This window comes from Phyllobates terribilis, unplaced genomic scaffold (assembly GCF_046119375.1).
Source record: "Phyllobates terribilis strain yellow unplaced genomic scaffold, ASM4611937v1 Scaffold_3__8_contigs__length_932513732, whole genome shotgun sequence".
NCBI classification, from domain to species: Eukaryota; Metazoa; Chordata; class Amphibia; order Anura; family Dendrobatidae; genus Phyllobates; species Phyllobates terribilis.
Genome location: NW_027362763.1, coordinates 225,534,871 through 225,679,049, shown reverse-complemented (window position 1 = coordinate 225,679,049; position 144,179 = coordinate 225,534,871).

Below are 144,179 nucleotides of genomic sequence, written 5' to 3'. Positions count from 1 at the left end.
GTCCAGACGGTATCTGGACATTCTGTCATGGGTGTGTCAGAGGTGACAGACAGTTGCCCAGCAGTAGATAGGAGGCTGTGTTTAGGACCCAGGGACTAACTCCCTTTAGTCTGGGTTTATATATACCTGGTGTGTCTAGGTGGGCGTCGCCAGTTATACTCATTTCTACTTGGAACTTGGCTGAAGCAGCATCACATCCTCTCTGGAGTCTTGAGGCCATATGCCCTGTTGGAGTTCTTCTAAAGATAAGTTATTATTTCCGTGTGTTGTCTTCCCATTTTGTCTTTAGAGTGCTAGCGGAGGTTAACTAGTGCTCATCTCCTTCCACCCCCAGCTTTTGCCTTACGCCAGCGATAGTAGGGTGAGGCACGTGATCGGTGACAGCTGCGGAGGCTGTATAGGAACTTTAGGGGAAAACAAGGTGACAGATTAGGAGGTCACCTCTTCCCCCTTTCCCTAGTGTCTGGGCCCCCTTTCCCTTTCCCCTCTGTGTTGCTCTCATACCTGGTGTGACTCTCTGTGTTGCCCTCACACCTGGCATGACACATACTGAAAGCATCCGTCCAGCATAGAATATGCAGTCTTCTCTTTGGCTCCCTGTGCCATGGGGATCTGCCAATATCCCATCATCAAATCCAAGGTGGTTATGTACCTTGCTGGCCCAAGCCTCTCGATCAACTCAACGACGCGTGGCATGGGATATGCGTCAAACTTGGAGACCTCATTCAACTTCCGATAGAATCTCCACTCACCATCGGGCTTTGAGACCAAGACGATAGGGCTCTTGGATTCTTGAATGACACAGAGTTTCAGCATACGAGCCACCTCTTTGCAGATCAACTCTCGTCGGGCCTCAGGTATCCTATAGGGCTTCAAATTCACCCGCATATGTGGCTTAGTCAGAACCTCGTTTTCTATGACCCTTGTGCAGCCTGGCAATTCTGAGAACAGATCCCGGTTCTTCTGCAGCAACTCCCGAGACTGCTGTTTCTAGGCCTTCGTTAGCGTTTCCGCTATTGCGACTCCCCCAACGTCACCTTCTGGCTTGCCCAGCAAGCATGGAGCTTCCACTGGCTCTCTGTCTTGCCACGGCTTCATAAGGTTGATGTGGTATATCTGTTATGGCTTACGTCATCCCCGTTGATAAACCTTGAGGTTCACTTCACCAATTTTTTCCACCACCTCATATGGCCCTTGCCATTTGGCCAAGAACTTACTCTTCACTGTAGGAATTAGCATGAGGACTCGGTCTCCCGGATTGAATTGCCTCACTCTGGCAGACCGGTTGTAGACCCTGGCCTGAGCTTTTTGTGCCTGGAGGAAATGTTATTTTACGATGGGCATCACCTTGGCAATCCTCTCCTGCATAAGAGCGACATGCTTCCCAGGTTTCCTTTGCGACATCCAGGAGTTGTAATGGTGAGAGCCCCATAGAGGCCTGTGGAACCTCTCAGATGGAGAACAATAGATATGGTAGGAGACAATCCCAGTCTCTATTGTCCTTTTCTAAGGCCTTCCTCAGCATACTCTTCAGAGTCTTATTAACACTAGAAGTCCCAGAAATTTCGAGCTCCCCCCTGAAGTACCAAAAGAGGGTCAAATGACCCTTAGTCCAAACTAACAACTCTGATGGCTCCAATTAGCATCCTTTCATTTGTAAATGTGGCCATTGCCTGAGGAATCTGCAGGGGGCAATTGTGTTGTGTTGATCCACCTCAACAAAGGTCTTGTAAGAGAGTGTAAACAAAAGAATGTAAGCTGCTCCTAAGTGTGTCTGCCCACCCCCCAGCTGCATTGTTGTGCAGGGGATATGCATAAGGTTGCTAACACCTTATCTTTGTACTGTGGGGGATAAATAGGTGACTGCTTCACCTATTTTGTTCACAAGAAACAAAATGCAGAGAAGGCACACCATTCAACAGGCATTGGTACTGATCCTGAGCAACACCAACCCTTCTGACTCAGATGGAGAAGACATAGTCCTTCAACCGGATTCGGACTCTGAGCTGTCTTCAGGTTAGATTTTTCAAATTACCTATTTTTATTTCCCGACTATCTTTTTTATTTAGAACCAAAGCAAAATGTTAATTTGAAATTATTTATCTTGCAGATGAGGAGACTCCTCCTCTACCAAAAAAGAGAGCTCGGTTGGCGAGTGAGCCGACAGAGACCGCAAAAGATGGCACAGTGTGGCTTGAAGTACAAGTGGAGAAACGTTTCCATTTCACCCCAATAGAACCGTACCCTATAGATGGAGAGCCAAGTGCTAAGGCCAGACGAAGTGTCCGGAGTCGCCTTCAGAGCTTCCTCTGTTTTATCACTCTTGACATGCTTCGTAGCATTCAAGTATGGTCTACTCAACATGCACGTCACACGGAGCAGGTGGATCGGTTCATGGGTCTCCCGGAACTAATGGCATTTATTTCAGTCATTATCTTGCGGGGGGTGACCAAGGTTCCATCACTACGTGACAGCTGGTCAGCAAACCTGGCAAACCCAAGGATCATTGCAACTATGACCCGAAACCGCTTCCAAGACATCATGCAACACCTACGCCTTGATGACATGCTCACACGCAGTGAGCGAGTGGAGACCGATAAGTTTGCTATGATCTCCGATGTGTGGAGATTGTTTGTCACCAACTGCATCGCAGCCTACAACCCTGGCCGACACATCACTATTGATGAACAGCTTTTTCCATCAAAGACTCGCTGCTGTTTTCTGCAATACATTGCAACAAAACCAGACAAGTTTGGCATCAAGTTTTGGGTGGCTTGCGACTTGAAATCAAAGTACATCTGTAATGTCCTCCCATATCTTGGCAAAGACCCCTGTCATCCCAGCGGGGAGAGACAGTCCGAAGCTGTTCTGATGAGGCTGATGGAACCATTCATGTACAAGGGCAGAACTGTAACCACGGACAATTTCTTTAAGTGATTGTCACTTGCACAACGACTCCTTAGCCGGAAAACCACTATCCTTGGCACAGTCAACAAGAGTCGCTGGGAAATTCCTCAATCCGCTAGACAGATGGACCGCACTGAATTCACCACTCAGGTGTTTTCAACCACTGGGCCACACTGACAGTGTATGCACCCAAACGAAAGAAGGCCGTCTACATTCTCAACAGCATGCACAGCGTGGTTGAGACTGAGGATACTAACAAAAGGAAGCCAAACACGATCACACAATACAACCACACAAGGTGCGGTGTGGATGTAATGGACCAAATGGTGTGGGAGTACAGCGTGCGTGCAGGAACATGGAGATGGCCAGTCGCCGTGTTCTACAACATGATTGACATGGCAGCACTGAATGCTCATGTTCTTTATCAGGCATGCACTGGGGTGCAGGAGAAACGGGTGGACTTCCTGGTTGAGCTTGCAAAAGAGTTAGGTGGCTCTCATGTGACTGAAAAGAAGGCATGCAAGGAGAAACTCCTTCGGCAATAACCTTACACACCCAGCCCTGGCAAAAGGGCAAAGTGTCAGGTCAACCATCGATGCACGAACAATTGTGCAACTGAGAGATGTGTTGACTGCTACAAATACACGTGTGGCAAATGTACCAGGGACATACCCAGGCAGTGCCAGGTATGGTCTGACAGTGCAGACAGACTGCAGAGTGAGTGCTGAAATGCTAGTCACACAAGAAGGACATGCCACTCAAACACACACACGCCGCCCCCCACTGCAGCCTATTGTAAATATGTGTGGAATTGTTTTATTCCTTGTATTTTTTTTATTATTTTTATAACAAAAATAAAAAGCATCCTTTGATGCGTGCTCCTTTACTCCCCTACCCCCATGTATCTTTCTTTACCCCCCCCCTCCCCTCTTCCCACTTCTCCTCCCCCAACATCCCTCCCTGTTGTATAATTTGATGATATTGTTTTCTTGTTCACTGTCTTGTCACATTTGTTTTGCCACGCCGCTTATACACTGCTCATCTTGAAAATGTGACTATTGTTTGATGTTGGTGTGAAATAACCCTTTATTGAAAATAAAAAAAAAAAAAAAATAAAAAACATGGAAACAAATAACAGTTGTTCTTTTGTATATTTTTTCACACTGAAATTTCAGTCCTCTTGTGTGAATTTCACGAGAAAAAAATCGCACGAAAAAATCGCAGCACATTCAAGTCAATGGGTGCAAAAAAAATCGCAAAAAAATCGCAGCTACTTGCAATTTTTTTGCGATCTGTCCCATTGGTCATATAGATCACTCCTCTGGGAATTTTTTGCACGAAAAAAATCTCACAAAAAAATCTCAGGAAAATCGCACCTATGAAAAAAATTGCACGAAAAAAATCGCAGGTGTGCTTGGTGCCATTGAAATACATTGGCAAATCGCAGAAAAAAAATCACATCGCATTGCGATGCGATTTTCGTGCAATTTTTTTTTGCTAGTGTGCTTGAGGCCTTAGACACAAATGCTTCTGGTCATTACTCACAGCTGTACCTTGCTCTAAAATTTCTAATTCTCTATTTAAAATATATAAAAAATGATTCATTGTTTCAGTGCTTTTTTGCTCAAATAAAACTGAACTAAATACAATATGTATAGTCTTTATGTTATCAAATACAATAAACTGAATAGAACTAACTAGAAACTAAATGGCTAAACTCAATGGAAAACAACAACCTCCTGTGGTGCAACAGTAATGGCCTTAATTACAGAACAAAAGACGGTGATTATAGGATGTTAGCTAAAATCCTTCAGGTCATTCGACCCGTCTTTGGGTTCCAAAGGTAGAAATGTTAAATGACCCCTCTCTGCGACTTCTAGTGTTAAACCTTTCCACAAGGCCATCTGTCTGAGGATAGTATACTGAAGTCCTCAGTTTGGAGATTTGCAGGACTTTGCATAACTCTCTCATCACCTTACTCATAAAGGGAGTTCCCTGGTAAGTCAGGATCTCCTTTGGTAAGCCTGTTCGGGAAAAAACGTGAACCAACTCACGGGCTATACTCTTTTTGGAGGAGTTTCTCAGTGGAATCGCTTCATAGTCCAGGATAACCATTATATATTGATGCCCGCGAGCAGATTTAACCAGGGGATGGACAAAGTCCATAGCAATTTTCTCAAACGGCACTTCAATAATGGGCAATTGCATGAGGGGACTTCGAAAGTGAGAGGTGGGGGTGGTTAACTGGCACATAGGGCAAGACCTGCAATACTTCAATATTTCCAGGTGACATCCAGGCCAATAGAACCATTGCACAATCCGTTCCTGTGCTTTTTCCACTCCCAGATGTCCCCTCAGACATGTGAATGGGCCATGTCCAACAACTTCCGTCTATAGGGGCCCCGCACTATTAACTGCTCCACATGCTCCTCCATTACTTTCGTGACCCAGTACAACAACTCCCCACTCATCATAAAATGGGGAAACCTTGTGTCAGCCCCCGGCTCCTGTGCAACCCCATTTATGACGGTGACATTATTAAAGGCTTCCTTCAGCATTAGGTCGCATTAGGAATTTTGGGCAGACCCAAAATTCTCGCTGGTCACCCCTAACTCAGGAATGTCAGACTCAGGGGATGAGGAGCTTTTCCAGTGGGGTCGCTTTGGCCCTACTATACTTATTTTTGATAGTTCTATGACTGTATCCTCTATCCATAAATCTATCCCTAAAGTCCTTGGCCTATTCAAATCTTGCCTCTGTTGAACTGGTACGCTTGGCCCTCAAAAATTGACCTAAGGGGATAGTTTTATGGTGGAATGCATATGAGCTGATGAGGAGTGTAGCACTGAATTAACAGAGGTTTTTTTTGCAGTGAAAGTCAGTCTGGATCAGTCCTTCTTGTCCAACTGATATGGCAATATCTAAAAAGTCAATCTCTCATTTGCTCCACTTGTGGGTATGTTTAATATTATGAGAGTTATCATTAAGCCCACACATGAAATTATTCAATTCACTTTCAGAGTCTTGCCAAATGATCAATAAATCATAAATATAGCTCAACCAGCAGCACTGCACAGGTAGCTAGAATGGCTCGGAAGGAGAATACAGCTGGTACTGGCAAGTGTAGGCTGGTATGACTGGTGTACAGATAAGCACAGACCAGTGCAAGCTGGTAAGGCAGGTAAACTGATTGGCACAGCTGATACACAGGCAGGTACTGACAGACTTGGCAGGTATTCAGGCAGACAGGTACTGACAAGTACTGCTGATATGCAAGCAGGTTGATGCAGGCGGGCACGGCTAATGTACAGGTGGGCTGATATTGGTGGGCATGGCTGATAAACAGGCTGGCTGATGCTGGCAGGCACGGCTGATATACAGGCAAACTGATGCTGGTGGGCACAGCTGATATAAAGGCAGACTGGAAAACAGACAAAATGTAAGTACGGACAGATAGGTATGGGAAAAGTAACTGACTGGCTAGTACTGGCGACCTGACAATTTGCAAGCATGCTAAGGACTAACGAACCACCCTTCAGGTGGAGGAGCATTAAATAAAAAGTGTCTCCCAGTCATTGGCTGGGAACACTTTAGGATGGCCCACACTGTCCCCTTAAGAGGGCGGGACCATGCGCACACACCCTAAGCACAGTGCCCAGGGATCTGCTAGCAGTGTGCAGACCCCGGGCAGCAGAAGGAGGGGGAAGTGTGGGACCGCAGCGGTGAGTGAGTCAGCATCCCTGCCGGAGGAGAGGGTCAGTCTGCAAAGACATTGGTGCTACAGTACCCCTCCTTTACGCCCCGTCTTCTTCAAGCCTGCAAGAAATCTCTCCAGGAGGAGAGGGGCATAGATGTTCTCCCTGGGCTCCCATGACCTCTCCTTGGGACCAAATCCCTTCCAATCCACAAGAAAAATAGTTTTTATTCTTATTCTCTTACACTCTTGGTGGCCAGAATACTTTTTACCTAGAAAACATCCTTTGAGCTCACAGGAGCAGGTCTGGTACCTGGATATTTTAAGAAGGAACTGAGGACGACAGGCTTCACGACAGACTTGTAAAATTAATTTGGGATCTGTAAAGAGGCCCGGAGTTTGAGCTTGTAGGCTACAGGATTAATCTGCTTGAGAACCTCGAATGGGCCAATGAAGTGAGGGCCCAATTAATACAAAGGTTGCTTTAGATGGATATACTTTGATGACAGCCAAACCTTGTCCCCTGGAGGAAACAGAGGTGGATCCAGACGTCTCTTTTCTGCGTGTCTCTTCATCCATTCAGAGTATTTCAATAAGTTGGTCTTAGTGTCTTCCCTGATTTTAGAAAAGCCCTGGACGAGGGACTCAGCAACAGGAATGTTAGTAGTGTAGAGATAGGGTACGGAATATTGGGATATTGACCATAGACCACAAAAAATTAGATTTAGCAGAAGATTCACTTACATGGTTACTGTATGAAAATTCGGCCCAAGGTAGGATTTCGGCCCAATGATTGCTGTGGGCATTGACGAAGTGGTGCAGGAAGTTGGTCAGGATTTGGTTGACCCATTCCACCTGGCTATAGGACTGTGGATGGTAGGCCGAAGAGAAATCCAAAGTGACATCCAGCAGTTTGTAGGTAGCACTCCGGAAGCGAGATGTAAACTGGATGCCTCTATGACAGACTAGATAAAAAGATAAACCATGGAGGCGGAAAATAGGTAGTATGGAGTTGTGAAATGGGCCATTTAGGAATGGCCATCAGAAGTGATCCTTGCCGCATCAGAAGATGCAAACTTGCAATTATCCCAGTGCAAGTCCTTGTCCCAGGGCAGTGTTCAATTGTACCTCCCCCATTCCTTGCAATGCAAGCGCAAGTATGCAGCCTGCCACCCACCCACCCTCAGGCTGCAATACCATACTGATTGCTTGCATTTCAAATTGGGCCTTTTAGGCATGTGGAGGCGGAATCTGGCCACCACGTCATGACTGCGTCAGCGGCCTGGTATCCATACTCTGTTCCCAGCTGCCCGGCGGCCGGGTGTCCACGCTTGGTCCTCAGCCACCAGGGGGCGGCCGGGTGTCCTACTCGGTCCCCAGCCGCCCGGTGGCCGGGTGCCCACACACGGTCCCAAGCTGCCTGGGGGCGGCCGGGTGTCCATAAACGGTCCCCAGTCGCCCCTATTTCTCCTGGGAACTTCCCCCACACTTTTCTTAGCCCAGCCTGCCTTAGGACAGCATTGGACGAGCCCACCAGACAACCAGACTCCTCTGGTGGGCACTGGCTTCTCCAGCAGGGGAGTTGGGAGTGCCAAGGTAAGGAGAATGATGATGATGATAGAAGCTAGCATCTGCTTTGTTTTCTTGGAATGCAAGCGTAAGTCTGCAACCTGCCACCCACCTCCAGGCTGCAATACCATACTGCTAGCTTGCTTGCACTTGAAATTGGGCCTTTTAGGCATGTGGAGGTAGACGCTGGCCACCATGTCATGGCTGCGTTGGCGGCCTGGTATCCATACTCAGTCCCCAGCCACCCGGCGGCCGGGTGTCCACGCTTGGTCCTGGGATTGTGGGTCCTGGGTCAATCAGGCTTCAACACAAAGTTCAGAAGGTAGACAGCAGCAGTGGTCGGCCTCCTACACAATGAGTAAATTATTCATGATCATGAGGCCATCCATCTCCTTAGCTTTCTATTCCTTGGAATGTAAGCGCATGTATGTAGTAGCGGCCCAGGCTTGAGGTGGTCAGTGTGTTGGTGCATATCCTACCTCCTCCGAGGATTGCTGGATGTTTTCCTGCTACTATCCCAGTTCTATGACTCCCGTTAAAACAAAGCTTTAGGTGTTGAATGATGGATGAGGTGGTGGCAAAGGAGAAAAAGCAGGAGGAACAGGGACCATTCACATCAATATCAGGCCAGTCAACCACACATGTCTTGTAGGATATGTTTCTGTACCAAAAGGAGCGGTTCGACTACACAGTTATAGGGCATACAGTGAGTGCAATGCCTACCAAAAATTTCAAGCCACTCCAATGCCTCTTGGAAGTGACATGGAAGTCAGAGGGCCTTAACTAAACCGTTTTTTCCATTTATAGCAACTGGGTCTCCTGTACACTGTTGGCCTAAGCAGTGAATGGAAGGCTTTCTAAAAATTATGAGGAGTGGGTCTCCCTTAGTGTTCGCCTATGCATTGAAAAGCAAAAGCTGACTAAAATTAGGAGGAAATGCAATGCCCGTTGGAAGAGTCGTGGAGGTTAGAGGTAATTGAAAACAACATTTCAATGCCCCTTGGAGGAGCTGTGGAGTTCAGAGTGGTTTAACAAGACGGTTATAATGTCCCTTGGAAGAGATATGGAGGTTGCAGTAGCTTAACAAGACGGTTTTAATGCCCCTTGGAAGAGACGTGCAGGTCGCAGCAGCTTAACAAGACGGTTTTAATGCCCCTTGGAAAAGTGGTGGAGGTCGCAGTAGCTTAACAAGACGGTTTTAATGCCCCTTGGAAGAGCTGTGGAGGTCGCAGTAGCTTAACAAGACGGTTTTAATGCCCCTTGGAAAAGTGGTGGAGGTCGCAGTAGCTTAACAAGACGGTTTTAATGCCACTTGGAAAACAAGTATCTTCGGCTTGTTGCCTGTCCTTAGCAGTGGTTTCCTAGCAGCTATTTTACAATGAAGGCCTGCTGCACAAATTCTTCTCTTAACAGTTGTGGTAGAGATGTGTCTGCTGCTAGAACTCTGTGTGGCATTGAACTGGTCTCTAAATAGAGCTGCTGTTAACCTGCGATTTCTGAGGCTGGTGACTTGGATAAAATTATCCTCAGAAGCAGAGGTGACTCTTGGTTTTCTTTCCTGGGGCGGTCCTCATGTGAGCCAGTTTCTTTGTAGCGCTTGATGGTTTGTGCAACTGCTCTTGGGGACACTTTCAAAGTTTGCCCAATTTTTCGGATTGACTGACCTTCATTTCTTAAAGCAATGATGGCCACTCGTTTTTCTTTACTTAGCTGCTTTTTTCTTGCCATAATACAAATTCTAACAGTCTATTCAGTAGGACTATCAGCTGTGTATCCACCAGACTTCTGTACAACACAACTGATGGTCCCAACCCCATTTATAAGGCAAGAAATTCCACTTATTAATCCTAACAGGGCACACCTGTGAAGTGAAAACCATTTCCAGTGACTACCTGTTGAAGCTCATCAAGAGAATGCCAAGAGTGTGCAAAGCAGTCATCAAAGCAAAAGGTGTCTACTTTGAAGAACCTAGAATATAAGACATATTTTTAGTTGTTTCAAACTATTTGTTAAGTATATAATTCCACATGTGTTAATTCATAGTTTTGATGCCTTCAGTGTGAATGTGCAATTTTCATAGTCATGAAAATACAGAAAAATCTTTAAATGAGAAGGCGTGTCCAAACTTTTGGTCTGTACTGTATCTGCTTAGATCTACGCAGATTTAACTCGTTAGCAATCAATCAACTAGCTTAAGACAACAGGAGGCGATAAAACTGCAGAAAAAAAAACAGACTGGCAACTCAACATGGATCATAAACTGTTAAAGTAAGTGTGATAACCTTAAAGTATCATGGATTAAACAAAGTAGATGAATGAGATATATATACCAGTGATTATCTGCAGAACATTGCACGTAACAAGGAGATACAATGCAGGTTTCAGAATAAATAACACATAGCAGAGGAGTGAGATATATATACCATTGATTAGCTGCAGAGCATTGCAAGTAACATGGAGATACAATGCAGGTTTCAGAATAGATAACACATAGCAGAGGAGTGAGAGATATATATACCTGTAAGAAGAGAAGAAAGATGAATATTAGAATTGCCATATCTAACTGCCGTGGCACTTTGATAAACTATGGCACTTCGATAAAGTATGCATAAATGCTATATGCATAAATGCTGCCCCTTGAGTATGTCTCCATATATATGAACGTACCTGCTTAGATCTACGCAGATTTAACTCATTAGCAATCAATCAACTAGCTTAATGTAGCGTCGGCGTCCCTGCCTCCTGCTAGGCAGGGACGCTGTTCCCCTCACCTCTCCGCTCCGAGCCCGGTGCCCTCCTCCCGCTCTGCTGGCAGCGCGCGCTCCTTCCCGGCCACGGTGCTTAGGGCGCGCGCGCTCCCCCCCTCTTAAAGGGGCCGCGCGCGCCGTCCTAAGGAGTCCCCAGCCAATGGCCGGAGGACTTCACCATATATAAGGCATCTCCTCCAAAATGGAGGTGCCCGAGCAATGTTGTTGCACTGTTCACTACTCTGCTTCAGCCCTCAGGTCCCGTTTCCAGTTACCTGCCAGTTACCTGCCAGTTTCCTGCCAGTTTGCTGTCTGATTCCTGCCTGTTATCCGCTTACCTGCTTGCTAGCCTGAGGTCCGACGGTCTGCCTTCCGACATCTGTCAGTCTGTCTATGGACCAGCTTGCCCTCTCACCTGGGAGCGCTCATCTGCTACCTGTCTGCTAGCCTACCTGGAGGCTCCGCCATCACGTGCTGTGACCACCTGCCAGTCCAGAGACTCTTGCGCGCTCACCTGGGAGCACTCATCTGCTACCTGCCTGTTAGCCTACCTGGAGGCTCCGCCGTCACGTGCTGTGACCACCTGCCAGTCCAGAGACTCTTGCCCGCTCACCTGGGAGCGCTCATCTGCTACCTGCCTGTTAGCCTACCTGGAGGCTCCGCCGTCACATGCTGTGACCACCTGCTTATCCAGAGACTCTCGCCTGCTCACCTGGGAGCACACATCTGCCATCTGCCTGCTAGCCTACCTGGAGGCTCAGCCGTCACAGGTCGTACCTACCCTTTACCCAGAGACTGTCCCGGTCACTTGCCGTGACCTCCTGCCCGTTTACCCAGAGACTGTCCCGGTCACTTGCCGTGATCTCCTGCCCGTTCACCCAGAGACTGCCCCGGGCACTTGCTGTGACCTCCTGCCCGTTTACCCAGAGACTGTCCCGGTCACTTGCCGTGACCTCCTGCCCGTTTACCCAGAGACTGTCCCGGTCACCTGCTGTGACTACCTGCCTGTCTTCCCTGGTCGCCACCCGCTTCCTTACAAGGACCGCCCCCCTTGTATAAGTTGCTCAGAGGTTCCGCCTCCCAGACCCGTTACAGTTTGCTCGGGCCATGGAACCCGGTGGCACCCAAGCTCCCTCGCTCTCGGACCTATGTCATGAACTGTCCCGTCAGAGGTCCCAACAGGAGTCCATTCTGAGTCACCTGCGGAATGTCAACTCCCGCCTGGACACACTGACTGCTCCACCAGCAACCAATGCTAGTGTCATGACTCGCAACCCGGCAGCGCCGCTGCCCACCAACACCATGGTATCCTGCTCCAGACCCCGGCTTTCTGCACCACCTCGCTCCGGAGGCGACTCCGCTCAGGCTCGGGGCTTCATAAACCAGTGCACCCTGCACTTTGAACTCCTGTCTCACTAGTTTAACTCTGACCGGGCCAAAGTAGCCTTCATCATGTCCCATCTCACGGGGGAGGCACTGGCTTGGCTAAATCCTCTATGTGAGAGAGGAGACCCCCTGGTGTCCGACTTGCCTGCCTTTCTCACGGCTTTCCGGAAAGTCTTCGACGAACCCGGACGGAAAACCTCATCCGCATCGTCTCTGCTACGCCTCCGTCAGGGAAGTCTCACCGTGGGCCAATATGCCATACGGTTGCGTACCCTTGCCTCGGAGCTGGCCTGGGATAACGACGCTCTGGTACCTGTCTTCTGGGAGGGTCTGTCCGGCCGTATTAAAGATGAACTCGCCGGTCGGGACATTCCTACCACTCTCGATGACTTAATAACTCTTGCCACCCGGATTGACCTACGGTTCCAGGAGCGTGCCAAAGAGGTCACCCGTGAGAGGAGGTTTCCACGTCTAGCTCCTACCTTCCAGAAACCCGTCGCTCCCTCTGTTTCTCCCCAGGTACACTCTCCTGAGCCTATGCAGGTCGACCAGTCCAAGATGGTCAAAACCCGTCAGGACTTACGCCGTGCCGAGGGGAGCTGCTTCTACTGTGGCAGCAAGGAGCACCAGATCCGTACCTGCCCGGAGAGGTCAGGAAACGCCTGTGTCTAGGTTCGCTCAGAGAGGTCGACCTAGACAAGAATAAATCCTCTCCATCTCTGCTGCTGTCAGTCTCAATTATCTGCGGGGAGAACCGTTATTTCGAACTAGCCCAACTTGACTCTGGAGCAGCCGGGAATATTATTTCACAGTCCCTGGTAGAAAAACACCGCATTCCCACCAAACCTCTGGCTGTACCCTTATCTGTCGCTGCCGTGGATGGGGGCCTCTTACCACGTCCCATCCAACTCATCACCGAATCCATTACTCTGCAGGTGGGAATGCTGCATTCTGAGAGCATCTCTTTTCATGTTCTGCCTGGACTCTCTCACGCCCTCTTACTAGGCCTACCTTGGCTCCAGAAACATGCACCCGTGCTTGACTGGAAGACCGGAGAAGTCCTTCGCTGGGGACAGGACTGCCATAAGACTTGTTTGGTTCCCGTTCATCCCGTCCGTCCTTCTCCTACCCCAACTAATCTACCTGGACTTCCGATTCCTTATTGGTCATTTGCTGATGTCTTTAATAAAAAGGAGGCAGAGACATTACCCCCTCATAGACCATACGACTGTCCTATCGACCTGCTACCCGGTACTACGCCTCCCCGTGGGCGTATTTACCCATTGTCCGCTGCTGAGACCCGGTCGATGTCCGAATATATTGAGGAGAATCTGGCCCGGGGATTCATCCTGAAATCTACCTCCCCGGCGGGAGCAGGCTTCTTTTTCGTTAAAAAGAAGGACGGCTCTCTCCGTCCCTGTATAGACTATAGAGGCCTTAACCAGATCACGGTGAAGAATAAGTACCCCCTTCCGCTCATTCCGGAATTATTTGATCGTCTGAGGGGGGCTAGAATCTTCACCAAACTGGACCTCCGTGGGGCGTACAACCTGGTCCGTATCCGTCAGGGGGATGAATGGAAGACTGCATTCAACACCCGGGACGGCCACTATGAATATCTGGTAATGCCCTTTGGTCTCTGTAACGCTCCTGCCGTCTTTCAAGAGTTGGTCAATGACATCTTCCGGGACCTTCTCTACTCCTCCGTAGTGGTGTACCTGGACGACATCTTGGTCTTCTCTCCGGATCTCCAGACTCACCGGAGGGATGTTCGTCAGGTCCTGCTCAGGCTCAGGCAGAAACACCTCTTCGCTAAATATGAGAAGTGCCTCTTTGAGCAGACCTCGCTTCCGTTTTTGGGCTACATTATTTCTCAGACCGGCCTCCGAATGGATCCAGAGAAACTGTCTGCCATCGAGAAATGGCCTCGACCGGAGGGGTTGAAGGCTATTCAGCGGTAGAGATGAGCGTTGTTCTACTCGAACTGTTCGCCAATCTCAAATTCGAGCTGTTTTGGGCGGTGTTCGAGCCGTTCGGCGAACACGAACAATTTGAGAAAAATTCGGCTGTTCGAGGTTATGTTCGATAACTGTTCGTGCACCAAAATCATAACTGGATTTGTTCTCAGTAATGATGAAAATTAATGTTAATACGCAGTTTGAGTGTACAGCGGGGTGGGGGGAGGGGCAGGGGATGGATCTCTGCAGGAACAATGAAGATCTCCATTTTTTTTTCTCTTTCACGCATTTGCAGTGGGGAGGTGCAATCTGTCAGCCTATCAGCAGCGCACACACGGAGCGAAGTGCTTTTTTTCACACAAGCAAGGGCATGTGTCATTGGCAGTGTATGTCACATGTCCTTGCCCTATAAGACCAAGCCATTTTCCCCGTCGCCACCATTTTCTCACTGCTGCAGCTGCGTGTTAGACGGCACCGCTGTTGCTGTGTGCGCTATACCTTGTTAATTTCAAGCCAATTTTCGCACAAATATACAGATAGCTTGGGAGTAGGGAATAGTTGTGATTGCAGTCCTTTTAAGGACTAGGTTACAGCATTTCCTACGACTTTTATCAGGGAGGTCTGTGCTCTTAAATAGATAGGTTGTGGGAGTAAAGACTAATTGTAATTGGAGTCCTTTTCAGGACTAGGTTACATGAGTTCCTATCAGTTTTTGCCAGGCAGGTCTGTGCCAGTGCTGTGCAAGTTTTTTTCACAGCATTTGGCTGAATCTAGCAAAGCTAATCCTTTTTGGCCTATTGCAGAGTGTGTTAGTCAGTGGAGTAGCCTATCTGTGTTGCAAGATATAACACCTGTGTATAGAATACCAATTTTTTTACTGCACCTAGTGAAGTAAAATCTTTTGGGCATAGCATCATTCTAATAGTCCATCTATACTGACCTCCATCAGGTTGCAAACTGAATATAATTTTTTTCTGCATCTAGCTCTGAAAAAGTATTTGGGCTTCTAGCAGTGTGTGGGACTCGGTCTATTAGTCCATCTATACTGACCTCCATCAGGTTGCAAATTAAAAATAATTTTTTTCTTCATTTAGCTCTGAAAAAATATATGGGCTTCTAGCAGTGTGTGGGACTTGTTCTATTAGTCCTTCTATACTGACCTCCAGCAGGTTGCAAATTGAATATAATTTTTTTCTGCATCTAGCTCTGAAAAAATAGTTGGGCTTCTAGCGGTGTGTGGGACTTGGTCTACTGGTCCATCTATACTGACCTCCATCAGGTTGCAAATTAAAAATAATTTTTTTCTGCATCTAGCTCTGAAAAAATATTTGGGCTTCTAGCAGTGTGTGGGACTTGGTCTATTAGTCCATCTATACTGACCTCCATCAGGTTGCAAATTAAAAATAATTTTTTTCTGCATCTAGCGCTGAAAAAATATTTGGGCTTCTAGCAGTGTGTGGGACTTGGTCTATTAGTCCATCTATACTGACCTCCATCAGGTTGCAAATTAAAAATAATTTTTTTCTGCATCTAGCTCTGAAAAAATATTTGGGCTTCTAGCAGTGTGTGGGACTTGGTCTATTAGTCCATCTATACTGACCTCCATCAGGTTGCAAATTAAAAATAATTTTCTTCTTCATTTAGCTCTGAAAAAATATTTGGGCTTCTAGCAGTGTGTGGGACTTGTTCTATTAGTCCTTCTATACTGACCTCCAGCAGGTTGCAAATTGAATATAATTTTTTTCTGCATCTAGCTCTGAAAAAATAGTTGGGCTTCTAGCGGTGTGTGGGACTTGGTCTATTAGTCCATCTATACTGACCTCCATCAGGTTGCAAATTAAAAATAATTTTTTTCTGCATCTAGCTCTGAAAAAATATTTGGGCTTCTAGCAGTGTGTGGGACTTGGTCTATTAGTCCATCTATACTGACCTCCATCAGGTTGCAAATTAAAAATAATTTTTTTCTGCATCTAGCTCTGAAAAAATATTTGGGCTTCTAGCGGTGTGTGGGACTTGGTCTATTAGTCCATCTATACTGACCTCCATCAGGTTGCAAATTAAAAATAATTTTTTTCTGCATCTAGCTCTGAAAAAATATTTGGGCTTCTAGCAGTGTGTGGGACTTGGTCTATTAGTCCATCTATACTGACCTCCATCAGGTTGCAAATTAAAAATAATTTTTTTCTGCATCTAGCTCTGAAAAAATATTTGGGCTTCTAGCGGTGTGTGGGACTTGGTCTATTAGTCCATCTATACTGACCTCCATCAGGTTGCAAATTAAAAATAATTTTTTTCTGCATCTAGCTCTGAAAAAATATTTGGGCTTCTAGCAGTGTGTGGGACTTGGTCTATTAGTCCATCTATACTGACCTCCATCAGGTTGCAAATTAAAAATAATTTTTTTCTGCATCTAGCTCTGAAAAAATATTTGGGCTTCTAGCGGTGTGTGGGACTTGGTCTATTAGTCCATCTATACTGACCTCCATCAGGTTGCAAATTAAAAATATTTTTTTTCTGCATCTAGCTCTGAAAAAATATTTGGGCTTCTAGCAGTGTGTGGGACTTGGTCTATTAGTCCATCTATACTGACCTCCATCAGGTTGCAAATTAAAAATAATTTTTTTCTTCATTTAGCTCTGAAAAATAATTTGGGCTTCTAGCAGTGTGTGGGACTTGTTCTATTAGTCCTTCTATACTGACCTCCAGCAGGTTGCAAATTGAATATAATTTTTTTCTGCATCTAGCTCTGAAAAATTAGTTGGGCTTCTAGCGGTGTGTGGGTCTTGGTCTATTAGTCCATCTATACTGACCTCCATCAGGTTGCAAATTAAAAATAATTTTTATCTGCATCTACAGTACCTCTGAAAAAATATTTGGGCTTCTAGCAGTGTGTGGGACTATTTGTATTAGTCCATCTATACTGACCTCCATCAGGTTGCAAATTCAAAATAATTTTTTTCTGCATCTAACCCAGCCAATAGTTTTGGCCTAATACCACAGTTTGGCCACTCAGCTCTGCTCGGTTACCATCCATTGTTTTTTTGTGCAAACAACTCCAGAGTTGTGAATTAGTTAACCACCAAAATGAGTGGAAAAAGGCCTGCTGCTGGTGGAAAGGGGAATAGGCGTGTTGGGAAGGGGAAAAAAGGTTGTGTCCATGGGGTAGGTGTTAAAGCAACAGTAACATCTGCAGAAGAAAGACCATCTTCCAGCCAAACTAAAATGTCTACTTCTTTTAGCGGACAATGTGATAAGATCCCTTTCTTACGGCCACGCCAATCGCTACAAATTCCAGATGAGGCACAAAAACAGCAGGTGCTTCAACGGATATCAAGTGCTCCTTTAAGTGGGCTCTCCTCCACATCAACTTCAACATCACAAATACTCCAGTCCTCAAAGGTGTCACCCAAATCGCACTTGCTTCCTCACAGCTCCCAAATCTCCAGCTGCCCGTCTGAGTATGAGGTAGAACAGATGGTTGAGTCTGCAGAGCTGTTTACTCATACTATAGCCTGGGAATCAGAGGTCGACTCCAGCGCTTCTGTGAATCCAGACGAGGAAATGATCTGCACTGATGCCCAGAATCTTTATGAGTCGGATCCAGGACCAGACGCAGAAGGTTCTGACCATAATGTAGACCCTCATTCCCAAACTGTAACTCCTGTTGGTGGAGACAATGAGGAAGACGATGATAAGACTCAAATACCTGATTGGAGCGACAACTTTAGTTTTTTGTCAGGGCAGGAACAGGTTGGCTCTGAGGACGACGGGTGTGATAACGCACAGGGTGATGATGATGAGGTCGGAGATCCCACTTACTGTCAACCCACAGTCAGCCAAGAGATGAGGTCAGCAGAGGAGGTGGAGGAAGATGCTAGTGACGACGAGGTCAGGTTGCGCCTTCCTGGACAGAGACGTAGTACTGGAAGCACGTCAACAACTGCATCCTCAAACACAACTCTGCCTCTCACCACAAGTCGTGGTGGCTCTTCAGGTCGCATGGGTGCTAAGCCTTGCATAGCCTGGGCATTTTTTCAGATCGATAAAGATGACCCAACTCGTGTTATCTGTAACATTTGTCAGCAAAAGCTAAGTAGAGGCCAAAAAATACATAGTTTGAGTACTTCATGCATGAACCGGCACATGGACATGAAGCATAAGTTGCAGTGGGAAGCTCAGTGTGCTACAATGCGGCCTAGCCGGCCGGGCCAATCACCGTCTGCCATATCTTGTGCATCCGCGGCCTCTTCATCCTCTGTGACTGGGAGGACAGCAGTCACACCTGTTTTGGGGCGCAGACCTGCCACCTCTTTACCCGCAACAGCCAGCGTGATTGGCAGGTCATCATTTTCTTTGGAGGTGGTAACACCAGCTGGTGTTGAGCGCTGTCCGACATCGATAGCACCACCTTTGGATCAAGGCAACCTAACATGTCCGCCTGCATCTTCCTCACAGACCGGCAGTTTGCCGGGGACACCCTTATCAACCCCGTCTAAGCACAATAGCCAGCCCTCGGTCCCTCAGATGTGGACAAGTAAAAGACCATTTCCTCCTAGCCATGAGAAAGCTAAGAGGTTGAATTTCACCATCTGCAAGCTCTTGGCTACAGAAATGCTGCCTTTCCGCCTGGTGGACACAGAGGATTTTCGAGACCTTATGTCCGTCGCAGTGCCCCAGTACCAGATTCCCAGTCGGCACTACTTCTCAAAGAAAGGTGTGCCTGCGCTCCACCAGCATGTCGCACACAACATCACCGCTTCTTTGAGAAACTCTGTGTGTGACAGGGTGCATTTCACCACAGACACTTGGACGAGTAGGCATGGACAGGGGCGTTACATGTCGCTGACTGGGCACTGGGTAACTATGGTGACAGCAGGACAAGGGGCTGCTGTCCAAGTCTTGCCGTCCCCACGAGTTGTGCGTCAATCCTCTTTATGTCAAAGTTCCTCCACTGCTTCTGCCTCCTCAACCTCCTCTCAGTCTTCCACCTGCACCCAAAGCCTGTCTGGTCATGCCACAAGCTTTCTAACTGCGCAGAAGGGATCCTGCACACCTCCTTACTATGCTGGCAGTAGGGCTCAACGTCATCAGGCGGTTTTTACATTGAAATGTCTGGGAAATGTGAGTCACACAGCTGAGGAGTTGTGGTCAGCTCTGGAGAACCAATTTCATGAATGGTTGTCTCCACTGGACCTGAAACCAGGGAAGGCCGTGTGCGACAATGCTGCAAACCTGGGTGCGGCCCTTCGCCGGGGCAATGTCACACACGTGCCTTGTATGGCTCACGTGTTGAACCTGGTTGTCCAGCAATTTTTAGCCCACTATCCCAGACTAGATGGCCTTCTGCAGAGGGCACGGTCGCTGTGTGCTCACTTCCGCCGTTCGCATCCCGCAGCTCAGCGACTTACATCTCTACAGAAGTCGTTGGGCCTGCCACTTCACCGGCTAAAATGCGATGTGCCTACCCGGTGGAATTCAACTCTGCACATGTTGCAGCGACTGTGGCAGCACCGACATGCCCTGGTGCAATACGTTCTGACGTATAGCCTGGGCCAACGAGATTCAGAGGTGGGGCAAATCACGCTGGAGGAGTGGTCTCAGATCAGGGACCTATGCACCCTTCTGCACAGTTTTGAAATGGCGACGAAGATGTTTAGTGCTGACGATGCCATTATCAGCATGACTATTCCGGTGATTTACATGCTGGAGCACATGTTAAACAGAATTCGGAGTCAGGTGGTGGCACAAGAGGAGGTGGAGGAAGTAGAGGAGGAGGCGTTGTATGCGGAAGGGCTAACATCTGCAAGGTCCAGACGGTCGGCAGCACCAAGGCGGCAGGCATGTGAGGGTGGGGGAGATGGTTTTACCAGGGCGCATGGTAGCAGCCAAACTAGTGAGGAAGGTGCAGGAGCCCAGGAAGAAGTGAAGGACGAACTGATGGAAGACTCATCAGATGAGGGAGACCTTGATCACATTTCTGTTGTGCGAGGTTGGGGGGAGAGGACAGAGGAAGGAAGCATGATTGTTACCTCGCCACCAACACAACAGGGACTTGGTGCTCCTGGATGCGCAACACACATGAGTGCCTTCTTACTGCACTACCTGCAACATGACCCTCGAATTGTGAGAATTAGAAATAATCCTGACTACTGGGTTGCCACACTGTTAGATCCCCGGTACAAAAGTAAATTTGCAGAAATTATTCCTGCCATAGAAAGGGATGCACGCATGCAGGAGTATCAGCAGAGACTGTTGCAGAATCTTACATGTGCTTTTCCACAAAATACCAGTGGTGCACGTAGTGAATCTCACAGTTCCAACTTGCCAACCGTGGGACCGTCAAGTGTTCAGCACTCAAACCGTAACAGAACCACAGTATCTGCTGGTAACATCAATTTTGCGGAATCATTTCACCACTTTTTTAGCCCATCCTTTGCAAGGCCACAGGAGACAAGAAGTCTGACACATAGTCAACGCCTAGAGACGATGGTACAGGAGTATCTCCAAGTAAACATTGAAGCCACGACTGTGTCACTGGACCCTTGCTCTTTTTGGGCTTCCAATCTGGATAAATGGCCGGAGCTAGCCACTTACGCCTTGGAGATCTTGTCATGCCCCGCAGCCAGCGTTCTGTCTGAACGTGTGTTCAGCGCTGCTGGTGGTGTGCTGACAGATAAGCGCACGCGGCTCTCCACTGATAATGTAGACAGACTCACGTTCATAAAGATGAACAAATCATGGATCCGAAACGACTTTTCTACCCCTGTGTCATCCTGGGGAGAGTAAAAGCTTGATGATTGGTTAAAATCACCCTACCAACCGTTTTAAGCTTTCAAATTACTAATCATGTTTATCTGTATCTTGACTGGAAAATAATTTGGGCTTTGTAGCAGTGTGCAGCACTGATCCTATTAGGCCATCTATACTAAAGCTTCACCAGATTTAAAATTAAAAATAATTTTTAGCTGCATCTAGCCCGGAAAATAATTTTGGGGCTCCGAGATGCGCAAGGCACATAAGTGCCTTCTTGCTGCACTACCTGCAGCATGACCCTCATATTGTCAGAATTCGAAGTAATCATGACTACTGGGTTGCCACACTCTTAGATCCCCCAAACTTTTCGATCAACCTTTTCATTTTAATAAAGACCAAAAAAATGGTCATTTTTGAAATTATAAGCATTAGCAGGTTGTTAGAAACTGAAATCAAACAGTTTTCAACTCAAAACTTTATTCTAGGTGATGTTACATTTTCACATAGGACCCCTTGTTCGAAAGGAGCTTCTGAACTCTCTCGTCCATTGAATTTGTCAGGTTTTGGATGGTTTCTGCTTCAATTGTTTTGCATGAGGACAGAATACCCTCCCAGAGCTGTTGCTTAGATGTGAACTGCCTCCCGCCATCATAGACACTCCTTTTAATGATGCTCCAAAGGTTCTGAATGGGGTAGAGGTCAGGGGAGCATGGGGGTCACACCATAAGTTTGTCCCCTTTTATGCCCATATCAGCCAGAGATGCAGATGTTTTATGTGCAGCATGAGATGGTGCATTATCATGCAGAAAAATGATCTTGCTGTGAAATACACGGTTCTTCTTCTTGAACCATGGCAGGAAGTGCTGTTTGAGAAAATCCACATACATTATGGAGTTCATCTTTAGCGCCTTCAGGGATCCTAAAGGGGCCGACAATCTCTCTCCCCATGATTCCAGCCCAAAACATTACTCCACCTCCTCCTTGTTGGCGCTGTAGCCGTGTTTGAGTGGGGTGTCCATCAACCAGCCATCCTCCACTCCATCCATCTGGACCATCGAGCGCTGCACGGCACTCATCCGTGAACAAAACAGTTTTGAAATCAGTCTTCACGTAATGTTTGGCCCACTGGAGCCGTTTCTGCTTGTGTGAAGTGGATAGAGGAGGTCGACAGGATGGCGCATGCACAGCTGCAAACCTCTGAAGGACCCTGCATCTTGTTGTTCGGGGGACGTTGGAGGCACAAGCAGCTTCAAAAACTTGTCTGCTGCTATGACAAGGCTTTTTTGCCGCTGCTCTTTCAACCTGATGTAATTGCCTGTAGGAAAGAGTCCTCAATTTGCCCTTATCAGCACGCACACGTGTGTACTGTGAATCAGCTACATACTTCTTGATTGCCAAGACACTTCATCCTGATCATCGCACAATGTTGATTGTAGTCATGCCTTGACCTAAACACTCCACAATTTGTTGCTTCTCAGCAACCGACACATCCTTTTTCTTTCCCATTTTGGCAGAAAATGTAGGCTGCTTAATAATGTGAGAGAGCCTTCTTAAGTAGTCTTGCCTTTCATTGGACACACCTGCCAAACTAATTAGCACAGGTGTCTGCAATTACTTACAGTGATATAAAGAGCCCTGACACACATCACCATCAATGAGTTTAACTGACAAACAAACAAATTCTTCCCTTATCACTCCTAAACACTTTTTGTATAATAATTTGGAACGCAGTGTACATGTGCTTTTCCACAAAACACCAGTGGTTCACGTAGTGAATCTTACAGTTCTAACTTGCCAACCGTGGTCTGTATGGAGTTGTTCAATAAAGGGCCCAAAATTAAGATAACATAGATGGGAGAGGTCTCTATGAATAGGAATTCCTAAGTATTTGATACCCTGTGAGGGCCAGGCAAAGGGAAAGTTGGACTGGATGGAATCTTATATGGATTTGGGGAGGGAGACATCGAGGGCCTCAGACTTCGCTGCATTGATTTTAAAATTTTACCATGTAACAAAGTGATCTATTTCAGCCATAACAGCATGGATGGATATATGTGATTGAGTGATATATACTAGGACATCATCAGCAAATAGAGAGCACTTGTACTCGGTGCCTCCCACCTCAATCCACCTAATATTGGGGTTATGGCGAATTGATGAGAGCAGGTGCTCCGTCACTAGGATGTATAAGAGAGGGGACAGAGGACATCACTGCCTTGTCCCATTGGTGATTGTGAAAGGTGATGAAAATGTTCTGACGCACCCCCTGGGCCTTGGGACACCCGGAGCCGGACCCTTTTTGGTGGATGCTGGTGGTTGTAGTCTTCGTGGCGGCGACCCAGTTCCGTGGCTCAGGGCGGTCAAACCAGTGGCGGAACTATTTATGTGGTTTTCATGTTTAAATGTCCGACTACGCCACCCGTGGATTGCGGTCAGAGTGAACCGCCGCTACAGGGCAAACCACTGAGGCTGGTGTTGTGGGTGCAGCAGAGCTTAGCATAACTCCCCACGGGAGGAGTATAGCCTCAGGGCAGTGTATGCGGAGGATGGGGGTGATGGTGCAGGGCAGCAGCAGTAACGACACGGAGTCAGTGATGCAGTTCAGGGCCTTTACTCACAGTTCTTATTATCCAGACCACGTCTGCAGGTAACGGCTGCCCACGTCGTACTGTGCTCACCAGGTGAGGGGCTCAGACAACTCCCAGATAACTTTGGAGCACTTCACAGGACCCCCTTTGTGTGTCCTTTGTCTGGCCTTTCTTACCAACACTTCTGTCCGGCTGCCTTGGGCCTCCTCTTGGTAAACTTGGCGCCAGTTTCCCTGACCCTATGTGGTGCCTTCCTAGCGGGTGTAGCGAGGGGCTGCGCCACATAAAATGTCAGAGCCTCCGGTTTCTAGCTGAGGGTCGTTTCCTGCCTCCACTAGTTCGGGGACCGGTCTCCCCCTTTGGCCTGACCCCTCCACGCAGGTGGATTCGGGCGTGCGGTGGCGACTCGCCCGTCCGCACCCCTGGGATCCCTTCATTCCTCGTTCCTGGAGCCTTCTCCGCTCCTCTTCCTTCCTTCTCCCTCTTCCAGGCCTGGGCCTCTGTTACTAGGCCCGCCTCCGGAGCAGAGCTCATGCAGAGCCCCTGCTCCCTGCCACTTCTGCTCAGACTTCTCTGCACTGAACTAAGATGGTGCCCACCTTTTATACTCCCTTCTCAATGCACCCAGGAACTGCTTCCTCCCTGCTCCTGCACTACAGGGTTCCCCTTCCTCAGTGATCCCTCCCCCCACTCCAGCCAGGGACAGGGACTGTCGTGCCCATCTCAGGGGCATATTGGTCGCCCTGCCCCACGGCAATGTGGTGTAATGCATGCAGGTGTCGGGTCCTGATCCACACTCCATCCTTACCTGAGAGTGAGATATCACACCTCTGGGTGAGGTGCAATACGTCTGTAGCAACCGAGCCCTCAGGGTGCTACAGTTCCATTTATCTTCCGCCTAGGTGACGTATTGCGATACAGGGCCGTGATTTTGGCTATAAAAGGGTCCCCTAGACCCCTACCCCAAGCTTTTTAAGAGAATCATATATGGCGTGCCAGGAGACTCTATGGAATGCTTTCTCAGCATCCAACGAGAGTATCTAATTACAAATTTTTAACTGCATCTAGCCCAGGAAATACTTTGTGCCTAGTAGCAGTGTCTGCTAGTGAGCGGATTATCCCGGCTGTTAAGCAAGCTGCACCACCTGTAGTTTAGACACTTAATTTTTTCAAAGGAAATGCTTCGGGACCATGGGATACTTAGTGAAGAGCATCAGGAGGCACCCCAAGGCATAGGGGCTGGGACTGGCAGTAGGATGCCTTGCGGTGGACAGCCGAGCTCGATCCTTATAAAAGCTTTTTAACTGCAGCAGCTTTAGTGGACGCTACTGGAGCTGGAATTACCGTGGCTGCTGGCATGAGACTTGCCCTCCAATAGATCCTTGTAAATGGATTTAAAGTGTATTCATTCAAATTAGAGAGACAATTTAAATTAAAAAGCTTAGAGCTGCCTCCACCACAGGGGGGCTCGCTCGACCCACCAGCGGACAGGCACCAGTATTGGGAGAGGGGGGCTGGCCGTCAGGGTTCACCGCGGCTCTGGCACAAACCCGGCGACACGGAGGTGGCACGGGCAGGAGTGGACTGGCCGTGTCGGCTTCTCACTTTTTGGATTTTAGAAGGGCATGACATGCCTATATCTGTGTCTCCCCCTCCTTTTACTCCTCCACCTCTTTTATTTTCGCATGACTATATGTACTTGTCACTTTTCCATGTGTTAGTTATGTCTTCTGAGCAGTTTGTCAGCTTTTGGACACCTTTGAAGGTGTTTTCTATGTGTTTCTATGTGTTTTTGTTTGCCTGCCATTGGTTTTAATGGTGTTCGAAGGTGTTCGACGAACAGTTCGACGAACAGTTCGGCGAACACACGGGTGTTCGACGAACCGAACCGAACTCGAACACTACGGGGGTGGCTCAACACTATTTAGCGGTTCCTGGGCTTCGCCAACTACTACCGCCTCTTCATACCGCACTTCTCTTCCCGAACTGCCCCAATTTCCGCGCTCACCCGTAAGGGCACTAATCCCAGAGAGTGGCCGCCCGAAGCAGAGGAGGCCTTTCTTTCTTTAAAACAGGCCTTCTCTTCCGCCCCGGTGCTGCATCGCCCGGACGGCAACAAGCAGTTCTTCCTGGAAGTTGACGCCTCCTCCTCTGGAGTCGGTGCGGTACTTACCCAAAAATCGTCTTCCGGGAGAATGGTAACTTGTGGCTTCTTCTTCAAACTCTTCTCCTCTTCTGAACGCAACTATTCCATAGGAGACCGAGAGTTATTGGCCATCAAGCTGGCATTGGAGAAGTGGCGTTACCTACTCGAGGGGGCTCTTCACCCGGTAATAATTTACACTGACCACAAGAACTTGGCTTACCTCCAGCATGCCCAGAGACTTAACCCGCGCCAAGCCCGGTGGTCCTTGTTTTTTGCTCGCTTTGATATTGTTCTTCATTTTCGCCCGGCTGACAAAAACATCAAAGCGGACGCCTTGTCCCGATCCTTTCTGGTGTCTGACCTCGAGGAAGAACCTAAACATATCATCGATCCCGCCAGAGTAATGCAGGTGGCTCCCGTGAGTCTAAATCGTCTCCCTCCCGGTAAGACGTTCGTATCGGTACCTGATCGGGAGAAGATTCTACACTGGGGTCATTCGTCTAAACTAGCTGGCCACGCCGGTCAGAAAAAGACCCTCCAGCTTATTACCCGGCACTACTGGTGGCCTACCCTGCACAAGGACGTAATAGACTTTGTTTCTGCCTGTGTGTCCTGCGCCCGCAACAAAGTTCCGAGACACCTGCCAGCCGGTCGCCTCCTTCCGCTTCCTGCACCTGCTGCCCCCTGGCAGCATATAGCTATGGATTTCATAACTGATCTCCCCATCTCTGCCGGTTGTACGGTCATTTGGGTGGTCGCTGACCGCTTTTCCAAGATGGCTCACTTTATTACCCTGCCAGGCCTCCCGTCTGCACCCGAGCTGGCTAAAGACTTTATCCGCCACATCTTCCGTCTTCATGGCCTGCCCCTCCACATCGTGTCGGATCGTGGGGTACAGTTCACCTCACGTTTCTGGAGAGCCACTTGTAAATTGCTAGACGTCACCCTGGACTTCTCCTCCGCTTACCACCCACAGTCTAATGGTCAAGTGGAGCGGATCAATCAGATCCTGACCAGTTACCTCCGGCACTTCGTTAATGCCCACCATTCTGACTGGTTGGATCTCCTGCCATGGGCCGAATTCTCTTACAATAATCACGAGAGCGAATCTTCCTCCAAATCCCCGTTTTTTGTAGTCTTCGGTCAGCATCCTCGGATCCTATTTCCCGTCTCCACCTCGGTGGATAATCCGGCTGCGGAATCTCTTGTTAACAAATTTTCCTCCTTGTGGGAGAGTACCCGGTCCGCACTTCTTCAGTCGTCCGAGCGTATGAAAAGACATGCTGACAAAAAACGTCTGGATCCTCCTCAATTCCATCCAGGGGATAAGGTCTGGCTCTCATCCAAGTATGTCCGGCTCAAGATTCCTTCCTATAAGTTAGGGCCTCGGTTCATCGGTCCTCTGGAGATCATCAGTCAGATCAACCCGGTGGCCTATAAATTGAAACTCCCGGCCAACTTGCGGATCCCTAACTCCTTCCATGTAGCTCTCCTCAAACCCGTGGTACTTAATTCTTTTTCCAAGTCTACAGGTACGCCTCCTGCTCCGGTTTCCGCTGAAAACGAGTTTGAGGTAGAGAACATTCTGGCCACAAAAAGGGTAAGAGGAAAGACCTTTTTTCTAGTAGATTGGAAGGGGTTTGGTCCTGAGGAGAGAACGTGGGAGCCCCGGGAGAACATCCATGCCCCTCTCATCCTTGCTAAATTTCTGTCTGGCCTAAAAAAGGGGGGGCCTAAAGGGGGGGTACTGTAGCATCGGCGTCCCTGCCTCCTGCTAGGCAGGGACGCTGTTCCCCTCACCTCTTCGCTCCGAGCCCGGCGCCCTCCTCCCGCTCTGCTGGCAGGGTGCGCTCCTTCCCGGCCACGGCGCTTAGGGTGCGCGCGCGCTCCCCCCCTCTTAAAGGGGCCGCGCGCGCCGTCCAAAGGAGTCCCCGGCCAATGGCCGGAGGACTTCACCATATATAAGGCACCTCCTCCAAAATGGAGGTGCCCGAGCAATGTTTTTGCACTGTTCACTACTCTGCTTCAGCCCTCAGGTCCCGTTTCCAGTTACCTGCCAGTTACCTGCCAGTTTCCTGCCAGTTTGCTGTCTGATTCCTGCCTGTTATCCGCTTACCTGCTTGCTAGCCTGAGGTCCGACGGTCTGCCTTCCGACATCTGTCAGTCTGTCTATGGACCAGCTTGCCCGCTCACCTGGGAGCGCTCATCTGCTACCTGTCTGCTAGCCTACCTGGAGGCTCAGCCGTCACGTGCTGTGACCACCTGCCAGTCCAGAGACTCTTGCCCGCTCACCTGGGAGCGCTCATCTACTACCTGCCTGTTAGCCTACCTGGAGGCTCCGCCGTCACGTGCTGTGACCACCTGCCAGTCCAGAGACTCTTGCCCGCTCACCTGGGAGCGCTCATCTGCTACCTGCCTGTTAGCCTACCTGGAGGCTCCGCCGTCACATGCTGTGACCACCTGCTTATCCAGAGACTCTCGCCTGCTCACCTGGGAGCACACATCTGCCATCTGCCTGCTAGCCTACCTGGAGGCTCAGCCGTCACAGGTCGTACCTACCCTTTACCCAGAGACTGTCCCGGTCACTTGCCATGACCTCCTGCCCGTTTACCCAGAGACTGTCCCGGTCACTTGCCGTGACCTCCTGCCCGTTCACCCAGAGACTGCCCCGGTCACTTGCTGTGACCTCCTGCCCATTTACCCAGAGACTGTCCCGGTCACTTGCCGTGACCTCCTGCCCGTTTACCCAGAGACTGTCCCGGTCACCTGCTGTGACTACTTGCCTGTCTTCCCTGGTCGACACCCGCTTCCTTACAAGGACCGCCCCCCTTGTATAAGTTGCTCAGAGGTTCCGCCTCCCAGACCCATTACACTTAAGACAACAGGAGACAATAAAACTGCAGGAAAAAAACAGACTGGCAACTCAACATGGATCACAAACTGTTAAAGTAAGTGTGATGATCTTAAAGTATCATGGATTAACCAACGTAGATAAATGAGATATATATACAGTACCAGTTTTTAGCTGCAGCGCATTGTAAGTAAGATGGAGATACAATGCAGGTTTCAGAATAGATAACACATAGCAGAGGAGTAAGATATATATACCAGTGATTAGCTGCAGAGCATTGCAAGTTACATGGAGATACAGTACAGGTTTCAGAATAGATAACACATAGCAGAGGAATGAGATATATATACCAGTAAGAAGAGAAGAAAGATGAATATTAGAACTGCCATATCTAACTGCCGTGGCACTTTGATAAACTATGGCACTTCGATAAAGTATGCTTAAATGCTATATGCATAAATGCTGCCCCTTGACTATGTCTCCATATATAGGGACGTATCTGCTCAGATCTACGCAGATTTAACTCATTAGCAATTAATCAACTAGCTTAAGACAACAGGAGACAATAAAACTGCAGGGAAAAAAACAGACTGGCAGCTCAACATCGATCATAAACTGTTAAAGTAAGTGTGATGATCCTAAAGTTTCATGGATTAAACAACGTAGATGAAAGAGATATATATACCAGTGATTAGCTGCAGAGCATTGCAAGTAACACGGAGATACAATGCAGGTTTCAGAATAGATAGCACATAGTAGAGGAGTGAGATATATATACCAGTGATTAGCTGCACAGCATTGCAAGTAACACGGAGATACAATGCATGTTTCAGAATAGATAACACGTAGCAGAGGACTGACATATATATACCAGTGATTAGTTGCAGAGCATTGCAAGTAATATGGAGATACAATGCCGTTTTCAGAATAGATAACACGTATCAGAAGAGTTAGATATATATACCAGTGATTAGCTGCAGAGCATTGCAAGTAACATGGAGATACAATGCAGGTTTCAGAATAGATAACACGTAGCAGAGGAGTGAGATATATATACAAGTTATAAGCTGCAGAGCATTGCAAGTAACACGGAGATAAAATGCAGGTTTCAGAATAGATAACACGTAGCAGAGGAGTGAGATATATAAACCAGTGATTAGCTGCAGAGCATTGCAAGTAACACAGAGATGCAATGCAGGTTTCAGAATAGATAACACATAGCAGAGGAGTGAGATATATATAACAGTGATTAGTTGCAGAGCATTTCAAGTAACATGGAGATACAATGCAGGTTTCAGAATAGATAACACGTAGCAGATGAGTGAGATATATATACCAGTGATTATCTGCAGAGCATTGCAAGTAACATGGAGATACAATGCAGGTTTCAGAATAGATAACACGTAGCAGAGGAGTGAGATATATATACCAGTGATTAGCTGCAGAGCATTGCAAGTAACATGGAGATACAATGCAGGTTTCAGAATGGATAACACGTAGCAGAGGCGTGATATATATATACCAGTGATTAGCTGCAGAGCATGGCAAGTAACATGGAGATACAATGCAGGTTTCAGAATAGATAACACGTAGCAGAGGAGTGAGATATATATACCAGTGATTAGCTGCAGAGCATTGCAAGTAACATGGAGATACAATGCTGAATTCAGAATAGATTACACGTAGCAGAGGAATGAGATATATATACTTGTAAGAAGAGAAGAAAGATGAATATTAGAACTGCCATATCTAACTGCCGTGGCATTTTGATAAACTATGGCACTTCGATAAAGTATGCATAAATGCTATATGCATAAATGCTGTCCCTTGACTATGTCTCCATAAATAGGGACGTATCTGCTTAGATCTACGCAGATTTAACTCGTTAGCTATCAATCAACTAGCTTAAGACAACAGGAGACAAAACTGCAGAAAAAAAACAGACTGGCAACTCAACATGGATCATAAACTGTTAAAGTAAGTTTGATGACCCTAAAGTTTCATGGATTAAACAACGTAGATGAATGAGATATATATACCAGTGATTAGCTGCAGAGCATTGCAAGTAACACGGAGATACAATGCATGTTTCAGAATAGATAACACGTAGCAGAGGAATGAGATATATATACCAGTGATTAGCTGTAGAGCATTGCAAGTAACATGGAGATACAATGCAGGTTTCAGAATGGATAACACGTAGCAGAGGCATGAGATATATATACCAGTGATTAGCTGCAGAGCATTGCAAGTAACATGGAGATACAATGCAGGTTTCAGAATAGATAACACGTAGCAGAGGAGTGAGATATATTTACCAGTGATTAGCTGCAGAGCATTGCAAGTAACATGGAGATACAATGCAGGTTTCAGAATAGATAACACGTAGCAAAGGAATGAGATATATATACCAGTGATTATCTGCAGAGCATTGCAAGTAACATGGAGATACAATGCAGGTTTCAGAATAGATAACACATAGCAGAGGAGTGAGATATATTTACCAGTGATTAGCTGCAGAGCATTGCAAGTAACATGGAGATACAATGCAGGTTTCAGAATAGATAACACGTAGCAAAGGAGTGAGATATATATACCAGTGATTATCTGCAGAGCATTGCAAGTAACATGGAGATACAATGCAGGTTTCAGAATAGATAACACATAGCAGAGGAGTGAGATATATATACCAGTGATTAGCTGCAGAGCATTGCAAGTAACATGGAGATACAATGCAGGTTTCAGAATAGATAACACTTAGCAGATGAGTGAGATATATATACCAGTGATTAGCTGCAGAGCATTGCAAGTAACATGGAGATACAATGCAGATTTCATAATAGATAACACGCAACAGAGGAGTGAGATATATATACCTGTAAGAAGAGAAGAAAGATGAATATTACAACTGCCATATCTAACTGCCGTGGCACTTTGATAAACTATGGCACTTCGATAAAGTATGCATAAATGCTATATGTATAAATTCCCCTGCATAAATATAGCCAATTTACAGTGAATCTGGATAGCTCTAAGCCTATCACTGTGGTTCACAGCTTATCTATAGACATAGGAGGAGAAAGCCAAAAAAGATGAATAAACTGTACAGATTGTGTGATAACACAGTAATGAAGAATGATTACTATATGTTTATCAATGCCATTTATGTTGAGGTATACCATGTGGAAACTGGAGAAAGGTGGAGGTAAATCTGTGCTCCCAAAGGTATAAGATGCAGTAGGACACCGTAGAGATGTAAATGCGTTTTTTTATTTATCAACGAAGCACACCTGCTACTTCCTCAGGACTGGAGATGAGCAAACCTTTCAAGGTTCGATTCGATTCCCGATCAACAAATTTTCCGATGTTCTCCGAACAGTTCATCGAACATACCAGAATCCCATTGGATTCAATGGGAGGCAAGACCAAATGCATAGACACCTTCAAAGGGGCCCAAAAGCTGAAAAAACAGCTCAAATTAGGGGCAGACACCAGGAAAAGTTGCATCAATTGACACACAGTAGAAATGTTGTAATGGCACAGCAGCAGTCAGCCATGGGCCATGCATGAGGTATCCGTGTCTGGGCCAGCTTTGAATTTAAGTTCAAATTAAGACAAAGTGGGTGAGGGACGGGTGAAGGCCTGCTGTGCTGGGAGCCCTGATACCTCATGCAACAGCTCAAACTGCTTTTCTGCTCAGCCACACTCAGGTGGCACAAACATCAGTTTCATAGACTACTACTGGTAGAAAAATTTAAGGATAGTAACACAGGTAGTTGACTGAAAGGAAGTGCAGACCTGCCGCTCTGGGATCCCTGCTACAAGCAACACACCAGATGGAGACCCAACCAGGAATCTCCAAATTTCAAAAAATTATTGCCACACACCACTAAAGTGGCATCAATATCACCAGAGTACAAATAGTATAATGGGGCACTGACACCCCTTCCACAACAGGCAACACACCAGATGGAGACCCAACTAGGAATCTCCAGATTTCAAAATGTTATTGCCATACACCACTAAAGTGGCATCAATTTTACCAGAGTAGAAATAGTATAATGGGGCACTGACACCCCTTCCACTACAGGAAACACACCAGATGGAGACACAACCAGGAGTCTCCACATTTAAAAAAATATTGATAACATCAGCAGCAGAAGGAACAGCAGGCACAGAAGCCACGACAAAGGTGTCACAGACTGCAATAACATGAGATCAATGCAGCGTGCTAAAAACTACAACATTGCTTAGTCTGCACATTCTGCGATTGGGGTGCAAAAGTCCTTGTAGATCCATGACTTGTTCATCTTGATGAAAGTTAGGCGGTCTACACTTTCAGGGGACAGCCGGATGTGCTTATCCATGAGGACACCACCAGCAGCGCTGAAGACACATTCAGAGAGAAAGCTAGCTGCCGGGCATGACAAAACCTCTAAGGCATGACAGCTGAGCTCTGGCCACTCTAACATTTTGAAGACCAAAATGCATAAGGGTCCAAATCTCCCTGTTGGCTTGGGATACTCCTGCACCATCCTCTCTAGTCGTTCACTACGTGTCAGAATTCTGTTCAGCTAGTGCACAGGCTGGTCTAAAAAATGTGTGAAACGACCGACAATAATTGCTTCTGCCACTTACACTGCTGCTGCTATTGTGTTTGCGTTGATGAATTGATGTTCCCGCGGTTGGAAGTCTACAATTGCGATGCATGCTATGTGCCTCACTGCTGTCTTTGGGAAAACTACTCTTAAAGTTGTCTACAAACGTGTTTCAATACTCCAGCATGCACATGTCCCTTTAGAGGGCCGGAAACATCTGGCAAAATATACTCTTGTAAGGTGGATCTAACAGAGTGGCAACACAGTAGCACTATTTCAAATACTAACAATACGGGGATCATGTTGCAGATAGTGCAGCAAGAAGGTGCTAATGCGTTGGGCTGTTCCACGAGGTCCAAATCCATGATGTGTTGGTGGCGTGGTAACACTTAAGCTTGCTTCCTCCATCCCCTCCCACCAACCATGAACAACAGAGAGGGGATCATTATCCTCCTCCATTTGTTTATCGGCTCCTGCATCTTCACTAACAGTTTTCCTTGTACCATGAGCCCACATCGATCTCTGTAAACCACCCTCTTTTGGCACCCACCTATGCGATGACAGTCTGGAACTTAGAGATATTGTTATCTCTTCTGCATCCTCTGCTTCTTCTTTTTCCTCTGGGACCACCACCTCCTCCTGCAGACGATTCAAAGTGTGCTCCAGCATGTAGATGACTGGAGTAGTGATGCTGATGATGGCATCGTCAGTTCTAACCATCTTAGTAGCCATTTAAAAACTATGCAGAATGGTGCAGAGGTCCTTAATCTGTGTCCACTCTGCAAACGTGATTTGCACCACGTCCGTACTGCGTTGGCCAAGGTTGCAAAATGAAATATTGCATCAGGGCTCATTGCTGCTGCCACAGTCGCTGCAACATGTGCAGAGTAAAATTCCACCATGTCAGCACATCGCATATCAACCGGTTAACACGTAGGCCTCTACAGTGATGCAAGTCGATGACCCGCGGGTGCAAATGGCGGAAGTGAGCACACAGCGACAGTGTTTTCTGCAGCAGCGCATCCAGGCCGAGATAGTGTCGGAAAAATTGCTGTACCACCAGGTTGAGAATGTGAACCACATAAGGCACATGTGTGAGGTTGGTCTGCCATATGGCTGCCACCATGTTCGTACAGTTATTGCACATGGCCTACCCTGGCTCCAGGTTCAATGGAGACAGCCAATGCTCAAACTTGGCCTGGATAGCTGTCCACAACTCTTGAGCTGTATGACTGCGATCTGAAAGGCATATTAATTTTAACACTGCCTGATTACGGTGAGCCCTTGCGCAGTACGGAGGTGGAGGGAATTCTATCTGCACTGTTGAAATACGTGACTCATTAAGGCACGAGTTGAGGGTGCAGGTGTGTTGCAGAGTGCATCTTCTTACAGTCACCACTGCACTTACAAGAGCTTCAATCAGCAAGATATCTTGAGTAAACAGTATTTACTTCATTCTGGATAAAAATGAGATACAATTCAGTGTCACACAGTCCGTGTGCTGCTGACATAACACATTCAGGAGAGAAAAAAAAACCCACAGGAAGTAAAAAAAACAACCAACAATTGAGAGCTTCCCTCCCCACATTACAGCAAGCATATAACTTTACACACTATCGCTATCTGCTGTCTGGTTAGTATAAAGTCTTCCTTTCACTTATAATAAGTTCTAATCTGTTGCATATGCCAACACCCTTTCTCAACAGTAAGGACTTATTCAATCAAACCCAACTTTTTTAATAGTCTCTGGTGTTTATCAGCATTCAACACCTTCGTGAAGATGTCTGCTGTCATTTCTTCAGTAGGACAATACTCTAGCTTCAAGACTCCTTGTTCCTGATGATCTCTCAAGAAATGATAATTCACATCAATATGCTTGGTTCTTGGATTGACGCTTTCCATCTGAGCAAGAACAAAACATCCTTGATTGTCCTCATTCAGTTTTGTTGGCTCCAACTGTGGTTGTCCTAATTCTGTCAACAATTGTCTTAACCACAGTACTTCTTGACTCGCATGTGCTGCGGCAACATATTCTGCTTCTGTTGAAGACAGTGTCACAATTGACTGTTTCTTACTTGTCCAACTTATTGGTCCACCTGAGAGAAAAAAAATATATCCACTGGTACATCTTCTGTCAGTTGGATCTCCAGCCCAATCTGCATCAACATATCATGTTAAAATGCAATTATCACTTGTGAGTAATTTCAGCTTAACATTGCTAGTTCCTTTGAAATAACGCATTACTCTCTTCTCGGCATTCCAATCAGCTTTATTTGGTTTTGATACCTTTCTACTCAGGATTCCTACTGCTGCTGCGATGTCTGGTCTTGTAACGGTCGCTAGATACAGTAGTTTTCCTATTGCTGTTCTGTATTCTTCATTATTTGGTAGCATATTTTTTTCACTGTTCATCTCTTTGAGATAATTAGTTTCCATTGGAGACTTTACTGTTTTTGCATCCTTTAATCCAAATTTTTCTGTTATGTCTTGAATCATGTGATTTTGATTCAGTAGGAAACTTCCGTCTTCTTCTCTTTCTACCTGTATTCCTAGGCACTGTTTTACATTTCCCAAGTCTTTGATTTTGAAATGTTGCTTCAGGATTTTTAGAATGTTTTCTTTATCCCTTTCTTGTTTAAAACAAATCAAAATGTCGTCTACATATATGAGTACATAAATCCATCTATTAATCAGCCTTTTTGTGTATAAGCATGGATCAGCTTTGCGTCTTTGAAATTTTTCATTTGTAAGTACTTCCGTGATTTTGTCATTCCACGCTTTAGCTGCTTGCTTTAAACTATATATGCTTTTCTGCAAAGTTTGCAAACTTTGTTTGGATTTCTTTCATCTTTGAATCCTGAAGGTTGTTCCATGTAAATATCTTCTGTTAAATCTCCATTCAGAAAAGCTGTCTTTACATCCAGATGTCTCAGTTCCATGTGTTTCATTGCTGCAACTGTAAGTAAAGTTCTTATTGTAGTGTGTTTGACAACTGGAGCAAATGTCTCATCATAGTCTTCTCCATATTTTTGAGAATACCCTTTAGGTACGAGTCTTGCTCGGTATCTTTCAGCTGTGCCATCTGTTTGGCACTTTACTTTAAAAATCCATTTACATCCTATGGCTTTTCTTCCTTCTGGTAAATCTGTTAGTGTCCATGTATTTGAATCATGCATGGATTTAATTTCTGTTTCTGTTGTTCTACCCATTTATTAGCTTCTTCTTCAGGAAGTTTAGATATGTCTTCCCAAGAGGTAGGCTCATAGATTTTTCTTATGTTTGTCTTGTATGAGAGACGTTTTTGTGGTTTTCCTTTGTTCTCTCACATTGAACGTCTTGGTTCTGTGTCTGTTTGTAGTTGTGATTCTTCACTTTCAGTATTTTGTTCTTCATTAATTTCTACTTCTTTCTCATCAGATATTTCTTCAGTTATGTCACTATTGTTTTTCTCATTTTTTGTTTCAACTGAAATCATAATGTCTTCATTTAAATTTTCAACGAATGTCAGACTGTTACTCACCGTAACTCTGTCGGTTTTGGGATCTAGGATTCTATATCCTTTGCAATTTTCACTATATCCAACAAATATTCCTTACATGGATCTGCTATGAAGTTTGGAACGTTTTTCTGTTGGAATGAATATAAAACTTTACATCCAAAAACTTTTAAGTGATTGACACTTGGTTTCATACCTTGCCATAGTTCATATGGAGTTTTCGTCAGTTTTCTGGAAAAAAGTCAGTTCTGTAGATATGTAGCTGTCATTGCTGCCTCACCCCAATATTTCTCTGGTAGTTTGGAATCCGTCAGCATACATCTTCTCATTTCTGTTAGAATTCTGTTTTTCCTTTCTGCTACTCCATTTTGTTCAGGTGTGTATGGAACAGTTTTCTGGTGATCTATTCCATTTTGTCTTAAGCAGTCTTCTATTCTGTGACCTGTAAATTCACCTCCATTATCACTTCTGATGACAATTGGCTTCCTTTGAAATTTGTTACTTGATCTTGTTACATAGTCTACAAGTTTATCAAAAACTTCACTTTTGTTTTTAATTAAGCATGTGACTGTGTATCTTGAGTAGTCATCTATAAAAGTCAACATGTATCTATTGCCTCCTGATGTAGTCACTTTCATGGGTCCACATACGTCAGTATGCACCAAATCAAGTGGTCTTTCTCTTTTCATTTCACTTTCTTTTGGAATAGATATCCTTGTGGCTTTGGATTTTATACAACATTCACATCTTATGGTAATTGAGCAATCTGATATCTTTAAATCTTTTGTCAATTATTTTCTCTGTAGTTCCCTTATACTGTCAGGGTGTCTATGTCCTATACGTCTATGCCACATGTGAATACAGTTTTTGTGATCATGTGTACATACCTTCATCTGTTCCTTTGGTGTGTCAAAATGATACAATTGTTCATCTGCCTTGACTTTGGTTATCACCTTGTTTCCTGCAATAATTGCACACTCATTGTCTTTGAATTTTACTGTAAGTCCTTTTGCTGTTAAACGTTTCACAGATAATAATCCGCCTTCCAATTTTGGAACATACAACACATCCTGTACAAGTATCTTTGAATCTTGTCCGAACTTGTTTGAACAATTTAGCATACCTTGTCCGATACCTTCTGCGGTTATTTTGCTTCCATCTGCAAAATAAATGGCTTCTTTCTTATCTAAATCAAGATCAGTAAAGAAATTCTTGTCACTTGTCATATGACTCGTTGCTCCTGAATCAATAAACCAACCAAGTGATGATTTCTTGTCTGTTACTTTAAATGTGCCATTCCAATTAATCTCACATGAATCGGAAATTGTGTTTTTTACTTTCTGTGTATGCTTTTTATGTTGTAATTTTTGTTGTTCTGCTTTCCATATGGTACAGTCTTTGTTTAAATGACCATTTTTCTTATATCTGAAGCATTCTCTTGTCTCTTTATTATAGGGTTTTTTAAATTCTGTAGCTTTAAGAGCATTTTCATTGTGCTTTTGAGTAGAAGAATCATTTCTTTGTTCTTTTCTTCTCTGATATTCATCTATTAGTCTTGTTTTCACAAAATCTAATGTAATGTCAGTTTCTGGTCTCGTCTCAAGGGCATTTATCAAGGCTGTATACGAATATACACCTCCCACCCCCACAGTGGTTACCATCTGGTGACAAGGGTCAGGATTCTGCTAGTTCCCTACTCTATCCAGCCCCCGATCCAATAGAAAAAAAAATTGGCCATCTGTGCAGATGCTTTCCTCCACTTTAGTCTGTGACTCTTTGGAGGAGATCTTTGATGCCCATGGCATAAAATGTGTGAATAGCTCTGCAGACACACCCATCTGTGGTACCCTACAGTCAGTTGGGCAGCTGGAGAGTTGTGACGTGGTTTCAAACAAGGGTAATTGGGTGCCACCTCTGATTACTGTACTGTGTGTGATGTTGAGGTGGAGGAAGAGGAAGAGAAGCCACTTGATGCAGCACTTGCCATCCACTGCAGCATATGCTCTTTCTTGCCCTCATCTACAAGATGTATCGCTGCCAAAGAAAGGGAGTGGAGTAGCCCGTCCAATAACATAAGTTGTCAGTTGTCTTCGGATAGGACATGACGGTGTTGGTTCACTAGTGCTTTCACTAACATTACCACCTAACCCATGTATACCTTGAACACCAATGCCTATTCCCCCTTCCACCACAACCTGCTCTTTTTCCCAGTCATGTTGCTCAGATGCTGTGGTAGGAGCACGCTATTAGCAAAACAAAATTAGATTTTTTCCTCTGCAACAGCTCTGCACACACCTGAATTTCAGCATCACTAAATGACAAGGTAAGATACGGCTTTGTGTATAATGTTACTAACAGAAGAAAGTATTTTTTTAGTGTGGAACTGAGGATGAGGCCTATATAACATAAGAGATATTCTCCAAACTATTTGAAACTGAGATGTCCCTGCTGTATAATGTTAGGAACTGAACAAAGTATTTTTTAGTGTGGATGAGGCCTGTATAACATAGGAGCTATTCTCCAAACGATTTCAAACTAAGATGTCCCTGCTGTATAACGTTAGGAACTTAGTTTGTCTTTGAATAGGACATGATGGTGTTTGTTCACTAGTGCTTTCACTAACATTACCACCTACCATTACACTTACACCTTGAACACCAAGTCTATTCCCCATTCCACCACAACCTTGCTTTTTCTCACTCATGTTGGATGTACCCTTCCGCTCTTTTATCCAGCTGTTTCACAAACTTAGGCCCAGACCTGTCAGATATCTTTCACTAAATTACCAATTAGTATGTATTTGCTCAGATAGTGTGGCTGGAGCATGCTATTAGCAACTAAAATTTAGATTTTCTAAAGTGGACCCCTGGATGGAGCACAATATTGGTACAAAATAATTAAAAGCTGAAATGTGGCCAGGTTTCTGTAGCACGGTAGTAGCGTAAAAAAATAGATTTTCTAATATGGACCCCTGGATGGAGCAGAATATCAGCACAAAAAAATCAAAGCTGAAATGTGGCCTGGTTTGTGTAGCATGGTAGTAGCAGAAAAAATAGATTTTCTAATGTAAACTTTTGTCTGGCCAAAAAAAATTAACAGCACCAAATATTTCTATGCACAATTGTGGCCTTGTTTCAGTGCCACACTAGTAGTAGAAAGAATTTAGATTTTTTTCGTTTTATTCATATTACTGTATTGTGGAAGCAGAGGAACTTTTTTCAATGATCAGACGCACGTGATCCATATGACTGCTGTAATAATGCAAAAATTTTGTGAAGCGTGCCAAATATTCCACTCCTTTTAAAGTAAGCCACCAGTGTTTTGCTGAACCAATTGACACTTGGCTGCTGACAAATACCATACTATTAGAAAATTGCAAAACTGCCTGAAACTGTGGCCATCAGACATTATCCCATATGAATGCCCTAATAATGTAGCAATTATTGTGAGAGTGTCAAATATTACACTCCATTTAAAGTATTGCAGTTGAGGGTTCAAACCTATTCTCAGTTGGCCGCTGACAAATAGCATATTTGTGAACAATGTTGTCAGAGTATTATGCCACTTTTGTGGACTGACAAAAAAAAAACATGCAAAAACAAGCTAAAAGGGAAAAAATGTTAAGAAACATTCTTTCCAGGGTAATGACTTGTATATAAGGCCAAAGAAATAAAAAAAAAGTTATGGACTTTGGAAGACATTTATGTGACCAGAATGAACACTCATGTGTAACTGGTGATGATACCACCTATCAGCACCTGTTCCTATTGTAAATGCATCTGAAAGCATTATCAATAGGGAATAGAATAGATTTTAAATTTTTTTGGGCAGCACCAGCAGCACACAGTATAAGGCAATAATACCTGGCTGTATCGGTGTAATACGCTATCCACACTGCGATACCTCACCCATAAAAGAATTTCAGATAAGACAGTTAATATTCTAGAACATGGAATCTATTTGAATTGTCCTTCCCATTATTAAGGAGTGTGTATCCTATACTGTTATTGCATATGCAAGAATTTCAAGGCCTGTCAAAAATTAGGACGCACTCCAATACACATTTGAAGAGTCGTAAAAAAATAAATACAATAACATAAAAACACAGTAGCATCTTTCTTTAGTATAAAAAACAAACTCGCCAATGTAACCTCAATGTAATCATATTGTTCAGCTCCTGCACCTCCTCCTCCGGTTTGGCCTCCATCTCCAAAATTACCACATCAGTCACAAGCTGGAAGCACTGCAGCACTGCCTTGGCCCAGCGGCAACAGGCTGTGCTGAAGATAATATGCTTAATAGAGATGAGCGTTGTTCTACTCGAACTGTTCGCCAATCTCAAATTCGAGCTGTTTTGGGCGGTGTTCGAGCCGTTCGGCGAACACGAACAATTTGAGAAAAATTCGGCTGTTCGAGCTTATGTTCGATAACTGTTCGTGCACCAAAATCATAACTGGATTTTTTCTCAGTAATGATGAAAATTAATGTTAATACGCAGTTTGAGTGTACAGCGGGGTGGGGGGAGGGGCAGGGGATGGATCTCTGCAGGAACAATGAAGATCTCCATTTTTTTTTCTCTTTCCCGCATTTGCAGTGGGGAGGTGCAATCTGTCAGCCTATCAGCAGCGCACACACGGAGCGAAGTGCTTTTTTTCACACAAGCAAGGGCATGTGTCATTGGCAGTGTATGTCACATGTCCTTGCCCTATAAGACCAAGCCATTTTCCCCGTCGCCACCATTTTCTCACTGCTGCAGCTGCGTGTTAGACGGCACCGCTGTTGCTGTGTGCACTATACCTTGTTAATTTCAAGCCAATTTTCGCACAAATCTACAGATAGCTTGGGAGTAGGGAATAGTTGTGATTGCAGTCGTTTTAAGGACTAGGTTACAGCATTTCCTACGACTTTTATCAGGCAGGTCTGTGCTCTTAAATAGATAGATTGTGGGAGTAAAGACTAATTGTAATTGGAGTCCTTTTAAGGACTAGGTTACAACAGTTCCTATCAGTTTTTGCCAGGCAGGTCTGTGCCAGTGCTGTGCAAGTATTTTTCACAGCATTTGGCTGAATCTAGCAAAGCTAATCCTTTTTGGCCTATTGCAGAGTGTGTTAGTCAGTGGAGTAGCCTATCTGTGTTGCAAGATATACCACCTGTGTATAGAATACCAATTTTTTTACTGCACCTAGTGAAGTAAAATCTTTTGGGCATAGCATCATTATATTAGTCCATCTATACTGACCTCCATCAGGTTGCAAATTGAATATAATTTTTTTCTGCATCTAGCTCTGAAAAAATATTGGGCTTCTAGCTGTGTGTGGGACTTGTTCTATTAATCCATCTATACAGACCTCCATCAGGTTGCAAACTGAATATATTTTTTTCTGCATCTACCTCTGAAAAAATATTGGGCTTCTAGCTGTGTGTGGGACTTGTTGTATTAGTCCATCTATACTGACCTCCATCAGGTTGCAAACTGAATATATTTTTTTCTGCATCTACCTCTGAAAAAATATTGGGCTTCTAGCTGTGTGTGGGACTTGTACTATTAATCGATCTATACAGACCTCCATCAGGTTGCAAACTGAATATATTTTTTTCTGCATCTACCTCTGAAAAAATATTGGGCTTCTAGCTGTGTGTGGGACTTGTTGTATTAGTCCATCTATACTGACCTCCATCAGGTTGCAAACTGAATATATTTTTTTCTGCATCTACCTCTGAAAAAATATTGGGCTTCTAGCTGTGTGTGGGACTTGTTCTATTAATCCATCTATACAGACCTCCATCAGGTTGCAAACTGAATATATTTTTTTCTGAGTCTACCTCTGAAAAAATATTGGGCTTCTAGCTGTGTGTGGGACTTGTTCTATTAATCCATCTATACAGACCTCCATCAGGTTGCAAACTGAATATATTTTTTTCTGCATCTACCTCTGAAAAAATATTGGGCTTCTAGCTGTGTGTGGGACTTGTTGTATTAGTCCATCTATACTGACCTCCATCAGGTTGCAAACTGAATATATTTTTTTCTGCATCTACCTCTGAAAAAATATTGGGCTTCTAGCTGTGTGTGGGACTTGTACTATTAATCGATCTATACAGACCTCCATCAGGTTGCAAACTGAATATATTTTTTTCTGCATCTACCTCTGAAAAAATATTGGGCTTCTAGCTGTGTGTGGGACTTGTTCTATTAATCCATCTATACAGACCTCCATCAGGTTGCAAACTGAATAGATTTTTTTCTGCATCTACCTCTGAAAAAATATTGGGCTTCTAGCTGTGTGTGGGACTTGTTGTATTAGTCCATCTATACTGACCTCCATCAGGTTGCAAACTGAATATATTTTTTTCTGCATCTACCTCTGAAAAAATATTGGGCTTCTAGCTGTGTGTGGGACTTGTTCTATTAATCCATCCATACAGACCTCCATCAGGTTGCAAACTGAATATATTTTTTTCTGCATCTACCTCTGAAAAAATATTGGGCTTCTAGCTGTGTGTGGGACTTGTTCTATTAATCCATCTATACAGACCTCCATCAGGTTGCAAACTGAATATATTTTTTTCTGCATCTACCTCTGAAAATATATTGGGCTTCTAGCTGTGTGTGGGACTTGTTGTATTAGTCCATCTATACTGACCTCCATCAGGTTGCAAACTGAATATATATTTTTCTGCATCTACCTCTGAAAAAATATTGGGCTTCTAGCTGTGTGTGGGACTTGTTCTATTAATCCATCTATACAGACCTCCATCAGGTTGCAAACTGAATATATTTTTGTCTGCATCTAGCTCAAAAAAAATATTTGGCCTTCTATCTGTGTGTGGGACTTGTTCTATTAGTCCATCTCTACTGACCTCCATCAGGTTGCAAACTGAATATAATTTTTTTCTGCATCTACCTCTGAAAAAATATTTGGGCTTCTAGCTGTGTGTGGGACTTGTTCTATTAGTCCATCTATACTGACCTCCATAAGGTTGCAAACTGAATATAATTTTTTTCTGCATCTACCTCTGAAAAAATATTTGGCCTTCTAGCTGTGTGTGGGACTTGTTCTATTAGTCCATCTATACTGACCTCCATCAGGTTGCAAATTGAATATATTTTTTTCTGCATCTAGCTCTGAAAAAATGTTTGGCCTTCTAGCAGTGTGTGGGACTTGTTCTATTAGTCCATCTATACTGACCTCCATCAGGTTGCAAATTCAAAATAATTTTTTGTCTGCATCTACCTCTGAAAAAATATTTGGCCTTCTAGCAGTGTGTGGGACTTGTTCTATTAGTCCATCTATACTGACCTCCATCAGGTTGCAAACTGAATATAATTTTTTTCTGCATCTACCTCTGAAAAAATATTTGGCCTTCTAGCTGTGTGTGGGACTTGTTCTATTAGTCCATCTATACTGACCTCCATCAGGTTGCAAACTGAATATAATTTTTTTCTGCATCTAACTCTGAAAAAATATTTGGCCTTCTAGCAGTGTGTGGGTCTTATTGTATTAGGCCATCTATACCAAGCTCCACCAGCTTTTCAATTAATAATAATTTTTCGCTGCATCTAGCCCTGAAAATAATTTTTCTTCCCAATAGTGGTAGCAATAGAAATATGGGGCGCGCTCCTGGCTTACAAAAATATACGCTTCATAACAAAAAACACCAGCTTAGCGCATTGCATTAATAAGATGGCATCATCGTCTCTCCCAGTGCTAGGCCTACTACCCAGGCTAGCATTCCTGTGCCTAAAACACAATGTATGGGTCCGCGCTAGCCACTATGCTGAGGGGTCTAAAGCTGCTGCTAACGCTTTATAACAATTCAATTGGCAGATTTTCACAGAGCTCTTCCACAATGCCCACCCATCGGGACAACAGTTGCCCACCTTCCCTATGGGATCTAGTGGCGAATAGTTGATGCCATTAATCAGAGCGTCAGTTGCCCCGTCGACGTGGCAAGCATACGGTAAGGCATGGGAAGAGTGGACACGACTAGTAGCAGGCAGACGGGTTGACCAATGTGAACAAGCCAGATCACAAGTCACCATAGAATTTCTCCACCAGCTAATGATGAGGGGCATATCAGGGGCGTCAGCGCAGCGGTGTCTGACCAGAGTAGCATTTCACTTCCAACTACTGAATTGGGGAGATGTGACAAAGATTCATCATCAGACAATCCATAAAAGGGTGGAAAAGGGGTCAGCCAAGTCAGGAGTGTAGACGTCCCGTCCCGTGTCACTAAAACTGATTTCTCACATCATATCCCTAACACCATTAACATGACACTCACAATTTGAAGCAACACTACTGTCTACTGCATTTGTGATCGCTATGCATAAGCGAATTAGTCCCTCAATCCAAAATTAGCACCAGTGGAGGCTTATTACACCAGGACGTAGTCATAGGCAATAATGCAATACGTCTACGCATACACAAATCGAAAATGATTCCAGCGGGCAGGGGCACTTGGGTACTTCTACAACCCACAAACGGTACACTGAGTCGGGTAACAATAGTAAAACCATATCTAACCATCAGATCACAAAGTAATTTGTTCCTATCACACATTGATGGGACGCCATTATCAAGATACCAGTTCCAAGCTATATTTAATAAATGCATAACATCGGCAGGGAACCACCCCAAAGATTACGGGACACACTCATTCCGCATAGGCGCGGCCACAGAAGCAGCAAGAGCAGGACTGTCAGAAATGGAAGTTCAGAGGATAGAGAGATGGTGATCCACGTGTTTGGCAAGATACATAAGACCGGACTTGTTATCCTAACGGGGTTTGTTTCTTTTACAGGTGACGCTAAGCCAACAGTGTGGGTGATAGGCCACTCGTATATATATTGGGCAGATTAAAGGGCGAAAGTCCGCCCAGGCGGGAGGAAATTAGAGTTTCATAACACATATTTCAACTGGAGAGGTATTAGAGGCCTGCTATGGCCACAGGAACTAATGGAGGTAATCAAGGTAGGGAGAGAGGCAAGATGTCTGGTCATCTTAGTTATACAGGCCGGGGGAAACAACCTAGGTCATCACAAGAGCGCATAACTAATGGCAATAATGAAATTAGACACTGAGCGCTTCAGAGAATTTTTCACAAAACTAGCTATAGTATGGTCAGAGATTGTGCCGATAGCGGTATGGCAAGGTGCGCGAGACATCACTGCCATCGAACGGACAAGGCGGGTAATAAATATTCGGATGGCAAAATTTAGAAGAGACAGAGGCGGTGTAGTGGTACGACACTGACAACTGGAAGGAGATAAAGCAGGCCTCATACGGCCCGACGGTGTTCACTTAATGGATATTGGACTGGACATATTCCTGTCAGGACTCCAGGACGGAGTGGAACAAGCGTTAAGAGTGATGGGTGGGGGTCAGAGTCCTGCATACGAGTACGCAGGATCCTCCGTGGCCTGGAAATAGAAAGGACATGTTGGAGAGTTACACTTGTTGGCCAAGTTGCCGGAGTGGAGATCCAGGGCATGCTGCAACAAGCTGAATTATTTTAGAAATAAAATGTCTTTCTAATGGAATGAGTATAAAGAGTTAATAAAGCTGTGACCGATCCTCACCCATCCAGTTGTAAGAGTTACATTATTGTATTGTCAAGGAAAGGGGGGCGGTAGGGGGGCTGAGCGTCTGGGTTTGGTTGGGGGTCCCCACAGTCTGCCTAGGCTAGATGCATTTAAAAATTCTTATTAGATACACAGGCGGTGCAGCTTGCTTCGCAGCTGGGCTACTACGCCCAAAGTATTGCCTAGGCTAGATGCAGTTAAAAATTCTACGCTGACTAGCAGACACTGAAGATTTGGAGCAGACCTCTGAGTAAACAGCTCTTCAGACTCAATCATCTGTGTTACCCCAAGCCATAGTGTATGTAGTTTCTTACAGTTAAAAGGGGGGGGGGGGCGACCCAACCCACCTGGAATTGAAGATGCCAACGTCACGTAAGACACAGCAAGGGGACTCCAAAAAGAGTTTCCATTTTTTCCCAAAATTGTGGCACAGACACCACTTAACCCTAGAACGCATACCTGGGGCCTTGCAGTCCCGCCCTGTTAATTGTTTTCTATTTTCTGCAAGATTACTTTAGTTAGAATTTTGAAACTCTAGGTATTCTTCATGTATATAGTTGTTTGTCATTTGAGTTTGAGTTATTCAATGTTATTTGCACACGGGCCTAAAAGGCCCCAGGCATATGAAAGTGTAGATTTTTATGGTCATGCGTTCTAGGGTTAAGTGGCATCAATTGCCCCACAGTTGCTTAAAACGGTTGGTGAGGTGATATTACCAAATCCTCAAGCTTTTAGCCTCCCAAGGATAACACAGGATTAGAAAAGTCCTTGCGAATCCATGATTTGTTCATCTTTATGAACGTGAGTCTGTCTACATTCTCAGTGGACAGCCGCGTGCGCTTATCTGTCAGCACACCATCAGCAGCGCTGAACACACATTCAGAGAGAACACTGGCTGCAGGGCATGACAAGATCTCCAAGGCGTGAGTGGCGAGCTCCGGCCATTTTTCCAGATTGGAATACCAAAATGAGCAAGGGTCCAGTGACACAGTCATGGCTTCGATGTTCACTTGGAGATACTCCTACACCATCCTCTCTAGGCATTGACTATGTGTCAGACTTCTTGTATCCTGTGGCCTTGCAAAGGATGGTCTAAAAAAGTGGTGAAACGATTTCACAAAATTGCTGTTACCAGCAGATACTGTGTTACTGTTACGGTTTGAGTGATGAAGACTCGACAGTCCCGCGGTTGGCAAGTTAGAACTGTGAGATTCACTTCGTGCACCACTGGTGTTTTGTGAAAAAGCACATGTAAGATTCTGCAACAGCGTCTGCAGATACTCCTGCATGCGTCAATCCCTTTTTATGGCAGGAATTATTTCGGCAAATTTACTTTTGTACCGGGGATCTAAGAGTGTGGCAACCCAGTAGTCGAGATTACTTCAAATTCTGCAATCTGAGGGTCATGTTGCAGGTAGTGCAGCAAGAAGGCACTCATGTGTCTTGCGCATACAGGAGGACCAAGTCCTTGTTGTGTTGGTAGCGAGGTAAGAATCATGCTTCTTTCCTCTGCCCTCTCCCCCCAACCTCGCACAACAGAAATGTGATCAAGGTCTCCCTCATCTGATGAGTCTACCATGCCCATCGCCAGTTCATCCTCCACTTCTTCCTCGGCTCCTGCACCTTCCTCAACAGTTTGGCTGCTACCATGCGCCCTGTTTAATCCCTCTCCCCCACCCTCCCATGCCTGCCTCCTTGGTGCTACCAACCGTCTGGACCTTGGAGATGTTATCCCTTCCGCATACGACTCATCCTCTACTTCCTCCACCTCCTCTTGTCCGACCACCTGACTCTGAATTCTGTTTAATGTGTGCTCCAGCATGTAAATCACCGGAATAGTTATGCTGATAATGGCATCGTCGTCAGCACTAAACATCTTCGTCGCCATTTCAAAACTGTGCAGAAAGGTGTGTGGCGCCCCTGAGGGTGCAGTCACCACAGAGTTACTGCATCTCACCCAGAGGTGTGGTATCTCACCCTCAGGTAAGGAAGGCGTATGGCTCGGGACCCTAACACCTGCATCCAACACATACCCGCAATGGGGTTAGGGCGAGATTGCTCCTAAGGGAGAGCACAGTCCCAGGTCCCTAGCTGGTGGGATTATCCTATGTAGTGGGTGCTTAGGGGAGCAGCTTAGGGGAGCACATGACAGGGAGAGTATAAATAGGAAGCCATCTTAGAAAGAGCAAGCCAGTCAGAGGAGGAAAAGTGACAGGAGCAGAGGCTCGGCATGAGCTCTGCTCCGGAGGCGGGCCTAGCCTGGGAGGCCCAGGACTGAAGGAGAGAAGAGAGGAGTGGGAGCAGGAAGGCTCCAGGAACCGAAGGGACCCTAGGGCTACGGGCCGTGCAGAAGGCCACCTGTACTCCCGCTGCTACCAGGAGGTAGAGGGGTCAGGCCAGATAAGGGGAACCGGTCCCTCAACTAGAGGAGAAACAGCAAGGCTCAACTAGAAACCGGAGGCTGCAGTATTTCATGTACTGAAGGCAAAAGTCCACACCAGTCTCACTAAGAAGGTAGCCACATAGGACCCAGGGGACGGAACACAAGTCGCCCGCCAAGGCCCGAGGATACCGGATAGAAGTGTCACTGGGTGTGAGGTGCAGGGAGAAGGCCAGAGAAAGGACACACAGAAGGGGGTCCTGCTAAGTACTCCGGAGCTATCTGGGGGTGGACTGAGCCCCTCACTGAGTACGCACAGCACGACGGGTGAGATAGCTCTGGTACCTGTAATCTGGACTGCAACAACTGTGAGTAAAGATCTTGGGACTGCATCACACGGACTCTGTGTTCATTACTGACTCCCTGCACTACAACCACCATTATCCACCCACACTGCCCTGAAGCTACACTCTTCCTGTGGTGAGTAATAATACCATTGCAGCAAAACCACCAGCTTCAGAGGACTGTTCCGCAGCGGCGGCCCCTTTGGCCGCACTCCACAGGTGGCGTAGTCGGACATTATAAAATCCATATATACAAATTACCGTTGGATTGACCGCCCTAGGTCACGGACCGGGTCACCGCCACAGTGACTACAACCCCCAGCGTCTACCGGCACGGCTCCGGGTACCCCACGGCCCAGGGGGCGCGTCAACTTCATAGGTCCCTGATCTGAGACCACTCCTGCTGTGTGATTTGCCCCACCTCTGGATCTCGTTGGCCTAGGCTATACGTCAGAAACTATTGCACCAGGGCTTGTCGGTGCTGCCACAGTCGCTGCAACATGTGCAGAGTTGAATTCCACCATGTCGGCACATCGCATTTCAGCCGGTGAACTGGCAGGCCCAACGACTTCTGTAGAGATGTAAGTCGTTGAGCTGCGGGATGCGAACGGCGGAAGTGAGCACACAGCGACCGTGCCCTCTGCAGAAGGCCATCTAGTCCGGGATAGTGGGCTAAAAATTTATGGACAACCAGGTTCAACACGTGAGCCATACAAGGCACGTGTGTAACATTGCCCCGGTGAAGGGCCGCACCCAGGTTTGCAGCATTGTCGCACACGGCCTTCCCTGGTTGCAGGTCCAGTGGAAACAACCATTCATGAAACTGGGTCTCCAGAGCTGACCACAAGTCCTCAGCTGTGTGACTCACATTTCCCAGACATTTCAAAGTAAACACTGATGCCGTTGAGCCCTGCTGCCAGCATAGTAAGGAGGTGCGCAGTTAGAAAGCAGGTGGCATTACCAGACAGGCTTTGGGTGCAGGTGGAGGACCGAGAGGAGGTTGAGGAGGCAGAAGCAGTGGAGGAACTTCTAGATAAAGAGGATTGACGTACAACTCGCGGGGACGGCAAGACTTGGACAGCAGCCCCTTGTCCTGCTGTCACCATAGTTACCCAGTGCCCTGTCAGCGACATGTAACGCCCCTGTCCATGCCTACTCGTCCAAGTGTCTGTGGTGAAATGCACCCTGTCACACACAGAGTTTCTCAAAGAAGTGGTGATGTTGTGTGCGACATGCTGGTGGAGCGCAGGCACACCTTTCTTTGAGAAGTAGTGCCGACTGGGCATCTGGTACTGGGGCACTGCGACGGACATAAGGTCTCAAAAATCCACTGTGTCCTCCAGGCGGAAAGGCAGCATTTCTGTAGCCAACAGCTTGCAGATGGTGAAATTCAACCTCTTAGCTTTCTCATGGCTAGGAGGAAATGGTCTTTTACTTGTCCACATCTGAGGGACCGAGGGCTGGCTGTTGTGCTTTGACGGGGTTGAGTAGGGTGTCCCTGGCAAACTGCCGGTCTGTGAGGAAGATGCAGGCGGACATGTTAGGTTGCCTTGATCCAAAGATGGTGCTCTCGATGTCAGAGAGCTCTCAACACCAGCAGGTGTTTCCACTTCCCAATGAACTGACGACCTGCCAATCACACTGGCTGTTGCAGGTAAAGAGGTGGCAGGTCTGCATCCAAAAACATGTGTGACTGCTGTCCCCCCAGTCACAGAGGATGAAGAGGCCGCGGATGCACAAGATGGGTCAGACGGTGGTTGGCCCAGCCTGCTAGGCCGCATTGTAGCACAGTGAGCTTCCCACTGCAACTTATGCTTCATATCCATGTGACGGTACATGCATGAAGTACTCAAACTATGGATTTTTTGGCCTCTACTTAGTTTTTGGTGACAAATATTACAGATAACACGAGTTGGGTCATCCTTATCGATCTGAATAAATGCCCAGGCTATGCAAGGCTTAGAGCCCATGCGACCTGAAGAGCCACTACGACTTGTGGTCAGAGGCGGAGTTGTGGTTGAGGATGCAGTTGTTGACGTGCTTCCAGTACTCCGTCTCTGTCCAGGAAGGCGCAACCTAACCTCGTCGTCAATAGCATCTGTGACGCCCCGCTGCGCTTGGTATCACAGATCCTAGAAGAGTGTATTGATGGAATCCTCCACAAGAGGCCCCCATAAACATTCACACATCTCCACCTTCCACCTCAGACCAGCAGAGGGAGCCCGTTAGGGATATAAATAGGGAAGGTGGAGCTAGGCAGTTCAGTTCCTCTGAAGAGTTCCTGCAGTAGAGAAGCCTAAGAGAGGTCAGTCTGCAGTGGAGCTCAGTCTAGTCTAGAGAACTCAGTTAATAGTTCAGCAGTGGAGCACGAGGCTCCTGCTAGCTAGATTCAGGGAGCCCAGATAGAGCTTAAGGTGTGCCGGCGTCATAAGATCGGTGAAGCGCGGCAAGCTGCCGTTAGTGTGTATAGCCTATTGAGGGCCCGAGTAGGCCGAAGGCGAGTGGCGAGTTAGTACATAAGGGGCAGAGGAGCTTAACCAGCTCACCCCGAAGCATTTACCAGACACCGGATCCGAGCTTACCGGGATCTCTATGACCCAGTAAGGCATAACCGGAATCCCTGGAGAACTACAAGTCCCAGGATTGCTAAGGTGCTGATACGTAACAGAGCCAGGAGACGCTTAGGCCCCGCATACTGTGAGCGTGAACTTCAAGAGAAGGCCCTACCACAAGGTCAGCCAGCGCAGGACAGAGACAAAGTTAGGCCTAGCTCCAGGCAGGTCAGAAACTTACTGCGCAGAGGCAAGAAACAGGAGGCCCTACACCGGCTCATTGGGGAGGATCCTGATATGCACCCTTCACCCTACAGTGCTCCAGGATGTGCCTGAATTTCCTCCAGTAAAAGGTACTGAAGTGACTACCGTGTCCGTTTCCGTTCTTGCTCTGACCCAGCTGGGTCTCGCCTGTCCTGCATTCCCCCTGCATACGCTGCCCTGAGACCTAGCTCCACCTGTGGGGAGCTATACCATCGAGCTGCCTTATCACGGGCCTCAGTAGACTGCTGCAGCGCTGGTGCTTCTCACCAGATACCACAGGTGGTGTCACAAGCTCTTATAAAATTAACAATCATCCACCCTTTTAAAGAGTGACCCCAGGGTACGGGCCAGGGAGCCGACCACCGCGACATCCCAAAGGCCAGGCAAAGGCCCGGGTGACCTCATCGACTGGCTGACTGTGGGTTGACAGTAAGTGGGATCTCCAACCTTGTCATCATCACCCTGTGTGTTATCACACCCGTCGTCCTCAAAGCCAACCTCTTCCTGCCCTGACCGAAAAGTCAAGTTGTCGCTCCAATCAGGTATTTGAGTCTCATCATCGTCTTCATCATTGTCTCCACCAACAGGAGTTACAGTTTGGGAACGAGGGTCTACATTATGCTCAGAACCTTCTTCATCTGGTCCTGGATCCGACTTATAAAGATTCTGGGCATCAGTGCAGATCATTTCCTCGTCTGGATTAACAGAAGCTCTGGAGCAGACCTCCGTTTCCCAGGTTATAGTATGAGTAAACAGCTGTGCAGACTCAACCATCTGTGTTACCCCATACTCAGACGGGCAGCTGGAGACTTGGGAGCTGTGAGGAAGCAAGTGCGATTGGGGTGACACCTCTGAGGACTGGAGTATTTGTGATGTTGAAGTTGAGGTGGAGGAGAGCCCACTTGAAGGAGCACTTGATATCCGCTGAAGCACCTGCTGTTTTTGTGCCTCATCTGGAATTTGTAGCGATGGGCGTGTCCGTAACAAAGGGATCGTATCACATTGTCCACGAAAAGAAGTCGACATGTTAGTTTGGCTGGAAGATGGTCTTTCTTCTGCAGATGTTACTCCCCCCCCACCGCGGGGGGCTCGACCCTCCAGCGGACAGGCACCAGTATTAGGAGAGGGGGGCTGGCCGTCAGGGTCCACCGCGGCTCTGGCACAAACCCGGCGACACGGAGGTGGCACGGGCAGGAACGGACTGGCCGTGTCGGCTTCTCACTTTTTGGATTTTAGAAGGGCATGACATGCCTATATCTGTGTCTCCCCCTCCTTTTACTCCTCCACCTCTTTTATTTTCGCATGACTATATGTACTTGTCACTTTTCCATGTGTTAGTTATGTCTTCTGAGCAGTTTGTCAGCTTTTGGACACCTTTGAAGGTGTTTTCTATGTGTTTCTATGTGTTTTTGTTTGCCTGCCATTGGTTTTAACGGTGTTCGAAGGTGTTCGACGAACAGTTCGACGAACAGTTCGGCGAACACACGGGTGTTCGATGAACCGAACCGAACTCGAACACTACGGGGGTGGCTCAACACTAATGCTTAATGCCTAGGTGACAAACCACCCACCGCTGCAGAGTTGTTGAAAGCTGTAACACAGCAGCCTAATCTGTGTCTCTCACCACTGAACATACAGCCAGGCATGGTCGTGTGTGACAATGGGTGGAACCTGGTGACGGAGAAATGACAGCCAGAGTAGATACGGTTTCCCTCAATGCCAGTCCTTTTACTAAGCTAAAGAATATGGCTATGGTGAAATACAACTCTCATCGAGAAGCAGTGTCAATGAAAAACATTGGGCCCACCAGAGGATTTGATTTTGATGGCCCACCTTTCTCCCCAACTCAAGAGCCCCATAGCAGCTGCAAAGTTTGCGCTATCATGAACTCTCCTGATGGAGAAGCCAGGTCCCACCCGAGGATTCTCTGGCGGGCCCGTAAAACCCTACCGAGAAGCAGCCCTGGCTAAAAAAAAGTGTGTGGGGAGGTTCCTGGACACTCTATGGCTGCTTTATTACTTTGGACTGGCTCCAGCAATCTATAAGATTGCAATCTATGATCACTTCACTGGCTCCCCATTGGCCAGAGACTACAGTTCAAAACCATAACCATGACATGCAAAGCCATCCACAACCTGTCTGCTCCATATACCTGTGACCAAGTCTCCCGGTACATACCAGCATGCAACCTCAGATACTCACAAGATCTCCTTCTCTGCTCCCGTCTTCTCTCCTCTTCCCACAATCACATACAAGATTTTTCCTTTGCATCCCTTCTGCTCTTGAACTGTGTACCCCAACATATCAGACTCTCGCCTTCTCTTGAAACCTTTAAAAGGAAGCTGAAGACCCTTCTCTTCCGACAAGCCTACAACCTGCAGTAACCCTCGCTCCACCATACAGCTGCACGACCAGCTGTACCCTCACCTACTGTATCCTCACCCATCCCTTATAGACTGTTTGTGCGCCCTAACGGGCAGGGTCCTCTCTGCTCTTGTGCCAGTCAGTGACTTCTTTTCACATGTAAAGAGCAATGGAATAAATGGCTCTATAATAATAAATAATAATAATTATACTACTTGTATTCTGGTTCAATTGATGGCACTTTCCTGGTGACGCCCCCTAAATTGATGTGTTTTGGCAGCTTTTGGTCCCATTTTAAGGTGCTGTGTATACGTTTGGTTTTGGCACCCATTGAATCTAATGGCGTTTGGCAATGTTAGGCGAATATTTGACAATTACATTGGCGAATATTGCAAAAACGGCGATTGTAATCTAAAACGAATATTGAAATATTAGCTTGTCTCTAATCAGAAACACCCTTAAAAAATTAGGTGGGTGTTGCATCACGGTCTCCCTGGTGATATGGTGGTGGAGAAGGAGGAGGGCAGCATAAAATAGATCAATTCCTGAAGGGTATACCCATGTCTGGGTGTGAAGGGGTGCATGGGAATAGACCCCCAAAAAAATAACCACTGGATTTGAGTTTATGTTTGATGCGATCATCTGGTGGTGTTGAGAAGTCTGGCCCAATTCAGCCCTTGTTCATTTTTATAAGAGTCCGCCTGTCAGCATTTTCAGTTGACAGGCTGATGCACTATCAGTTCTATCAGTTATAATGTCCCCTGCGGTACTAAAAACTATCTCTGACAAAACGCTAGCGGCCAGGACCTCCAAGGCATAGAAAGACAGTTCATGCCAAGTGTCCAGCTTGCATCTTCCAAAACATTTCCCTCCTTGTCAGAGTACCCCATGTACTTGGGCGCTGGGCGAATGTGAGAAAACTGTCCCAGATCTTTGACAGCGTTCTCCTGCCTCTGCCACATGTGGTTTGTGTCTTCCTCGCTTGTATTCCTTGTTTGTCCATTGAACTGTCTGAATGTGACATCTGCCGCCAGCATTGTCAGATGGGAATTTTTGTTTTGTTATAATTCTTCAACAAGAGCCTGAACTTAATATCTCCCAAGATGAACTTCTTCGGTTTCCTCCCTCTACTAACCAACCTACAGTGCCTACAAGTAGTATTCAACCCCCTGCAGATTTAGCTGGTTTGATAAGATGCAAATAAGTTAGAGCCTTCAAACTGCAAACGAGAGTAGGATTTATGAACAGAAGCATAAATTTTACAAACCAAAAAGTTATGTTGCACAGTTGAATTTTATTAAATTTTAAACATAAAACTGTGGGTCAATTATTATACAACCCCTATGTTTAATATTTTGTGGAATAACCCTTGTTTGCAATTACAGCTAATAATCATCTTTTATAAGACCTGATCAGGCCGGCACAGGTCTGTGGAGTTATCTTGGCCCACTCCTCCATGCAGATCTTCTCCAAGTTATCTAGGTTCTTTGGGTGTCTCATGTGGACTTTATTCTTGAGCTCCATCCACAAGTTTTCAATTGGGTTAAGGTCAGGAGACTGACTAGGCCACTCCAACACCTTGACTTTTTCCCTCTTGAACCAGGCCTTGGTTTTCTTGACTGTGTGCTTTGGGTCGTTGTCTTGTTGGAAGATGAAATTATGACCCATCTTAAGATCCTTGATGGAGGAGCGGAGGTTCTTGGCCAAAATCTCCAGGTAGGCCGTGCTATCCATCTTCCCATGGATGCGGACCAGATGGCCAGGCCCCTTGGCTGAGAAACAGCCCCACAGCATGATGCTGCCACCACCATGCTTGACTGTAGGGATGGTATTCTTGGGGTCGTATGCTGGGCCATCCAGTCTCCAAACGTCACGTGTGTGGTTGGCACCAAAGATCTCGATCTTGGTCTCATCAGACCATAGAACCTTGAACCAGTCTGTCTCAGAGTCCTCCAAGTGATCATGAGAAAACTGTAGACGAGCCTTGACATGACGCTTTGAAAGTAAAGGTACCTTACGGGCTCGTCTGGAACGGAGACCATTGCGGTGGAGTACGTTACTTATGGTATTGACTGAAACCAATGTCCCCACTGCCATGAGATCTTCCCGGAGCTCCTTTCTTGTTGTCCTTGGGTTAGCCTTGACTCTTCGGACAAGCCTGGCCTCGGCACGGGAGGACACTTTCAAAGGCTGTCCAGGCCGTGGAAGGCTAACAGTAGTTCCATAAGCCTTCCACTTACGGATGATGCTCCCAACAGTGGAGACAGGTAGGCCCAACTCCTTGGAAAGGGTTTTGTACCCCTTGCCAGCCTTGTGACCCTCCATGATCTTGTCTCTGATGGCCTTGGAATGCTCCTTTGTCTTTCCCATGTTGACCATGTCTGAGTGCTGTTCACAAGTTTGGGGAGGGTCTTAAATAGTCAGAAAAGGCTGGCAAAAGAGATCTTTAATCCACACATGTGAAGCTCATTATTCTTGGTGCCTGAACTACTTCTTAATACTTTAGGGGGACCAAACAGAATTCTTGTGGTTTGAGGGGTTGAATAATAAATGACACTCTGAATTAACTTTAAACGTTTAAAAAAAACAAAACAAAAAAAAAAAAAAACAATATTTGCTGCAGTGCATTTCCCACTTCCAGGCTGATCTACAGTACAAATGTCACAATGCCAAGTTAATTCCGCATGTGTCAACCAGCTAAATCTGCAGGGGGTTGCATACTACTTGTAGGCACTGTATACCTGACTTTGAAATTTCCTTTAGGTGCTGCCACCATAACTCCCACTCGGCACGCCTGCTATCTTGGAGTTATAATTGGCACACAACTGTCCTTTATTCAACTTGGAAAATCACTCACTCGCTCATATTATCTGTACCTTAAAAACTTCTCCAGAAGTCGACCTTTCCTCACATTTGATACTGCAAAAACTCTTACTGTCACTCTTATTCACCAGTGCAACTCTCTTCTAATCAGTCTTGCTCTAAACAATCTGTCTCCTCTCCAATCCCTTCTGACTGCAGCAGCCAGGGTCGTATTTCTTTCAAGCCGCTTCACCGACGCCTCTACCCTGTGGCAGTCTTTGCAAGGGTTATGTTAAACAATCACTACACAATACAATACAAACTCATCTCTCTCACCCACCAAGCTGTCCACAGTTCTGCACCAGCCTTTATCTCTTCCCTCATTTCTGTGTATCACCCCTCCTGTGCCCTCCGTTCTGCAACTTATCTAAGACAGACATCCTCCTTAATCAGAACCTCACACTTGCGTCTCAAAGAATTCTCTCGAGCCGTGACAGTTTTCTGTAATGCCCAAAATGCGTACAATGCAATGGTCACTGTAAAGGCAGGGAAACATAAAGTCGGCCTTGTGTGCCAGACTGCCAACAGCCAAGACTTCCCTGTTCTCACCAAGAGTATTACTGTCTATGTTCTCTTCCTCCTCCTCATTATCACCCAATCCCCGCTGAGATGAGGCTGCGTTGTGTAGCATCACTCAGTACAGTTCCTTGCTCCGCCTGCAATGCCTCCTCTTTAATTGTGAGCAACGAGCATTTCAGTAGACAGAGAAGCGGGATGGTGATGCTAATTATGGCATCATCGCTGCTCACCATCTTGGTGGAGTCCTCAAAGTTTTGGAGGAGGGCACAGATGTCATGCCCACTCATCAGCTCTTATGTGCGGAGGCTGACCTGAATGCCGACGGACATGTTGAAGCTGGTACTCAACAACTACTCTCTGTTGCTCAAAATCATTCCAAACATCTGCAATGTTGATTTCCAATGTGTAGTCACATTGCACACCAGTCGGTGAGCTGGAAGCTGCAAACGCTGCTGAAGCCCTGCCAGGGTGGCGGAAGCTGTAGCTGACTCTCTGAAATGGGCACGCATGTGGCGTACTTTCACAATCAGCTCTGGCAGATTCATGTAGATTTTGAGAAACTGCAGAATCGCTAAATTGAGCACATGGGCCAGGCATGGTACATGTGCGAGCTTGCCTAGCTTCAGAGCTGACTCCAGGTTCTCTGATACAGCTTTCAACAACTCTGCAATGGTGTGCGGTTTGTCGCCTAAGCATACAGTCCTGCTTATTGTTCTAAGTAAATAATATGGAATATGTCCTGAAAAAATGAATCAAGTGATGGAGATGGAGGCTGACGAGGAGGAGGAAGAGGTGGTGCAGGAGCTGTAGAATGTAGGGCTAACCCTGATTGACCCAGGGCCCGCAATCCTCTGCGTCGGCAGGACGTGTTCCATTCCAAGGTCCCACTGGGTCCCGGCTTCCACAATATTAACCTAGTGGAATGCGACAGTGAGATGAACCATCCCTAGCCACATTCACTTGTCCACGTGTTTGTGGTTAGGTGGTCCTTTCCACTTAAGTGCACTGGGGAGGGCAAGGGTAATGTTCTGGGACTCGCACTTGTGGAAGGCAGAGACAATACCGGGAGAATTAGTGGGAGCTAGGGACCGAGTATGGACACCCGGCTGCTGCCATGAGGTTGTGGAAAGCTTCCGCCTCCATGAGCCTAAAAGGCAACATTTCAAGTGCAAGCAGTCCAGAAATGTGGCAGATTAGTATTGCGGCCTGTGGGTGTGTGGGTGGTTGGCTGCATACTTGCACTTGCATTACAAGTAACACAAAGCTTAGGAGATGGATGATCCAACCATCATGAATAATTTGGTCATTATCTAGGAGACCGAGCACAATATTAACCCAGTGACACGCGTCCGTGAGATGCACCGTCCCTGGCCACATTCACCTGTTCACGTGTTTGTGGTTAGGCGGTCCTTCCCAGTAAGTGCACTGGGGAGGTCACGGGTAATTTTCTGGGATCCACGCTTGTGGAAGGCGGAGAAAATACCAGGACAAATAGTGGTGGCTGGGGACCGAGTATGGACACCCGGCCGCCGCCATGAGGTTGTGGAAAGCGTCCACCTCCACAAGCCTAAAAGGCAACATTTCAAGTGCAAGCAGCTATCCAGAAATGTGTCAGTTTAGTATTGCGGCCTGTGGGTGTGTGGGTGGTGGGCTGCATACTTGCGATTGCATTCCAAGAACTGTGGTAGGTACAATTGAACACTGCAAAGGGACAAGGACATGGATGGTGATGATTCCAAGTCTGTGACTGGTGAGGGTGGGAGGCATCTTCAGATGCGCCATGGACAGGGACTTGGCGTGCACGCAAAACAGCGGAAGAGGCAGTGGTGTCACCCGCAGAGACTTTTTCTGGACATTGATGTTTGGCCCAGCATGTCAGGTGCTTTTCTGTCATGTGCCTGAGCATGCTGGTGGTGGTCAGGCTGCTAGTTTTGGTGCTCTTGCTGATGCTGGCCTGGCAGATGTTGCAAATTTCATTTTTGGGGTTATCCAAACAGTCTTTAAAAAAGAACCAGACTCGGGAAGACCTAACAGTTGTACTGGCAACTTCCGTCGTGTTAGTGTTCCGGGGAGCAGTTGCTCGCCTTATGTCTGTGGCCACCACACTGCTTGTTCCTGCCTGTTGTGGTGCTACACCTCCCTCTCCCTGTGTGCTGCTGTCCTTGCTCTATATGCCCCCTTGCCAGATTGGGTTAATGACTTCATCGTCCACCGCTTTATTTTCCACTTCCACACCCTAATCATCCTCCTGATTTTCTGTCCATTGTGTCTCAACATTATCCATCTCTTGCAACAGTATTTGCACTTTCCCACTGTCACCTTTGGGTGACCATGGCTCCTCAAATCGCTACATTTGATTTTCTGCTGCCCTGCTCGAAGCTGGCCGGTCGAGAGGCCCAAATTTATCGATGGAAAAGTGAACAACTCTTGGGGTAAACCTGGACTCTAATCTCTCCTTCAAACCAAATATCCAAGCTCTTTCCACTTCCGAGTGGACTGAGCGAGAGTCCAGAATCTATAAATGGAAAGATGAACTAAACATCTCTTCGAAGTGTCCAAGTGTGGGATCAGTTGTCTCAGGGCACTTGGAATGGTGGGAGGGAGGAGGATCAGGGTGAGGAAGATGCCAACTCCAAGTAAAAAAAATCTCCCGGATCCCCACATTCCTCAACCACAAATCTACAAAAACACTAGTGCACGCGCTCATCATCTCCCTTCTCGACGACTGCAACCTCCTGCTCTGTGGCCTCCCTTCTAACACTCTCGCATTCCTCCAATCTATCTCAAACTCTGTTGCTCGCCTAATCAAACTTTCCCCTTGCTTTTTCCTGGCCTCTCCTCTCTGTCAATCCCTTCACTGGCTCCCCATTACCCCGAGACTCCAGTTCAAAACTCTAACCTTGGAATGCAAAGCTATCCACAGCCTGTCTCCTCCATACATCTGTGACCTAGTCTCCCGGTACTTAGCTGCACGCAACCTCCGATCCTCACAAGATCTCTTTCTCTACTCCCCTCTTATCTCCTCTTCCCACAATCGCATACAAGATTTCTCCCGTGCATCCATTCATCTCTGGAACTCTCTACCATATCATTTCTGACTCTCGCCTACTGTTGAAACCTTTAAAAGGAAGCTAAAGACTCTTCTCTTGCGACATGCGTACAACCTGCAGTAACCCCCGCTCCACCATACCGCTGCAAGACCAGCTCTATCCTCACCTACTGTATCCTCACCCATGTCTTGTAGACTGTACCCTTGTGGACAGGGTCCTCTGCTCTCCTGTATCAGTCACTGTCACATTTTTGTTTAAGATTATTGTAATTGTTTTTGCGATGCATACCCCTTTTTCACATGTAAAGTGCCATGGAATAAATGATGATAAAGTAATAATAATAATGTGATCCAGACTCACATCTACTGAGACTGGACCATGTGGAACACAGGGTGGTGGTGGTGGTAAACTGACTGGAAGCATTATCTGCTATCCAACCAACAACTTTTCACACTGCTCTGGCTTCAATAGTGGTGTTCCGCGGCCCCCTAGAAATTGGGACAGGAAGGTAGTTCGACATGACGTCGGTGTTTGTTGTAGTCCCTCAGCAGGCACAGTTTCATCTTGCCCACGGCCTCTGCATGCACTATCACCCTCACCATAACATCCACTTCCCAGTCTCTTGACACACAGCTTGCCCATTTTAAATTGAGTTTAAGATTTGTCACGTTGCCAAAAATGTCTGTATTATTAACGCATTAATATAGGATCACGTCTGATGAGATGACCACATTTTTAGGCAGTGCCCTGGGAGTCAGAGATGCTTCCAGCCCCAGGGGTCTTCCCCATGCTGTTCCCATGTCACACACCACATTGCCAGATAAGGTTGTAAAATGTTAACATGACATTTCCTGGTGAATGCATTTGTCTTGGTTGAAAGCAATGCAAAAGTGCAAAAATGCATCAAAAACGGTACGCGTGAACATAGCCCAAGGTGTGGAGGAGCATTTTTGTTTTTGATTAATGTTTTGCCTTATATACAAGTGTTTAGCCTGGAAAGGATGTTCCTTAACATATTTCCCAGGAAAATCCATTTTGATTTCATTTTTGTATGTTTTATTGTGAGTCCGTAAAAGTGGCCTAATACCTCTGACAACATTGTTGACAGCAGTGACCTCGGAGTCAGAAATGCTTCCAGGGGTCTTCCCCATGCTGTTCCCATGTCATTTGAGCACTGTTCCCATCTATTTGGGCAATTTTCTGGCCCTCTGCAGACCGGGGGGGGGGGGGGGGCACCAGAAAAATGCTTGAGTTTCCAATAGACTTTCATTGGGCTCGTTACTCAGACCGAGCTCTCGAGCATTCCAATTTGCTTGACTCGAACAACGAGTACCCGAGCATTTTCATGCTTGCTCATCATTAGTCTTCACGCTTGTCAGAGCATTATTCTGTGCATGCTGGACTACAAGATTCGGTGAGCTGGCAACCTTTCTGATTTAGAGGTTTTACAGTACTTCCAATTTCAATTTTTTTAAATAATTATGAGGGGCTAAATTTCAAAAGGTTTGCTCATCTCTGCTGACAGTGATTTATTTTACTATTTACACTTCGCCATCATATTCCACAACAATATACAGCATCATCACATCAGACAGTAGCTTCGCTGTCCCCATTGGGGATCACAATCTAAACATTCTGTTAGAGAACCAGAGGAAACCCACACAAACATGAAAAGAACACACAAACCCCTTGCAGATGGTGTCCGTGGTGGGATTTGAACCAAGGGATCCTAGGTCTGTAAAGCAACAGTGTTAACCAATGAGCCATTGTGCTGTCGGTAAAGGACCCATAACTGAGCTTGAGCAGGTTGATTAGACTTAGAAGCCAGAGGCATAATGAGATGTGCAGACTGCTATTGGGGAAACATAGCAGAAGGGAAAAGTAACCAAGACATTAGACAATTCAGAAATAACCCATTAACTTAAAGGAGCTGTCTCATGTTCCTATCTTCAGTAAAGCACAACTTGCTCGCCTCCTGGCTTTTTGCTTGCTGGAAGGTGGTGCACTTCTTAAGATTAACAGATCATGCAGCAGCATAGTTGAGCCACTGTTCAAAACTGAGTCCTCTCTGGTGTTGCTAATGGAGCAGCTTAGGAAAACTGAGGCTGAGAAGCTTTTGAGCATGTACACCTTGCTTAAGAGATCAGCCACCTCTCAGGTGAACAGTAACTTTTTGAGTGAGTGGTACAGTATAGAATTAAAAATCCGAAATTGCAAAGTTACTTGATTTTCCAAGCAATTTGCAATCTTACTCAGTTAATAAAATGAGACAAACCCTTTAAGTAGGTATACACAATCATACAGAAGAACAAGTACATTATTCTTACATAATAGCCTTTGCGGCATTATAAACACAGAATTGCTGGTGTGCTGCTTAAAGGGGTAATCCACACTAGTAAAAAAAGTCTGCAGACACTCTATGTGAATGCTGTCTACCAAATTGTGACAGCGTGTGGTATACATCCTGTCACAGTTTCCCAGGATTCCCAATGCAAGTGTGTGGTCATGGAACCCCATGTATGTGATTTGCTAGACTCATCTAGTTTCTCACAATTCCCTTCTACTGAGAGAAGCTGAACACATAAATTACATACATTTTCTCACATGACTGTCTGCTGATACTCGGAAAACTGGGGGAATTGTAAAAGTGTGTGCAGCACACTACCACTTTTCAGCAGTCTGCAGTCGGATATTAATCATCATTAAATGTCATAACCAGGCTTAGAACAAGTCTGTAGTCACTCTAATTGTAGCCAAAAATAATGCATAAAAATAATAATGGAAGAACACTTTTGTAATAGAATAGACTTGCATACTAAATTATAAACACTAGATGGCAATATACTCATAGGTGATGATACATATGGCATAATTATTTTTACTGTACTTTCCAATTTTTATAATACTGTCAAATTAAAATTATTTAAATGTTTTCTATATTTAGCATCCAAAAGAAATGACAATAATTAGAGAGTTACTGCTTAATTTTACAGATTGAATCCTTGTTTTAAAGTTATTTAAAAATACATACAGTATGCATGTCCATTTATACTATGTAAACTATTAGGATGCTTCTACTTTTGTCTTAGTTTACCAGAAAAGCAGTGTAGACAGTTAGGATATGAATACTAAAGATGAGCGATTGTTTCAATGTTCGGTTAGAATTACGATCGCCGAATTTGCAATATTCGCCGATTTATTCGAACGCCATAGGATTAAATGGGGGGGGGGGGAACGAATACACAACACCTTAAAACTGGCCCAAAAGCTGCCAAAACACATCAAGTTAGGGGTAGAAACCTGGAAAATGCCATCAATTGACCCAGAATACAAGTACGATTATTATTACTATTACAGCCACATTTATTCCGTGGCGCTTTACATGTCAAAAGGGGTCACCGACTGGTACAAGAGGAGAGAGGACGCTGCCCGCGATGGCACACAAACAATCTGAAAGAGATGGGTGAGGGTACAGTAGGTCAGGATACAGCTAGTCGTGCAGTGGTATGCAGGAGAGAGGCTTACCGCAGATTGTATGTGTTAGAACCCTCCGGTTAGTTTTTTCTATCTTGTGTTTTGTGGTCATCTGACCATCTGCCTATATATTCCAGCTCCGCCCTTCTGGCTTTGCTGGACTTCAGTGTTGTTTGACTGTCTTGCTAGCCTGGTGCTTCGGTGCCTATCTCTGTCAGTTCGCTTGGTCCTCTGGGACCTCTAGTACTTTTTGTCAGTTTGTCTTTTGTGTTCTACAACAACTTCTGTTTAGGAGGTGTCCCATTTTTGTCCCAGTCCTTAGTTCTTTTAGGGACCCCTCCCTTAATTCTATAGGTCTTCGTTCAGACTAGCTGAGGACGAGCGGGTCTGTTCACTAGGAACAGGCAGCCCGCTACATCGTAGGGATTCAGCTTAGTCTTACTGTAGGGACAGCTTTCCCCTATCTTTACTTAGTTCTTGTTGCAGATCATAACAGTATGCTTGACACAAGAAGTGGTCTTCAGATTCCTTTTCAAGGTTTCCACGGTAGACGACAGTCTGATGTGTTGGGGTACAGCATTATCACAGTAGGGGAGATGGACAGGACAAATGTGTTGAGAGCCTAAATCATGTTAAGCTTCCAGGAGCTCACAACTGAGCAGATTAACCCCTGCACCGATTAATTTGAAGGCGAAAAGTTTCTAATGACTGCAAGAGTGAGAGGAATCAGACGTTGTGGTCTTCTGGCTCCTCTCTGTCATGGTAAACCCGTGACACCTTGCAAGCTTCAACACAATGTTCAAAAGGTAGACAGCAGTGGTGGTCGGTCTCCTACACAATGAGCTAACTCCTTTATGATGATAGAGGACAACATCTGCAAGTAGTTTGTATGTTCTCCCCATGTTTGCAGGGGTTTCCTCCAGGTTCTCCAGTTACCTCCTCAGTAAAAAAGCAGCCATACAGGAGTCATCACAGTTCAAAAAATTAGGGCCTGACACCACTATTTCCGTGGCCAACAGATTGGAGATGGTGGATTTCCACCTCTTAGCTTTGTCATCTGTAGGAGGAAACAATCTTTTACGTGATCACAACTGTGGGACCGAGAGCTGGCTGCAGTGCTGAGAGAGGGTGGAGTATGCTGAACCAGCCAAACTGCTGGACCGTGAGTGAGGTGCAGGCAGAGATGTTATGGTGGATTAAGAAAAATGTGGTGTGCTCGGTGAAACAAACACAGCATGCATGTCCGCTTCCATTACAGCTGACGGGCTCTCACTCAGCCTGACTGGAGCAGGTAGAGAAGCAGAGGTTCTGTGGTGGGAGACCTGTGTGCCAATACTTGGCATGGTAACAGAGGAGGAGGAAGAAGTAGTGAATGCGATTGATGGGGCAGCTGATGGTTGTTGAGGTCCGCATTTTATCGCAGTGAGATTGCCAGAGTAACACATGTTGATTGCGCATGTGAGGGTTCATGCATGTAGTACTCAAATTATTGCACTTTTCCCTTCTACTGAGTTTTTTATCACAAAGTTTGCAGATAACGTGAGATGGCTCATCCTTTGCTGTCTCAATAAAGGCCCAGGCTAGGCAACTCTTGCCGCCCCCTCCGAGCTGCTGACCCAAGAACGCTGCTGGTCACTGCCACGGTTGTGGCTAAGGATGTAGTTCTCCTTGTGATTGCATCACTCCGTGTCTGCGCCATAGGACACAATGTAAACTCCTCGTCTTCCTCCTCCACCTCCTCAGATGAGCTACTCAGCTGCGTGCCTCTGGGTTCACACCAAGTTGGATGTGCAACCTCATCATCATCCAATGTGATATCTAATTCCTCACCCTCAGAGTCACCCTCCTCCTCTTCTTCCCCTGACAGCACAGTACATTCGAGGGTCAGGAAACTGCTCGGATCCAACCTTTTTTTTCCCCTCTGTGTGGAGAAGAATATCTGCCCCAAACAATTTTAAATTGAGGTGTAGTCTGCTTTATATGGTAATTTTGAGTTTATCAGGTCTGTGTACTCCTGTGTGGAGAACAATATCTGCAACAAAAAATTATTTTCACTAGAGTATAACTATTGTAAAGGAGACAAATACCTCTTCCACTACAGCCAACCCAGCACAAGGAGACGCAATCAGGAGTGTTCACATTTCCCTAAATTATGGCCTAATACCACCGAAGTGTCATCAATTTCAGTACAGTAGAAATAGTATAATTAGGACCGACACTTCTTTCCCTACAGCCAACCCAGTAAATGGAAACCCAATCAGGAGTGTTCCCATTTGAAAACATTTCGGCCTAAAACCACCAAAGTGGCATCAATTTCACTACAGTATAAGTAGTATAATGTCAACTGACACCTCTTCCACTACAGCCAACCCAATAGATGGAGACCCAATCAGGATTCCCCACATTTCCAGAAATTACTGGCAGACACCAACAAAATGGCATGAATTTCAGTACAGTAGAAATTGTAGAATTAGGAACGACACCTCTTCCACTACACCCAACATAATAGATTGAGAGACCAAATCTGTATTCTCCCCATTTCAAAAAATTAGGGCCTAAAATCTACAGCAACAGCAAGAGCAGGCACACAAGCCATATCACAGACTGCAATTCTGCAAGATCAATGCAGCACACTAAAAACTACAACATCGCTTACTCTGTACAGTCTGCAATTGGGGTGCAAAAGTCGTTTGAAATCCATGACTTGGTAGGCACTGTGTTAAGAAGCCTCACTGGGCAGCTTCCAGAAGTAGACACAGGAACCGTCTTTTCTCTGCAGGCTTTATTTTGTGGCATAAAGCCCTGCAGCTCCAGAAAAAATAAACACAGCCTTAGTGGGAAAACAACAAAACAAAAGATAAACAATAGCGCAGTCCATAGCAGTGGGGGATTAGCCACACAGGTTGTAGTCCCAGCTTTCAGCTCCACTCTGAGCTGTGGCCTTCCAGTCTGGAGTCTTTGCCACTCCAAACTCAACAACAGAGATAAAAAAACAGGACTGAAAATGTAAATGTTGCTCAGCCACACCCTGAGGTGGGGGTATGGCGAATGACATCCCTCCCATCTCTATGTCATTCCCATAAAACCACGTTTAAAAGAGTTAACCCCCCAGCAAATAACATGCTGGCAGAAAGTTTATTGGTTCTAGTTCACACAGGCTAGCAACCTGCGTGACACATACCTCCCCTCATATACTATACCAGTGACTCTGTCACATATCCCCTCCTTCTGGGGTTTGGGCACCTTCTGATATGGGACAGGGAATTCTAGACAGGGCATCAGTGTTCCCGTGTAACTTCCCGGGCCTATGCTCCACGTGAATGTTGAAGTTGTGAAGAGCTAAGAACCATCTAGTTACCCTGGCATTTTTACCCCCTCTTTTCCCTCAACCATCTCAATGGAGCATGGTCTGACACCAACTTAAACTTCCGGCTTAGTAGGTAGTATCTTAGTGTATCTACGGCCCACTTTATGGCTAAACACTCCTTTTCTACTATTGCATTGTTTTTCTCACAGGAGGACAGCTTCCGGCTCAGATAGAGAATGGGATGTCCGTCCTCATTTATCTCTTGAGAGAGTATGGCTCCTAGACCAACCTCTGAAGCATCTGTCTTGACCACAAACTCTTTCTTAAAGTCTGGTGCGATCAGGACGGGCTGTTTTTACAGTGCTGACTTCAACAGTTGAAACGCGGTCTCTGTTTCCTCTGTCCACTTCACCATAGTTGACCTGGTGCCTTTTAGGAGATCAGTCAGTTGCGGGCTATCATGGCAAAATTTAGAAAAAAACGCCGCTAATATCCTGCCATTCCCAGGAATACTCTCACTTGCTTCTTGGAGAGTGGTTGCGACCAGGTCTGGATTGGCTCCACTTTATTAATTTGCGGCATTATTTTGCCTCTCCCGATGACATAGCCCAAGTATTTGGCCTCCTCTTTTCCAATGGCGCATTTTTTGGATTTATTGTAAATCCCACCTTCCTTAGAGCATCCAGAACGGCCTGTAGTTTAGGTAGAGGACTAGCCCAGTCTGGGCTAAAAACTAAATTGTCGTCAAGGTAGGCTGTGGCATACTTCTTATGTGGGGCTACGATCCGATCCATAGCCCTCTTGAAGGTGGCTGGGGCCCCCTGTAGTCTGAACGGCATCCAAGTGCATTGAAAGCACCCATCCGGTATCGAGAAAGCCATCTTCTCCTTGGCCGTCTGGGACATGGGGATCTGCCAATAGCCCTTTGTCAGGTCGAGAGTGGTGATGTATCTTAACGGTCGAAGCCTCTCGATGAGTTCGTCAACGCGGGGTATCTGGTACGCGTCACACTTGGACATCTCACTCAGCCAGCAGTAGTCATTACAAAACCTCCACTCTCCATGGGGTTTTGGCACGAGGACAATTGGGCTTGGCCACCCACTCTTTGACTCCTCAATCACACCGAGGTCTAACATCCTCTTCACCTCGGCTAAGATCACCTCCTGGCGTGCTTCCGGAATCTGATATGACTTCAGATTCATTCTTACATGTGGTTCTGTTAGCACGTCATGCTCTACAACCTGAGTATGCCCCGGCAACTCTGAGAACAGCTCTTGATTCCTCTGTAGTAGTTCTCGACACTGTTGCTTCTGAGCTGGTAATAGAGTTTCTGCTATAGTGACCTCTTCCACCTTGCCTTCGGGAGCGGCTCCGAGGCAAGGAGTTTCCACAGGCTCCAGTCCCGCACGGCTTGAGCAAGTTCACATGGTATACTTGGTGTGGCTTTCTTCGGCCAGGCTGGTGGACTCGGTAGTTCATTTCACTGAATTTCTCCACCACCTCATACGAGCCTTGTCTCTTGGCCAGGAACTTATTTTTGCCAGTGGAAATGAGAACCAGAACGCGATCCCCAGGCTGGAACTGTCTCAGCCTTGCCGACAAGTTATACACCCTCGCCTGGGATTTCTGTGCTCAGAGGAGATGTTCATTCACAATGGGCATCACTTTTGCCATTCTCTCCTGTAACTGGGCGACATGTTTGAAGATGCTCCGGTGGGGCGTGACCTCGGCCTCCCAGGTTTCCTTGGTGGTGTCTAGGAGGCCCCTTGGATTCAGGCCGTATAGAAGCTTGAATGGAGAGAGGCCAATGGAGGCTTGGGTAACTTCTTTGATGGAGAAAAGTAGAAACGGAAGCAGGTAGTCCAAGTCTCGACCATTCTTCCAGATGACCTTTTTGAGCATTGCTTTCAGGGTCTTATTGAAGCTCTCTATCAGGCCATCGGTCTGCGGATGGTAAACAGAGGTTCGCAGCTGGGTAATCAGAAGCACTTTACACAGCTCCTTCATCACCTTGCTCATGAATGGAGTTCCTTGGTCAGTCAGGATTTCCTTTGGCAGGCCCTTCCTGGCAAAGATGTGGACAAGTTCCTGAGCTATGCTCCTACTGGACGAGTTCCTTAAGGGTACCGCTTTAGGGTACCGGGTCGCATAGTCCATGACGACCAAGATGTATTGATGGCCCCGGGCCGATTTAACTAAGAGTCCATGGCAATCCTCTCAAAGGGAACTTCTATCACAGGTAGTGGAACTAAGATACTACGAAAGTGGGAGGTGGGCGCGGTTATCTTGCAGGTGGAGCAGGACCTGCAATAGTTTAAGATCTCGCTGTAACATCCTGGCCAATAAAACCTCCTCACCACCATGTCTAATACCCTCCGACAGTATGGCCCTGGAACTAACAGCTCTTCCACTACCTTTTCACTTTTCAGTTTGGTTACCCGGTATAACAGCTCCCCCTGAGCTGCAAAGTGTGAATACCTGGTGTCCACCCCTGGCTCTTGGGCAACACCACTACAAACCGTAACATTGTCCCACGCCCCTTCCAAGGTCAAGTCCCGAACTTGAGCTGCCCCAAAGTTCTCTCCGGGCACCTCTAACTCAGGGAGGTCAGCCTCCTCAGCCACAGTTTCATCCTCATCACCAACAGGGACACATATTGGAAACCAATCTACTTCCGATGTCGACCAGGGTATTTCTCTAGGGTCCTGGCTTTTGTCCCCATGACTGAGTCTGCATTCCTTCCCCTACAAATCCCAGAACAAGGGAAAATCACTCCCCAATATGATGGGATGTATCAGGTCCTTGACCACCCTGACCTCGTGGGATTGGGTGCCAGAGTCTGTCCCGACTGTCACTCTGGCCACCGGGTAGTTCTTGGCATCCCCATTTACACAGCGGATGCCCACAAATCTGGCGGGGATCAGCTGGTGGGGAAGGGTGGCACTGAGTCCAACAGCCCCAGGACCATCACTCCATTAATGGACACGGCACACACTTGTGGCCCCTCGCCAGGTTGACAGTCCACACTGCAGGCTGGGTAAGCATAGTATGAACATAGTCTGCCTAGGCTGCAGTCCATTGGCTCAGCAGACGTATGACACTGGGCGGCTATGTGTCCTAGATTGCGACAGCGCCAACAAATCACATCCTTCACAACAGACATTGCAGCCTTCAGTGGAAGTGGAATGCCCCCCAGTTGTGGTTCTGAACCCCTTCTGCGGTGAACTCACCCCCTTTTAGGCACTCCAATAAGGAGAGGTGGCTATGTCGAGTTTCCCCAGGGTTTTTTCAACCACTTGGTATCTCTCTACCAGACATACAAGGTCGTCTGCATTCCGAGGGTTGCCCTGGGCAACCCAGGTCTGCATCAGCCTGGGTAGGGAATGGATGAAACTGTCCATCACCACACTCTCAACCATCTGAGCAGGAGAGGAAGACTCTGGCTGCAGCCATTTCTGTACAAGATGTAACAAGTCAAACATCTGTGAGCGTGGAGGTCTGTCGCCAGCATACGCCCAGTGGTGGACCCTTTGTGCTCTGACAGACATAGTCACTCCTGAGCGTGCAAATATTTCACTTTTTAATTTGGCGTATTCCTTTGCATCCTGTAAAGTCAGATCGTAATAAGCCTTCTGCGGCTCCCCAGTCAAATATGGCGCCAGAACCTCCGCCCACTGCTCCAGCGGCAATTTCTCCCATTCCGCCACCCTCTCAAAAAACAGTCCAGCATGTAGATGACCCGAATAGTGATGCTGATGACGGCATTATCAGCGCTAATTTAGGTGAAACGGTCAAACTGTTGGACTGTAAGTGAGATGCAGGGGGACATGTTACGGTGGATTGAGAAACATGTGGTGTGCTTGGTGAAACAAACACAGCAGGTATGTCCGCTTCTGTTGCAGCTGACAGGCTCTCACTCAGCCTGACTGGAGCGGGTAGAGAGGCAGAGGTTCTGCGGTGGGAGACCTGCATGCCAATGCTTGGCACAGTAACAGAGGAGGAGGAAGAAGCAGTGGATGCGTTTGATGGGGCATCTGATGGTTGTTGAGGTCCGCTGGTCCACATTTTATTGCAGTGAGATTGCCAGAGTAACACATGTTGATTGCGCATGTGAAGGTTCATGCATGTAGTAGTCAAATTATTGCACATTTTCCCTCTACTGAGTTTTTTATTGTAAAGTGTGCAGATAACGTGAGTTGGCTCATCCTTTGCGGTCTTAAAAAAGGTTCAGGCTAGGCAACCCTTGTCGCCTCTGCGAGCTTCAGACCTGTGACTGCTGCTGGCTACAGCCAAAGTTGTGGCTAAGGATGCAGTGCTCCTCGCACTTGTATCACTCTGTGTCTGCGCTGTAGTGCGGAAGGTAACCTATTCGTCTTCCTCCTCCACCTCCTCAGATGAGCTACTCGGCTGCATGACTCTGGGTTCACTCCAAGTAGGATCTTCAACCTCGTCATCATCCAATATGTTATCCCATTCCTCACCCTCAGAGTGTTCCTTCTCCTCTTGTTGCCCTAACAGCACAGTACAGTCCACATGAGCCTCAGGTCTCTGAGTCTTATCAGGATCACCTCCATCCCTGGTGGATAACATCTGGGGATGAGAGTCAGGAACCTGCTCGGATTCTACTTCATCCTGGGCAACGGTGCAGATGCTTTACTTCTCTTCATGACTCTGTGAATGTTTGGAGTACACTTCTGATGCCCATGGTAGAGAATGGGTGAACAGTAGTGTTGAGCGAGCACTAAAATGCTCGGGTGCTCGAAGCTCGGGCCGAGCTCACCGTGATACTCGGGTGCTGAACCCGAGCAACGAGCCCAATGTTAGTCTATGGGAGACCCGAGCATTTTTGCGGCGGCACACCAGGCAGTCTTTTAAAAGCCTAACAAGTGCCCAAAACTATAGTGACAGTGCTCAAATGACATGGGGACAGCATGGGGATCGCCCCAGGAAGCATTTCTGACCCCCAGGTCACTGCTGTCAACAACATGGTCAGAGGTATTAAGCCACTTTTAAGGGCTCACAATAAAACGTTCAAAAACGAAACTGACACTGCTTTCCTGTGAAATATGTTAAGGAAGTTCCTTTCCAGGGTAAAGACTTGTGAATAAGGTAAAATAAATAACAAAAAGAAAATACTCCTCCACACCTTGGGCTATGTTCACAAGTAGCATTTTTTATGCGTTTTTACACTTTTGTATTGCTTTCAACCGTGACAGATGCATTCACCGGGAAATGTCATTTTAACATTTTACAACCTTATCTGGCCATGTGCTGTGTGACACATGCATACAGTGCTGAAAAGACATGGGAACAGTATTGGAAGACCCCTGGAAGCATCTCTGACACCCTGGTCACTGCCTAAAAGTGTGCCCATCAGAAGTCATCCTTGCCGCATCAGAAGATGCAGACTTGCAACTAACCCATGCAAGTTCTTGTCCCAGGGCAGTGTTCAATTGTACCTCCCCCATTCCTTGCAATGCAAGCGCAAACATGCAGCCAACCACCCACCCACCCCCAGGCTGCAATACCATACTGCTTGCTTGCACTTGAAATTGGGCCTTTTTGGCATGTGGAGGCGGAATCTGGCCACCACGTCATGGTTGCGCTGGCGGCCTGGTATCCACACTCAGTCCCCAGCCGCCAGGGGGCGGCTGGGTGTCCATACTCGGTCTCCAGCCGCCCCGCGGCCGGGTGTCCACACACGGTCCCCAGCCGCCTGGGGGCAGCCGGGTGTCCATAAACGGTCCTCAGCCGTCCCTATTTCTCCTTGGAACATCCCCCACACACTTTTCTTAGCCCGGCCTGCTTTAGGGCAGCATTGGACGAGCCCACCAGAGAACCAGACTCCTCCGGTGGGCCCTGGCTTCTCCATCAGGGGAGTTGAGAGCGCCAAGGTGAGGAGCATGATGAGGATGATAGAAGTTAGCATCTGCTTTGTTTTCTTGGAATGCAAGTGCATGTATGTAGTAGCGGCTAGGCCTGAGGTGGTCAGCGTTTTGGCGCATATCCTACCTCCTCCGAGGATTGCTGGATGTTTTCCTGCTACTATCCCAGTTCTATGACTCCCGTTAAAACAAAGCTTCAGGAGATAAATGATGGATGAGGTAGTGGCAAAGGAGGAAGAGCAGGAGGAACAGGGACCATTCACATCAATATCAGGCCAGTCAACCACATATGTCTTGTAGGATATGTTTCTGTAACAAAAGGAGCGGTTTGGCTACACAGTTATAGGGCATACAGTGAGTGCAATGCCTACCAAAAATTTTGAGGCACTCAAATGCCCCTTGGAAATGACATGGAGGTCAGAGGGCCTTAACTAATCCATTTTTTCCATTTATAGCAACAGGGTCTCATGTACACAGTTGGCCTAAGCAGTGAATGGAAGGCTTTCCAAAAATTATGAGGAACTGCAATGCCCCTTGAAACAGACCTGCATTACAGCGTACTAAAAATCTTCCACCCATTATTGGGGAGTGGGTCTCCCTTAGTCTTCGCCTTTGCATTGAAAAGCAAAAGCTGACTAAAATTAGGAGGAAATGCAATGCCCGTTGGAAGAGTCGTGGAGGTTAGAGGTAATTAAAAACAACATTTCAATGCCCCTTGGAAGAGCTTTGGAGTTCAGAGTGGCTTAAGAAGACGCTTTTAATGCCCCTTTGAAGAGACATGGAGGTCACAGTAGCTTAACAAGACGGTTTTAATGCCCCTCGGAAAAGACGTGGAGGTCCCAGTAGCTTAACAAGACGGTTTGAATGCCCCTTGGAAGAGACGTGGAGGTCACAGTAGCTTAAAAAGACGGTTTAAATGCCCCTCGGAAAAGTGGTGGAGGTCGCAGTAGCTTAACAAGAGTCTTTTAATGCCCCTTCCAAGAGCCATACAGTACAGCATATTACAAACATTATTCCCATTATTGGGGAGTGGGTCTCCCATAGTATTTGCTTATGCCTTCCAAGCAAAAGCTGACAAAAATAAGGACGGAGGAACTTTCAATAATGGCAACACGGACCACGGTCACCCTGGTGGTATAGTGGTGGTGGAGGCTGAGGATAAGGAGAAGAACATAAAACAGCCGAAATGAGGAAGCGTATACCCATGTGTGGGTGTGAAGCGGTGCATGTGACTACTCCTCCTGAAATAACACAGTGGATTTGACTTTATGTTACTCTGCTGTCATTTGGTGGTGATGAGAAGTCTGGCCCAATCCAGCCCTTGTTCATTTTGATAAGGGTCAGCTTGTCAGCATTGTCAGTTGACAGGAGAGTTCGCTTATCAGTTATAATTCCCCCAGCGGCACTGAAAACAAGCTCCGATAACACGCTAGCGGCAGGGCAGGCCAGGACCTCCAAGGCGTACAGAGCGAGTTCATTCCAAGTGTCCAGTTTGGATACCCAATAATTAAAAGGCACAGAGGAATCACGGAGGTCGCTGGTACGGTCGGCAAAGTACTCCTTCTCCATCTTTTGAAACTTTCCACTCCTTGTGAGAGTACCCCGCGCCTCAGGGCCTGTAAGCTCGGCGAGTGTCTGAAAACTGTCCCAGAACATTGACAGTGTTCCCCTGCCTCTGCTGGATTGGAGTTGCCTCTCTGTCGCTTGTACGCCTTGGTTGGTCAACGAACTGTGACCTCTGCCGCTAGCGTGTTCAGATGGGAATTTTTTTAACAGTTCTGCAGCAAGGGCCTTCTGGTACTGCCCCATTTTTGTAGACCTCTCCACCTCAAGAATAAGAGAGTGAAAGTTCTCCTTGTAACGGGGGTCTAAAAGTGTCACCAACCAGTAATGACTGTCATCCAACATTTTGACAACGCGAGGGTCACGGTTCAGGCAGCGTAACATAAAATCAGCCATGCGTGCCAGACTGGTAATGGGCAAGACTTCCGTGTCCTCACCAATATGACTGACCATGCTCTCCTCCTCCTCCTCCCCCCTGTCCTCAGGCCACCCACGCTGAACCGACGGTATGACAGTTGTACAGGTACTACCATCTACAGTGCATGATACAAGCTCCTGTTCTTCCTCCTCCTCCTCCTACTCCTCTCCCTCATTGTCCCCCAATGCACGTTGGGATGAGATGAGGCTGGGCTGTGTGTAATCGACCGCTACGGCTTCTTGATCCATCTCATCATACTCTGGCTGCAATGCCTCCTCTTTAATTCTCTGCAGAGAGCGTTGCAAAAGACAGAATGTGGAATGCTGACGCTAATGATGGCATCATCGCCACTCACCATCTTGGTGGACTCCTCAAAGTTTGTCAAGATGGTACATATGTCAGACATCCAGGTTGACTCCTGAGGTCTTATGTGTGGAGTCTGACCTGAATATTAACGGCCTTGTTGCAGCTGGTACTCCACAACTGCTCTCTTCAGCTCACAAATCCTTTGCAACATGTGGAGGGTAGAGTTCCAACGTGTGGGGACATCACACACCAGTCGGTGTGACGGAAGCTGCAAACGCTGCTGCAACACAGCAAGGGCGGCGGAAGCTGTAGCCGACTTGCAAAAATGAGCTGACAGGCGGCGTACTTTGACGAGCAGATCTGGCAACTCGGGGTACGATTTAAGAAACTGCTGAACCATGAGGTTAAGCACATGAGCTAGGCATGGTACGTGTGTGATCTTGCCTCGCCACAGAGCCGCCACCAGGTTACGGCAATTGTCACACACGACCATGCCTGGATGTAGGTTCAGCGGTCTCAGCCACAGACCTGCCTGCTATTTCACAACTGTCCACAACTCACAAGCAGTGTGAGGTTTCTCACCTAAGCTTATGAGTTTCAGCACAGCCTGTTGCCACTTGGCGGAGGCAGTACTGCAGTGCTTCCAGCTTGTAAATGATGTGGTGATATCTGAGATGGAGGCTAAACATGAGGAGGAGGAGGAGGATGCGCAGGAGCTGTACACTGTGGGGGCAACTCTGACTGACATAGGGCCCGCAATCCTCGGTGTGGGGAGGATGTGTTCCGTCCCAAGGTCCGACTGGGTCCTGGCTTCCACTATGTTTACCCCGTGTGCCGTCAGGGAGATGTACCGTCCCTGGCCTCAAGCACTTGTCCACGTGTCTGTTGTCAGGTGGACTCTCCCAGTAACTGCATTGTTGAGGGCACGGTAGATGTTTTGGGACACGTGCTTGTGTAGTGCGGGGATGGCACACCAGGCAAAATAGTGTCGGCTGGGGACCGAGTACCGAGGGACGGCCACCGCCATAAGGTTGCGGAAGGATTCCGTCTCCACCAGCCTAAAAGGCTGCATTTCCAATGCAAGCACTCGTGAAATGTGGGAATTTGGGACTGTGGCCTGTGAGGCGTTAGCTGCGAATTTCCACTTTCGGTCAAAGGTCTGGGATATAGACAATTGAACGCTGCATTGGGACGTGGAAGTGGACGTTGATGCTGTTTCTTGAGAAACAGCTATAACAAGTAAAGACTGAGAGGAGGGGGCATCTTTGCATGCAGTATGGACAGGGGATTGCCTTGCACACACAACAGGGGGTTCTATTGCATGCACAACAGTGGAAGAAGCAGTGGTGACACCCGCTGACACTGGTCGTGGACCCTGGGGTTTGTCCCACAAAGTCGGGTGTTTTGCTGACATGTGCCTGATCATGTTGTTGGTGGTCAGGCTGGTAGTTTTGTCACCCCTGCTGATGATGGCATGGCAAGTGGCACAAATGGCCTTTTTGGGGTTATCAGCAGAGTCTTTAAAAAAATTCCAGACTCTGGAAGACCTACAGGTTGTACTGGCAACCTCCCTCGTGTTGGTGTTACGGGGAACTGTTGCCCGCCTTCTGCGTGCGGCCACCACACTGCTTCTTCCTGCCTGTTGGGGTACTCTGCCTCCCTCACCCTGTGTGCTGCTGGCCTCACTCTGCATGTCCTACTGCCATGTTGGGTCAGTTACTAGATCATCCACCACCTCCTCCTCTTCCACTTGCGCACCACGATCCTCCTCCTCACTTCCTGGCAATTGTGTCTCGTCATCGTCCACCTCTTGTGACAAATTGCCAGTGTCGACTTCCTGTGGCCGTGGCTGTTCAAATATTTGGGCATCGCTACATGGGATCTCCTCTTCCACCACTTCAAGCGGAGCAGGCGAGGGGCACAAATCTGGAAATGGACCAGTGAACAGCTCTTCAGAGTGTCCAAGTGTGGGATCAGTTGCTGTATGACGACAATCGGCATGGTGGGAGGAAGGAGCATCAGGGTGAGGAGGAGTATGCGGTCGAGACTCACGGCTACTAAGAATTGACCATGTGGAAGACAGACCGGAGGTGGTGGTGCCCAGGTAACTGGAAGTATTATCTGCTATGCAATTAATAACCTGTTCACACTGATTAGTTCGCAATACTGGTGTTGTTCTGTGCTTCCCTAGTAATTCGGTCAAGAAGTGGGTGCGAGAAGATGTGGCAGTTGGTTGTGGCACATTTTCACCTTGGCCACGGCCCCGTCCTCTGCACGCACCATCACCAGAACGTCCTGTTCCATGTCCCTTGCCACGTGCCTTGCCCATTGTAAAGGAAGTAAAATAGCTTACACTGGCACTATCAATGGAAAAAGGGTAATAAAAAGTAGATTAGAACCTTGGAAGAAGAAAACCACAGTTCTCTTTCTCTGGCCTACACCCGACTCTTTTAAATAATCTGAACAATCAAGGAGAAACTATTACTGTTTTTCTTTACGGAAAAAATACCAAAAGCTGAATAATCGAGATTTTTTACCCTGGAATGGCAAAACCACAGTTATTGTTTACTGGGTATACCAGAAAATTTTAAATAGATATATTTGCGGCTGAACAGTGAGCGACACACTCAAACTGTTTTTTTTTAGGTAAAAATGGCCCAAAAGTGGATAATACAGAGATTTGACCCGTGGAACTGCAAAACCAAACTTTTATTTCTCGGGCCTACACCAGACTATTTTCAACAGATATATTTGTGTCTGAACAATCAGGAGACACTACTGTTTTTCTTTACAGCAAAAAATGAAAAAAAGCAGGATACTACAGAGATTTGACCAGTGGAACTGCAAAACCACACTTGTATTTCTCGGGCCTACACCAGACTATTTTCAACAGATATATTTGAGTCTGAACAATCAGGAGACACTACTACTGTTTTTCTTTACGGCAAAAAATGGCAAAAGCAGGATAATACAGAGATTTGACCCGTGTAACTGCAAAACCACACTTGTATTTCTCGGGCCTACACCAGACTATTTTCAACAGATATATTTGTGTCTGAACAATCAGGAGACACTACTACTGTTTTTTTTTACGGCAAAAAAATTGAAAAAGCAGGATAATACAGAGATTTAACCCATGGAACTGCAAAACCACACTTGTATTTCTCGGGCCTACACCAGACTATTTTCAACAGATATATTTGAGTCTGAACAATCAGGAGACACTACTACTGTTTTTCTTTACGGCAAAAAATGGCAAAAGCAGGATAATGCAGAGATTTGACCCGTGTAACTGAAAAACCACACTTGTATTTCTCGGGCCTACACCAGACTATTTTCAACAGATATATTTGTGTCTGAACAATCAGGAGACACTATTCTTTTTCTTTACAGCAAAAAATGCAAAAAAGCAGGATAATACAGAGATTTGACCCGTGGAACTGCAAAACCACACTTGTATTTCTCGGGCCTACACCAGACTATTTTCAACAGATATATTTGTGTCTGAACAATCAGGAGACACTACTACTGTTTTTTTTTACGGCAAAAAAATTGAAAAAGCAGGATAATACAGAGATTTAACCCATGGAACTGCAAAACCACACTTGTATTTCTCGGGCCTACACCAGACTATTTTCAACAGATATATTTGTGTCTGAACAATCAGGAGACACTACTACTGTTTTTTTTTACGGCAAAAAAATTGAAAAAGCAGGATAATACAGAGATTTAACCCATGGAACTGCAAAACCACACTTGTATTTCTCGGGCCTACACCAGACTATTTTCAGCAGATATATTTGTGTCTGAACAATCAGGAGACACTATTATTTTTTTTTTCGGCAAAAAATGCCAAAAGCAGGATAATAGAGATTTTTTACCGTGGAACAGCAAAACCACAGTTATAATTTACTTGTGTATACCAGACTATTTTCAACATATATATTTGTGTCTGAACAATAAGGAGACACTACTACTGTTTTTCTTTACGGCAAAAAAAGGCAAAAGCAGGATAATACAGAGATTTGACCCGTGGAACTGCAAAACCACACTTGTATTTCTCCGGCCTACACCAGACTATTTTCAACAGATATATTTGTGTCTGAACAATCAGGAGACACTTTTAGTTTTTTCAACGGCAAAAAATGCCAAAAGCAAGATAATAGAGATTTTTTACCGTGGAACAGCAAAACCACAGTTATAATTTACTGGTGTATACCAGACTATTTTCAACAGATATATTTGTGTCTGAACAATCTGGAGACACTATTAATTTTTCTTACGGCAAAAATGCCAAAAGCAGAATAATAGAGATTTTTTTACCGTGAAACAGCAAAACCACAGTTATAATATACTGGTGTATACCAGACTTTTTTAAATATATATTGCGGCTGAACAGTGAGCGACACACTCAAACTGTTTTTTTTAGATACAAATGGCCCAAAACTGGATAATACAGAGGTTTGAACAGTGGAACTGCAAAACCACACTTCTATTTCTCTAGCCTACACCAGACTATTTTCAACAGATGTATTTGTGTGTGAAAAATCAGAGACACACTTTTTTTTTTGGGGGGGAGACACCAAAAGGTTAATAAGACGGGTATTTGTACAGTGTGATGGAGGAAAAAAAAAAAGAGGATTTAGATGAAAAAAAAAGGATTTTTCCTGGCCCCCGAGACCTGGAGCTAAGTCCAGCAATTTCAGCAATAGGAGCACACAGCACGGTAATGCAGCGTTTGCTGGTATAACCACTGCGTCTCCTATACAGCCTGCCTGCCTGCCTGATATCTGGGATGTATATTAGTCCTGAGAAAGACTGTTTGATCCGGCAGCCTTTACAGACCCTACACTAACTATGTAGGGCCCTAAATCAGCAGCACTGTCCCTACACTGTCTGATCCGCAGCGACTGTGTCCAAGATGGCGGCGCCCGGTTTTAAATACTCGAGTTGACGCTGTGCGGCCAGCCAATCACAGTAATGCCCACAAACAACATGGCTGCGGCATTACAGTGACTGGCTGGCAATCCCTGCATGTTCGTTGGCTCTGTAAAGAGTGCCAAACATGCAGGGCGGAGACCCGAGCACCCGCCTGAGTAACCCGGAAATGCTCGGTGCTCGCCGAACATCCCGAGTAGCGTGATGCTCGGACGAGTACCGAGCAGTGTCGAGCATGCTCGCTCAACTCTACTGAACAGTTCTACAGACTCGCCCGTCTGTGACTCTTTACAGTCAGTTGGGCACTTGGACAGTTGTGACACGGGGGGAAGCAAGGGTAACTGCAGTGCCACCTCTGTGGACTGTACTGTGTGTGATGTTGAGGTGGAGGAAGAAGAGGGGAGGCCACTTGAAGCTGCTCTTGCCATCCACTTGAGTACCTGCCCTTTCTGGCCCTTATCAACAAGGCATATCGCTGTGCAGCTGCCAAAGAAAGGGAGTGCAGTAGCCCATCCAGTAACAGAAGTTGTCATTTGTCTTTAGATAGGACATGACGATGTTGGTTCACTAGTGCTTTCATTAACATTACCACCTGCCCCACATATACCTTGAACACCAAGCGTATTCCCCCTTCCACCACGACCTCTCTTTTTCCCTCTCATGTTGCTCAGATACTGTGGTAGGAGCACGCTATTAGCAAAACAAAATCAGATTATTTTTCCTCTCTAACAGCTCTGCACACACCTGAATTTCCACGGCACTAAATGACAAAGTAAGATATGGCTTGCTGTACATTACTAACCGAACAAAGTATTTTTTTTTTTTACTGTGGATGAGGCCTGTATAACATAGGAGATATTCTCCAAGCTATTTCAAACTAAGATGTCCCTGCTGTATAACGTTAGGGACCGAACAAAGTTTTTTTTTTTTACTGTGGATGAGGCCTGTATAACATAGGAGATATTCTCCAAACTATTTCTAAGGCCACTATCAGTGTTTGGTCAGTATCCGGTCAGTATTTTTCCTCAGAAGTGGGAGCCAAAACCAGGAGTGGGTGATAAATGCAGAATTGGAGACTTCTTTCTATTATACCTTTTCTCTGATTGTTCCTTACTTGGTTTTGGCTCCAACTCCTGAGAAAAAATACTGACCGAATACTGATCAAATACTGAAAGAGGGGCTGTGGCCAAACTGAGATTTCCCTGCTGTATAGTGTTAGGAACCGAACAAAGTAATTTTTTTTCTGTAGATGAGGCCTATATAACATAGTTTGAAATAGTTTGGAGAATATCTCCTGAGATGTCCTTGCTGTATAACGTTAGGAACCGAACAAAGTTTTTTTTTCTGTGTATGTCACCTGTATAACATAAGAGATATTCTCCAAACTATTTCAAACTCAGATCTAGCCCGCTCTATCACGTAAGGAACAGCAAAAAAAATTTTTTGACTCTGCACAAGGTCTGAATACAGCTGAATTTCACCACCACTAAAAGGACTAGGTGGCTTATAGCAGAGTGTAACACATTTGCGACAGAAAAAAATATTTTTTGGACTCTTCCTAGCAACAGAAAAAAATCTTTTTTTTTACTCAGTAAACAGTTGACGTTAACTGCCACTAACGTAGTAGCTGATGTATAGCAGAGTGTATGACGTTTGCCACACAAAAAAATCTTTTGTGGACTCTGCCTAGAAAGACAAAAAATAGATTTTTTTACTTTCAAAACAGCTGAGGTTCACCGCCACTAACATAGTAGTTGGCTTTTAGCAGACTGTATCACGTTTGCCACACAAAAAAAAATCTTTGGTGGACTCTGCCTAGCAAGACAAAAAATATTTTTTTTTACTCTGAAAACAGCTGAAGTTCACCGCCAGTCACGTGGTAGCTGACGTATAGCAGAGTGTATGACATTTTCCAAACAAAAAAATCTTTGATGGACTCTGCCTAGCAAGACAAAAATTTAATGTTTTAGGTTATATGCCCACGATGCAGAAATGCTCAGGATTCTTTCCTGAGCGTTTCTGCATCTCCCTGGCAGAAAAAACGCATGTGGATTGTACATGCGTTTTTCCTGCCAGGGTCATGCGGATGTGAAGAGTTCTACACATGCATTTCCGCATGCGGGTTGACAAGCGCTTTCCAAGCTATTTTAGCATCACTTGGAAAGTGCTTGTCAACTTGGTCACAGTATATAAATCCATGCAAACGGCATGGATTTATATAGTGTGACCTTAAAGAATGTTTAAAAATAAAAAAATAAATCTATACTTACCTTCTGATGGCACCCGGAGTCTTGCTTCGCTCCGTCCTGGCTTGCTGGCAGCTCGCGGTACACTGAAAGACCTGCCGTCACATGACTATGACGTCAGTGCAGGTCCTTCAGTCCACCGTGAGCTGCCGTCCAGGGAGGACAAGCGCAGCGGGGGCCGTCAGAAGGTAAATATATTTATTTTTTATTTTATTCTTTTTTTTACAGGTTCTATGGTACCTGGGTCCAGAGGAGAGTCTCCTCTCCTCCAGATTCGGGTACCATCCACACAATGAAACGCTTGGATTCCGCATGTACAGATGCAGTGATGCGGAATCCAAGCTACTCAATGCAAGTCAATGGCGGCGAAAACGCAGCGCTTCCGCAAAATAATTGGTAGTGCTGCGGCGGAAATTATCATTGAGAAACATGGCAGGCCGTTTTTTAAGAGTTTCTGCAGCGTTTTTTGCCGCTGCGGAAATGCTTAAAAAACACATCATGGGCACACAGCCTTACTCTGAAAACAGCTGTGGTTCACTGCCACTAAGATAGTAGGTGGCTTTTAGCAGAGTGTATCTCGTTTGCTTCACAAAAAAATCTTTGGTGGACTTTGGCTAGCAACAGAAAAAAAAATAATGTTTTACTGTGCATACAGCTGAAGTTCAGCCACCAAAAAAATGACAAACTGGGCTAACACAGCTTGCACATTAGCAAATGAAAAAAACAAAGGTTTTTGTGCTCTGCACTCAGAAGCTCTGCACTGACAAGCTCTGCAGATAGTTGAATTTTAACCTCACAAAATCAAAAAGTGGCCTACAAGGGCTTCCTTGCTTGCTTTATCACATTAGCAAGAGCAAAAATAGATTGAAGGTCTGCATGGAGCACAGACAGTACAACTGGTGCACAACACTGTTCTACGCCATAGGCCCTGCTCTTTCTGTCAGAATCTCAGTAATTGCACAAAAACAAAAAAAAGTGCTGCAAGGCCGATTGAACAGGTACACAGCTTAGGACTTTTCTACACTATCTGACTTCCACAGAAGCGCCCATTTATCTAGCTAATATCTCTCATTACACAGGAGCTGGGTGCAGGAGCAGTGTCTAACATGAGTGACATGCATAAAATGGCGCTGAGGGAACATGGCCGCTTTTTATATGGAGAGGACATGTGATTTCAGCAGATAATTACAGAAGCCCTGTGGATGCTACCTGTGCTCTTATTGGCTAGCTGCACTTTTCTGACTTAAAGTTACCGCCTACAGGAAAAAAAAAAAAAAACACAGCGCGCCGGTGATATGACCTGTTCTGAGCTATCACCAGCCCCCCCCCCCTCATCTACCACGTCTCCCCGATCATCATAAACAAGCACTATGCTAGCAAAACTGTTAAAAACACTGTAGTTGCCCCGCAATCATGTATCTATGCAAATTCGCCGAACATTACCGATTTTCCCGAATTTAACTAATTTTGCTCGACTTTCCCATCACGAATCCGAATGTGCCACATTCGTGTCGAACTTAAGTTTGGAGATCAGATTTCGAACATATTCGCTTATCACTAATAAATACACCGGAAAAATCTCAGGATTGATAGAAATGTCAATGATATGCAAATTCTGAAAAAAATGGAAATATGCTCTCCTCCTGGTTAAATAGATAGATGTATGTAAATATACTGTATATATGTCACATAAGAAGCATATCTTCCGTTGTGAAGAAATTTTCATCCTTTTGAAGCCCCTAAATTCCCCTTGCATTGCCCCTTTAAAATCTGATACCAACAAACGTTCCCCACCAAACACAGTATGATACCCCCACAGTGAATTCCTCCACAGTACCCTCCACACTCACAGAATGATGACCCTACTTTACTCCCCTCATCACCCCTCGTCAGAGTATGCTGATCCCAACACAGTATGACCCTAATACAGCCCTTTATACAATATGATGGCTCCCACAGCCTTCCATACAATATAATAGCCCTAACACAACCCTCCATACAGTCTGACGGCCCCAACACAACCTTCCACATTTAATAACAGCCCCAAATAGCCTTCCAAACAGTATAATGGCCCCACACAGCATTCCAAACAGTATAATGGCCCCCACACAACCCTGCACGAAGTATGATGGACCCCACATAAACATCTACACTGTATAATTGCTCACAGAGTACAGTGGCCAACATTAGCCCTCCATACAGGATAATAGCCCCCCATTGCCCTCCAAGCAGTATAATGGCACCCACAAAGCTCTGCAAACAGAATACAATCACATCACATAGCCCTCCAAACTGTATAATGGCCCACCACATAAACATCAAAACAGTTTAAAGGCACCCACATAGCCCTGCAAACATTATAATGGCTCCCACATAGCTCAGCAAACAGTATAATGGTCCCCATATAGACCTCCAAACAATATAATGGCCCCATACATAGCCCTGCAAACAGTGTAATAGCCCCCACATATCTCTGAAAATAGTTAAATGGCCCCAGCATAGCCTTCCAAACAGTATACTGGCCCCCCACATAGTTCTGCAAACAGTATAATGAGCCCAAACATAGTCCTCCAAACAGTATAATGGTACCTGCATAGACCTACAAACAGTATAACAGGCCCCACATAGCCTTCCATATAGTATAATGCAACCCCAAAATAGCCCTCCAAACAGTATAATGGCCCTCGCAATGTACTCATTGATTAAAAAAATATATTCACCTCTCCCCGTTCCCCTGCTGCTCCTCTATTGGCTGCGAGTGTTCTGCAGCTCTGTACTGCTCGGCACAACGGGTGCAATGTAGTCACGCACCCCCCCACCCAATGCACTGAGACGTCAGAATTCAGACGCAGAGGGAGAATGATGGAAGAGGGAGCTGACTGCTCTCTTACCACCACTGCTTTCATCTGTCTGCCATGAGTCTGGTTTTTGCATCTGTATAGCATACATTTTATATTTTAACAATTGAAATAATAATGAAAGACCAAATACAATATTCAAATGTTACCTATAAGAAAACGTATGCTTTACAGATGATGTCCGTCTAGCATCTGTTTTTTTAATGCACCCATTTGTCCATGTGTAAAAATGCTCCTGTGGACTCCTGGCTGGAGCACAATATTAGCACAAAAATATTAAAAGCTGAACTGTAGCCTTGTTTCTAGACCACGCTTATTAGCACATAGAATTTAAATTCTGAAATGTGGACTCATGGCTGGAGCACAATACTAGCGCAAAAGAATAATTAAAAGCTGAAATGTGGCCTGATTTCTGAAGCACGCAAATAGCATAAAGGATTGATCTGCTGGAACGTTGATTTAACAGTCACACAGGATCCTATCTATCTGAACTACTTGATTGACAATCAACAACCTAGATAACTATCTGACAATCCTGTAGCCACTGCAGCAGGAGCAGCCTCTCTGAGCTGTTACACTGAGAATATGGTGCCAAAATAACATGTTCACTCATTATATGTAGTGGGGCATGTGACTTCAGCAGCCAATGACACAAGTCCTTGTGTCTGGACGTTGTGGATGGGTTCTGCACCCTGATTGGCTGCCGGAATTTCATCACATTAAGTTAAGAAAAAAAAAAAGTCTGCCGCTCCTCTGACTTTTCCCCATCCCCTCCCCTCATCATACACCCCCCCCAAGCCCGCTCATCATACAGCACCACTATCCTAGCCAAAATCCTAACAAAAGCATTAGTGGAAGCTTGATCATTTACCAAAATTTGGCTGAATTTTGCAGATTTTAAGGAAAATGTTCGGTGATCTGAACACGAATCTGAATGTGTAATTTTCGTGTTGACTTTGAGATTGGCGAACGTTAACCCTAAGTGCACTCACCTCTACTACTAGGTACTAACCATGCAGGGTGCCTAAACTTTTGCATCGGCCCATTTTCCTTTTTGTAATTTTTAAAATGTAAAAGTGAAAATAATTTTTTTTTCTAAAATACAAAGAAAATGTATCATCTTTAACTTTAGGCCTTTTAGACATCATTTCATCTTCATCTTGCTTAACTGTTCACATTAACAGTAATTTTGACCAGGTGTGCCCAAACTTTTACATGCCACTGTATTACAGCATCCAAATTCTAGAGCCTTAAAGGGGTTGTCCACTACCCAAACAACCTCTTTTAAATTATGTATTCCCCTTATAAAATTTAAAAAACTTTTACACACCTACCTCACTGGCACCGCTCCAGCAATGTCTGCAATCAAATAACAGCTACTAACTGTCTGCTGGGTTTACATTTCAGACCAATGCCATGCTAAAACAGCGTAAGTGCTGGAGGTGAGTTTAATTTTTTTATTTTACAAGGGGGGCTACTTCATTTAAAAAGAGGTTGTCTGGGTAGTGGAAGACCCCTTGGAGGGTATAATAAATTAGAATAAAGGGTGAAAATTATTATCTGTGACAATTGTAGTTTGGGCAGTATATAAGTTCCAACAACTTCCACTCCACCACACAATTTGTAATATTCTTGTCTGATTTATTGATTTAAGTAGAAACATTAGTAGCAATCACCCATTGTATTTTTATCATGTAACCATGTCACCATAACATTCACCTATCAAATAGTAATTTGTTTATCCATATAATAGTAACAAATGTCTACACTATTTATGTAGTTTCTTTAAACCCTTAAAGGGGTATTCCCATCTCCAAGATCCTATCCCAGTATGTAGTAGGTGTAATATTAATAATATTAGCAAATGCCTCCAAATAGAAATGTAGTACAGTATTTTTGATTGGCTATGTCTCTTTCCTCATGTGCAGGCATTGCAGGACCTTAGAAATCCATGGTTACGTCCACTGATAAAGTGACAGTTAGTTAGCTAGCTGCGAGTGGTCATAACCGTGGATACCTAAGGTCCTGCAATGCCTGCACATGAGGAAAAAGACATAGCGAATCAAAAATACTATACTACATTTCTAATTGGAGGTATTTGCTAATATTATTATTATTACACCTACTACATATTGGGATAGGATCTTGGCGATGGGAATACCCTTTTAATGACCATCATAACGCATTTTTACAGCCGTCATTAAGGATACTTATGCCACAGCGCAGTGAAAAATCGGCGCTGTGGAATAAGTGTATAGTGCCACCAGTCGGAGGTGAGTCCTGCAGGTGTAAGCTGTCTGTGACAGATGACACCCTGCAGTATCGGCCCTGGCCGGTTCCTATGCCAGTTGGGGCCGATTAGCCCCTTAAATACTGCTGTCAATCGTGACAGCGGTATTTAAGTTGTTACAAGGGGGTTACAAGACCCCCTTAGTAACCATCGGACCCCCACGATGAGAATCGCGGGTCCCGATTGTTACCATGGTAGCTTGAGATCAGGTGATGATCCCAGGGTATGGTGGCCTGTGAGTTCAGTGACAAACTGACAGGTCTCATACACTGTAGTACAGTGGTACTGCAGTGTATGAGATCAGTGACCAGAATAAAAAATATACATGTCCCACAGTGGGACTCAATGAAAAAGTAAAAAAAGTTAAATAAAATATGTAAAAAAGTAAAAAAAAGAGCACACAAATCACTAAAATCCGTTTCGCCGCTCAAAACGCAGCGTTTGTGATAAAACAAAAAGAAACAAAAAAGCTTAAACATAATTGGTATTGCTGCATCCAGAATAACCCACCCTATAAAACTGTCATTTAGTCTGTTTGGTTAGTGCCATAGAAAAAATAAATAAAAGCACGCCAAAAATGACGCTTTTTCATCATACTGACTCACAGAAAAGTAAATAAAAAGTGATCAAAAAGTCGTATGTAAAAAAATTAACTTGATAAAAACGCAGAACTGTCCTGCAAAAAACAAACAATAATATAGCTCATTCTGCAAAAAAATAAAAAACTTACAGCTCTCAGAATGTTACGATGCAAAATCAAATTCTTTTTGGTGAAATACTGTTTTTAGTGTGTAAAAATAGCAAAGTAAAAAAAATATATCTAAATCTGGTATCGCTGTAATTGTACCAACCCAACGAACAAATCGGTCTTATCACTGTTAACGCACAGCAAAAGGCACAAAAAATAAAAACAATAACTGAATTGCTGGTTTTTGTTCATTCTGTGTTTGAAAAATCTGAATAAAAAGCGATCAAAAATTACTATGTGCCACAAAATGGTACCAAAAAAATCTGCAACTCGTCCCGCAAAAAATAAGCCATCATACAGCGCTGTTCACCAAAAAATAAAAAACTTACAGCTCTCAGAATATGGCGATGAAAATAACTACTTTTTTTAAAAAAAGCATTTTTACTGTGCGACCGAAGCAAAACCTAAAAAAAAACATATAAATCTGGTATCGCTGTAATCGCACCGACCCAAAGAAAAAATCCGCATTATAACTTATATCGCACAGTGAACTGCGCAAAAATAAAAATAAGAACTATTCTGGTACTGCTGTCTATTTCTTCATTATGCCTCCAAAAAAAATCGGAATAAGGCTCTGCTCACGGGTATCCTGCGTTCTCCGCTGAGCGCTTATGTTGGGGTTTTCATGTAAACTCACCAAAACCGCAATTCAGACAAAAAACCCAGATGGAGCCACTCACTTATGAGGCCGATGGAGTCACTTTGGACTGGTCTCTGTTCCGGCGGCGTACCATAATTTTAGGCTTTATTTTAGCTCACAAGTGTGGACGACCACAGATCTATGTGCACTAGTGTTGAGCAAACATGCTCGACACTGCTCGGTACTCGCCCGAACATCACGCTACTCGGGATGTTCGGCGAGCACCGAGCATTTCCGGGTTACTCGGGCGGGAGCTCGGGTCTACTCCCTGCATGTTTGGCGCTCTTTACAGAGCCAATGAACATGCAGGGATTGCCAGCCAGTCACTGTAATGCTGCAGCCATGTTGGTTGTGGGCATTACAGTGATTGGCTGGCCGCACAGCGTCACCTCGAGTATTAAAACGGGGCGCCGCCATCTTGGACACAGTCGCTCCGGATTAGACAGTGTAGGGACAGCGCTGCTGATTTAGGGAGAGATATAAACTGCGAAATAGTTAGTGTAGGGTCTGTAAAGGCTGCCAGAACAAACAAACAGTCCTTTTCAGGACTAATATCCATCCCTGATACCAGGCAGGCAGGCTGTATAGGAGACACAGTGGTTATACCAGCAAACGCTGCATTACAGTCCTGTGTGCTCCTGTTGCTGAAATTGCTGGACTTAGCACCAGGAGTCGGGGGCCAGGAAAAATCCTTTTTTTTTCATCTAAATCCTCCTTTTTTTTTCTTCCTTCACACTGTACAAATACCCGTCTTATTAACCTTTTGGTGTGTCCCCCCCCCCCCAAAAGAAAAGCGTATCTCTGATTTTTCAGACACAAATATAACTGTTGAAAATAGTCTGGTGTAGGCTAGAGAAACAGAAGTGTTGTTTTGCACTTCCACGGTTCAAACCTCTGTATTATCCAGTTTTGGGCCATTTGTATCTAAAAAAAAAACAGTTTGAGTGTGTCGCTCACTGTTCAGCCGCATATATATCTATTTAAAAAAGTGTGGTACACCCCAGTAAACAATAACTGTGGTTTTGCCATCCCACGGTAAAAAATCTCTATTATTCAGGTTTTGGTAGTTTTTTTCTTTAAAGAAAAATAGTAGTGTCTCCTGACTGTTGTGACACAAAAATATATCTGTTGAAAATAGTCTTGTGTAGGCCCAACATCTCAGTGTGGTTTCGCAGTTCCACGGGTCAAATCGCTGTACTATCTAGTTTTGGGCATTTGGTTTTTTAAAAAAAAAGCAGTTTGAGTGTGTCGCTCACTGTTCAGCCGCAAATATCTCTATTTAAAAAAGTGTGGTATACCCCAGTAAACAATAACTGTGGTTTTGCCATCCCACGGTAAAAAATCTCTATTATTCAGGTTTTGGTAGTTTTTTCCGTAAAGAAAAACAGTAGTGTCTCCTAACTGTTGTGACACAAAAATATATCTGTTGAAAATAGTCTTGTGTAGGCCCGACATCCCAGTGTGGTTTCGCAGTTCCACGGGTCAAATCGCTGTACTATCCAGTTTTGGGCCTTTGGTATCTAAAAAAAAGCAGTTTGAGTGTGTCGCTCACTGTTCAGCCGCAAATATCTCTATTTAAAAAAGTGTGGTATACTCCAGGAAACAATAACTGTGGTTTTGCCATCCCACGGTAAAAAATCTCTATTATTCAGGTTTTGGTAGTTTTTTCCGTAAAGAAAAACAGTAGTGTCTCCTGACTGTTGCGACACAAAAATATATCTGTTGAAAATAATCTTGTGTAGGCCCGACATCCCAGTGTGGTTTCGCAGTTCCACTGGTCAAATCGCTGTACTATCCAGTTTTGGGCCTTTGGTATCTAAAAAAGAAGCAGTTTGAGTGTGTCACTCACTGTTCAGCCACAAATATCTCTATTTAAAAAAGTGTGGTATACCCCAGTAAACAATAACTGTGGTTTTGCCATCCCACAGTAAAAAATCTCTATTATTCAGGTTTTGGTATTTTTTTCCGTAAAGAAAAACAGTAGTGTCTCCTGACTGTTGTGACACAAAAATATATCTGTTGAAAATAGTCTTGTGTAGGCCCGACATCCCAGTGTGGTTTCACAGTTCCACGGGTCAAATCGCTGTACTATCCAGTTGTGGGCCTTTGGTTTCTAAAAAAAAAGCAGTTTGAGTGTGTCGCTCACTGTTCAGCCGTAAATATCTCTATTTAAAAAAGTGTGGTATACCCCAGTAAACAATAACTGTGGTTTTCCTCTTCCACCGTTCTAATCTACTCTTTGTTACCCTTTTTCCATTGATAGTGCAAGTGTAAGCTATTTTACTTCATTTACAATGGGCAAGGCGCGTGGCAAGGGATGTGGAAGTGGACGTTCTGGTGATGGTTCGTGCTGAGGACGGGGCCGTGGCCAAGGTGAAAATGTGCCACAACCAACAGCCACATCTTTTCGCTCCCACTTCTTCACCGAATTACTAGGGAAGCACAGAACAACACCAGTATTGAGAACTGATTAGTGTGAACAGGTTATTTATTGGATAGCAGATAATACTTCCAGTTACCTGGGCACCACCACCTCCGGTCTGTCTTCCACACGGTCAACTCTTAGTAGCCGTGAGTCTCGACCGCATACTCCTCCTCACCCTGATGCTCCTTCCTCCCACCATGCCGAGTGTCGTCAGACAGCAAGTGATCCCACACTTGGACACTCTGAAGAGCTGTTCACTGGTCCATTTCCATATTTGAGCCCCTCGCCTGATACGCTTGAAGTGGTGGAAGAGGAGATCCCATGTTGCGATGCCCAAATATTTGAACAGACACGGACACAGGAAGTCGACATTGGCAATCTGTCACAAGAGGTGGACGATGACGAGACACAATTGCCAGGAAGTGAGGAGGAGGATCGTGGTGCGCAAGTGGAAGAGGAGGAGGTGGTGGATGATCTAGTAACTGACCCAACGTGGAAGGAGGACATGCAGAGTTAGGCCAGCAGCCCACAGGGGGGGGGAGGCAGATTACCCCAACAGGCAGGAAGAAGCAGTGTGGTGGCCGCAGACAGAAGGCAGGCAACCGTTCCCCGTAACACCAACATGAGGGACGTTGCCAGTACAAGCGGTAGGTCTTCCAGAGTCTGGAATTTTTTAAAGACTCTGCTGATAACCCCAAAAAGGCCATATGTTCCACCTGCCATTCCAGCATCTGCAGGGGTGACAAAACTACCAACCTGACCACCACCAGCATGATCAGGCACATGGCAGCAAAGCACCCGACTTTGTGGGGCGAAACCCAGGGTCCACGACCAGTGTCAGCGGGTGTCACCACTGCTTCTTCCACTGTTGTGCGTGCAATAGAACCCCCTGTTGTGTGTGCAAGGCAATCCCCTGTCCATACTGCATGTAAAGATGCCCCCTCCTCTCAGTCTTCACTTGTTATGGCAGTTTCTCAAGAAACAGCATCAACGTCCACGTCTACTTCCCACCGCAGAGTTCAATTGTCCATATCCCAGACCTTTGAACGAAAGCGGAAATTCGTAGCTAACGCCCCACAGGCCACAGTCCTAAATTCGCACATTTCATGACTGCTTGCATTGGAAATGCTGTCTTTTAGGCTGGTGGAGACGGAATCCTTCCGCAATCTTATGGCGGTGGCCGTCCCTCGGTACTCGGTCCCCAGCCGACACTATTTTGCCTGGTGTGCCATCCCCGCACTACACAAGCACGTGTCCCAAAGCATCTGCCGTGCCCTCAACAACGCAGTTACTGGGAGAGTCCACCTGTCAACGGACACGTGGACAAGTGCTTGTGGCCAGGGACTGTACATCTCTCTGACGGCACACTGGGTAAACATAGTGGAAGCCGGGACCCAGTCAGACCTTGGGACGGAACACATCCTCACCACACCGAGGATTGCGGGCCCTATGTCAGTCAGAGTTGCCCCCACAGTGTACAGCTCCTGCGCATCCTCCTCCTCCTCCTCCTCCTCATGTTCACCCTCCATCTCAGATATCACCACATCAGTTACAAGCTGGAAGTATTGCAGTACTGCCTCCGCCAAGCGGAAACAGGCTGTGCTGAAACTCATAAGCTTAGGTGATAAACCTCACACTGCTTGTGAGTTGTGGACAGCTGTGAAAGAGCAGGCAGATCTGTGGCTGAGACCGCTGAACCTACATCCCGGCATGGTCGTGTGTGACAATGGCTGTAACCTGGTGGCGGCTCTGAGGCGAGGTGAGATCACACATGTACCATGCCTGGCTCATGTGCTTAATCTCGTGGTTCAGCGGTTTCTTAAATCGTACCCCGAGTTGCCAGATCTGCTCGTGAAAGTACGCCACCGGTCAGCTCATTTTCGCAAGTCGGCTACAGCTTCCGCCGCCCTTGCTGTGTTGCAGCAGCGTTTGCAGCTTCCGGCACACCGACTGGTGTGTGATGTCCCCACACGTTGGAACTCTACCCTCCACATGTTGCAAAGGATTTGTGAGCAGAAGAGAGCAGTTGTGGAGTACCAGCTGCAACAAGGCCGTCGATATTCAGGTCAGACTCCACACATAAGACCTCAGGAGCGGACCTGGATGTCTGACATATGTACCATCCTGACAAACTTTGAGGAGGCCACCAAGATGGTGAGTGGCAATGATGCCATCATTAGTGTCAGCATCCCACTTGTCTGTCTTTTGCAACGCTCTCTGCAGAGAACTAAAGAGGAGGCATTGCAGCCAGAGTATGATGAGATGGATCAAGAAGCCATAGCGGGCGATTACACACAGCCCAGTCTCATCTCATCCCAATGTGCATTGGGGGACAATGAGGGAGAGGAGGAGGAGGTGGAGGAAGAACAGGAGCTGCTATCATGCGTTGTAGACGGTAGTACCTGTACAAGTGTCATATCGTCGGTTCAGCGTGGGTGGCCTGAGGACAGGGGGGAGGAGGAAGAGGAGGAGGAGGAGAGCATGGTCAGTCGTCATCTTGGTGAGGACACGGAAATCTTGCCCGTTACCAGTCTGGCACGCATGGCTGACTTTATGTTACGCTGCCTTAACCGTGACCCTCGCGTTGTCAAAATGTTGGGTGACAGTCATTACTGGTTGGTGACACTTGTAGACCCCCGCTACAAGGAGAACTTTCACTCTCTTATTCCTGAGGTGGAGAGTAGTGTTGAGCCACCCCCGTAGTGTTCGAGTTCGGTTCGGTTCGTCGAACACCCGTGTGTTCGCCGAACTGTTCGTCGAACTGTTCGTCGAACACCTTCGAACACCGTTAAAACCAATGGCAGGCAAACAAAAACACATAGAAACCACCTTCAAAGGTGTCCAAAAGCTGACAAACTGCTCAGAAGACACAACTAACACATGGAAAAGTGACAAGTACATATAGTCATGCGAAAAGAAAAGAGGTGGAGGAGTAAAAGGAGGGGGAGACACAGATATAGGCATGTCATGCCCTTCTAAAATCCAAAAAGTGAGAAGCCGAGACGGCCAGTCCGCTCCTGCCCGTGCCACCTCCGTGTCGCCGGGTTTGTGCCAGAGCCGCGGTGAACCCTGACGGCCAGCCCCCCTCTCCCAATACTGGTGCCTGTCCGCTGGTGGGTCGAGAGAGCCCCCCTGTGGTGGAGGCAGCTCTAAGCTTTTTAATTTAAATTGTCCCTCTAATTTGAATGAATACACTTTAAATCCATTTACAAGGATCTATTGGAGGGCAAGTCTCATGCCAGCAGCCGCGTAATTCCAGCTCCAGTAGCGTCCACTAAAGCTGCTGCAGTTAAAAAGCTTTTATAAGGATCGAGCTCGGCTGTCCACCGCAAGGCATCCTAGTGCCAGTCCCAGCCCCTATGCCTTGGGGTGCCTCCTGATGCTCTTCACTAAGTATCCCGTGGTCCCGAAGCATTTCCTTTGAAAAAATTAAGTGTCCAAACTACAGGTGGTGTAGCTTGCTTAACAGCCGGGATAATCCGCTGACTAGCAGACACTGCTACTAGGCACAAAGTATTTCCTGGGCTAGATGCAGTTAAAAATTTGTAAGTAGATACTCTCGTTGGATGCTGAGAAAGCATTCCATAGAGTCTCCTGGCACGCCATATATGATTCTCTTAAAAAGCTTGGGGTAGGGGTCTAGGGGACCCTTTTATAGCCAAAATCACGGCCCTGTATCACAAAACGTCACCTAGGCTGAAGATAAATGGAACTGTAGCACCGAGGGCTCGGTTGCTACAGACGTATTGCACCTCACCCAGAGGTGTGATATCTCACTCTCAGATAAGGATGGAGTGTGGATCAGGACCCGACACCTGCATGCATTACACCACATTGCCGTGGGGCAGGGCGACCAATATGCCCCTGAGATGGGCACGACAGTCCCTGTCCCTGGCTGGAGTGGGGGGAGGGAACACTGAGGAAGGGGAACCCTGCAGTGCAGGAGCAGGGAGGAAGCAGTTCCTGGGTGCATTGAGAAGGGAGTATAAAAGGTGGGCACCATCTTAGTTCAGTGCAGAGAAGTCTGAGCAGAAGTGGCAGGGAGCAGGGGCTCTGCATGAGCTCTGCTCCGGAGGCGGGCCTAGTAACAGAGGCCCAGGCCTGCAAGAGGGAGAAGGAAGGAAGAGGAGCGGAGAAGGCTCCAGGAATGAGGAATGAAGGGATCCCAGGGGTGCGGACGGGCGAGTCGCCACCGCACGCCCGAATCCACCTGCGTGGAGGGGTCAGGCCAAAGGGGGAGACCGGTCCCCGAACTAGTGGAGGCAGGAAACGACCCTCAGCTAGAAACCGGAGGCTCTGACATTTTATGTGGCGCAGCCCCTTGCTCCACCCGCTAGGAAGGCACCACATAGGGTCAGGGAAACTGGCGCCAAGTTTACCAAGAGGAGGCCCGAGGCAGCCGGACAGAAGTGTTGGTAAGAAAGGCCAGACAAAGGACACACAAAGGGGGTCCTGTGAAGCGCTCCAAAGTTATCTGGGAGTTGTCTGAGCCCCTCACCTGGTGAGCACAGTACGACGTGGGCAGCCGTTACCTGCAGACGTGGTCTGGATAATAAGAACTGTGAGTAAAGGCCCTGAACTGCATCACTGACTCCGTGTCGTTACTGCTGCTGCCCTGCACCATCACCCCCATCCTCCGCATACACTGCCCTGAGGCTATACTCCTCCCGTGGGGAGTTATGCTACGCTCTGCTGCACCCACAACACCAGCCTTAGCGGTCTGCCCTGTAGCGGCGGTTCACTCTGACCGTAATCCACGGGTGGCGTAGTCGGACATTTAAACATCAAAACCACATAAATAGTTCCGCCACTGGTTTGACCGCCCTGAGCCACGGAACCGGATCGCCGCCACGAAGACTACAACCACCAGCATCCACCAAAAAGGGTCCGGCTCCGGGTGTCCCAAGGCCCAGGGGGTGCGTCAGAACATTTTCATCACCTTTCACAATCACCAATGGGACAAGGCAGGGATGTCCTCTGTCCCCTCTCTTATACATCCTAGTGACGGAGCACCTGCTCTCATCAATTCGCCATAACCCCAATATTAGGTGGATTGAGGTGGGAGGCACAGAGTACAAGTGCTCTCTATTTGCTGATGATGTCCTAGTATGTATCACTCAATCACATATATCCATCCCTGCTGTTATGGCTGAAATAGATCACTTTGTTACATGGTAAAATTTTAAAATCAATGCAGCGAAGTCTGAGGCCCTCGATGTCTCCCTCCCTAAATCCATATAGGATTCCATCCAGTCCAACTTTCCCTTTGCCTGGCCCTCACAGGGTATCAAATACTTAGGAATTCCTATTCATAGAGACCTCTCCCATCTATGTTATCTTAATTTTGGGCCCTTTATTGAACAATTCCATACAGACCACGGTTGGCAAGTTGGAACTGTGAGATTCACTACGTGCACCACTGGTATTTTGTGGAAAAGCACATGTAAGATTCTGCAACAGTCTCTGCTGATACTCCTGCATGCGTGCATCCCTTTCTATGGCAGGAATAATTTCTGCAAATTTACTTTTGTACCGGGGATCTAACAGTGTGGCAACCCAGTAGTCAGGATTATTTCTAATTCTCACAATTCGAGGGTCATGTTGCAGGTAGTGCAGCAAGAAGGCACTCATGTGTGTTGCGCATCCAGGAGCACCAAGTCCCTGTTGTGTTGGTGGCGAGGTAACAATCATGCTTCCTTCCTCTGTCCTCTCCCCCCAACCTCGCACAACAGAAATGTGATCAAGGTCTCCCTCATCTGATGAGTCTTCCATCAGTTCGTCCTCCACTTCTTCCTGGGCTCCTGCACCTTCCTCACTAGTTTGGCTGCTACCATGCGCCCTGGTAAAATCATCTCCCCCACCCTCACATGCCTGCCGCCCTGGTGCTGCCGACCGTCTGGACCTTGCAGATGTTAGCCCTTCCGCATACAACTCCTCCTCCTCTACTTCCTCCACCTCCTCTTGTGCCACCACCTGACTCCGAATTCTGTTTAACATGTGCTCCAGCATGTAAATCACCGGAATAGTCATGCTGATAATGGCATCGTCAGCACTAAACATCTTCGTCGCCATTTCAAAACTGTGCAGAAGGGTGCATAGGTCCCTGATCTGAGACCACTCCTCCAGCATGATTTGCCCCACCTCTGAATCTCGTTGGCCCAGGCTATACGTCAGAACGTATTGCACCAGGGCTTGTCGGTGCTGCCACAGTCGCTGCAACATGTGCAGAGTTGAATTCCACCGGGTAGGCACATCGCATTTTAGCCGGTGAAGTGGCAGGCCCAATGACTTCTGTAGAGATGTAAGTCGCTGAGCTGCGGGATGCGAACGGCGGAAGTGAGCACACAGCGACCGTGCCCTCTGCAGAAGGCCATCTAGTCTGGGATAGTGGGCTAAAAATTGCTGGACAACCAGGTTCAACACGTGAGCCATACAAGGCACGTGTGTGACATTGCCCCGGCGAAGGGCCGCACCCAGGTTTGCAGCATTGTCGCACACGGCCTTCCCTGGTTTCAGGTCCAGTGGAGACAACCATTCATGAAATTGGTTCTCCAGAGCTGACCACAACTCCTCAGCTGTGTGACTCACATTTCCCAGACATTTCAATGTAAAAACCGCCTGATGACGTTGAGCCCTACTGCCAGCATAGTAAGGAGGTGTGCAGGATCCCTTCTGCGCAGTTAGAAAGCTTGTGGCATGACCAGACAGGCTTTGGGTGCAGGTGGAAGACCGAGAGGAGGTTGAGGAGGCAGAAGCAGTGGAGGAAAAATGACATAAAGAGGATTGACGCACAACTCGTGGGGACGGCAAGACTTGGACAGCAGCCCCTTGTCCTGCTGTCACCATAGTTACCCAGTGCCCAGTCAGCGACATGTAACGCCCCTGTCCATGCCTACTCGTCCAAGTGTCTGTGGTGAAATGCACCCTGTCACACACAGAGTTTCTCAAAGAAGCGGTGATGTTGTGTGCGACATGCTGGTGGAGCGCAGGCACACCTTTCTTTGAGAAGTAGTGCCGACTGGGCATCTGGTACTGGGGCACTGCGACGGACATAAGGTCTCGAAAATCCTCTGTGTCCACCAGGCGGAAAGGCAGCATTTCTGTAACCAAGAGCTTGCAGATGGTGAAATTCAACCTCTTAGCTTTCTCATGGCTAGGAGGAAATGGTCTTTTACTTGTCCACATCTGAGGGACCGAGGGCTGGCTATTGTGCTTAGACGGGGTTGATAAGGGTGTCCCCGGCAAACTGCCGGTCTGTGAGGAAGATGCAGGCGGACATGTTAGGTTGCCTTGATCCAAAGGTGGTGCTATCGATGTCGGACAGCGCTCAAGACCAGCTGGTGTTACCACCTCCAAAGAAAATGATGACCTGCCAATCACGCTGGCTGTTGCGGGTAAAGAGGTGGCAGGTCTGCGCCCCAAAACAGGTGTGACTGCTGTCCCCCCAGTCACAGAGGATGAAGAGGCCGCGGATGCACAAGATATGGCAGACGGTGGTTGGCCCGGCCGGCTAGACCGCATTGTAGCACACTGAGCTTCCCACTGCAACTTATGCTTCATGTCCATGTGCCGGTTCATGCATGAAGTACTCAAACTATGTATTTTTTGGCCTCTACTTAGCTTTTGCTGACAAATGTTACAGATAACACGAGTTGGGTCATCTTTATCGATCTGAAAAAATTCCCAGGCTATGCAAGGCTTAGCACCCATGCGACCTGAAGAGCCACCACGACTTGTGGTGAGAGGCAGAGTTGTGTTTGAGGATGCAGTTGTTGACGTGCTTCCAGTACTACGTCTCTGTCCAGGAAGGCGCAACCTGACCTCGTCGTCACTAGCATCTTCCTCCACCTCCTCTGCTGACCTCATCTCTTGGCTGACTGTGGGTTGACAGTAAGTGGGATCTCCGACCTCATCATCATCACCCTGTGCGTTATCACACCCGTCGTCCTCAGAGCCAACCTGTTCCTGCCCTGACAAAAAACTAAAGTTGTCGCTCCAATCAGGTATTTGAGTCTTATCATCGTCTTCCTCATTGTCTCCACCAACAGGAGTTACAGTTTGGGAATGAGGGTCTACATTATGGTCAGAACCTTCTGCGTTTGGTCCTGGATCCGACTCATAAAGATTCTGGGCATCAGTGCAGATCATTTCCTCGTCTGGATTCACAGAAGCGCTGGAGTCGACCTCTGATTCCCAGGCTATAGTATGAGTAAACAGCTCTGCAGACTCAACCATCTGTTCTACCTCATACTCAGACGGGCAGCTGGAGATTTGGGAGCTGTGAGGAAGCAAGTGCGATTTGGGTGACACCTTTGAGGACTGGAGTATTTGTGATGTTGAAGTTGATGTGGAGGAGAGCCCACTTAAAGGAGCACTTGATATCCGTTGAAGCACCTGCTGTTTTTGTGCCTCATCCGGAATTTGTAGCGATTGGCGTGGCCGTAAGAAAGGGATCTTATCACATTGTCCGCTAAAAGAAGTAGACATTTTAGTTTGGCTGGAAGATGGTCTTTCTTCTGCAGATGTTACTGTTGCTTTAACACCTACCCCATGGACACAACCTTTTTTCCCCTTCCCAACACGCCTATTCCCCTTTCCACCAGCAGCAGGCCTTTTTCCACTCATTTTGGTGGTTAACTAATTCACAACTCTGGAGTTGTTTGCACAAAAAAACAATGGATGGTAACCGAGCAGAGCTGAGTGGCCAAACTGTGGTATTAGGCCAAAACTATTGGCTGGGTTAGATGCAGAAAAAAATTATTTTTAATTTGCAACCTGATGGAGGTCAGTATAGATGGACTAATAGACCAAGTCCCACACACCGCTAGAAGCCCAAATATTTTTTCAGAGCTAGATGCAGAAAATTTTTTTATTCAATTTGCAACCTGATGGAGGTCAGTATAGATGGACTAATAGACCAAGTCCCACACACTGCTAGAAGCCCAAATATTTTTTCAGAGCTAGATGCAGAAAAAAATTATTTTTAATTTGCAACCTGATGGAGGTCAGTATAGATGGACTAATAGACCAAGTCCCACACACCGCTAGAAGCCCAAATATTTTTTCAGAGCTAGATGCAGAAAAAAATTATTTTTAATTTGCAACCTGATGGAGGTCAGTATAGATGGACTAATAGACCAAGTCCCACACACCGCTAGAAGCCCAAATATTTTTTCAGAGCTAGATGCAGAAATTTTTTTTATTCAATTTGCAACCTGATGGAGGTCAGTATAGATGGACTAATAGACCAAGTCCCACACACTGCTAGAAGCCCAAATATTTTTTCAGAGCTAGATGCAGAAAAAAATTATTTTTAATTTGCAACCTGATGGAGGTCAGTATAGATGGACTAATAGACCAAGTCCCACACACCGCTAGAAGCCCAAATATTTTTTCAGAGCTAGATGCAGAAAAAAATTATATTCAATTTGCAACCTGCTGGAGGTCAGTATAGAAGGACTAATAGAACAAGTCCCACACACTGCTAGAAGCCCAAATATTTTTTCAGAGCTAAATGAAGAAAAAAATTATTTTTAATTTGCAACCTGATGGAGGTCAGTATAGATGGACTAATAGACCAAGTCCCACACACTGCTAGAAGCCCAAATATTTTTTCAGAGCTAGATGCAGAAAAAAATTATTTTTAATTTGCAACCTGATGGAGGTCAGTATAGATGGACTAATAGACCAAGTCCCACACACCGCTAGAAGCCCAAATATTTTTTCAGAGCTAGATGCAGAAAAAAATTATATTCAATTTGCAACCTGCTGGACGTCAGTATAGAAGGACTAATAGAACAAGTCCCACACACTGCTAGAAGCCCAAATATTTTTTCAGAGCTAAATGAAGAAAAAAATTATTTTTAATTTGCAACCTGATGGAGGTCAGTATAGATGGACTAATAGACCAAGTCCCACACACTGCTAGAAGCCCAAATATTTTTTCAGAGCTAGATGCAGAAAAAAATTATTTTTAATTTGCAACCTGATGGAGGTCAGTATAGATGGACTAATAGACCAAGTCCCACACACCGCTAGAAGCCCAAATATTTTTTCAGAGCTAGATGCAGAAAATTTTTTTATTCAATTTGCAACCTGATGGAGGTCAGTATAGATGGACTAATAGACCAAGTCCCACACACTGCTAGAAGCCCAAATATTTTTTCAGAGCTAGATGCAGAAAAAAATTATTTTTAATTTGCAACCTGATGGAGGTCAGTATAGATGGACTAATAGAACAAGTCCCACACACCGCTAGAAGCCCAAATATTTTTTCAGAGCTAGATGCAGAAAAAAATTATATTCAATTTGCAACCTGCTGGAGGTCAGTATAGAAGGACTAATAGAACAAGTCCCACACACTGCTAGAAGCCCAAATATTTTTTCAGAGCTAAATGAAGAAAAAAATTATTTTTAATTTGCAACCTGATGGAGGTCAGTATAGATGGACTAATAGACCAAGTCCCACACACCGCTAGAAGCCCAAATATTTTTTCAGAGCTAGATGCAGAAAAAAATTATTTTTAATTTGCAACCTGATGGAGGTCAGTATAGATGGACTAATAGACCAAGTCCCACACACCGCTAGAAGCCCAAATATTTTTTCAGAGCTAGATGCAGAAATTTTTTTTATTCAATTTGCAACCTGATGGAGGTCAGTATAGATGGACTAATAGACCAAGTCCCACACACTGCTAGAAGCCCAAATATTTTTTCAGAGCTAGATGCAGAAAAAAATTATTTTTAATTTGCAACCTGATGGAGGTCAGTATAGATGGACTAATAGACCAAGTCCCACACACCGCTAGAAGCCCAAATATTTTTTCAGAGCTAGATGCAGAAAAAAATTATATTCAATTTGCAACCTGCTGGAGGTCAGTATAGAAGGACTAATAGAACAAGTCCCACACACTGCTAGAAGCCCAAATATTTTTTCAGAGCTAAATGAAGAAAAAAATTATTTTTAATTTGCAACCTGATGGAGGTCAGTATAGATGGACTAATAGACCAAGTCCCACACACTGCTAGAAGCCCAAATATTTTTTCAGAGCTAGATGCAGAAAAAAATTATTTTTAATTTGCAACCTGATGGAGGTCAGTATAGATGGACTAATAGACCAAGTCCCACACACTGCTAGAAGCCCAAATATTTTTTCAGAGCTAGATGCAGAAAAAAATTATTTTTAATTTGCAACCTGATGGAGGTCAGTATAGATGGACTAATAGACCAAGTCCCACACACCGCTAGAAGCCCAAATATTTTTTCAGAGCTAGATGCAGAAAAAAATTATATTCAATTTGCAACCTGCTGGACGTCAGTATAGAAGGACTAATAGAACAAGTCCCACACACTGCTAGAAGCCCAAATATTTTTTCAGAGCTAAATGAAGAAAAAAATTATTTTTAATTTGCAACCTGATGGAGGTCAGTATAGATGGACTAATAGACCAAGTCCCACACACTGCTAGAAGCCCAAATATTTTTTCAGAGCTAGATGCAGAAAAAAATTATTTTTAATTTGCAACCTGATGGAGGTCAGTATAGATGGACTAATAGACCAAGTCCCACACACCGCTAGAAGCCCAAATATTTTTTCAGAGCTAGATGCAGAAAATTTTTTTATTCAATTTGCAACCTGATGGAGGTCAGTATAGATGGACTAATAGACCAAGTCCCACACACTGCTAGAAGCCCAAATATTTTTTCAGAGCTAGATGCAGAAAAAAATTATTTTTAATTTGCAACCTGATGGAGGTCAGTATAGATGGACTAATAGAACAAGTCCCACACACCGCTAGAAGCCCAAATATTTTTTCAGAGCTAGATGCAGAAAAAAATTATATTCAATTTGCAACCTGCTGGAGGTCAGTATAGAAGGACTAATAGAACAAGTCCCACACACTGCTAGAAGCCCAAATATTTTTTCAGAGCTAAATGAAGAAAAAAATTATTTTTAATTTGCAACCTGATGGAGGTCAGTATAGATGGACTAATAGACCAAGTCCCACACACCGCTAGAAGCCCAAATATTTTTTCAGAGCTAGATGCAGAAAATTTTTTTATTCAATTTGCAACCTGATGGAGGTCAGTATAGATGGACTAATAGACCAAGTCCCACACACTGCTAGAAGCCCAAATATTTTTTCAGAGCTAGATGCAGAAAAAAATTATTTTTAATTTGCAACCTGATGGAGGTCAGTATAGATGGACTAATAGACCAAGTCCCACACACTGCTAGAAGCCCAAATATTTTTTCAGAGCTAGATGCAGAAAAAAATTATTTTTAATTTGCAACCTGATGGAGGTCAGTATAGATGGACTAATAGACCAAGTCCCACACACCGCTAGAAGCCCAAATATTTTTTCAGAGCTAGATGCAGAAAAAAATTATATTCAATTTGCAACCTGCTGGAGGTCAGTATAGAAGGACTAATAGAACAAGTCCCACACACTGCTAGAAGCCCAAATATTTTTTCAGAGCTAAATGAAGAAAAAAATTATTTTTAATTTGCAACCTGATGGAGGTCAGTATAGATGGACTAATAGACCAAGTCCCACACACTGCTAGAAGCCCAAATATTTTTTCAGAGCTAGATGCAGAAAAAAATTATATTCAGTTTGCAACCTGATGGAGGTCAGTATAGATGGACTAATAGAATGATGCTATGCCCAAAAGATTTTACTTCACTAGGTGCAGTAAAAAAATTGGTATTCTATACACAGGTGGTATATCTTGCAACACAGATAGGCTACTCCACTGACTAACACACTCTGCAATAGGCCAAAAAGGATTAGCTTTGCTAGATTCAGCCAAATGCTGTGAAAAAAACTTGCACAGCACTGGCACAGACCTGCCTGGCAAAAACTGATAGGAACTGATGTAACCTAGTCCTGAAAAGTACTCCAATTACAATTAGTCTTTACTCCCACAATCTATCTATTTAAGAGCACAGACCTGCCTGATAAAAGTCGTAGCAAATGCTGTAACCTAGTCCTTAAAAGGACTGCAATCACAACTATTCCCTACTCCCAAGCTATCTGTATATTTGTGCGAAAATTGGCTTGAAATTAACAAGGTATAGCGCACACAGCAACAGCGGTGCCGTCTAACACGCAGCTGCAGCAGTGAGAAAATGGTGGCGACGGGGAAAATGGCTTGGTCTTATAGGGCAAGGACATGTGACATACACTGCCAATCACACATGCCCTTGCTTGTGTGAAAAAAAGCACTTCGCTCCGTGTGTGCGCTGCTGATAGGCTGACAGATTGCACCTCCCCACTGCAAATGCGGGAAAGAGAAAAAAAAATGGAGATCTTCATTGTTCCTGCAGAGATCCATCCCCTGCCCCTCCCCCCGCCCCGCTGTACACTCAAACTGCGTATTAACATTAATTTTCATCATTACTGAGAAAAAATCCAGTTATGATTTTGGTGCACGAACAGTTATCGAACATAACCTCGAACAGCCGAATTTTTCTCAAATTGTTCGTGTTCGCCGACCGGCTCGAACACCGCCCAAAACAGCTCGAATTTGAGATTGGCGAACAGTTCGAGTAGAACAACGCTCATCTCTAGTGGAGAGGTCTACAAAAATGGGGCAATACCAGAAGTCCCTTGCTGCAGAACTCTTAAAAAAATTCCCATCTGAACACGCTAGCGGCAGAGGTCACAGTTCGTTGCCCAACCAAGGCGTAGAGGCGAGAGAGATGCAACTCCAATCCAGCAGAGGCAGGGGAACACTGTCAACGTTCTGGGACAGATTTCTGACACCCGCCCAGCTTATAAGCCCTGAGGCGCCGGGTACTCTCTCAAGGAGTGGAAAGTTTCAAAAGATGGTGAGGGAGTACCTTGCCGATCGTACCAGCGTCCTCCGTGATTCCTATGTGCCTTTTAATTATTAGGTATCCAAGCTGGACACTTGGAATGAACTCGCTCTGTACGCCTTGGAGGTCCTGGCCTGCCCTGCCGCTAGCGTGTTATCGAAACGTGTTTGTAGTGCCGCTGGGGGAATTATAACTGATAAGCACACTCGCCTGTCAACTGACAATGCTGACAAGCTGACCCTTATCAAAATGAACAAGGGCTGGATTGGGCCAGACTTCTCATCACCACCAAATGACAGCAGAGTAATATAAAGTCAAATCCACTGTGTTATTTCGGGAGGTGTATTCACATGCACCGCTTCACACCCACACATGGGTATACGCTTCCTCGTTTCGGCTGTTTAATCTTCTTCTCCTTATCCTCAGCCTCCACCACCACTATACCACCAGGGTGCCAGCATTGCAAGTTCCTCCGTCCTTATTTTTGGCAGCTTTTGCTTGCAAGGCATAAGCAAATACTATGGGACACCCACTCCCCAATAATGGGACTTATGTTTGTAATATGCTGTACTGCATGGCTCTTGTAAGGGGCATTGGAAGTTGCTCCATCCTAATTTTTGGCAGCTTTTGCTTGGAAAGCATAAGCAAATACTCTTGGACACCCACTCCCCAATAATGGGACTTATGTTTGTAATATGCTGTACTGCATGACTCTTGTAAGGGGCATTGCAAGTTGCTCCGTCCTAATTTTTGGCAGCTTTTGCTGGGAAAGCATAAGCAAATACTATGGGACACCCACTCCCCAATAATGGGACTTATGTTTGTAATATGCTGTACTGCATGGCTCTTTTAAAGGGCATTGCAAGTTGCTCCATCCTAATTTTTGGCAGCTTTTGCTGGGAAAGCATAAGCAAATACTATGGGACACACACTCCCCAATAATGGGACTTATGTTTGTAATATGCTGCACTGCATGGCTGTTGTAAGGGGCATTGCAAGTTGCTCAATCCTAATTTTTGGCAGCTTTTGCTGGGAAAGCATAAGCAAATACTATGGGACACCCACTCCCCAAAATAAGACTTATGTTTGTAATATGCTGTACTGCATGGCTCTTGTAAGGGGCATTGCAAGTTGCTCCGTCCTAAATTTTGGCAGCTTTTGCTGGGAAAGCATAAGCAAATACTATGGGACTCCCACTCCCCAATAATGGGACTTATGTTTGTAATATGCTGTACTGCATGGCTCTTGTAAGGGGCATTGCAAGTTGCTCCGTCCTAATTTTTGGCAGCTTTTGCTGGGAAAGCATAAGCAAATACTATGGGACACCCACTCCCCAATAATGGGACTTATGTTTGTAATATGCTGTACTGCATGGCTCTTGTAAGGGGCATTGCAAGTTGCTCCGTCCTAATTTTTGGCAGCTTTTACTTGGAAAGCATAAGCAAATACCATGGGACACCCACTCCCCAATAATGGGACTTATGTTTGTAATATGGTGTACTGCATGTGACGCGCCCCCTGGGCCATGTGTACACCTGTGTGGGATACCCGGTGCCGGGTCTCTGGGGTCTGTAGTGACCCGGTCCCGTGGCTCAGGCTGGTCAAACCAGTGGCAGTCTTTCTTAGGTTTTGAGGTTAATTGTCCGACTGCGCCACCCGTGGATTGCGGTCAGGGAGTACCACCGCTGCGAAGCAGACCGCTGAGGCTGGTGTTGTGTGCGCAGCATAGAATGGGATAACTCCCCTCGGGAGGAGTATAGCCTCAGGGCAGTGAGTGTGGATGATGGGGGTGATGGTGCACGAGCGCAGCAGGAATGACTCAGAGTCTTTGCAGTGCAGTTCAGGGTCTTTACTGATGATTATAAGGTAGACCCTCCCGGGAGTGCTGGCTAGCATTAGAGGCCTGGTCAGTCTGTGAGCAAGCAGGAGTTCCCCTGGCCAGGTGGAGTTGTAGGCCTCCCCGTCTGTCTGCACTCTTCCTGGCTACCTTGCTGTAAGCGGGTAGAAGTAGCCCACGTCCCTGAGTGTACCGTGTAGTGCTCACCCGTATGGCTGTAGACTTGGGGCCTTCTGTTAGCCTCCGCTCCACGACGGCGGTGCTGGTCCCTTGCTTGTGACTGAGCCTCCGGGCTTCTATGGCCAGAGGACCTGAAATCCCCTGCCGGCTGGTTTCTGCTGCTGGATATATAAGTCCTCACAGCTTCGGACTCCTGTGTCTGGTTCCTATTGTCTTCTGCCAGGGCGAGCTCTGCTCAGCTTCCAGCCCCTGGTCTTTAGCTCCTAGCTCCTACAGAGCTCCTTGCTGTTACTTTCCCTTGCTCTCACTCTGACTCTGACTGTTCTCTGACTCACTCAACCCCGCCCCAGATCCAGTTTATAAGGGCAGAATTCTCCCCTCCCTGGATTGGGGCAGGAGGATGTTGCATGTTTAAGCGATCCTGACCAGGAAACCTCCCACTTGCTCTCCGACGTAATATCTCTATTACTGTGGTGACCAGACCCCTGGGGTGCCACACATGGCTCTTGTAAGGGGCATTGCAGTTCCTCATAATTTTTGGAAAGCCTTCCATTCACTGCTTAGGCCAACAGTGCACGGGAGACCCAGTTGCTATAAATGGAAAAAAAGGTTTAGTTAATGCCCTCTGACCTCCATGTCATTTCAAGGGGCATTGGAGTGGCTCGAAATTTTTGGTAGGCATTGCACTCACTGTATGCCCTATAACTGTGTAGCCGAACCGCTCCTTTTGTTACAGAAACATATCCTACAAGACATATCTGGTTGACTGGCCTGATATTGATGTGAATGGTCCCTCTTCCTCCTGCTCTTTCTCCTTTGCCACTACCCCATCCATCATTTATTACCTGAAGCTTTGTTTTAACGGGAGTCATAGAACTTGGATAGTTGCAGGAAAACATCCAGCAATCCTCGGAGGAGGTAGGATATGCGCCAAAACGCTGACCACCTCAGGCCTAGCCTCTACTACATACATGCGCTTGCATTACAACAAAACAAAGCAGATGCTAACTTCTATCATCCTCATCATGCTCCTCACCTTGGCACTCTCAACTCCCCTGTTGAGGGCCCACCGGAGGAGTCTGATAGTCAGGTGGGCTTGGCCAATGCTGCCCAAAAGCAGGCCAGGGTTTGAAAAGTGTGGGAAAGGTTACCGGGACAAATAGGGGTGGCTGGGGTCCGAGTATGGACACCCGGCCACCCCCTGGAGGCTGGGGAGCAAGCGGGGACACCCAGCCACTAGGCGGCTGGGGACTGAGTATGGATACCAGGCCGCCGACATAGCCATAGCGTGGTGGCTAGATTCCGCCTCCACATGCCTAAAAGGCCCAATTTAAAGTGCAAGCAAGCAAGCAGTATGGTATTGCAGCCTGGGGGTGGGTGGGTGGCAGGCTGCATACTTGCGCTTGCATTGCAAGGAATGGGAGAGGTACAATTGAACACTGCCCTGGGACAAGGACTTGAATGGGGATAGTTGCAAGTCTGCAACAACAGGTGCAAGGTGGGAGGCATCTTCGTATGTACCATGAACAGGGGTTTGGCATGCACACACTACAGCGGAATAGGCTCTCCTTCCCACTAAATGCACTGGGGAGGGCACAGGTAATGTTTTGGTATACGCGCTTAATCTTATGTATAAGGCACACCAGGACAAATATGGGCGGCTGGGGACTGAGTATGGATACCTCGCTGCCGAAGCAGCCATGAGGTAGTGGCCAGCTTCGGCCTCCTCCAAACTAAAAGGCCCCATTTCAAGTGCAAGCTAGCAGTATGGAATTGCAGTCTGGGGGTGGGTGGGTGGCAGGCTGCACACTTACACTTGCATTAAAAGAAAACATAGCAGATGCTAACTTCTGTCATCATCATCATGCTCCTCACCTTGGCACTCTCAACTCCACCGATGGAGAAGTCAGGGCCCACCGGAGGAGTCTGGTTCTCTGGTGGGCTCGTCCAATGCTGCCTAAAGCAGGCCGGGCTAAGAAAAGTGTGTGTGGGGATGTTCCAAGGAGAAATAGGGGCGGCTGGGGATCGTTTATGGACACCCGGCTGCCCCCAGGCGGCTGGGGACCGTGTGTGGACACCCGGCCGCGGGGCGGCTGGGGACCGAGTATGGACACCCGACCGCCGGGCGGCTGGGGACTGAGTATGGATTCCAGGCCGCCAACACAGCCATGACGTGGTGGCCAGATTCCGCCTCCACATGCCTAAAATGCCCAATTTCAAGTTCAAGTAAGCAAGCAGTATGGTATTGCAGCCTGGGGGTGGGTGGGTGGCAGGCTGCATACTTGAGCTTGTATTGCAAGGAATGGGGGAGGTACAATTGAACACTGCCCTGGGATTAGAACTTGCATGGGGATAGTTGCAAGTCTGCATCTTCTGATGCGGTAAGGATCACTAATGATGGGCACACTTTTTGACAGTGACCTGGGAGTCAGAGATGCTTCCAGGGGTCTTCCCCATGCTGTTCCCTTGTCTTTTCAGCACTTTATGCATGTGTCACACAGCACATGGCCAGATAAGGTTGTAAAATGTTAAAATGACATTTCACGGTGAATGCATTTGTCATAGTTGAAAGCAATACAAAAGTGCAAAATCGCATAAAAAATGCTACTTGTGAACATAGCCAAAGGTGTGGAGGAGTATTTTTGTTTTTGGTCATTTATTTTAACTTATACACAAGTCTTTACCCTGGAAAGGATGTTCCTTAACATATTTCACAGGAAAAAAGTTTCACTTTCGTTTTTGAATGTTTTATTGTGAGCCTGTAAATGTGGCTTAATACCTCTGACCACGTTGTTGACAGCAGTGACCTGGGGGTCAGAAATGCTTCCTGGGGCGATCCCCATGCTGTCCCCATGTCATTTGAGCACTGTCACTACCGTTTTGGGCACTTGTTAGGCTTTTAAAAGACTGCCGGGGGTGCCACCGCAAAAATGCTCGAGTCTCCCATAGACTAACATTGGGCTCGTTGCTCGGGTCGAGCACCCGAGTATCACGGCGAGCTCGGCCCAAGCTTCGAGCACCCGAGCATTTTAGTGCTCGCTCAACACTAATGTGAACCTAAAAGTATGGAGACCACCGGAGCAGACATCATACAGACTCCAAAGTTTCTCCATCTGCCTCTTTGTGGTGAGTGGTTCTGTTGGGGGTTTCATCTGAATCGCATTTTTGTGGGATTTACGTGGAAACCCCGATATAAGTGCTCTGCGTAGACTGGCGATCCAGTCTTATTCTGGAAGCAATCGCAAATTATGTACCCCAAAATGTTACCAATAAAACCGCTAATTTATCCCACACAAAACCAGCCCCCTCTTAGATCCATCATCTGTCACTGGAACTATAGGGGGTCCCACGTTACTGGTAGAGCAAAGACTCTGGAAAAGCGACGATTCCCACCCCCACAAATAAAATCCAGTGAATTCTGTGCTCCCAAATCCAAGTGCCCCACTGTGCCTAAACCGCAGTAAGCGGCCACATGTTTGGCAGAATTGTATTGGGTAGATAAGTTAACAATGTGTGTGTCACCAGGAGAAAGGTATGGGGGCACTACATTTATGGGTGCACAATGTATGGGTACTAAACTGGCATATTTGGAATTCTCCAGAATAAAGCCTGGCGTGGATGTTAAATAATAGTCACTGCAGCAGTGGATGAATTCATTGAGATATGTAATTTCTACAATGGGGTCACTTTTGGGGTTTTTATGCTGTTCTGGCACCTTAGGGGTTTCGCAAATGTCACCCACAAACTATTCTATCAAAATCTATGCTCCAAAAGCCAAATAATGCTCCTTCCTTCTCAGCCCTGATGTGTGGCCTAACAGTAACTTCTGATGACATATGGGTCATCATCACATTCGAGAGAAATAACATAAATTATGGGGTCAGTTTTCTCCTATTATCCATTGCAAAAATTACAAATTTGGGCCTAAAACTCCATTTTCGTGAAAAAAATGAAATTTTTCAGTATGGCGAACTACTGTTATCAAATTCTGTGTAGTACCTGTGGGTTCAAAATGCTCACTATATCCCTGGATAAAAACGTTGATGGGTGTAGTTTCCAAAATGGGGTAACTTGTGTTTTCCACTATTTAGGCACATCAGTGGCTCTCCAAACGCGACATGACACCCGCAGACCATTCAATCAAAGTCTGCGTTCCAAACCTCACTCCTTCCTTTCCAGGCCCTGCCATGCACCCAAACAATAGTTTTGCCCTACATATGGGGTATGTGCATACTAAGGAGCAATTTCACAACAGATTTTGTGGTCCATTTTCACCTCTTACCCACCTCTTCACCTCTTACTGTGAAAAAAAAGAAATTGAGGCTAAGAGTACATTTTTGTTGAACAAAAATTTTGATTTCTTAATTTCATGGCTCTACGTTATAAACGTCTGTGAAGCACCTGGCGGTTCAAAATGCTCACCACACATCTAGACAAGTTCCCTGAGGGGGTCTAGTTTTCAAAATGGGTTCACGTGTGGGGGGGTTTCCACTGTTTAGACACATCAGGGGCTCTCCAAATGCAACATGGCATCCACTCTCAATTCCAGCCATTTTTGCATTCAAAAAGTCAAACGGTGCTTCTTCCCTTCTGAGCTCTTAAGTACACCCAAACAGTGGTTTTCGTCCACATATGTGGTATCGGAATGCTCAGGATGAATTGCACAACAAATTTTGTGGTCCAATTTCTCTCGTTACCATTGTAAAAATAAAAAAATTGGGTCTGAAATAAACATTTTGTGAAAAAAATTAAATGTTAATTTTTTCCTTCCACGTTGCTTCAGTTCCTGTGACGCACGTAAAGGGTTAACAAACTTCTTGAATGTAATTTTGAGAACTTGTGGGGTGCAGTTTTTAGAATGGTGTCACTTTTGGGTATTTTCTGTCATATAGGCCCCTCAAAGTCACTTCAAATGTGATGTGGTCCCTAAAAAAATGGTTTTGCAAATTTTGTTGGAAAAATGAGAAATCACTGGTCAACTTTTAACCCTTATAACTTCTTAACAAAAAAAAAATTGTTACAAAACTTGTGCTGATGTACACATATGTGAAATGTTATTTATTAACTATTTTGTGTGACATATCTCTGATTTAAGGGCTTAAGAATTCAAAGTTTGAAAATTACAAAATTTTCTACATTTTCGCCAAATTTTCATTTTTTTCACAAGTAAACACAAGTTATATTGAAGAAATTTTACCACTATCATGAAGTACAATTTGTCATGAAAAATGTCTCAGAATCAGTGGGATCCATTGAAGCGTTCCAGAGTTATTACCTCATAAAGTAACACCGGTCAGAATTGTGAAATTTGGCTTGGTCATTAAGAACATAATTGGCTCCATCCTTAAGGGGTTAAGGGTTTCAATCTCATCATTAGTTTTTTGTTTTGAATGTTAAAAAATGACTCCAAGCATCAATCAATAGTCTTATCCTGGAGTGTAAAAGCAGACTTCTTAAAATAATGAAATATAAAAGCAGGCTTTTTAATATAAGCTAACAGTGTCTGAAACTATAAATGAAAATTACCATGCTACTTTTTAGCTAAAAGTTAAATGAAATGTATGTAGCAGTGTTCCAAATCTGATCATTGAATCTATATGTAACCAATGTCAATGTTATTCTTATTTCTTCTATACATGATTGTTATGTGACATCGAAGTAAGAAATGGAGTGCTGTGTTTCATCGTGACTGGCCTCACGGATCAGAACATTCTTCCTTATATAGTGCTTTCTGTGTACTTATGGGTTCATTTCACTCCACAAATAAAGTGATTGTTTTCTCTTCATTTGAAACAAAAGGGATGAGAACAGTTCCCATAGGATTTCTGGGTAAGAATGAAATGTTGGCTTTGCTACAAGGACCAATAAACTATTAGAAATCTCATATTTTTTCACTTACGGGAAACGTGGATGATAAGAGTACCAAAATACAATCATGAAAAAGGAAGTGATTTACAGATGTTAGTTCATGAGGTGACTACTGTGGACCGCATCATAAATCAATCTAAAAAAAAATAGAACAAACTAAATATTGGCCAAATTGTCAGTACTTAAACAGGACATGTTACAAGTTAAATACCTTATAAAAATCCTCAAGCTGTTCTTTTCCATTTTGCTCTGCGTTACTCCATTGCCAAGATGTGAATGTCTCTGCAATGGAGTAATGCAGCACAAAATGGAAAAAAGTGGCAAAATCAGGCAGCCTGAGGATATTTTCAAGTTAATTAACTCATTTTTTTTATTTGGAGCATGTGACAGGTCTTCTTTAAAAGTATAGTTTTTTGAGAAATTTGTTGTGTTCCATTTGCAATGTTTTTAGCATCTCTCTTTAGCAGAAAATTACAAACTGTATAGCAGTTGTATATACCAAAAAATGGTGACTTTCAACTAAATTATTTGTAGTTAAAGAATTGATCCAGTACCTAAAATGTCTTTTCTAAATATATTTCATTACACCCTAATCACTTTTGTAATTAGCTTTATTATAAAATACCTACACTTTTCCATATGTATTTAATGCCTAAGGCTGTGTGCCCACGATGCGTTTTTTAAGCCTTTCCACAGCGGCAAAAATGCTGCAGAAATGGTTAAAAAACGCATGGCAGAAGGCCTGCCATGTTCCCCAATGCCAATGATAATCCGCATGTACTGTGCACATGCTGCAGAAATTTCCGCTGCGGGTTATCATTGCGGAAAAAAACGCAGCACTACCAATTATTCTGCGGAAGCACTGCGTTTTCGCCGCCATTGACTTGCATTGGAACGCTTGGATTCCGCATCACTGCATCTGTGCATGCGGAATCCTAGCGTTTCAATGTGCCAATGGTACCCTGGTCTGGAGGAGAGGAGACTCTCCTCCGAACCCGGGTACCATAGAACCTGTAAAAAAAAGAATACAATAAAAAATAAATATTTTATTTACCTTCTGATGGCCCCCGGTCTCCTTGTCTTCACTTGCGGGCAGATCGCGGTGGACTGAAGGACCTGCGGTGACGTCATCTAATCATGTGATGGATCACGCGACGCTGACGTCGGCAGGTCCCTCAGTGTACCGCGAGCTGCCGGCAAGCCAGGACGGAGCAAAGCAAGACTCCAGGGGCCATCAGAAGGTAAGTATAGATTTATTTTTTTATTTTTTTACATTCTTTTACGGTCACTCTATATAAATTCATGCCGTTTGCATGGATTTATATAGTGTAACCAAGTTGTCAAGCACTTTCCAAGTGATGCTAAAATCGCTTTTTAAAGTGCTTGTCAACCCGCATGCGGAAATGCATGTGAAGAACGCTTCACATCTGCATGTCCCTGGCAGGAAAAACGCATGTACAATCCGCATGTACAATCCGCATGCGTTTTTTCTGCCAGAGACATGCAGAAACGCTCAGGAAAAAATCCAGAGCATTTCTGCATCGTGGGCACATAGCCTAAATGTGTTTTTTTTACTTCACTTCCAGTGACATTTTGTTTGAGAGGAGTCTCAAGAAGGACGTCACAGGAGGCTGGCGCTACATTCACTTCCCTGCAGTGTTTATCACTCCTCCTGAAACAGGGTGTGACAGGAGGGTGGGGCAACATTCACTTCCCTGCAGCATCTATCGCCCCTCCTGGAACAGGACACTTACTATAGTTTCTTGCATCATCGCTCTCGGAAGACATCCTGGATCAATGGTGATAGAGACTGTGGGAGAGAAGTGCAGTGTCCGCACTCTGCTTCTATCCCTGCCGCCACTGCCTTTAACTGTGAAACAAGATGTCGGCAGCGGGTAGAGATAGAAGCAGTGAGTGACACCAGCACCGCCCCACAGATTCAAGCATCACCTTCAAACAAATCGTCATCAGGGGCAGGTGCTGGTGTCACACACTGTTTCTATTACCGCCCCCTGATTTAGCCATGACTGTGTTCACAGTCATTAATCATGCCCCTCTCCCTGGCCACGATTGACTCACTCCACAATATTCAGTTCACTGTGCTTATCCAGGAAGGAAAAAGGTCACATGATTTTAAAAGCTGAAGACATATAGTGGGCAGGGTGGCGATTGTAATTCCTGAGGGGGGCATGATTACTGACTATGAAACTGGACTATTCTAGGAAAGGAACACATCATCAAACTAGATGTGAAGATCTGAGATCGTGGGTTTTATTAATCACGTAGGCAGATTAACAATGCAACAATATTTTATTCCTTACATCCATGGTAATACAGAAATTCCAAGTAAATGTCCAAAATTCAATCGTCTCAGTCCACAAGATCCCCTCCCCGGGGGCGGTAATTCTATTGCCTTTGTGCAAGGTGATACTCACTGTTCCCCAATTTTTTGTTGGCCCAGCCAGTATACTCTGTAGTCACAGTCCACAATCCTCTATATGACCGATAAAATGAAAGAAGCACAGGTATCCAGTAGCAACAGTCCTTTAAGAAAGTTTAAATCCCAACGACATAGCCCACAACTGTAGCACGTTTATCCAGCCTAGTCCATACTGATCTCCATATGCCATCAATTCATCCATGGTCCAGGTCCTCAAACTAGATCCTCTCCCTTCGATGACATTCCACCAACTTCCACTAAACATGTGGCTTCTTTTCTCCTTCCCTGGGATCAGCCCCTTGAATGGGCAGAACTGCTCTCCCCCTCCCCCAAAGCTAAGTGTGCATTAGTGTAGGTATTTTCCTCAGGTCGAACCCATCACCTGGGTCTGCATGTGAGACTCCCTGTGGTGACGGCTCAGCCTGATCTACTTTCAACAATCACACAATGAGCCTATTTGCTGTTTGAAGAATGTTAGAGGCTCCTGAGATACTAATGAGATTACTGGAATGCTGGATACTTTACAAGTGAAATTATTGCACATATCGACGTGCAAATACAGTGAAGGGCACAGCAATATGTCTGTCCCAATGATAACTCTCAGAACCGTAATCAGAGTATTCAGCAGGAGAGAATATTTCAAATATATATAGGATAAAATGTAACCTTTAATAATATACATTAAAATACGATACCTTGGAATCAAAAACTTAACAATTCTTAAAGTGCAAGTGCCTAAACATATCAACCAGTGTTTGATAAAAAATGGTTTGATCTCACCACTTGTATGAAATTTTCAAGAGGCAGGAGACTCATGTGGCAGGAACAAATGATATCAAGAAATACAGGACATATCTTTTTGCATTGGTGGGGTACATTCGTATAGTTTTATACTTGGGGACTGCCCTTTTTAGGGCGGGAGCAATGCAGGGACCCGACAACGGAGATTGAGATATGATTAACACTATTCTTCCTGAGCTATTTCTGGATATTGTTTGTTCTTGCTACATGAGTCTCCTGCCTCTTGAAAATTCCATACAAGTGGTGAGATCAAACCATTTTTTATCGAGCACTGGTTTATATGTTTAGGCACTTGCACTTTAAGAATAAATAGTTTTTTACTCCAGCTATCGTCTTTTAATGTATATTTTTAAAGTTTACATTTTATCTTATACACTGCTCAAAAAAATAAAGGGAACACTCAAATAACACATCCTAGATCTGAATGAAAGAAATATTCTCATTGAATACTTTGTTCTGTACATAGTTGAATGTGCTGACAACAAAATCACACAAAAATCATCAGTGGAAATCAAATTTATTAACCAATGGAGGCCTGGATTTCGAGTCACCACCAAAATTAAAGTGGAAAAACACACTACAGTGTAGCGTCGGCGTCCCTGCCTCCTGCTAGGCTGGGACGCTGTTCCCCTCACCTCTCCGCTCCATGCCCGGCGCCTTCCTCCCGCTCTGCTGGCAGCGCGCGCTGCTTCCCGGCCACTGTGCTTAGGGCGCGCGCGCGCTCCCCCTCTCTTAAAGGGGCCGCGCGCGCCGTCCTAAGGAGTCCCCGGCCAATGGCCGGAGGACCTCACCATATATAAGGCACCTCCTCCAAAAAGGAGGTGCCCGAGCAATGTTGTTGCATAGCCTATCACTCTGCTTCAGCCCTCAGGTCCCGTTACCAGATACCTGCCAGTTACCTGCCAGAATCCTGCTTGATATCTGCCTGTTACTCGTCTATCTACTTGCATTCCTGCGGTCCGACAGTTTGCCTACCAGCCCTGCCAGTCTGTCTATGGATCTGATTGCCCGCTCACCTGGGAGCGCTCATCTGCTACCTGCCTGCTAGCCTACCTGGAGGCTCTGCCGTCACGTGCTGTGACCACCTGCCTGTCCAGAGACTATTACCCGCTCACCTGGGAGCGCTCATCTGCTACCTGCCTGCTAGCCTACCTGGAGGCTCTGCCGTCACGTGCTGAGACCACCTGCCTGTCCAGAGACTCATACCCGCTCACCTGGGAGCATCCGCCTGCTACCTGCCTGCTAGCCTACCTGGAGGCTCTGCCGTCACCTGCTGTGACCACCTGCCTGTCCAGAGACTCTTGTCCGCTCACCTGGGAGTGTCCACCTGCTACCTGCCTGCAAATCTACCTGGAGGCTTAGCCATCACTTGCTGTGACCACCTGCCTGTCCAGAGAATCTTGCCCGCTCACCTGGGAGCATCCACCTGCTACCTGCCTGCTAGTCTACCAGGAGGCTTAGCCATCACTTGCTGTGACCACCTGCCTGTCCAGAGACTCTTGCCCGCTCACCTGGGAGCGTCCACCTGCTACCCGCCTGCTAGCCTATCTGGAGGCTTAGTCGTCACTTGCCGTGACCACCCGCCTGTCAAGAGACTGTTCCCGTCACTTGCCGTGACCTCCTGCCCTTCTACCCAGAGACTGTCCCCGTCACTTGCCGTGACCTCCTGCCCTTCTACCCAGAGACTGTCCCCGTCACTTGCCGTGATCTCCTGCCCTTCTACCCAGAGACTGTCCCCGTCACTTGCCGTGACTACCTGCCCGCCTACCCTGGGAGCCACCCGCTTCCTTACAAGGACTGCCCCTTTGTATCGTTGCTCAGAGGTTCTACCTCCCAGACCCGTTACATACAGGCTGATCCAACTTTGATGCAATGTCCTTAAAAGAAGTCAAAATGAGGCTCAGTATTCTGTGTGGCCTCCACGTGCCTGTACGACCACCCTACAACGCCTGGGCATGCTCCTGATGAGGTTGCGGATGGTCTCCTGTGGGATCTCCTCCAAGACCTGGTCTAAATCATCCGCCAACTCCTGGACAGTCTGTGGTGCAATGTGACGTTGGTGGATGGAGCGAGACATGATGTCCCAGATGTGCTCAATCGGATTCAGGTCTGGGGAACGGGCGGGCCAGTCCATGGCTTCAATGCCTTCATCTTGCAGGAACTGCTGACACACTCCAGCCACATGAGGTCTGGCATTGTCCTGCATTAGGAGGAACCCAGGGCCAACTGCACCAGCATATGGTCTCACAAGGGGTCTGAGGATCTCATCTCGGTACCTAATGGAAGTCAGGCTACCTCTGGCGAGCACATGGAGGGCTGTGCGGCTCTCCCAAGAAATGCCACCCCACACCATTACTGACCCACTGCCAAACCAGTCATGCTGAAGGATGTTGCAGGCAGCAGATCGCTCTCCACGGCGTCTCCAGACTCTGTCACAGGTGCTCAGTGTGAACCTTCTTTCATCTGTGAAGAGCACAGGGCGCCAGTGGTGACTTTGCCAATCCTGGTGTTCTGTGGCATTTCTTTGGAGGGCCGCATAGCCCTCCATGTGCTCGCTAGAGGTAGCCTGACTGCCATTAGGTACCGAGATGAGATCCTCAGACCCCTTGTGAGAACATATGCTGGTGCAGTTGGCCCTGGGTTCCTCCTAATGCAGGACAATGCCAGACCTCATGTGGCTGGAGTGTGTCAGCAGTTCCTGCAAGATGAAGGCATTGAAGCTATGGACTGGCCCGCCCGTTCCCCAGACCTGAATCCGATTGAGCACATCTGGGACATCATGTCTCGCTCCATCCACCAACGTCACATTGCACCACAGAGTGTCCATGAGTTTACAGATGCTTTAGTTCAGGTCTGGGAGGAGATCCCACAGGAGCCCATTCGCAACCTCATCAGGAGCATGCCCAGGCGTTGTAGGGAGGTCATACAGGCACGTGGAGGCCACACACAATACTGAGCCTCATTTTGACTTGTTTTAAGGACATTACATCAAAGTTGGATCAGCCTGTAGTGTGTTTTTCCACTTTCATTTTGGTGGTGACTCCAAATCCAGGCATCCATTGGTTAATAAATTTGATTTCCATGGATGATTAGTGTGTGATTTTGTTGTCAGCACATTCAACTTTGTACAGAACAAAAGTATTCAATGAGAATATTTCATTAATTCAGATCTAGGATGTGTTATTTGAGTGTTCCCTATATTTTTTTGAGCAGTGTATATAATTCATATATTCTCTCCTTCTGAATGCTCACATACTGACGTGCAAGCAGAACAATAAAACTCAGCAAGAAATCACTAATAAAACATAACAATAAGATCGATGAAAATCGGTGCTCCGTGCTGGAAAAGTCTTTAGTAAATGGGCAGCTCCTCACACTAGACAAAGAAAATTTGCATTTATGAGTGAGAGTAATAAAAGTTACTTTTGGAGAGATAGGAATAACAACATGATTTATAAAGCTGAAATATGTCTCTAAATCATTGTGTCAGCAGTTTGAGAGGCCTGGGGGACCTGACAGGTTTCCTTTAAATAATATGTATATTGTCTGCAATGTGGTACAATCAGTGCCTATATGATTCTATGAAGTACCTAGATGAACATGACATACACTCTGCAGGTAAATAGTGCACACATTGATTAGATTGTGCCACATAGAGTGCAAGAGTTCAAGCAATATCATGTGATGGGCATAAAAATATTGCAAACAATGTGAAAAATTGCTATCCTGATGGTATAATGAATTTGGATAGTGTAGGGATTTGCTCTGGTAGGCAGCGGCAGGAACGCAGTAATGAGGCAACACACAGGCTTAAAGTCCAAACTTCAGTGTTTTATTCACACTTTAAAGAGCAGGTGGCAGAAAGTGACAAAAAACAATGTAAATGTACTCCAACTTGGAGAACCACCGGTCTCAGACTCACCCTTGCATGGGACGGGCTTAACTATGCCATTCCCAGGTGTGCTTGAATGTTTGTCATAAACCTTTCCAGCATGTATCCAAACAGCAATACAAATTCAGGCTCACTCCAGCCGAGCTCCTCACACACTGAGATTTCCCCCCTAACTGGCTTATGCAGGCTTGATTGCTGCAGCTGTGTATGTCAGGTGTTGCTCTGAAAACCTGGAGAATTAGGGAAAATCCAGGCCACATTTTATCTTGCTGGGAGAAATATACCTTCCATCCAATACTACACCTTTCACTGCACCACATACCTCCCCCCTTTGTTCAACCCTATGGGGATGAACACATGTCACACAGTGGATTCTGGAAAGGGCATCCGCATTCCCCAGCAGTCTGCCTGCCCGATGTTCCACTGAAAACTTGAAATTTTGGAGGGACAGAAACCAACTAGTGACTCGCGCATTCCTCTCCTTAGCCTGACTCATCCACGTAAAAGGTGAATGATCGGTCACCAAACGAAATGTCCCCCCCAGCAAGTAATAGCAGAGAGACTCAAGTGCCAACTTAATGGCCAGGTACTCTCTCTCTACTATACTGTACCTTGTTTCGGCTGGGGTAAGCTTCCAGCTCAGGAAACTAACGGGATGCTCTTCCCCGTTAACCTCTTGAGACAGCATGGCACCAAGACCTATCTCCGAGGCATCGGTATGCACAATGAACTCCCTTTTGAAATTTGGTGTAACCAGAACCCGTGTATCACACAGTACAGACTTTAATTTTACAAAAGCCTCCTCTGTCTGATCATTCCAGCGGACCATCACAGACTTTCTCCCTTTCAAGCAGTCTGTTAAAGGAGCTGACAAGGTGGCAAAGTTGGGAATAAATCATCCTTAATATCCCATTAAACCTAGAAAAGCTCTCACCTGCTTTGTTGTGAGGGGACGGGGCCAGTTCTCAATCGCCTCTACTTTGTTTATTTGGGGTTTGAGGACTGACATAACCCAAGTACTGAGCTTCTTCCAAGCCTATGGAACATTTCTTTGGGTTGGCGGTTAGCCCTGCTTGTCGGAGGGAATCTATTACCGCCTGTACCTTTGGTATGTGACTTTCCCAGTCTGCACTGTACACAACAATGTCATCAAGATAGGCTGAAGCATAACGGCGATGAGGATGGAGAATAATATCCATTAACCGCTGGAATGTCGCCGGCGCACCATACAAAGCAAAGGGTAATACTTTCTACTGGAATAGCCCTTCGGGGGTCACAAAGGCCATTTTTTCCTTAGCCGCCTCCGTTAGGGGCACCAGCCAGTACCCTTTTGTGAGGTCAAGGGTTGAAAAGTACCGTGCCTGCCCAAACCGCTCTATCAATTCATCCACCCGGGGCATGGGGTAGGCGTCAAATTTCTAAACTTCATTAAGTTTTCTGAATTCATTACAGAACTGTAGCATCCCAACAGGCTTAGGTATTATTACTTTTGGGCTAGGCCACTTACTTTGGGACTCTTCAATGACACCTAATTGCAGCATAGTTTTCACCTCTTCCGAGATAGCTTGTCACCGAGCCTCAGGTACTCTATATTGCTTTAGTCGGATTTTGGCCTGGGGCTCCGTGATAATGTCATATTGGATTAGGAAGTTATGTCCAGGGAGTTCAGAGAAAACATCTGTATTTCAGCTAATGGACTCCTGGGCCTTCTGAACCTGTTTAGGGGACAGAGTATCCGCTATCTTAACTATGGTGGAGGCTCCTCTCAACATCCCCAGAGGTAATGGAGCCTTCTCCACAGGAAATGCAGGCAGCGGACTGTTCTCGCCAGGGTGGTTTCTATCTTTCCATGGTTTAAGCAAATTTATATGGTAGACCTGCTCTGGCTTTCTCCATCCTGGTTGGTGTACCTTGTAGTTTACCGGCCCCACCTTCTCCATTATCTCGTAGGGCCACTGCCATCTTACAAGGAATTTGCTATCTACTGTAGGCACAAGTACTAACACCCGATCACCCTGACTAAAGGTTCTTACCGAGCCTCCCAGTTATAGACCCGACTCTGAGACTTGTGCCACCTCCATATGTTCCAGGACCAGTGGTAGGACTGTCTCCATTCTTTCTTGCATTTTTGCAACATGTCCTATTAAACTCTTGTGTGGGGTCGGTTGGTTTTCCCAAGCCTCATTGGCTATATCGAGCAAGCCCCGGGAATGTCTGCCATACAATTGTTAGAACCTTGTTCTTAGGTTTTTTCCTTTGCTGGTCACATGACCTTGTTGGCCTATTTAATCCTGCTCCGCCCTTCTGGCTTTGCTGGACTTCATTGTTTAACTACTTTCTAGCTAGCCTGTGCTCTGTATCTAACTCTGTTAGTTTGCTTGGTCTACGGACCTCTATGTTCTATATATTTTGTTTGTTCGTCTGTCTGCTACTATTTCTGTTAGGAGGTGTCCCATTTTCCTCCCAGTCCTTAGTACTTGTAGGGATTCCTTCCCCACATCTATAGGTCTCCGTACAGACTAGCTTAGGACTTTAGCAGGTCTGATCGCAGGATCAGGTCCCCTGTTACATCGTAGGGATTAAGCTGAGTTCTATCGTAGGGACAGATCTCCTCTCTTTCCTTAGCTCTGGTAGCAGAACATAACAACAATAGTTCGAAGGGTGAGAACCCCGTAGATGCCTGGGGCACCTCACACACTGAAAACAACAAATATGGCAGTAAGAGATCCCAGTCCTTCCCATCTTTGGAGATTGTTTTTTTTTAGCATGCTCTTTAGCATCTTATTGAACCTTTCTACCAGGCCATCTGTTTGGGGATGATAGACTGATGTGCGCAACTGTTTAACATTTAACAAGCGGCAGAGTTCTTACATAATTTTTGACATAAAGGGGGTTCCTCTCTTGAGGAATCCCCACCCAAGAGGACATACCTATGAGTTCTTTTGCTATGAGTTTAGATGACGTATTGCGCATCGGAACTGCTTCAGGATATCGGGTGGCATAATCTAGAAATACCAGGATATGTTGGTGACCCCTTGCTGACTTATTGACAGGACCAACCAGATCCATTGGCACTCTTTCAAAAGGTATCTCTATAATTGGCAGAGGCACCAAAGGACTCCGAAAGTGTGGCTGGGGACTGGTTACCTGGAACACTAGAAAGGAATTACAATACCGTTAAACTTCTTCATGGACTCCTAGCCAGTAAAACCACTACAAAATTCAGTCTAGGGTTTTCTTTTGGCCCAAATGCCCACCCAGTACATGCGCATGTGCTGGGTGCATTACTAGCCTAAGATATGCCTGTGGTACCAGTAATTGCTCTACCATTTCCCCACATATTTTCTCGACTCAATACAGCAAGTCTCAGGTCAACACAAAACGTGGCAACACTGTGGCTGCCCCAGGTTGTTGGAAAAAATTTTGACCCCACTAATTTAGAGAACTCCTTCCTTTATCTTGGATACAGGAGACTTTCTCAATGTACTGAAACAAATTGGGTCAGTTGACCCAGACACCATCCGTGTCACTTTAGACGTTAAGTCTTTATACCTCAATTGCAAACGACCGTGGGATTCTATGCATCAAAAACTTATTACAAAAATCCCAGGCACCTCCAGAAACCAGTAATCTCTGCCTTGATCTCCTTGCACTAGTTCTTAAAAAAACCTTTTTCCTGTTCCAGGAATCGTTCTACCTACAAATTCAAGGGACCGCCATGGGGTCTAATGGGGGTCTATGCGAATTATTACATGTTGAATTTTGAGGATGATGTGGTATATCCCAATCCCCTTTTCAAAACACATTAGATCATCTGGAAACTATACATAGACGACATCTTTTGCATCAGGGGGGGGGCCCACCTACGACAAAAGCGAGTTTTTTGAGACCTTAAACTTTGCGTGGAGTGGCCTTCGGTTTACCATCAATTCCAACAAGGATTTGATACACTTCCTTGACACCACAGTCTTGAAAGACAACCTGGGCTGTCTTTCCACAGACCTGTATGTAAAACCGACTGATAGGAATGCATTTTTACACTATGATAGCCTACATCCTAAAGCCACCAGAACTGCGGTCCCGAGATCAAAATTTCACAACGTATTGTCAGTAATCCGACCACTCAAGACTTTAGACTTAAACAAATGCATCAAAAGTTCCAAGATAGGGGTTACCCCTCTAGTACACTATCCAAAGCAACAGAACTTAACATCCGGACAGGATCCCCCTCCAAGAACCGTATTCCCTTTGTTCATACATTTCATCCGGCGACCTTCATTATGCAGAAAAAAATCACACAACACTGGGGTATCCTTACTACAGCCTATCCATCTGTACCTGAATTCAGTCCACCCTTCCTCCTCTGCTACAAAAGGGCACCTAATATCAAAGACCAGCTTATTCATGCCGTCCTGGGTCCCATCACAAGTGGACCACGACAGAGGTTCTTGGGAACTCCCAGGACCGGTACGTATCCATGCCTACAATGTTATCAGTGCAACAATATAACCCGAGGCAATACTTTCCATCATCCCCACTCAGGCAAAGAATACCAGATTAAAGAGTTTTTCACATGTAACTCGACATACGTCATCTACTTGAACAAATGCCCCTGTAGCTTAATCTACATTGGAGAGACCATCCAGGCCATTAAGGACCGTATCTCTAAACATAAATCCACTATCCGGTGTAAAAACTTACTACTACTACTACCACATCATTTTGCATCCCAGGGACACACAGTATCCCAATTTGCATATTAAATTTCCCAGAGGAGCATTGCATGGCGAATAAGCCTCCTTACCTTGACGTGCCAGAGCTGGTGTGTCACTCTCCATAAGGAGAAACGCTACCAATTAGAACTCAGTCCAGAGCCTCTCACCTAGCCAAATCAGTTCTCATACTTAGCCCAATACACCGTGTCTGCAAATTGAGATTTTGATTTGACTTTTACCCTAAGTCATATTGCACGACTCGTTAAAGGGTTGATTGTGACTTGTAGGATTGCTACTTCCAATAGGTGGCGCTATAGAGTACAAGACCTCTTTTTCTCTGAAGAAGCAATTTGCATATTAAGTATCCCAATTAAAATTTCAAGTCATAGAACATGTCCCCCCTCCGAGATGAGGGGGCGACCGCATCCGTATGCTCAAATTACGAGAAGCGTAGTGGATACATGAACTCCAGTCGCTAACCCCAAAGGGGTTAAATAGGGAATACGAGTTATTTGCATTTATTTAATGTCTATTGTCTTCCTGACCTCTATTTCCTACTTTATATAGCTCTTAATCCTACCATGACCTTCATCCATATCTAATTACTTTGATATAATAAAGTATTTCTATATGTAAACTGTTTATTGACTTGCTCTAGGACTAGCCACTAATATATTTCTATTTGTTTTATAGAATCTCCTGTGATCACATCCCTTCTCCTGTATCCCGTCCCCCTGCCCACCCTTTGTGGTTAACCATCTTAGCGTCTATAATTTACACTGTATCTTCTTTATTGTGCGGTGGTGCGCACTGACATCACCGTGGAACGTACCGCCATTACTGTGGAACGCTTACTAACGTCACTTCGGTCATGTGACCGCAGGCACCTTTCAGGACCTGCCATTGTCATTTCCGGTACGCAGGTCCTTCGCCAGTCACCGCAATAGCGTGGTTTTCACTCTGCCACCAATGATTTTATGCTTTCACATACCTAGCACCTCCCCCAGACTATAAATTCCCCATAGGGGACACCTGTGGGCAGCGTCCACATTGAACTAGTGGTGGATACCGCATTGTAGCACGCTCTATACCTGCTCACTCAACTTCTGCTATCCAGGTATGCTTTCTTTTTACTCCTCTTTTGTGGGCTGTACTTTACATCCCCTATTCACCTTCTTTTATATATATATATATATATATATATTTATATATATACTTCTATTTCAGCTACCGCACAATCTGGGGATTGTATTCCCACATGCTTTTGGTCGCAGCCTCATGGTATGTAGTTCACTATATATATCTATATTCGTCTCTCCCCTCCTTATTTCCTCCCAATGCTTTTTGTTTCTTCGCCGAGAATCATATATTGGCTATGTTTCATTTATGCATGACCGCATATTTTTTGACCGACTGCAATGTATTTCCTTTGTTTTGTTTGCTTATTTATCTATTTTCTTTTCTGTAGTACACCGATGAAGGTCTCTTATGACCGAAACGTCTGTTGTTTTGTACCACGTTTTTCATTCAAAAATCGTAAAAAAATGTTTTGAGTCATATGAGTGCCAAGATTATATATTACTATTGATCCGGGTTGGGCCCTTACTTGTGCACCACTCTACCAGGAGTGCAGTCGTTTTTTTTTAAGCACATTATGTGTATGTGGTGCTAAGTCACTTCTCACAGACAAGCCATGAGGCAGGGAAGTCAAGGAGTCCAAGGTCAAATGGCAGGAGAGTACATCAATGTCAAAAGGGACAAGACAAGTGAATAGTCAAAGGCAAAGTCTGGGGTCAGGCAACTAAGGTCAGAGTACGTCAAAAACAAAATGACTAATTCAAATAAGAAGTTAAAAGGCAAATCCGTGGTCTGGCAACCAAGATTAGAATATCAAAACACAGAGCACAGAGCAAACACACCAATGAGCAAGGCTATGACTGGAATTGGTCTGATCATTGCCAGCCAGCTAAATAGCTAGATAATCACTCTGAATAGGTGACACCTGGAGGAGACCTAGCAGATCTGGCCAGATTAGGCAGCTGAGCTGTAACTCAAAATACTGACAGCCCAGCACGCCCCTGATCCTATAGGGTGGCTGAGCTGTCACTCACTGCTTTCTTAGGATACTGTGAGCAGTGGAATCTTGACAGTGTAACGATATTGTGATTGCAATCCACTAACACAGAAGCAGAATTTTAACAGAAGCCCAACTCACACTGCCTTACCTTGCACTGTCCCATACCTTGCTAAATCTTTCCTGCCACTTGTCAGGTATATGTCTGTATCTGTCCATAATCTTAGGGTGCACTGCTGACTCTCACTTTCAGACTCTGTTCACAAGGGCCTAAAATCTCCCTCTGAAATTATACCTGCATCTTAAAGGTTTTAGTTTATAAGGGCTAAGGCAGAAGGTTTCTAATAGTTGTCCCTTTTAGTCCATGCCTAGTGCTAATTTATTCCTTTTTGATGACATTCAATGCTTAATTCTTAACGGGCCATTGTCTATGCCTAAGTAGGTCAATGCCTTTAAGCTTTATTTATACAAAATGTCTCTAAGCAGTAGAGATGGGAGAACTTATTTGCAGCACTCCAGTTCATAGGCCAGGTCAGTCCTGATTCGACCTGAGAATCTCTATACTTACTGGCATTCTTGGCTCATCTTTTGATTAGCCGGGCTGGCGCAATGTTATTATTGCGACATGATGTAGACACAATGCCATTCTAGACTTTTTAATCAAAAGACGAGCAGGAAATGCCAGGATGTAAGGAGATTGCCGGTTTTCAGAGGCCAGAGAATACAGACCTGGCTGATTTTCCCATCTCTCGTTAGCACCACTATGTTTTTAGCTTTTTTGATCCTTGCAGTCTTGTACTTTTTATAAATCCTTTATGTTTTCTAATAATTTATTATAAAGGTCACATAATTAATCAACACACATGACTGAGAGTGTGATAAACCCTTTTGTCTTTATTATGGAATTATGTTTAGCACTACTTTGACATTTTTGCTGTAATTCACTATTCTTACAGGACCCTAGATTGATTATCCAACTATAAAGAGCATCTGGCACATATTCATCTAGCCAAATCAGATATTAACTTTTTGATTTTCTGACGATAAAAAGATTTATAACTTTAAATACAGAAAAAGACTAGGATGAAAAAAAAAACTTGATGGAAGTTTCTCAGGTTTTGCATAATAATAAACAGTCCATGAACAACGGCCAGCACCAGGATGGCATTTGAGTGCTGACCATGGACCCATAAACTTGCATTGGCGAGTTTGAGCCAAGGCTCAATATTCTACATGTCTCAATGATTTTTAGCTGACTATTCAGCCTACAAAAATACACAGACATGTCAAAAGCTACATTGACTATAATAGGTACGAGTTATATACACGGCTGCCAAAAATTTGTAGGCACTCCAATTTCCCTTGCAAGAGATGTAGAGGTCAGAGGGCCTCCTGAAAACAATGTTCCCATTATTAGGAAGTGGGTCTCCCATACTGTTTGCCTATGCAGAGAATGCAATGGCTTCCAAAAATTTGGAGGAACTCCAATGTCCCTTGCAAGAGGCGTAGAGGTCGGAGGGCCTCTTGAAAACAATGTTCCCATTATTAGGAAGTGGGTCTCCCATACTGTTTGCCTATGCAGTGAATGCAACAGCTTCCAAAAATTTGGAGGAACTCCAATGTCCCTTGCAAGAGAAATAGATATGGTGATATGGTAGATATGGTGGTGGAGGATGAGGAGAAGGAGGAGGACAAGAACAAATAGACAAAATCAGGACGCATATACGCATGTCTGGGTGTGAAGACAGAGGTGCATGGGAATAGAGTTAGACATCCCCAAAAATAAGACACTGTATTTGAGTTTATGTTACACTGCTATCATTGGGTGGTGTTGAGAAGTCTGGCCCAATCCAGCCCTTGTTCATTTTTATAAAAGTCAGCCTGTCAGCATTTTCAGCTGACAGGCGGATGCGCCTATCGGTTATAATTCCGCCAGCGGCACTAGAAACCTGCCCTAACAAAATGCTAGCAGCAGGGCAGGCCAGGATCTCCAAGGCGTAGAGAGCCAGTTCATGCCACGTGTCCAGCTTGGATGCTCAATAATTATAAGCCACAGAGGAATCACGGAGCACATTGGTACAGTCGGCAAGGTACTCCCACACTATCCTCCCAAACTTTTCCCTCCTTGTGAGAGTACCCCGCGCCTCAGGGCCTGTGCGATGGGAGGGTCTGAGAAAACTGTCCCAGAACTTTGACAGTGTTTCCCTGTCTCTACTGGATTGCATTTTTGTCTCTCTCACCGGTACTCCTTGGTTGTCCAACAAATTGTGACCTCTGCCTCCAGCGCTTTTAGATGGGAATTTTTAAAATAATTCCGCAACAAGGGCCTTCTCATACTGCCCCATTTTAATAGGCCTGTCCTGCACGGGAATAAGAGACAGAAAGCTCTCCTTGTAGCGTGTGTCTAGAAGTGTCACGAACCAGTAATGACTGTCACCCAAAATTTGAACAACGCGAGGGTCACAGGAAAGGCAACGTAGCATAAACTCAGCCATGTATGCCAGACTGCTAAAATGCAAGACTTCTGTGTTCTTACCAAGAGGACGACTGACCATGCTCTCCTCCTCATCCTCCTCATCCACCTCCCTGTCCTCAGCCCATCGAAGCTGAACAGACGGTATGACAGTTGTGCAGGTAGTACCATCTATAGCACAGGAAACTAGCTGCTGTTCTTCTTCCTCCTCCTCCACTTCCTCATTGTCTCCCAATCTAAGTTGGGATGAGATGACGCTGGGCTGTGTGGAATCACCCTGTATGGTTCCTTGCTCCATTTCATCATGCTCCGCCTGCAATGCATCCTCTTTAATTGTGAGCAGAGAGCGTTTCAGAAGGCAGAGAAGCGGGATGGTGACGCTAATTAAGGCGCCATCACCGCTCACCATCTTGGTGGAGTCCTCAAAGTTTTGGAGGATGGTACAGATGTCTGACATCCATGTCCACTCCTGAGGTCTTATGTGTGGAGTCTGAACTGAATACCGAATGCCTTGTTGATGCTGGTAGTCAACAACTGCCCTTTTCTGCTCACAAATCCTTTCCAACATCTGCAATGTAGAGTTCTAATGTGTGGGGACATCGCACACCAGTCGGTGAACTGGAAGCTGCAAACTCTGCTGAAGAATGGCAAGCGTGGCAGAAGCTGTAGCTGACTTTCTATAATGGGCACACAGGCGGCGTACTTTGACAAGATCCGTCAGATCCGGGTTGGTTTTGAGAAACTCCTGAACCACGAGGTTAAGAACATGGGCCAGGCATGGTACATGTGTGAGCTCACCTCGCTTCTCAGCAGCCACCAGGTTCCGGCCATTGTCACACATGACCATGCCTGGCTGTAGGATCAGCGCTGTGAGCCACAGATCAGCTTGCTCTTTCAGAGCTGTCCACAACTCTTCAGCATTGTTCGGTTTGTCACCTAAGCATATTAGCTTCAGCACAGCCTGTTGCTGCTTGGCCGAGGTAGTGCTGCAGTGCTTTTAGCTTGTGACTGATGTGGTCATTTTGGAGATGGAGGCTTCAGGAGCTGTAGAATGTGGGGACAACCCTGATTGACCCAGGGCCCGTAATCCTCAGTGTTGGGAGGACGTGTTCCGTCCCAAAGTCCAACTGGGTCCCGGCTTCCACTATGTTAATCCAGTGTGCGGTCAGCGAGATGTACCGTCCCTGCCTATAAGCACTTGTTCATGTGTCCGTGTTTAGGTGGACTTTCCTAGTAACTGCATTTTTGAGGGTAAAGCTAATGTTGTGATACATGTGCTCGTGTAATGTGGGGATGGCACACAGGGAGAAATAGTGGCGGCTGGGGACCGAGTACCGAGGTACGGCCGCCGCCCATCAGGTTGCAGAAAGCTACCATCTTAATGAGCCTAAAAGGCAACATTTCGAGCACAAGCATTTGTGAAATGTGTGAATTTAGTAGCGTGACCTGCGGGGCGTTGGATGTGTATTTGCACTTGCGTTCCAAGGACTGGGGTAGGGATAAATGAACGCTGTGCTGGGACAAGGATGTGGACTAGCTTGCTGATGGTGCTAGTTGAGAGTGTGCAAAGACAGGTACAGGGTGGGAGGCATCTTCGCATGCGCCATGGACAGGGGATTGGCGTACACGCACAAAAGCGGAACAAGCATTGGTGTCACCCGCAGACACTGTTGCTGGACCCTGGGGTTCGGACCTCTTAGTCGGATGCTTTGCTGCCATGTGCCTGATCATGCTGGTGGTGGTCAGGCTGCTAGTTTTGCTACTCCTGCTGATGGCCTTTTTTGGGGTTATCTGCAGAGTCTTTAAAAAACAACCAGACTGGGGAAGACCTAAGAGTTGTACTGGCAACTTCCGTCGAGTTGGCATTACGGGGAACACTTTCTCACCCTGTGTCTGCAGCCACCACACTGCTTGTTCCTGCCTTTTGTGGTGCTATGCCTCCCTCCCCCTGTGTGCTGCTGTCCTCGCTCTGCATGTCCCCCTGCCAGGTTTGGTCAGTTACTAAATCATCCACTACCTCGTCTTCCACTTACGCATCCTGGTCCTCCTCCTGTCTTTCTGGCAATTGTGTTTCATCATCATCATCCACCTCTTGTGACAGTAATTGACCTTTCCCACCATCGCCTTCATGTGACCGTGGCTGCTCAAAAAGGAAAAGTGAACAGCTCTTGAAGCTCATCAAGAGAATGCCAAGAGTGTGCAAAGCAGTCATCAAAGCAAAAGGTGGCTACTTTGAAGAACCTGGAATATCAGACATATTTTCAGTTGTTTCACACTTTTTTGTTAAGTATATAATTCCACATGTGTTAATTCATAGTTTTGATGCCTTCAGTGTGAATGTACAATTTTCATAGTCATGAAAATACAGAAAAATCTTTAAAAGAGAAGGTGTGTACAAACTTTTGGTCTGTACTGTATATGTTTTGGAATACCTATACTAACTATAAACAAGCAAATCTCTCCCTGACTCAGCAGCAGCTCTCCCTACTCTGCCTGTTTCCAGGGTAGACTGTGATGAGCATAGCGGCGCCAGGTCTTATATAGACCTGATGACACTGTGCGGCCAGCCAATCACTGTAATGCCACAACCAACATGGCTACGGCATTATCGTGTGTCGCAAGCAATCCCTGCATGTTCATTGGCTCTCTAAACAGCGCCAAACATGTAGGGAGGGGACCCATGTTCCCACCCAAGCAATCCAGAAATACGTGCCGAGCTTGTCGAGCACAGTGATGCTCGAGCAAGTACCGAGCAGTGGTGAGCACATTCGCTCATCACTATTATTAATAAAAAGTATTATTTAGTAGCAAACCTTTAGAAGATCAATAATCTCATGGAAATACAGTAAAAGGACCACAAGATGTTTAACCCCTGAATGATGGGCCATTTTCCATTTTTGAGTTTTCATTTTTTGCTCCCCTTCTTCCCAGAGCCATAACGTTATATTTTTTGATCAATATGGCCGTATGAGGGCTTATTGTTTGCGGGACAAGTTGTACTATTGAATGACATCACTGGTTTTACCATATCATGTACTGGTAAACGGGAAAAAATTTCCAAGTGCAATGAAATTGCAAAAATGTGTAATTCCACAGTTGTTGTTTTTTTTATCATGTTTATGTATCATGTTGCCATAATTATTCTCCATGTCATTATGAGTTTATAGATACCAAATATGTACAGGTTCTTTTTTATTTAAGTGGTGAAAAAAAATCCAAAGTTTGCTAAAAAAAAAAAAAAAAAGAAATGGTGCCATTTTCCGAGACCCATAGCATCTTCATTTTTCGGGATCTGGGGCTTATTTTTTGCGCACCTAGCTGACATTTTTATTGATATCATTTTGGGGTAGATCCGATATTTTGATCGCCTGTTATTACATTTTATTGCAATGTTGTGGCAACCAAGAAAAGGTAATTGTGACATTTTGAATTTTTTTCTAATTACGCCGTTTATCTATCGGATTAATTCTTTCCTATATTGATAGATAGGGGGATTCTGAACGCGGCAATATCAAATATGTGTATGTGTGATTTTTTTTATTGTTTTATTTTGAATGGGGTGAAAGGTGGGTGATTTAAACTTTTACATTTTTTTTATATTTTTAAAAACATTTTTTTTACTTTTTGCATGCTTCAATAGTCTCCATGGGAGACTAGAGGCTGCAATTGTCTGATCGCCTTTGCTTCACACAGGCAATGATCAGATCTCCTGTGTGTAGCAGAAATGCTCACTCGCTATGAGCGCTGACCGCTGGGTTGTCATGCCAACCCATCGCCGACCTGCGATCATGTGACGGAGTTGCTGATGGGTGGAGCCAACAACGCGTTTTCGGGAAGCGATAGTTAAATGCCTCTGTGAGAGATTGACAGTGGCATTTGACTAGCTAACAGCTGCTGGTGGATCGTGATTCCACCCGCAGCTGTTGCGAGCACATGTCAGCTGTATAGATCTGCTAACGTGTGCCCAGAAAAGTGCGGGCTCAGCGCCAGAGTCCACACTAAAGTCAGGGACCCGACGTGTGTTGTATTATTATGACACATTTTGTTAAGGGTTTAATTACAGACATGCATACATATACAGTGGGTACAGAAAGTATTCAGACCCCTTTACATTTTTCACACTTTGTTTCATTGCAGCCGTTTGGTAAATTCTAAAAAGTTCATTTTTATTTCTCATTAACCCCTTAAGCCCCGCGGGTGGTTTGCATGTTAATGACCGGGCCAATTTTTACAATTCTGACCACTGTCACTTTATAAGGTAATTACTCTGGAACGCTTCAAGGGATCCCCCTGATTCTGAGATTGTTTTTTCATGACATATTGTACTTCATGATTGTGGAAAAATTTCTTCGATATCACTTGCGTTTATTTGTGAAAAAAATGGAAATTTGGCGAAAATTTTGAAAATTTTGCAATTTTCAAAATTTGAATTTTTAAGCCCTGAAATCAGAGCGATATGTCACACAAAAGAGTTAATAAATAACATTTCCCACATGTCTACTTTACATCAGCACAATTTTGGAACCAAAATTTTTTTTTGTTAGGGAGCTATAAGGGTTAAAAGTTGACCAGCGATTTCTCATTTTTCCAACAAAATTTACAAAACCATTTTTTTAGGGACCACATCACATTTGAAGTCACTTTGAGAGGTCTTTATGACAGAAAATACCCAAAAGTGACATCATTCTAAAAACTGCACCCCTCATGGTGCTCAAAACCACATTCAAGAACTTTATTAACCCTTCAGGTGCTTCACAGGAATTTTTTGAATGTGGAAGAAAAAAATGAACATTTAACTTTTTTCACAAAAATGTTACTTTAGACCCAATTTTTTTTATTTTCACAGGGGTAACAAGAAAAAATGGACCCCAAAATTTGTTGTGCAATTTCCCCTGGGCACGCAGATACCCAATATTTGGGGAAAAAATACTGTTTGGGCGCACGGCAGGGCTCGGAAGGGAAGGAGCGCCATTTGACTTTTTGATTGTAAAATTTGCTTGAATAATGAGCGGACGCCATGTTGTGTTTGGAGAGCCCATGTGTGCCCAAACTTTGGAGCTCCCCCACAAGTGACCCCATTTTGGAAACTAGACCCCCCAAGGCACCTTTCTAGATGCATAGTGAGCACTTGGAACCCCCAGGTGCTTCACAAATTGATTCGTAACAATGAAAAAGTGAAAAAAAAAAATACTTTTTCATTTTTATGAATCAATTTGTGAAGCACCTGAGGGTTCCAAGTGCTCACAATGCATCTAGATAGGTGCCTTGGGGGGTCTAGTTTCCAAAATGGGGTCACTTGTGGGGGAGCTCCAATGTTTGGGCACACAGCGGCTCTCCAAACGCAACATGGTGTCGCTAACAATTTGAGCCGATTTTCCGTTAAATTTGTTAGAGGACACCATGTTGCATTTAGAGAGTCCCTGTGTGCCCAAACATTGGAGCTCCCCCACAAGTGACCCCATTTTGGAAACTAGACCCCCCAAGGCACCTATCTAGATGCATAGTGAGCACTTGGAACCCCCAGGTGCTTCACAAATTGATTCGTAACAATGAAAAAGTGAAAAAAAAACCACTTTTTCATTTGTATGAATCAATTTGTGAAGCACCTGAGGGTTCCAAGTGCTCACTATGCATCTAGATAGGTGCCTTGGGTGGTCTAGTTTCCAAAATGGGGTCACTTGTGGGGGAGCTCCAATATTTGGGCACACAGCGGCTCTCTAAATGCAACATGGTGTCCGCTAACAAATTTAACGCAAAATTGTCTCAAATTGTTAGCGACACCATGTTGCGTTTGGAGAGCTGCTGTGTGCCCAAACATTGGAGCTCCCCCACAAGTGACCCCATTTTGGAAACTAGACCCCCAAGGCACCTATCTAGATGCATAGTGAGCACTTGGAACCCCCAGGTGCTTCACAAATTGTTTCGTAACAATGAAAAAGTGAAAAAAAAAACACTTTTTAATTTTTATGAATCAATTTGTGAAGCACCTGGGGGTTCCAACTGCTCAGTATGCATCTAGATAGGTGCCTTGCGGGGTCTAGTTTCCAAAATGGGGTCACTTGTGGGGGAGCTCCAATGTTTGGGCACACAGGGACTCTCTAAATGCAACATGGTATCCGCTAACAAATTGAATGGAAAATCGGCTCAAATTGTTAGCGGACACCACATTGCGTTTGGAGAGCCCCTCTGTGCCCAAACTTTGGAGCTCCCCCACAAGTGACCCCATTTTGGAAACTAGACCCCCCAAGGCACCTTTCTAGATGCATAGTGAGCACTTGGAACCCCCAGATGCTTCACAAATTGATTCGTAATAATGAAAAAGTGAAAAAAAAAACACTTTTTCATTTTTACGAATCAATTTGTGAAGCACCTAGGGGTTCCAAGTGCTCACTATGCATCTTGATAGGTGCCTTGGGGGGTCTAGTTTCCAAAATGGGGTCACTTGTGGGGGAGCTCCAATGTTTGGGCACACAGGGACTCTCTAAATGCAACATGGTATCCGCTAACAAATTGAATGGAAAATCGGCTCAAATTGTTAGCGGACGCCACATTGCGTTTGGAGAGCCCCTCTGTGCCCAAACTTTGGAGCTCCCCCACAAGTGACCCCATTTTGGAAACTAGACCCCCCAAGGCACCTTTCTAGATGCATAGTGAGCACTTGGAACCCCCAGGTGCTTCACAAATTGATTCGTAATAATGAAAAAGTGAAAAAAAAAACACTTTTTCATTTTTATGAATCAATTTGTGAAGCACCTGGGGTTCCAAGTGCTCACTATGCATCTAGATAGGTGCCTTGGGGGGTCTAGTTTCCAAAATGGGGTCACTTGTGGGGGAGCTCCAAAATTTGGGCACACAGGGACTCTCCAAATGCAACATGATATCCGCTAACAATTTGAGCCGAGAATTTGTTAGTGGATATCATGTTGCATTTGGAGAGTCCCTGTGTGCCCAAACATTGGAGCTCCCCCACAAGTGACCCCATTTTGGAAACTAGACCCCCCAAGGCACCTATCTAGATTCATAGTGAGCACTTGGAACCCCAGGTGCTTCACAAATTGATTCATAAAAATGAAAAAGTGTTTTTTTTTTCACTTTTTCATTTTTACGAATCAATTTGTGAATCACCTGGGGGTTCCAAGTGCTCACTATGCATCTAGAAAGGTGCCTTGGGGGGTCTAGTTTCCAAAATGGGGTCACTTGTGGGGGAGCTCCAAAGTTTGGGCACACAGGGGCTCTCCAAACGCAATGTGGTGTTCGCTAACAATTTGAGCCGATTTTCCATTCAATTTGTTAGCGGATACCATGTTGCATTTAGAGAGTCCCTGTGTGCCCAAACATTGGAGCTCCCCCACAAGTGACCCCATTTTGGAAACTAGACCCCCCAAGGCACCTATCTAGATTCATAGTGAGCACTTGGAACCCCAGGTGCTTCACAAATTGATTCATAAAAATGAAAAAGTGTTTTATTTTCACTTTTTCATTTTTACGAATCAATTTGTGAAGCACCTGGGGGTTCTAAGTGCTCACTATGCATCTAGATAGGTGCCTTTGGGGGTCTAGTTTCCAAAATGGGGTCACTTGTGGGGGAGCTCCAATGTTTGGGCACACAGGGGCTCTCCAAACGCAACATGGCGTCCGCTAACAATTTGAGCCGATTTTCCATTCAATTTGTTAGCGGACACCATGTCGCGTTTGGAGAGCCCGTGATGTGCCTAAACAGTGGAGCTCCCCCACAAGTGTCCCCATTTTGGAAACTATACCCCTCAAGGATTTTATTAAGGTGTATAGTGAACATTTTGAACCCAGAGGTACTGCACATTATTTGTTTACATTAGGTCATCATATTGAATAAGTTGTCATTATTCTTGAGCGCAAGTGCTCGCTACTTGAGTTTGCATCGGGTACTCAGGTATGCACCATGTACAGCGTGTGCTCGAGTGACATGCTCAAGTCCCTGCTCCGCATGTTTCACGGTTATTAGACACCCAAAAAAAAACATGCGGGGATCGCTCGTGCATGGCAGGCAATCCCCGTAAAGTTTTTTGGCCGCGAAGCATATGGGGCAGAGACTCGAGCATGTCACTCAAATACCCACGATACTAAATGCATACCAGAGCACCCGATGCAAACTCAAGTAGCGAGCACTTGCTCTCAACACTAGTCGCCATATCATCATCTTTTTTTCTTACTTTTGAAAAAAATCCCAACCCCAGCCCTAACCCTAGCACAACCCTAGCCCCAGCACAACCCTAGCCCCAGCACAACCCTAGCCCCAGCACAACCCTAGCCCCAAACCCAGCCCTAACCCTAGCCCAATCCTAACCCAAGAGTTTATTTTTGACGCCGTTCCTTGTGCGGTATAAGTGATTAGACGACTTTATTCTTCGGGTCGGTGTGATTACAGCAATGCCAGAATCATATGGGGTTTTTATGACTGACAGCTGTCACACACTAAAAGACGCATTTTTTGTAAAATCTAGTTTTTGCATCGCCATATTTTGAGAGCTATAATTTTTCCAGATTTTGGCAGACAGTCATGTGACGGCTCGTTTTTTGCGGGATGACTTGACGTTGTTATTGGTGCCATTTTCAGGCACGTGACATTTTTTGATCGCTTTCTATTCCGATTTTTGGGAGGCAGAATAAACAAAAACCAACAATTCAGGAATTGTTTTTTTTTTTTTTTTTATTCTGTTGCGCGTGTGGTAAAATTGATGAGGCAGCTTTACTCTTCGGGTCAGTATGTTTACAGCAGTACCACATTTGTATCATTTTTCTATGTTTTGGCGCTTATACACAATAAAAGCTATTTTATAGAAAAAAATATTTTTTAGTATCGCTTTATTCTGAGAGCTATAACTTTTTTATTTTTCGGCTGATGGAGCTATATGGCGGCTTGTTTTTTGCGGGACGAGATGACGTTTTCAGCAGTATCATTTTTATTTATATGCGTCTTTTTGATCGCGTGTTATTCCACTTTTTGTTTGGCGGTATGGTGATAAAGCATTGTTTTTTGCTTGGTTTTTTTTTTTTTTTTTTTACCGTGTTCACTGAAGGGGTTAACTAGTGGGACAGTTTTATAGGTCAGGTTGTTCCAGACGCGGCGATACCAAATATGTGTACTTTTATTGTTTTTTTTTTATTTTTTTTATAATAATATTTATTGATGGGTACATTATATTTTTATTTTTGGTGTATTATTTTTTTTATTTTTTTATAATATTTTTGCACATTTTTTTTTTTTTTTTTTCCACTTTCACACAGTTTATCCACTTTATTACTTTGTCCCACTCTGGGACTTTCACTTTTTTTTTCTGATCGCCTGCATGGCACAGGAATGGAGCACCATCCCTATGCCATGAAGGCTGTCAGAAGTGCACAGTGTGAAGATTGCTTGGAGATGCACTGCGCATGTCCAAGCAATCTTCCTGCTCTCTGGTGACCCGGATGTTGTCATGACGACATCGGGTCGTCATGGCAACACCCGGGAAGCCTTTGCAGACTGCGCTGGAAGCTGGAAGAGGAGGTGAGTATCGCCGATCACCTCCCCTTGCCCCCGCAATGCCGCGATCGACTTCGATCGACTTCGATCGCAGCATCGCGGGGGTTAATGTGCTGGGAGCGGTGCGTGACCGCTCCCTGCACATAGTACCGGGTGTCAGCTGTGACAATCAGCTGACACCCGGCGGCGATCGCGCCCGCACAGCCTGTGTGCGCGCGCGATCGCGATGACGTACTAATACGGGTCTGGCTCTTAAGTCCCAGGGCACAGACGCGTATTAGTATGTCAGATGTTATTAAGGGGTTAAAGTACACTCGGCACCCCATCTTGACTGAAAAAAAAACAGAAATGTAGAAATTTTTGGAAATTTATTAAAAAAAGAAAAACTGATATATCACATAGTCATAAGTATTCAGACCCTTTGCCCAGACACTCATATTTAAGTCACATGTTCATTTCCTTGTGATCCTCCTTGAGATGGTTCTACTCCTTCATTGAAGTCCAGCTGTGTTTAATTAAACTGATAGGACTTGATATGGTAAGGCACACACCTGTCTATATAAGACCTCACAGCTCACAGTGCATGTCAGACCAAATGAGAATCATGAGCTCAAATGAACTGCCCAAGGAGCTCAGAGACAGAATTGTGGCAAGGCACAGATCTGGCCTAGGTTACAAAAGAATTTCTGCATTACTCAAGGTTCCTAAGAGCACAGTGGCCTCCATAATCCTTAAATGGAAAAAGTTTGGGACCACCAGAAGTCTTCCTAGACCTGGCCGTCCAGCCAAACTGAGCAATCGTGGTATAATAGCCTTGGTGAGAGAGGTAAAGAAGAACCCCACTGTGGTTGAGCTCCAGAGATGCAGTAGGGAGATAGGAGAAGTTCCACAAAGTCAACTATCACTGCAGCCCTCCACCATTCGGGCCTTTATGGCAGAGTGGCCCGACGGAAGCCTCTCCTCAGTGCAAGACATATGAAAGACTTGCATAGAGTTTGCTCAAAAACACATGAAGGACTCCCAGACTATGAGAAATAAGATTCTCTGGTCTGATGAGACGAAGATAGAACTTTTTGGTGATAATTCTAAGCGGTATGTGTGGAGAAAACCAGGCACTGCTCATTACCTGCCCAATACAATCCTAACAGTGAAACATGGTGGTGGCAGCATCATGCTATGGGGGTGTTTTTCAGCTGCAGGGACAGGACGACTGGTTGCAATTGAAGAAACATGAATACGGCCAAGTACAGAGATATCCTGGATGAAAACCTCTTCCAGAGTACTCTGGACCTCAGACGTGGCCAAAGGTTCACCTTCCAACAAGACAATGACCCTAAGCACACAGCTAAAATAACAAAGGAGTGGCTTCAGAACAACTCTGTGACCATTCTTGACTGGCCCAGCCAGAGCCCTGACCTAAATCCAATTGAGCATCTCTGGAGAGACCTGAAAATGGTTGTCCACCAACATTCACCATCCAACCTGACGGAACTGGAGAGGATCTGCAAGGAAGAATGGCAGAGGATCCCCAAATCCAGGTGTGAAAAACTTGTTGCGTCATTCCCAAGAAGACTCATGGCTGTACTAGCTCAAAAGGGTGCTTCTACTCAATACTGAGCAACAGGTCTGAATATTTATGACCAAGTGATATTTCAGTTTTTCTTTTTTAATAAATTTGCAAAAATTTCTACATTTGTTTTTTCCCAGTCAAATGGGGTGCAGAGTGTACTTTAATGAGAAAAAAAAAAAACTTTTTAGAATTTACCAAATGGCTGCAATGAAACAAAGAGTGAAAAATTTAAAGGGGTCTAAATACTTTCCTTACCCACTGTATATTGTGGAAAGACGATTCACTCAGCTGCTTCCAGAAGTAGACTCAGGAAACGGTTTCCTCTGTATGTTTATTGTGGCAGCATAAAGCACAGTCCATAATTGAGCAGATTCCGCGCGCTCTCGGTAGCACAAGTCATTCAGGCAAAGTCCTTTTGTGGAGCTCTCTAGCTTCCACACACAGCCTGGTGACTTCACTCTTCAGACCACTCCAGAGAAAAAAAAATAATGGCTGAGCATTTAAACTTCCTCAGCCACACCCTAAGGGGAAGTAGGGTGAATGACTTCCCACCCATCTCTATGCCATTCACACAAAACCACACCCTTTTTAGGTGAATTAACTCCTAAAATATAGTATGCTGGAGAAACGTTGTAGGTTCAGTTCACACAGGTTAGCAGCTGCCGTAGTGACAGATACCTCTCCTCGTACATAACACCAGTGACTCTGTCACAATATATATATGTACGTATAGAACAATCTCACCAATAATATTATATCTGCCTGCCTAATGTTGTGCAGATCTTGTAGACTCCACAAGATATGTAAAAGTGTACTGAGGTAACTGACACCAAGACTTCAGCAGCAGATATAGTGCTGTGCAAAGGTTTGGACACACTTGTTCATGCCATGGTTTTTCTTGCTCTTATTGGAATGTAGATTTATACTGAAGACAGAAATACTACACATGAATTACATATGGAAAAAAGGAGTAAAGAAACACATATGAACCAAACCAGAATATGTGTTAATCCTTGGATTCCTCAAAGTATACTCTGATGACAGTTTTACACACCCTTGGCATTCTCTCAAGCAGCTTCATCAGGTAATCAGTTGGAATGGCTTTTAATGAAGTGGTATGCCTAGCCAAAAACTCAATTGTGGAATCACCAGTCTACAGAAAGTGTTTGCTATGATCAGGTGTGTTTTGCAGAGTAAGTGTTGATATACAGTTCTATACAATGCTGAGCCTTATTCCACAACTATTCTAAATCAAAATATGGCAAGAATCACTTAAATAAAGAGAAGAGACAGTCCATCATTACTTTAAGACATGAAGGTCTCATCAACTGTTCAGGAGAAACTTTCAAAAGGAAGACTTTATGGTTACGCCTAAGGGTGGTGAATGTGGATTTGTGGACCCATTGTACCACAGGGCTGGATCTGCCTAGGTAGTGGCGTAGATAAGGGGCTACCTGATGTTCACACTGCAGCTCCAGATAGTGGAGAAAGGCTGGGCTGCAGGTAGGTGCCAGGTACCACTCCTAATCAGATGCCAGCACTGCAGCAGCTGACCCCAGGGGTCAGGTTAGCTGACACAAACTAGGGCTCCATTCAGACTAATAGGTTCAGTTCAGGATCACTACAGAATGGTTACTGACATGGCGATTCAGATAGGGAAACAATCAGACACTGGCGGCATCGGGAACAGGGGACTTTGGGAACAGTACTGGCCACACCAGGACAGGGGGACAATGTTCAGGACACTGGCCACACCAGAACCAGGCAACTTTGGGAACAGGACTGGCAGCACCTGCAGACAATGTTCAGGAACTGGCCACACATGGACCAGGAATTCAGGTTCAAGATCTGGCCACACCGGGACCCGGGATTCGGGTTCAGGAGACTGGCCACACCGAGACCAGAAGACCTAACAACTCACTAGTATGGGAGACTACATGCTAATGAAAGTTGTTTCTTTGCTGACTCCCTAAGGGAGAGGGAGTCTTTTATACAGGATGACTCTCAGTAATAGGCTGAGAGCCATCCATCAGGTGAACTCATTATGCTAAATGCCTCTCGGCAAAAAGCTGAGGTAATTTCACTCTATGCATGTGCTGTCCCGTTTAGAGCAGGGGATTGCACGCCCGAGCTCCCTAAGCATACCATTGGGACTCTGAGCAAAGCAGAAAGTAGGAAGCAAGGAACGTGCCGGGGTCCAAAAAAGAAGAAGAAACTTGTTTTGGCCAAGCAACATAAACACTGTAGATCAAAGCAAAAATGTGTTTTGCTGCACGTGAAGCGTGGAGGGAGAGGTGAAATGATGTGGGTGTGCTTTGATGATGATACTGTTGAAAATGTATTCCAAATTCAAGGCACACTTACCCAGCATGGCTCCCACAGAATTCTGCAATGACATGCCATCCTATCTGGTTTGCACTTAGTGGAACCATCATTTATGTTGCAAAAAGACAATGACCAAAAACAGACCTCCAGGATAGGTAAAAGCTCGGTCACCAATAGGGAGATTGATGGATTGCTGTGTCAAATGATAGCCTCAACAATCATCAAGTGCTCAGCACCTTTAGGAACACCTTCAAGACTGTTGGAAAACCATTCCAGTTGAATACCTGGTGAAGCTGCTTGAGAGAATGCCAAGGGTGTGTAAGGCTGTCATCACAGTAAAAATGGGCTAGTTGGAGGAATTTGAGGCTTAAAGAAGCACTTCTCCCATCAAAGTTTTTATCCTCTTAATATATTGTAGTGATCATATTATATAGCACTGTGTGCTTACAATTGCTCATTTTGCATTTCTACCCAGCTAATTTTTCTCTTTTCTCGGCTGATCATTGCCAGTTATAGCTTTAGTTCAATGGTGTGTGTTCTCTAGTGCTCTGTTATTCTGATCTTGTGCTGCCCGACCTTGGACCTTGCCTTTGACCATCCGTTTGTCTAGCCCCTTTGTCTCAATCCGCTACCTTCCTGGAATTCTGACCTCGAACTGTGACATCTTTACTCTTTTGTCCTGCCCCTCGGTTTATGACAAACTCTCTTGATATTTGACCCTGGACCTCTTGACTCCCCTGCTTCACTGCTTGTCCATGAGAAGTGACATATACAAGCGTCACAGTTGTATTTGGTATATAAATAAAGAGTAAAAACAACAAATTAATAAAACTAAGTGTAATAACTATTGTTCTCTGTTTTACTGTTGAATTTGAGCAATGTAGTATGTTAGGTGCTGTTTATATTGGTACATTTTTTATCTCTTTCATTCCTTTCTCCTATTCTGTGTTGCTCTTGCATAATCGTT